At 42.8% G+C, this 143339-nt stretch overlaps 4 protein-coding genes across 11 annotated transcripts in view; all 4 read left to right on the top strand.

The window, feature by feature from the left end:
• The window catches only part of PM20D1 (peptidase M20 domain containing 1), a 21720-nt gene extending 548 nt beyond the window's left edge, over positions 1-21172 (top strand). The window contains exons 1-13 of the mRNA XM_077334764.1: positions 1-40; positions 4449-4535; positions 5849-6084; positions 7214-7300; positions 8149-8282; positions 9254-9373; positions 10953-11028; positions 11481-11542; positions 11822-11900; positions 15338-15409; positions 16889-17057; positions 17613-17712; positions 19165-21172. The exon at positions 1-40 is cut by the window's left edge and continues 548 nt beyond it. Of these exons, the coding sequence (XP_077190879.1) occupies positions 1-40; positions 4449-4535; positions 5849-6084; positions 7214-7300; positions 8149-8282; positions 9254-9373; positions 10953-11028; positions 11481-11542; positions 11822-11900; positions 15338-15409; positions 16889-17057; positions 17613-17712; positions 19165-19294 (1392 nt within the window). The 3' untranslated portion in view covers positions 19295-21172. The remainder of the gene's footprint in view (positions 41-4448; positions 4536-5848; positions 6085-7213; positions 7301-8148; positions 8283-9253; positions 9374-10952; positions 11029-11480; positions 11543-11821; positions 11901-15337; positions 15410-16888; positions 17058-17612; positions 17713-19164) is intronic.
• A 15018-nt stretch (positions 21173-36190) lies between these two features.
• Positions 36191-74754, top strand: SLC41A1 (solute carrier family 41 member 1). 5 transcript variants are annotated; one of them, XM_077334758.1, is made up of 11 exons: positions 36191-36297; positions 38700-40049; positions 52124-52231; positions 58184-58255; positions 58583-58727; positions 58832-58978; positions 60004-60151; positions 61273-61352; positions 61623-61757; positions 63263-63411; positions 71181-74754. In XM_077334758.1, the coding sequence occupies exons 2-11, from the start codon at positions 39666-39668 to the stop codon at positions 71364-71366; spliced, it is 1554 nt and encodes a 517-aa protein (XP_077190873.1). In that variant the 5' UTR covers positions 36191-36297; positions 38700-39665; the 3' UTR covers positions 71367-74754. The 5 variants fall into 5 exon arrangements, with proteins under 5 accessions (XP_077190873.1, XP_077190876.1, XP_077190872.1 ...); XM_077334761.1 differs by lacking the exon at positions 36191-36297 and adding an exon at positions 36305-36476 and having other exon boundaries at positions 38700-38831; XM_077334757.1 differs by lacking the exon at positions 36191-36297 and adding an exon at positions 36305-36476.
• Positions 74755-78686: 3932 nt separating this feature from the next.
• RAB29 (RAB29, member RAS oncogene family) lies at positions 78687-98477 on the top strand. Of its 3 annotated transcripts, none has more exons than XM_077334756.1 (5): positions 78687-78982; positions 86720-86791; positions 90186-90367; positions 93345-93466; positions 94398-98477. In XM_077334756.1, the coding sequence occupies exons 3-5, from the start codon at positions 90206-90208 to the stop codon at positions 94513-94515; spliced, it is 402 nt and encodes a 133-aa protein (XP_077190871.1). In that variant the 5' UTR covers positions 78687-78982; positions 86720-86791; positions 90186-90205; the 3' UTR covers positions 94516-98477. The 3 variants fall into 3 exon arrangements, with proteins under 3 accessions (XP_077190871.1, XP_077190868.1, XP_077190870.1); XM_077334753.1 differs by having other exon boundaries at positions 78687-79427; XM_077334755.1 differs by lacking the exon at positions 78687-78982 and adding an exon at positions 79438-85925.
• Positions 98478-102174: 3697 nt separating this feature from the next.
• On the top strand, positions 102175-136004 carry NUCKS1 (nuclear casein kinase and cyclin dependent kinase substrate 1). Of its 2 annotated transcripts, XM_077334751.1 has the most exons (8): positions 102175-102427; positions 109709-109758; positions 112060-112165; positions 124866-124918; positions 125195-125344; positions 128066-128218; positions 129290-129439; positions 130976-136004. In XM_077334751.1, the coding sequence occupies exons 1-8, from the start codon at positions 102411-102413 to the stop codon at positions 131173-131175; spliced, it is 879 nt and encodes a 292-aa protein (XP_077190866.1). In that variant the 5' UTR covers positions 102175-102410; the 3' UTR covers positions 131176-136004. The 2 variants fall into 2 exon arrangements, with proteins under 2 accessions (XP_077190866.1, XP_077190867.1); XM_077334752.1 differs by lacking the exon at positions 129290-129439.
• The last annotated feature ends 7335 nt before the right edge of the window (positions 136005-143339 follow it).

Here is a 143339-nt window from a genome sequence, read left to right as displayed (position 1 = left end):
AGCCCCCAGGAGCGACGGGACCTGAAAGAAGCACTGAAAGGTAACCGGAGGGGGTGGGGAAGGCGCATCCCCTCAACGCCGCCGTCCGGCTGAAACCGGCGCCACAGCCTCCGGCCACTTGTGCACGGGTCGCCTCGCCATTCGTTGTCTTCCTACGTGAGAACGCGCATGGTCGAAAACGAAAACTCGTGTGAAGAAGGAGGGTGGCCAACTTCGCAAAGCTTGGTCACTAGTGCAGGAATCCAAAGATGTTGGTAATAATAATAAGCTTTAAAAGTGCCCCCACATCGTTTTCATTCAGTTGCCATAACTGAATGCGAATTAAATCAGAGCCCAGTAGTTGTTTCTCTTGCCTCGGAAGTGTTGTGCTCATTGGTTTGGATTTATTCTCTGAATTTGGGCTAGTCTCATTTTCCCCCTGTAAAACGGGTTTGCCAGCTCTGAGTTGGGAAAATCCTCCAGATTGGGGGGAGACCTGGAGATGGTGGAGTTTGGGGGCGATTTCATTGGGGTATAATGCCATAGTCTATCCTCCAAAGCTACCCTCTGGAAATCAGTTGAATTCCAGGAGCCTGCCAGGTACCACCTGGAGGGGTGGCTGCCCTAAAAATAGGTTAGGGTCTGTCTTTTAAATATTTTGTTACTTGCAGATTGTGTCTTTTACAGCAGTGGTTCCCAACCTTTTTATCACCAGGGACCACTCAAGGCTTGACAATTTTACTGAGGCCCGGTGTGGGGGGGTAGTTTACTCCTCTACTCTCAACCACTGCCCTAACGCTCTCTGATCGCTATGTTAATGTTTAAACATCCCTTCAAAATAAGATACAGACACGCCAGAACAATTAACATAAGGAACATTTTATTTTAATGGAAATTTTAACTCATGACAATGACAAATCAATGGGAACCCTGAGCTTGTTTCTCTGCAACGAGATAGTCCCATCTGAGAGTGATGGGAGACAATGACATCTGAAGTGTGTTGTAAAGGGCCGGGGGGGGGGGCGTCCTTCGCGGCCCACCTCCAATTAGTCAAAGGACCACATGTGGTCTGCGGCCCACAGGTTGGGGATCTCCATTTTACAGGTTATGTAAATAGAATTTACATGGATTCTCCTGAATTTACAGGTAGCGTGGCTCTAAATGGGGAAACAATAGCACCATTCCCATCTACCTCTCTTCCTCCTCCTCTTTCATCTGTGCATGCATGCACCTTTGCTCTGGACAGGAAAAGAACATGCTATTTTCCCTGTGCATCAGACAAACAAACAATAATTAGAGTTGCCAGGTTTCCCTGCAAGCCCAGTCATTGCCTGCTGGTATCAGAACCACTGGCAGGAGGAAAGTGTGTGTGGGGGGATGGGATTCCAGCACACAAACTAAGGATGCCAGTCCCCAGGTGGGATCTGGGGATTCCCTGGTTTTACAGATCAGTTCCCCTGGAGAAAATGGCTGCTTTGGAGGGTGGACACCATTGCATGATATCCACTGAGGTCTTGTCCCACCCCAAATCCCACCCACTCCCGATTCCATCCCCAGAGTCTCCAGGTATTTCCCAACCCAGAGCTGGCAATCCTAATACAAACTTGAAGTGATGTCATGATAGGGGCACACTAGAATTTGCCAAGAACTCTGTGGTTTAACCAGAGTTTTTGTGAATACTAGAGCCTCCCCCAATTATGACATCACAACCAGTTTTTGACAGAAGTGACATCAGCACACCTGAGTGATGCTGGTGTACTATATTGCCCCAATGATCCTATGGATTGAAGGCTTTGATTGAAGGCTTTGATTAGGCAACCCTAGAAAATAGAACTGTATATTTTCCCTCACAGAGTGAGTTATGCAGGTGAGCTTTGGAAATACAGAATCTGAAAAGTTTCCCCACCTGAGCACTACAGACCTTCTCTTGGCACCGGTTGCCATTTTGTGACTCACCCCACACACCAAGCTACCATATTGTGACTAGTAGGTCCAAAATAGTGTCTATAAACCTAAAGTCTACCTTCCCTTTCACCAGCTATGATTAAAACATCTTTAAAGATTTTAAACTGATCTTTACAAGTGTATTGATAAAATATGCAGCCTTGTATAGAATCATAGAATCCTAAAGTTGGAAGGGGCCATGCAGCCCCATCTAGTCCAATCCTTTGCTCAAGGCAAGGCCTGTTGATTGATACAAAGTCTTTTTAGTAAATCAGTGCATTGAGACAATAAATATTGAAGGGAGTTGTGAGCCAGTGTTCTCACAGGATGCAAACACACGTTTGTTATTATACAAAATATATTTATCTCATGTGAAATGTCCCAACATTTAAGATCAGCAATTTACATATCAATATAGTTATTGCAAATTAGTTCCTCTAAATTTCTGTTTTTCATTTTAACAACCTTTCTTGCTAAGATGCAAAAGGAAAAATATATCTTAAACAAAAAGAACTAGAATCTTAGTTGGTTTTTAAAAGAAAACTGGGGCTAGAAGATAGTTTTATTTGTTTGTTTGTTTGTTTTGTTACATTTATATACCACCCTCACTTGAGGCTCAGGGCGGTTTACATGGAACGTAAATATTTATACATTGAACTCAGTTTTGTCAGTAAACTAGACTATAAAATAATAATGGTAACAATAACAGTAGTAACAGAAGATAACAGTTTAACAGAATAGTAATCAAACAGGTCCATGGAGTAGATTCAGATACATGGATTCCATGTATCTGAATCTACTCCATGGACCTGTTTGATTACTATTCCAGGGAGTGAGGTTCAGGGGCCCAGTATGTATTGCTGATTCCGGATGACCTGAGCCAAATGTCTGGCGGAGGAGCTCCCTTTTGCTTTAATTCCATCAGGGCCCTGATCTCCTCTGGGAGCTCATTCCACCAGTTAGAGGCCAGGACAGGGAAGTATCTGGTCCTGGTTAAGGTCAGACGGGCTTCATTTGGGCCAGAGATCACTAGCCACTTGGCGATGGCAGAGCACAAGGCTCTTTGTAGGAACCAATAAGGATATCTTATTTTCCTTTCCCCAACTATTTCCTCTTTTCCCCCCAACTATTTCCGTATTTCCCTCAAAGTTGCTCCTTTTCCCCTGCTTCCTTCTCACCTTCCAGCTCACCAGACTATCTGACTTTATCTCTCTGTGTCTCTTTATCTGAGTGTCTTCATCTTTCCTTCTTGCCTTCTCCCTACCAGCCTGATTTTGTGCAAAGTCTGGTACAGTTGCATGGTACCAGCCTGGTTGTACCTAGTTTAATGGTAAATAAGCCTGCAGGTTCTTACAGGGGCATCTCACTTTCCCCCTTATTTCCCTCTCTACACAATTTATATTTGCCCCATATACTCTCTTTCCTCTGCTTCTCTCCCTCCTTCCCAGCCAACCTATGTTTATCTGCTCCCACATCTTCAATTCTAGTTATTTATTACTGTGTATTGATTTCATTTACTTTCTCCCCAATGGGGACCAATCCTTCTCCCGTTTTATCCTTACAACAGCCCTCTGAAGTAGTTTAGGTATGTGACTGCCCCAAAGTCACAGTGAGCTTTTATGTAAGAGTATGCTTCAGGAGGCACAGAATGTTGAGTGGCAGTTAAAGGAAATGCAAAAGGAGAGATTTGCCTGACTGAATTCTTCTTATAGCTACCTGGAGGGATGGGGAGAGAGATAGTAAGCATTTAAACCACTCCTCATCAGCATGGCTTCTCCCTCCCAGCTTCAAGCTGTGGTCAGTTACCCTAGTTGCCATGTAAAATCAGGGTGTTGATACAGTGGAAGGATCTTCATGTATTTATTCATGTGTAACTCTGGGAGTGACAGTGACCATTTATTTTTCACTGGAGAGCCAGTATGGCATAGTGTTTAGAGCAGCCTTTCTCAACTTGTTTACTATTGAGAAACCCCTGAAACATTCTTCAGGCTGTGAGAAACCCAGGGTTGTGCGTGGCGGTGTCCAAATCGGGTGTTCCAAGCCGCCAGCGCCATGCCTATTTGGATGCCGCTGCGCACAACCCTACCCAGAAGTAATACAATTGTGCGGAATATAGTTAGGAAGCATAGCTATGTACATGCCCATCCAAGGCCCAGCATTTGGCCATTTTGGGAGGGGGGATGATATCACCATATATGAGCATAGTCCACAGGTTGGGAACCACGGCTTCAATGATTTAAATATTTTCTAGGAGTCTGGCTCTGATGATGTAATCGGGCCAGGAAACATGCTTATAGCAACCAGCCAGCAAATAACGGGGAGAGTTTGTTTCTCAGTGGATTCTATTCTAATGTCATTGGATTCTCAATATAAAATTTGTGCGCTAATTTTTCAACCATTCTTCCATTTTTACAATGTCTATATTGGCAGGAACTTCCTTTAGACAGTATTAGCTTCTGTAGGTTCTGTGTTTTCCGCTCATTGCTCTGGCAAACATGGTAAAATGTCTTCTTGTATATTGTAAGGTGCCATCAGGCTGCAAACAGTTTCTTTCGCGCCAGATGACCAGAATACAACAGCCCTGGCAGAGTTTGGGCCTTATATCCGTAAAGGTACTTTAATATGCATTGTTGCTTTTAACAAGGAGGTGGGAATTTTCTACACTGAAATTTGATAAAATATAGAGTTTGGGCTCTGGAACCGAAACACTACACACACAAATGTAGAAGAGAGCAGAGCTTAAGTAACTGAAGCAGGCCTGGAATGCTAGAAAAGAAGACCTCTGACATAAAATTAATCACTATGTGATTAAGCTTATAAAACACCCCAAAAGCTTTTAGTCTCAGACTGGTTCGCAGATCTGTCTGCATTGCAAGAGTTTCTGTTGGGTCACTATTGATGCTTCAGCACTTGAGTCTTGGATCCAACGTAACACGTTGAACAGTTATGGGCATATGATGTAGTAGTGCCAAACAGGGTAAACCTTGGATTCAGATTTCATTTCATCTGAGAACTTGCAAGGTGATCACAGGAGAGCTATTTTCTTTCCCTCTCAACCCCATTTTCAATATTGGCCTACTCTGTATGGGTACACTAAGGAGTGATGAGCTTTCATGGTTTGGAGGATTGGGAATGTGACACAGATGCACGTATGCCCTCCTTCTTCCTCCTTTCTCATCCTCTGTTTCTCTCTCTGACTTTCTACTACAGACAGAATCCAAACCCTGGCTTCCAATTTTGTTTCAGAATGGCCAACTGGAATCATATTTTACCAGTTGGAATGCAGTGGCAAAATGTGGTTTGTCTGGGCTAGTAAAGGGGACAAGGGAGAGTGAGGAAGATGTGAGCCCAAAGCATGTGAGCTCATGACTCAGGCCAAATAGCAAATGGTTTGATTGTTTCATCCAAACTAGGACAAAGTTGTCTATAAATGCATGAACTGCTACATGTGATTTTCAGTTGTTGTTCAGAAAAGGCTCTTCGTTTAGTATTGGTTTGGTCCTAACTATTTTAAATCTTGTTATTTTTATTGTCTGTTCAATAATTGTCAGATAGGTAATATTGCTAAGAATTTTTTAACAAAGTGAGATGCACTTGTAATGTTATACAATAAACATCTATTGACTTTTCTAGTTTTTATATACATATCAAGAGAAAAGACAGCATCTCTGTGAGTGCAGGGGATTTTATGCTTCAGAATATCTTCCAAATATGTTTTTTTTTGGGGGGGGGGGAATGAATGTATTATCACTTTGAGAGACCTGTAGGTTATTCATTTCCTCATCCTTCTAATTCATCACAATTCTCTGAAATATACTAAGCTTTACTGTATTTTCCATGGTGTTTCCACTGATTCCAGCACTTCCAAGTCAGTAGTAAACATCTAATTTCTTTCCCACCTTTACCCCGTTTTTCCTTCTTGAAGTCTTCCCTGCAGTGTTCTCTGCCCCATTCATTCAACATGAAGTTATTGGAGAATATAGCCACCTATTCACTATCCAGGGCTCTGACCCTCAGCTTCAACCCTACATGCTGATTGCACATATAGATGTAGTTCCAGCCTCCCCCACAGGATGGGATGTTGATGACCCTTTCTCTGCTGAGGAACGTGATGGGTTTATCTACGGACGAGGGACGCTGGATAACAAAAATTCCGTTATGGTATGTTTTGACATCATTCCTAGGGCAATTATGCATTCATTGTTTTTCAGCAGAGTCAGATGCTGTTAAATTGCCTATTTTTAAAATGTCCCTTTTTAAAACATGTGTTTTGGGGAGGTTTGCATACCATAATATATAGAAGTAAAGGATTATGCATTTGAGAGGGACTTCCTCAAGTGAGTGCTTCATTCATTGTACTCAGAGCTCATTGGTATGCTGTGGTCAGCAGCAATGCCACCTGACCGACACATGCTGCTGGCAAAACCTCATGGGAATCATAGTTCACAGGTTTTCATTCAGCCATTGGTGTAAGACAGCTTGGGAGGAGACAGAACACATGGTAACATGTATGCATGCCACAAACAGCGTCCCTGGAACCAGCTTACAGGATAGAATTGTAGCAAGTCAAGTTTACACTTTTTGTGAGTTTTCCTGTTGTACATAACTGACCCTAGTTTGGGAGGTGTTTGGGAGTTAACAACAAAGTTAGATGTGCCACAAGAATAATGGTCTACCAGCTGCTTTGTGTACTTAAGAATGAAAATAGATCAAAGGTAAATAGGAGCATACAGTAATTTCAGAAACTACTTTTTAAAATTTTGCTGGCTGTATTTTGCTGCACTTTTACTGATTTCTTGCAGAACATATTGTGGCTGAAGCTCTTTTAATTACCATGCCTGCTCAACACCCACTCAGGTTACCAGTCTCTTCCTTACATACTAGTCATTAAGCATGCCTTTGCACATCTCACAGAAATTAGTCCTTATGCAGTCATTTGAAGTGTATTGAACTCTGTGTGTATGAACTGTGCTTTAGACACATGAACACATGAAGCTGCCTTATATTGAGTCAGACCACTGGTCCATCAAGGTCAATATTGTCTACTCTGACTGGCAGCAGCTCCCCAGAGTCTCAGGCAGAGGTCTATCATATCACCTGCTACCTGATCATTTTAACAGGAGATGCTGGGGACTGAGCCCTGGACCGTCTACATGTCAAGGAAATGTTCTACCACTGAGCCATAGCCCCTCTTCCTTTCCACTTAGCTTGTTGCTCCCAGTATGAGGGATGTTCCATAGCCATGTTGCAAAATGGTTCTGACATTGAACATTTTGTTTTTGTTCCTCAGGGGATTCTGCACGCTCTAGAGTTCTTACTGAGACGAAATTATAGGCCTCGCAGGTCTTTCTATATTGGCCTTGGGCATGATGAAGAGGTATTCTGTTATGTCTTTGTCATTGTATCTCTATGTATTTAGATTTATTTTTCACCAGAGGCCAAAACAATAAACTCCAACATGGAATCTGATGGCCTGCATTATTAGTGAACAAGTAGGTCAGCTTGCTACTCTTTTGCTTGAAGATGCTTCATTGTTTTCTGCTGTCCTAAAGTATCTTCCATAAGCAGAACTAGATGCTTATTTGCTGCTTGCCTCTCAGCAATGTGGAAATTTGGGTTTTGCTGAGCAACTGTTTGTCCTGCTGCAGTGAACATATTGGTCCTTTTTTATTTAGATTTAGATTTCTATACTGCCACTCCTCAGTAGCTTGTGGTGGTTAACAGCTCTCAACAATAAAAACCCTATAAAACAATCATTAACATTCCCCAGTTGCAAAGCCCCTGACAGTGAAAAATTCCCTCCACCCCCTGGCTCAACAGACCTTCTAGGGCTAAGCCTTACACGTGAATGTAGCAAAGACTTCATTAGGGAAGAGGTATAATGAACAATGAGTTTATGAATTCATCATTAGAGAGAGCAGTACACTCACTGAGTTACATTTCCTTATGCTGCTGGAACAAGACCAGCTATTGCAGTGAATATATACTAGTATAGTAGCTGTTACCTGTGCAGGATTATAACTGGATTCCAAAAATAATGTTGTTACAAATGAAATTATGCAAAGCTTGTTGAGCTGCAAACTTCAGTGTTTTGGGATGGAGCAAATAATTCCATGACTCTTGACCTATGTAGGTCCTCCACTAATTGCCCATTGTGGCTGCCTGAGGCAGCATAGTCAGCAAATGGCTTGATTTGCTAAGATAATATTGTTATGGATTTGGCAGGTGGGTGGTGAAAAAGGAGCAGTGAAGATTGCAGCTGAGCTGGAGTCTCGAGGCGTGAAACTTTCTTTCTTGCTTGATGAGGGAATGTTCATTTTAGATGGGGTCATCTCTGGATTAAAGAAGCCAACAGCTATGTAAGTATGGGATGAATATTTGCCCTTATTAATGTTGCCTGTAACTTCTGCTGCTATAAGAGCCTCTCTGTGGGTCTAGTCAGCCAAACAGGTTTCCTCAAAACTGACAAAAAATGCATTACCTGGAACAGGGTTCTACATCCTATGATTCTGGTATTTTCTATGCTAGGAGTAAGACCTGATACATCCTTCTCAGCCTATTCCCTCACTCTACCCAGAAGCCCCATTGAGGCATGGCCAAGTCCACAAGGAGCCAAGAGTGGACTTATTCTTTCCCCTACTGCTCCCCTTTTCTTCCCAAAGGGCTTTGCTTGCTGGCAGTTGATAGTCAAATGGCTGGTTGTCAGAGAGCCAGGTGTTGTAAACAAGCTAGCTGGCAAGTACATCTCCATAAGGCATGTGTGTGGCTCCTTTGGGCATAGTAGGCATCAGGTTTGGCATCAAAGAAGGCAAAAGTTTTCAATTAGCAATAATTATCACCTTCTTTGGAGTTTTAAAATGTGTGCTGTAGCTTATTTCCTTCCGGGAAGTAACCTTATTAACCTTAGGGTTATGAATGCCTGGCCAGATCATTTCAGCAGCCCCTTACAAACCTGGTTTGGCTTTACCACCACAGTCATGCAAGGCATAGCCTTATCCCTTCAGGTAGCTGGTCTGTGTGTAGTCATTACACCTCAGGAATTGCATTGGTTTTCTGGGACTGGGAAAGCTGGAGATGCATTAGCACAGCGTTGTGCTGCACTGCATAACACAACAGGCTTGCAAATTCAGCCCCAGCACCATAAGTACAGCCTGTTGTTAGGCCTAGCTTCTACAGCTTAATTGCTGACTTGTAGCATGTTGTTTTGCCTTTAAAAAAAGAATCAGCCAGAACAATCATATTTGTCTAACTAGAATAGTGGAAAATTCTACTTAGTTGCACCTGGAATCTCATTGCTGGAGTTGTTTTGCTTTTTTTTTAAATTCATCAGAATAGCTGTCACAGAAAAGGGTGCCATTACAGCAGATCTCAGTGTGACAATGGTGCCAGGCCATTCTTCTGCACCACCTAAGAGGACGAGTATTGGTATTCTCTCTGAAGCATTATCCAGGTAAGCAGTTTCCTGAAAGCTAAGGCTGCAGCGTGATACTAGCTCTTTCTGTGTTCATTGAAGTAGGGAGAGCATTCTGTGCCAGATGCAAACAAGGGGCCTTAATATCATGGCCTGGAAAATCCCCCTCCCTTCCCTTATGTCTGACTCCTGCCTGATGAAGAGTTCTGGAGAACTCACTGTGTTGTGTTACTTTGGTCGGTCTCAGTAAACAGATAGCACATGGCTTTCGGTTTGGGATTTTGCTTTGGACAAATGTGGTCACCTCTGTTCCTTGGCATCCTGCTAAGGACCTAGAGACTCACTAAATGCTGTTTTGTCTAGGCATTTCACACATCTTTTATTTTTATTACATGTATTGACATTTTTCTCTCTGCATGTCTAAATGTTAACACTGGGGGAAAAGTATGTACAATTTAACATATTTAAATACTGCGGGAGCACCAAGACAAAGAGTGAAAATATTAGAGAAATTGAAGTGTCTCAAGGGAAAGGAGACATTAAGAGGGCAACCTGGAAGTGTTAGAGAAAAGCTTGATTAACAACAGATATACCAGAAGTAGGAGTGCCAGCCTCCAGGTTGGACCTGGAGATCCCCTGGAATTACAGCTAACCTCCAGACTAGAGATCAGCTCCCCTAGAGAAAATTGATGTTTTGGAGGGTAGACTCTGTGGCATTGTACTCCACTGAGGTCCCAGGCCCCATACCCCCAAAATCCCAGGAGCTCCCCAACCTGGATTTGGCAACCCTAATCCCCAACGTGGCCAGGGAGGACCTGGCAACCCTAACTAAGAAGCGCGAGAATGGCACAGAATTTGAACACGTCTCTTCTGCATAACTAAATTATAGTCCCATGAGTCCTAGATCATGTTACCTTCAGTTTCTGTATGTCACCAGCTAAATGTGTGCTTGTTAATAGTTAAATAAATTCATAGATGTTGTACAGTTCTCTTTAAACATTGACCAGGTCAGCAGTTATGGCATGCCTTTGTCAGAACAGCTCTCTCTTGTTCCCATTCACTGCAAAATTGTTCTGCAGGGGACAAGTAATTCGCCCCAAGAAATGTGCAGTTTTTTGCTACCATAGAGCAGCCACTGTGCAGGTAATAACTAAGTTAAATCTCCCTACTTTGCACACTTCTTTGTCCTTGCATGATGTAGATGGTTTTGATCGTGCGATGGCAACTTTTATTTAGTATTTACTGATTTATTTAGTATATATATATATATATATATTTACCCTGCCTTTCCGCAAAGGAGCTCAAGATGGCACATTGCTTGCTCCCCTCCTTCAGCGTTGGCCTCCTAACAACCCTGTGAGATCGAATAGTCTTGAGAATGTGCAGTTGGCCTGAAGTGACCAAGCAAGATCCTGTGGCAGCAGAGCAGGGATTCAAACCTGGGGCTTCCAAATCCTAATCTGACACTTTGTGCACTTTGCCACGTGGGCATCTTGCATGTTTCTGTCAACTTGTTTTCTGCCCCCCCCCCGCTGTGTATTAGTGTCTGGCTGCTGAATTGAAGGGATGCAGTATTTATTGATTCTCTCCTCCACTCCATTGTATTTTCTTGTTACAGATTGGAGCAGCAACCCATGCCCAATATGTTTGGTAAGGGCCCTGAAATCATGATGTTTGAACAACTGGCCCCTGAGGTAAGTGTTTTCTCTTGTATTCTCTGTTGACCAAGTATGAAATTATCAGTATTGAACAGTTTCGAAGAACAATCCTGTGCAGGTATACCCAGAAGTAAGCTCTGCTTCAGTCAATGGGGCTTACCTCTAGGAAAGTGCTGAAAAGTATGAGCAGCATTTTAGCCTGTATTATTTAACAGCCCTGGTGAATTACTTTTTCTCCGGTACATTGTTCCTTGTGCTGGCAGTTCCCTCCTGCCAACCTCACTTATCCATTTGCTTCCCTTCTCTACACGGACAGCTTGGTCAGGATCATGTACAATATAAGTAACACTTCCTTGAAGTGACACTTATGTGATCTCTTTTAACAATTCTTCTTTTGAATGGCAAACTTTACAGTGTAGAAAATCTTGAAATGTATATCTGGAACCAAGTTTTCTGACATATTTATGCTTTCTCTCCATGCTGTTCAGTTTAGTTTCCCTCTCAATATCATCATGGCAAATCTGTGGCTGTTTGCACCACTTGTTGGCAGGTAAGAAATAATTATACTGCTGAGAGGGTGTTGAGGGTAGAGGCTATAGTATTTCCCTAAGTACAAAATGCTGTAGTTTCATTGTTGGGGGAAAGCTGGTATCTGTCCCAGCACAACCACCTCAGAAGTATAGACTGTATAACTAACAAGAAATGTATCCATTTATTAATTTTATAAAATGTAATATTTGTGGAATGCATGGGCCTTTGTTTAATTCTGATCTGTTGGAATGTTGGTTTTTTTCCCAAGTATTTAAATGCTTTCTAAATCTTTATGCAGGGTTCTTGAGCAAACACCTGCCACTAACGCCATAGTTCGGACCACCACTGCCATCACCATGTTTCATGCAGGAGTCAAGGTACTGTCACATGAATTCTTGTGAAGTTTTAAATTAGTTTAAGAATGACAAAGCCAGCATCCTCAATCACCACTCTTGATACAAAGCAATTTATAGCCCTCATAAGAGAAATTCTCTCCCCAGGCTGTTTTCAGCACATTCACTGCCGTCCTGCTTCCTGAAGCATAGAATGTAAACGGAGTTCTTGATCTCCTGATGATTGACTTGTGGTTGCCAGCAACCTGATTATCTTGGACAAAGGTTCAGAATTGATAACGATGAAGAGTTGGTCCTCGTATGCCGCTTTTCTCTATCCAAAGGAGTCTCAAAGTGGCTTACAACCGCCTTCCCTTTCCTCACAACAGGCACCCTGTGAGGTACGTGGGGCTGAGAGAGCCCTGATATTACTGCTCAGTCAGAACAACTTTATCTGTGCTGTGGCGAGCCCAAGGTCACTCATCTGGATGAATGTGGGGGAGGAGCGGGGAATCAAACCCAGCTCGCCAGATTAGAAGTTGGCGCACTACACCAAGCTGGGACAGAAGTCCATATGAGTCCTCCCCATATGGACTCAGTGGTTCACCGCAGTAAGAACATAAACACAATAAAATTACTATAATAAAATACAATACTAAAATGGTTAAAAGCCTGATATCCCCCCGCGCGCATGCACACACACACACTCTCTCTCTCTCTTAACTGCTTACCTAGACTGGAGATGGCATAGCTAATAAATAGGGGGAGGCAAGGAGGGGGGAGTGGAGGGAGGTCCGTGAAACTTTGAACAGCCCTGGTCTCAACCACAGGAAGAGTGCCGTTTTACAGGCCCTGTGGGACTTTGACAGCTCCGCCAGCGCCCACTCCTGGGTTGGCAGCTCTTTCCACCTGGTTGTACCCAGTGCTGAAAAGACCCTGGCTCTGGTTGGCACCAGGTGAACGTCTTTGGCCCAGAGATAACCAGCAAGTTGGTATTTGACGAACATAATGCTCTCCAGGGAATGGAATTGATTTATAAACATAATCTCAGTTTTGTCATGATTAGAAAAGGATTATAAAGAAGGTTAATCTCTTCTGCAATTAGAAGGAATAGTCATTTTATTCATTATAAAATAAAAATCAAATTATAAATAAATAAAAGTTGAACATCAAGATACCTGAATTTGCATCAACCAGTGTACTCTACAGGGCATTGCAACTCTTCTCAGCCCCCCGGTCAGAATTTCTGTATGATGTTCACATTTTTAAACAACTGTTTATCATAATTGCGCTTAAGATTCTTTAGGTGTATATCTAAAAATGTAGCGTTTGAACAATGGTCATTGAGGGAAAGACATTGAAATGTCTTCCTGCCAATTTGTGTGTGTTGCACATTTATATTTTTATGGATAGATTCTGGAAGATCATATTATGGTAGAAGGCGGGGAGCATAAAAATTTTTCTAGTAACACAATTAAAAATCAGAAGCCCAGAACTTGCCAAAACGGCTTCCATATGACAGTTGTCTGCTGGTCTGATTAATTCACAGGCTTTCTGAAAATGAATTACCAAAAACATTTTTATTCCAAACCTTAGCCGTGACTGGGACACAGAGTTGTGTTAGTTAAATAGTGACACCCAGTGGTGGCGAGGATAATGACATGTTATTTCTGTAATTTTACTAGTATGTTTAAAGCCCAAATTATGCCTGTCTGGGGAAGGCCAGCATTGAGAAGCTACATGTACACAGGACTCTAAGAAGGCACTTTTCACATAACACTATGGTTTTATTCAGAAACAATTAGCATGAAAAAAACCCCACAGAGTGACCTCCCTCTCCCCATCCTTCTCAGCTGTTTGCCTCAATCCTACAAGGTGAGAGAGAGAGCCATAAACAAAACTTGGTTTGGAGCTGCTCCATATTCAGGTATTCTTCCAAGAGATGGAGTGGATTTCAGAATATTACACGTGTGTAGAATAATGTGTGTGAACTGAGGTGCAAACAGTGGGTGGAGTATGCTGTCTTCTGCTCTTCCAGCTGCTTTTCTAGCTGGGGCTGCTTGCGGTATCAGAGCCTGAACCACAGCAGCCATTCCCTCCTGCCACAGAGGAGGTTTTTTTATTTTTAAGAAGATCAACATAAGAATAGTGTTATGCTGATATATCATTGTAACAAGATATGTAACAGGTTCTCGAAATTCTGAGCTTTTGTTTTCTTTAAAAGTAAGCTTTTAGCCTTTTCCTTTGCAGAGATATAAAGGGAAAGGCATATCTCCACCACTGAAAGCACTGAAGACCTATTTTTTAAAATGAAAGCTGGAAATTCAGAGAACCTGTTGTGCCTATTGTTTACAATATTATATTGATATAACAATATTCTAGTGCTGATTTTTTTTTAATTGCAAAAGCCCCCATGGCCTAGAAAAAGGAGGGATGCTGCTGGGGAACTGGGACATGTAAACTACCAGGGAACCTGTCATGTGGAAGCCCTGTTGCCACTGCGCTGTTACAGTAGCAATGGGGAAACCGCATAAGCCTTTCCCTGTGTGGAAACCATAGGTTTTTGCTGCTTTAACACTGTGACAATGTGTATTGGTATCAATACACAAATATCATATTAAAATGCCTGCTTAATGGGTTAATGCTTTATATTTGAAATGATCAGAACTGACAATATCTAATCCATTCTCCTGCAGCAAGAATCACTGTTAGTCCTAAAGATATTGGGAGAGAACACACTTTGTCCATCATGATTTTAATTGAAAACTTCATCTTTGGGGAAGTCTTTGCCCACTCACCTGGGCAAGGTTTCCAAAGGACAGATGCTGCTGCCTTTGCATCTAGAAAGGAAAGAAACCAGTTGTATTTCACATTGTCTGATTCTGAAATAAGGCATGAGCAACTGCCATCTCCCAGTTTTATTACTAGGAAGGTGGGCACAAGCCACAGTGCCAGAAGAACAGGGAAGCCAGTTGTGTGTGCCTTGGGCTCTCCACTGTCCAGCATCTTGACATGGTTTATAGATGAGTGCAAATGAAACTTGAGACTTTGGGGAGCTGTGCCTTCACCCAGCTCAGTCGGTTCACCTCTGCAACTAATGCACTTGTCCCATCTCTCCCTTGCTGGACTGGAAAGAGCAAAGTTGCATTCACTGCTGGAATAATGAGACAGGGAAGAGAACTCAGAAATCTTTATTGGCATAATAAACAGGGAAGAGAGAGGAATCTTGGCCCCTCAGAAGAGAAGGGTAAGGCAGTCTGTGATCGCCTCCTATCTAAATAAGACACAAAGTTGTTTTTGTTCAATAGGTTGCCACAGGTTAGGAGAAGAATCCTGCACGGCCTTAGAAATTACTAGTAACTTGTGAGTCCTTGTTTGGGAGCTACTATCTTAACCAATAATCTTCAGAACTGTGATGTATCATCTCCTGGAGTATATGCTATCCTGCATGTTTACACTTCTTTGTATTTTTTATTCTGTAGTCTAATGTTATTCCACCATCTGCAAATGCAACTGTGAATTTTCGAATCCATCCTGCACAAACTGTTGCTGAGGTACTATGACTATGTGATGAATTGTAACGAATGCTAAGGTTGAAGCATGACAGGCCATGCCAGGGACTGAAATGGACATACTGGAGGAAGGGGCAAGATTATACTGGACAATTGGAACTAGGGAACTTGGGTTCCTGCTGAGTATAGTCCCTGCATAATCTCTAAGAAAAATATAGAGACTCACCTCAGAAGCTAAGCAGCGTTGGCCGTATTTGGATGGATACCAAAGGATACCAGGGTCAGTAAACAGAGGCAGGCAATGGCAAACCAGCTCTGAACATCTCTTGCCTTGTAAACCCTACGGGGTTACCATAACTCCATTGTGATTTGACAGCAGGAGAGAGAGAGACTCTCTGGGGATTTCTCATTGGCACATCCATGGTTGGGTTTCCATTTACTTCACTGTACTTGTGATCTGAAATCCCAAGCTGTTTGGGTAGGTAGAGATGAGGAGCTTATCTCCTTGCTCCTTTCAGAATGCTAAGTAGAGGATGAGGGTATTGGCAATGTGTTTGCAGGCCAGAAGCCCAGATCCTAAGCCTAACATTCTTGCCTGTAGTGATCCTGTTGAGGAGCATGGGGAAAGCAAAGGTTGGCAGGCTCTAGGTGTTAAACATAGGTAAGCATAAAGTTGCCAACTGCTGGAGATCTCCTGGGATTACAACTGATCTCCAGCAATGGCAGCTTTGGAAGTGGGACTCCGGCATTATATCTGTTTACCCTCCCCAAACACTGACAACCTCAGGCCCCTCCCCCTAAATCTCCAGGTATTTCCCACCCCAGAGGTGGCAACTTTAAGCAGCATGCCCCTCACTTCCCTCTTTCTCCACCCCCCCCCCACCCCCAGTTAGGCAATTTGTCATTAGGCTGAGTGGAAGTGTACAAAAAGCAGATTTCTTCCACACAGCCTAACCTACAGAGATATAATTCAGAGTTGGTAGCACATGCTCTCCATTCTTGTTCTATCTTGTTTTGGGTCATCCATTTTCTGTTGAAGAGAAGAGTCAGATTTTTCTGCCTGAAAGTTCCTCCAGCTATTCCTCCTCCTCCTCTCTCTGGTTGCTGGCTCCCTTGTGTTGCTTTGGCTATTGCCATGCGGCTGTCAGGTTGACTACTAGAAGCTATGACAGCGAGGCCAAATTTGGAGACTGTTCTGACATGCTTGTAGAACCATATTGTGAGCATGGCCATATTTGAAGGGTGTCTAAAGGGAGAGGTTTTGAGGCAATGGCCCAGAACTGATTGCCTGGAAAGAACTTTGATCTGTCACTCTACCAGGCCACAGTGCAATGGGAAGGCAGATTTCCAAAGTGAGGCCCCTGAAGGACACCTGCTTGGTTATGTGTCGTTATTTGGAGAACTGTAACTGGAAATCGATTTGCATGTACAATTGATGAAGAGTCTGGAATATTTGCTAATACCCATAATGGAAATTACCTTGCTGCTTTCGTTTATTTGTTTTATTGGGTGTGTTCTTAGGTCCTGGAAATAGTAGACAAAACAATTGATGATAAGAGAGTGAAGATAGAAGCCGTGAGTGCCTTTGATCCACTCCCAGTTAGCCCCTGGGACAACCAGACCTTTGGACCACGGGTTTTCCGTCAGACCATTCTGGATGTTTTCCCAGATGTTGGCAGCGTAGCTCCAGGTAGTGGCAATCATATGATCATTGTTTTCCTCTTCTGTTTCCACTCATCAGTCCCTGCTTACTGTGTTCCCCTCCCCCCTCCCCTGTGCACACCTGACATTTATGAGGAACCAACTGCCTTTCCTCTCCTCTTTTCCATCTTTCTGACCTAAGAACTTTCACCATTTTAATGGTGGCAGAACTAACGAGAGCATCAACAGGAAAGAATAAAACTTGAGTTGAACATATCAGTTCATACCTGTACTCTTTTAGGAATTTGTGGAGCTAGAGGAAAGGCTGTTTTTGCCTTCCAGAAGACTCTCCCCTGTGATGTTAGACTGTTCCTCTTTCAAACTACTATTTTGCAGAGTGTTACATTCCAGTTATTGGGTAAACTTCACCTCTTAAACAAGAAGATGGGCACAATTGTTTTTATAGATGATAAATTTCCTTTCAGTAGGCAAAAGAAAGTTTAAACAAGCACACAAGGATATGAAGCACATTGTTCCTGGCGCCAAGCTACAGGATTGGCTGGGATATTATGTATTAATCTCTCTGCTGCTGATTCTTCTCTAGGCATTTGTATTGGAAATACCGACAGCAGGCACTTCACCAACCTCACAAACGCCATTTACCGCTTTAATCCAGTGGTCTTTAAACCTGATGATATGCCAAGGTACTACATTCTGTTTGCTCTTTCTGGGGAAACACCTGATGGATTTGTTAGGAAAGCAGGACAAGGCATGAGTGAAAGTTCTATTTGCCTAGAGTGTTGGACTATGTCCAAAACTTTGCCCCACTATCACCACAAGAGCACGATCATGTATTTGTCTTTTTTAAAGGCAAACTGGAGTTGAAGCATCTCTTCTAGATTTGAACTAAAACTCTTGCAATGCAATCCTGAGTAGAGTTACACCCTCCTAAGTCCATTGAACTCCCTGGTCTTATAGAAGGGTATAATTCTGTTTAGGATATCACCATGCTGTAATGATCCTTGGACTGATACACAGTGTTGTCCAGCCACCATTATGGCTTAGGTTCCCAAAGAAAATAATCTTTTTCTTCTCTTTTTGAAACAAACTTAATCATTTAGTTAATTCCCTTATGCATTTAGTTTGAATTTGACTATATAGTTATGATTGTTACTACCTTTTTATTAACTTACAGTGGATGAGCAATAGGGTTGTGAGTGTCCTACAAAGTGCAGGGGATTGAACTAGATGACCCAGGAGGTCCCTTCCATTATGATTATATGTGCTTATGTACATTATAAAAGTGCTTATTATGTACATTATAAATGTATTAAGGGCATATCTACACTTCAAATATCAACCAATTTAAATCCTGTTTGACTCTGACTTCTGTCATGACTTCTCCCAAAGAAGTATGGAAATCATAATTTTATGGATGGTCCTAGAATCTAGGAGTTCCTGCCCCACCCTTCCTGAAAATAATGCCAGAAGAAAGTTAGTGGCGACCAGAGATGGGGCCCTAATTGTAGTAGCACTTAGTGTTCAGAATGCTCTCCTCAGAGAAACACACTTGGCCCACTTCCTCCTTTCTTTATGTGGCCAGTGAAAAAAGGTTTATTTTTAAGTCTGCCTTTGATGGAGGAATGGAATAAACGTCATTAGGAAGATGTTGGGTGCTTTGTGTCATTTTAATTAAGTGTATTTTAATCCCCATTGTTTTTGGTTCACTTATTTAGGCATGCTCTTTAGAATTGCAAAGGGAGAGTAAATGTAATTCCTCGTCTGATTTTTCACAAGTCATCTCAAAATTTTCAGCAGCAGCAACAGTTTTCATGCAGTTGGTGCTGGGACTGGGGTTGGAGGGCATGGATTGCAGCAAACGTGCTGAAGCCCAGCAGGTCTGCGTCTGTTTAGTGCCTGTTTAGCCCAGCTCCTGTGGACCTTGTGCTTATGGCTTTGAAATCTTTGACAGAAGAGAGAGGGATATAAATGCTGCAAACTAATAAAGTGCACTGTGCTTGAATGTAGCTGACGCTGGCCTTTCTGTCCTGATCAGGTAGCTAGGCATGCTGAAGCTTGCAGTACTGCTGTGCTCACATTGGTGGCTAATGCATAGGAATTAAAACAGCTTCTTCTCTGTGTGTTTTTCAAATCAGGTTCCACGGGTTGAATGAAAGGATCTCTGTTGAAAGTTTTGAAAAGCAAGTGGAATTTCTTTTCCAGCTGATTCAAAATTCTGATATTGACCAGTCTCCAGAGCCTCATGCAAATGTTCATGAGCTGTAAGAACAAGGAAGTGGGAAGGCTTGTGGGTATTGTCGGGGACTGAAAATGTTTAAAGAAGCTGTGTGCTCCATGTTGCGCTCTGTTTTGGAACTGAATTTATTAGGAATGATGATGACTTACATACAGATTTAAAGAAATGACACTGCAGCACTGCACTACAAGCAGTTATGAAACATACTAAAACCTAAAAGTAGAACAAATTGTTTCAGACTGAAACAGAGGCCTTAAGCTCTATGCTACGTTGTACCTTGCAGTAACTGCAGCCTTGAGAGCCTTAATGCTTACCAGGCAGAACTGCAAAGTGTACAAAAGAAGGGCCCTTAAACTGTTCTTTTAAAAGGAGGGGAGGGCAATGCTTCATAAAGCTGGTCTTCCAGAACCTACAGAAGCTGTTCTGTGGTGAGCTGATAGCAACAGGTAATTGGCTGTATTTGGTGCCAGCCCTTCAGTATTAATTGCCTGCAGTGTGAGCTACTGCACTGCTTTTTATTTTCCAATCCTCTAGGATGCCAGTAAACCAGATTTCACTCCTGCCAAGCATATATTTTCTGGCTGTAATGCTTGCAGTGATTTAATATCTAGAGCTACCATGCATCTTTAAATAATTAATGTTGCTTAAAACACTTCAATTTGGTACAAATATTTCTTCTATACTCTCAAAAAAAAGCTCAAGTAGCTTTGCAACTAGACTTGTATTAAATTTATATGAAATCTTGGTGGGATGGAGAGTGCAGCATAAGTAGGTGGAAGGGGAGAGTTAGACTTCCCCCTCTGCACATTTTCTCCCTCTATTTCTCCTACTAAAGTGGTTACTTCTGATGCCAGAACTTCTCCAGAAGAAAAAAAAACATAGCTGCTATTAACAGTACGGGTTATTTTCCAAAATGTAGCCCATTCTATGGTATCTTGAGCTGCCTGGGAACCTAGCAGATTCTAATTTAAAACAGTATTTTGAGGGAAAAAACTTGACTATGCAAAAATAATTTTACTAATTTCTGCTTAATAAAGGTGCTGGTTAAAGGTTCTAGTTGATAAAGGTGCTAGTTGGGTATTTTTGTGCTTGAAACAGATGTTTCCATTGCTGTTCCTTAGAATCTAGTGGGGCCATGTTGCTGCAATGCAAGACATGCAAATTGCAGCATTTGAGATATTCAATTCCCTAGATTTATTTATTTTTTCCTTGTTCACCAGATTGGTTTGTACAGAGAGCTTTCTTTACATACTCTCCAGCGTCACTTTGTTCTTTGAGGGCAATTTCCCCTCCTGAATGCACTGTAGGTTCTCTCTTCCTTCAGTGGAAGTACACTTGATGGGGGGGGGGGGGAATGATACCCAAGTGGAGTTTGATTGCTTGTAGAACCCCGGGGACTTTTGTTGCTGTTGTTGCTGGGTGCCATTTAGCTGTGTCTCTTCCCTTTACAGCCACCAGGGGACATGCTGCAATAGACATTCCTCAGTTCTGTTTTGTTTGTTTGAGTTTTCTGTTTGCTGAACCTTCTCAAAAGAAGCTTGTTGATTAAATAATTGTTAAGACAGAGAACCTGCATTGGGAGGAGGGAATGCATGTATTTTAATATCACCTTTGCTATTTTGTTCTTCAGTGGTGTTCAAATGTCATGTTTTGGTGCTTGAATAATCCGCTTAAATATTTTTAAAGTTCTTCCCTAGTATTCCTAACATAAATAGTGTGTAAATTGAGCCGGGAGCACTAGAAAATTAGGAAAGCTATGGATAATTACATTGTGATTCTTAGGGTCTGTTTCACACCATTTCATCTTGTATTTGCACTCTGTTATGTGGATGTGAAAGTAATAACTTACAAGGGCTTAAAATAGGTCTTTTGTGTGAATGAAATAAAAAGATTCTGATTATTCTTAATATATGGTGTGTAATCACTGTGGAACTGTTCTGAGATCAGCAATCTGTACATCTGAAGTTTCATAAGAGCTGAGGAGAAAAAAATCCATCAAAACAAAACTACCCTGGAAATAAACAGGATGAACCCACTATTTTCCAGCCAGTTCTGCCTTCCATCCTCATCCTATATTTCTTCCCGTTGACTAAAAATCCATGTTGATTCACTTCCTGGTTCTCGCTCAAACTTAATGGGTCAGCCTGGAAAACAGCCTCAGATAAAATTGTGCCATACAGTTTCTGAAGGCTACTATTGGCAATTGAGAACTAATACCAGGATTGAGTACTGTTTGAATGAGTTATTTGTGCAGCTTTATAACAGTTTCCCTCCCCCCGTACCCTTTCTCATTGACATATTTGGGACTCAAGAGAGCCAGGGAGATATCAGAAGCGAAAGGAGCAGGCCCAGCAGCACGTTCTACAAGTCTTTGGAAAGTGGAAGCCAGACTGGAAGGAATAGCACTCTGTTCTACAGCTGTTTAGGGGGGATAGAGGAAAGTGCACAGTTGCCTGTGAGTTAGCTTGCAGGGGAGGGAACCAGTTGGAAGAAATAATTATAAATATGATTCCCAGAAGAGAGATTCAGAAGCCTCATCCTTCAATAAAGGTAAAGGTAAAAGTATCCCCTGTGCAAGCACCGGGTCATGTCTGACCCTTGAGGTGACGCCCTCTAGTGTTTTCATGGCAGACTCAATACGGGGTGGTTTGCCAGTGCCTTCCCCAGTCATTACCGTTTAATACTTAGCGTTTATTAACCTTCATAGAAGAGGTTCTTTTGTAGGTGATGTTAATTCTGAAGGTTCTATTAATACTATCATTATTGTACACTAAATATGTATAGTTTGATTTTTCCACTGAGAAAATAGCCAGATTATTTTTTTGAAGGGTGGGGGTGATTTGTTGAATCCTACATTCTACTTTTTCATTTTCATTTTTTTAACCTCTTCACATGGTTCTTTTTTTTTCTCAGATGTGTTGCTGTTTGGTGTTTGGGCCTGTTTTTGTTTTTTTTTTAAAATATGATGACAGGATACTCTGCTGTCTGATCCTGACCAGTTACTAAAACATAATTACTTCATGGCTCCATGTAGCCAGTCCAGTTTGGTTACATGAGGATATCAACAAAGGTAAATGAAACCCTCCCATTTCCTTCACTTTGAATGGGTGTTGTGGGATAGAGGAGCAACACATCCTATCTTGGTGCACTGTAGTTTAATTGGACATTTAATTGCATCCATTAGCCAGCATGGTGTTGTAGTTAAGAGCAGTGGACTCTAATCTGAAGAACCGGGTTGGATTCCCCACACCTCCACATGAGGGTGCTGAGCGATGTTGGGCCACTCACAGGTCTCTCAGAACTCTCTCAGCCCCACCTACATCATAAGATGACCGTTATGGGGAAAGGAAGGGAAGACAATGGTAAGCTTCTTTGGGATTCCTTAGGACAGGGGAAAGTGGGTTATAAAAACCAACTCTTCTTCATTCAGGGGCACATCCGTAGTCCCATTCTCCCCCAACTAACTGACTAGGCATGGCTGGATTAGTAATAGGTATGGATGGTGGCCTGTGTTGCTTTGGCAGAAGGTATAATTTGTTTTCTCTCCAGCATTCCACTCCAAGATAGAAGATTTGCATCTTCTGGCAAAAGGGTACAAAACATATGGGGGTTGGTGTTTCAACAGAGACAAAACATGTCCGTACAGTGGGTACCTCCCCCATGTTGCCTCAACATTATGATGATCAATATTTCTAATGCTGAGATCTGTCCCATCTTGAGAAATAGTTGAAAAAGTTCAAAGTCATCTTGCTGCACTATGAAAATACAGTTCTGGGCTGACATATTGTTCACCTGGAAAGGGCAGCCCTATATCTCAACCTGCTGTCCTTGAATACGCTGTATGGGCAAGAGAAAGTCGAGGCTACAAACAATAGTGTACAGATTCCTCCCCCCCCCCCCCACTCCCCAGTGGCCTAATCTGCAGCTAGGGGAGAACAAGAATTTCCTGATTCCATGCAGTGACTCCCCATGCACACAATGTCCACACAAGAACATTTCAGTCTGTTACCAATGAAAAAATTGATTCTCAGGCCCTGAGAGAATTATAGTCGAGTGGCTAATTCATGTTGCCATCTCTTTTTTTTTTTTGTTAGCAGCTTAATGCTATGGCATGATTAGTGCCGTAGTGACTCAGTGAGCACTGGCACTGACTCTCATAAGGCAGAGAGTGCACTATTGTGTAAAACAAGTCCCCCACCCCGTGTAACAGAACCAGAACAGCATGTCAAGTCAGAAAGGATATCTCTTAAGTCCCATATCCTTGAAAGTCTGACATGGATGACAGGTTCATCTGGCATTGCTGCCACTACTGTTCGTTCTACTCTATTTTTGGGGTCTGTTGATTTCTTTTAGCCTTGATTATAAATATGCTGCAGGCTTTCTTTTATCGCGTTTGCATTTAGTGACGTACTGGACTTTGATCCATTGAAGAGAGTCTGGGTACCTGTCTTCAAAAGTACTAGGAATGAGAAGGTTGTAATGTTAGGAAGAACCACCAAAAAAAAAAGAGGAAAAAGGAAATGGAAATTATCTTTTGTTCTGCCAGATAGGTGTTGTTTATGGGATAAATTTTACAGAGGAAAAGGAAATGTGTTGGTTGGGCAGACAGGCTAATGGGAGCTATGTGCTCTTAGACTTTCTAATCCAGAGCCAGGATTGTGATCTTATCACATTTTTGTTACAGCTGATACAACCAGTGAGAATTATCAGAGTTGGGATGTATCAACCTATTCTACTACTCAAGAGCTGGAATCTCTATTCTTGCCTTGGTGTCCTTGGCTAAGTAGAACTTTCCTGTAGAGGAAGAGCAGTCTACTGCTGGACCACTAAGAGCAATTTCAAAAACTTCCAAGAAGGGCAGCTCACATTCTTGATGCACTCACATTCCCATGCATCTTGCCCTTCTTCCTGGCATACCTGGTTTGCATATTTTAGAATGTGTTATTATAGAGATGAGTTCAAAGAAATCTGTTCTCTTATGCACATCTAAGGTAGTATAATTTATATCATGCACTCTGTATGGCACAGTATTTTCAGCAATTGCAGGGGGGATGGACAATTTTGCCTATTTAAGGGCAGGTCCAGATTATGGTTGCTCAAACTGAACAGGTGTCTTTTCTTAGGGATACTACAATAATAGAAGTGAGAAAAATTTAAAAAGTTATGCAACCTGAACATTTTATATGGAATTTCCATTTCTCCTTGCGCACTATTTAGATGGCTAGAAGACCAGCAAACGCTGGCTTAAGTCTCCAGATTTCATGTACTATGGCAGGGGTCGCCAAACTGTGGCTCTCCAGATGGCCCATGGACTATAATTACCATGAGTCCTTGCCAACACATGATGGCAGGGGATCATGGTAATTGTAATCCATGGACAACTGGAAAGCCACAATTTGGTCACTCCTGGACTATGGGAATCAATGCACCCAACCCTTAAAATTAGCAGTTTGCTGATATCAAATCAGATACAATACTGTGTTATTTTAACATCCTAACTGCGTTAAACATCTTTCTTCCCTACCTGCCCTCTTTTTAATATACTTCTGGAGCCAGTCAGTATTCAAGTCATCATTCCAGTCTTCAGCTTTCATTTGCTTGAAAATATATTTCTAAAAGTCTCCAGATTTCTCTTCACATACTTATTTCCCTCTAAATTCTTGAATGCCACTATAGTAATCCAATTATCACAGTCTTAAGTATTCCACAGTGTTTTTCCCCTTAAGCTTGAGAATACTGGTGATCTGACATGCTGGATTTGCATTTATGCAGGCAATGTTTAGACCAGCCTTTTTCAACCTTTTGACTGTGGAGGAGCCCCTGAAATAAATTTTCAAATTTCAAGGACCCCTGGAAGTGATGTCAACTGGCCACACCTCCCTATCATGACCCCTGGAAGTGACCTGTCACTGGAAATGACATCACCACCTGCTCCTTTCACCATCCTTTTGCTCCCCCTCACCTTTACTACTACTATGGCAGCTCTACCTTGTGTTGGCTTGAAAGACTGGCAGGAGCTGAGAAGACAGCCCAGGCCCACCACACAATGACATAACCAACTCTCTCTCCTCCTTGATTTTTAGTCCCTCAGCGTAACCACTGAGCCTTCTGGGCGGAGGCAGCCAGTTCCCTAGTTTGTGGCCATGAATATAGGAGGACACCTGGTTGAGAATCCCTGGTCTAGACTATCACTTCAGACTGCAGATGAGTATGTAGCTATGATTAGATGAACCTCCACTCTCAACAAAAGAAAGTCAGAGTGAGGTAGGAGTTAATGTGTCAGACAAGGACAGAAGAGACCTGTTCAAATCTGTACCTGTCCACCAAGTTCATTGGATGACCTTGGACTAGTTGCTTATTCATGCATGTTCTGCCTCTTTCCCTGCACCTGTGTGTCACATGGCTGTTGTGAGAACAAAGTGGAGTGAACCTTGTCCATCACCCTGAGCTCCTTGAAGAACAGGCAGGGGACAAGTGTGACTGATGATTCAATTACTGTGCTGAAAATGAGTGGGAACCCTAGACGGTGCATGGACTGATTTTCTATCGCTGTTGAGTGACTGCATCATCTATGAAAGGTTCACGGATCTTTTACCTTTTAGAAAAACTCCCACTCAGCTCGCTCTAGAATACCTTGAGTCTTCCCTTTCCTATCCTGGCTGCTTTGTTAAATGAATCCTGTTTATGTAGTCCCATATTAGTTATAAGAAAAGGCTAAAACTGAAAAGGGCATTACTATGTTGGCAAACTAGATTGATATCTCAGCTCTGGGGCTGTGTGTTGCTTGCTGGCCAGGCCTGTGCTGTAAGTGCTGCCCTGGTAAAGCCCACTTTAAAGTTGTGTAACTGACTAAAACGTAGCATGCAAAAGGCAAGGCAGAATGTCTCAGACAAGGTCAAATGCCCCTCCTGAACTTTCAAAAGCTGTCTTGCCAACTTCTATTTTAAGGCCTGGGTTTATTCAGAGCCCATGACCACCCAGTGCTGACTTTCTCCCATTAGATGCCAAGAACTGGGTGTTTCCTGGGGCAGCTGGTGCTCCAAAGAAATGAGAGTGCTACTGATCCCAGCCAGCCATTCATTATGCTTCTCCTCCTCTCTGCTCCAGAGTCCCAGACTGTTAGATGGCCCCTCCGTGCTCAGAGGCAGTATATCTCTGAATATCAGGTGCAGAAGGCAAACAACAAGAGAAATACTGTTGCCCTTATATCTGGCTTGTAAGAATCCCAGAAATATTTAACTTGCTCTTGTTGGAAACTGAATGATGGACTAGTTTTGCCAATAGCCCATCAAAAGAGGTTGCTAAGCTCAGAGAAATCCAAGCATTTTAGCTGTGTCTGCCTCACAAGCAGATGGATCAACACTCTGTTCTTTAGTAACCAAATTTGGGCCCATGACAGAAATATCTTAATTATTTACAAAAATAAGAGCACACGTGTAACTGCTTGTAAGCATTAGCCTCGAGACGGCTGTTCTGGGAGGGGGGGTATGTAAGCTTAATAAATAAACTGAGCTATTGGGATGGGAAGCATAAAGATTTCAAAATATTTTCCCCTTTAAAGCTTTAGTGAACAAAATTTGAGAGGAGGATTCCTTTTGGCAGGCTCTGGAAGCCTAACATTAAAATGGCCACATCGACCTGCTCCTTTCCTGCCGGCCAGCCAAGGACCTTGCCCGGGGAGGGGGGTGCTGGCGAAGGACCGCGTAGCGGGAAAGGAGCAGGCCCTACTCCTTTCACGCCGCCGAGCCTGGGACCTTGCCCGGGGAGGGGGATGGCGGCAAAGGAGCAGGGCCGCAATGTTAACGCGGCCACCCTGTTTTTTGGCCGCCGCCAAGGCGGCCACCTTGCCCGGGGAGGGGGGCCCCATGGAGCGGCCGCCGCCAGCCACAGCCTTCTCCCGATCCATGGGACAGCTCCCCATGAGTGTGTGTGTGTGTGTGGGGGGGGGTCCAGCCAGCCTTTTGACAACCTGCCAGTGACTTTGTTATAAAATCTGACAGCTATTAGAGGCCATGCTACCTTGCCTGCAGCCAAATGTTATCCGATACTGTCTATGGCTCTTCAAATCTGATGTCCTGATTGACTCCTTTCCAGTTCCTTAAATCCATGAATAGTGGTTTTTGAAACAAGGTTCCTTCCAAATCTTTAACAATAATCTTCTTATCCATCTCCACTGCACATTTATGAATTTATAGTAACTGAGAACAAAGTCTTCAAGACTGCATCAGCAATTGGGACAATTAAGCAAAAGCAAGGTGGCGCATACTAGCAAAACACTCCATGATCCAAGGCCAAGGAGGGATTATCAAAACTTTATAAGGAGTTTATATTGCTATATTTTTGTTCTCACTGTTCATTTTAGATTCTGTATTTAGATTCCACATCAGTAAACTAAAAAAAACCAAAACACAACTATCTGCTGTAAGTGGTTTAAAGATTAAGGAGGGAGTGGCAGTTTCCATTAATGACAACAAAACTGAGAGGATGGGTTAAGGTTGATAAATTTTCCAGGTCTGTGAATGGCAGCTTCACTGATCAGGTACACGAATACACAACTTTATACTTCATTCTTTTCTCTTTACATTTTATGAAATCCAGACTTTCTCAATTAATGTAATTGAGAATTTAAGTTATAATATTTTAAGTCATAAAAGGAAAAGATATTGCAAACATGAGCCTTGAAAACAAAACTTGTAATAATAAAATTAGGTTCAGCATAAGACTGGGAGCTGTTCTGTAGCACACACACCAGTAATGGGATGGGGGGACAATACTATCACCATCTATGTGGCATTTTTAAATAGCCTGTTTCTGACTTTCTCTTGGATGATCTTTGGATGGCCCACTCCCCACCCTATTCTCTCCATTTATCCTATTGAATGGGATGGGGGGGGGGAATGTGAGTGCTTAGATTTTTATTTGGCAGGTGCTTCTTTGTCTGTATATGAACAGCTGCACAGGAATTTATGACTTCATAGGACACAGGATATGAGAATATTTTTATCTAGGCTGCACCAAAAATCTCAGCAAAGGGAGAGACTGACAATCGCCAGTGCATCCTGTGCCGCACGTGCCTTGCACATGAGCAAACTGCTTTGAGTTTTTGGATTGTAAGGCCAGGGTGACTGAAATCTATTACCGTATTTGCTGGCGTATAAGACGACCCCCCAATATTTCCACTCAAAATATAGTGTTTGTTACATTACATTACAGTACTATGGGCCACTATGTCTATCCCAACTGAAGTGCACCCGGCGTATAGGACGACCCCCCACTTGGAGGCATGTTTTTCAGGGGGGAAAAGTAGTCTTATACGCTGGCAAATACAGTATTCCAGATAATGAAAATCACCTCAGAGTTCCTGCTTGAGGCTCATGGATACGTTAGGATCACAGTTGTCCAATAAGATACTGGTACTTCTGGCCAAAACTGCAAGCCAAGATAGGGTTACAGTCACATGAAAGTTAGGTCAGCCAAATTAAAGCCCAAGACAGCTGTGAAAGCTTAAAAGAAAGGACAAGGATCTGGAGAAAGAAGACGTGAAAGGTCCATTCAAAGCCATACCGCCAGATGGTTGTAGCCCTTAGACTGCTCTTAGACCACTACTGGGAATACAGGTAACAAGTGGAAAAAATTAGCCAAAGTGGATGACCACTCAAATGGATAATGGCCAGGGTTAATAATGGTGGGGAGGGGACAGACCCTGGTAGAAAGTGGAGGATTTGGAACAAGAAGGTATTCAAAAGTTTAATTCCTTAAGATATTTACAGGCATAAGTTTAAGGACGCTGTAACAGGAACAGTGTAAACCAGTGGTCCCCAACCTTTTTATCACTGGGGACCAGTCAACATGTGACAATTTTACTGAGGTCCGGGAGGGGGTAGTCTTTTGCCAAGGGATGTTGCCACTGCCGCCTGAGCCCCTGCTCCACTTGCTTTCCCGCTGGCACCCCTGACTTCCCACCGCCCATTGGGGGGGGGCACTGCCAGCAGCAGCTGCGCAGTGCCATGCCAAGGGGGAGCCCCAGCAATGGCAGCCTCTGGAGAGCACCAAAGGTGAGCCAGCGGCAGAGTGGCAGGGCAGCCCCCGAGGCAGCAGTCGGGGAGGAAGACAAGGAGGAGCCGCAGCCCCGGTACCAACTGATCCATGGACCAGTACCCGGACCGGGGGTTGGGGACCACTGGTGTAAACAACATCTTCCTACAGTAACCTTGTCTTTGGATTATCAAGGGAGTTTTACATTCTACCTCTTTTATTTATTTATTTTTACATTTATATCCTGCCTCTCCGGGCAGCTGCTGGCCTAAGTACAAGGGGTTATAAGTGCAAGCGGTTGGCCTCTCACTGGAGGTGAAAACCAAGAGCATTCACAGCAGAGATGTAAAAATAGACAACAGTAGTCTCAGCTTTGCCATAGAAGACACCTTGAAATGCTTGTGATAGTGATTTGACTTTGGGTCCAATGGATCCAGGATCTGACAAAGCTCCTTCAAGGACTCCTGCCAGTCTGTTTTTGTACGATATTCATCCCTACAACAGTCATTCATTGCCCAAATCTTGGGAAAATCTATATTCTGGAGTGGGAAAAGCAACTTATTACTTAAGTATGCTGACTGAGAAGAATATGGATTCTGCTTTTCTTTGTATGCCTTTTTCAAGAAAATAAATATGAACATAGATGAAAAAAGTCTTCAAATGTTTAAATGTTTTTAAAAATGTTTGTCTCCAGGAACTTGATGATGTGATTTTCTGTATAGATCCAGAAGCTGACTTGAACATGTCAACACTTCTCTATGTTGTTTCCTCACCAGCCAAAGACCTTGACTTCTGTACTTTGTTTTCCAGTAAGGTCTAACTATGATGCTTCTATGGGGAATGGGAGGGTAGAGGAAGGTGTCTGTGCTCAAACTGTAGCACATCCCACTGTATATTCACACACGGTCATCAATGCCGAAATAGTCTCGTTAATTAACAACTTGGGGTAAGTTCTGCTCAGGCCTCTGAAAAACAGGGGTCTGAAAAAAACAGCCTTTTCATCGAGCTTCTGGTTTTGTTAAGTCACTCAGGATACATTGTCACTCAGACAATGTACAATTAGAGCACATTCAGATCATCAGTATTATAAAATGGTAAGAACTCGGTTCACTTCATCTTCAAGACCAATGTAAATTAAGCCCCTGTGCGATAAAGGACTCTTAGCTTTCCTTTTCAGTAATTTCAGAGTACTTCATCACAGATTAGTTAATACCTCTGCTCTGAAGTAGCAGCAGTTCACTTCAGCACAAAAGAACTGTACTGACTTGCCAAGTTCTTGATGCAGACAGTCCAAGAGTATTTTATTGTAATCACTGCTGGAATAGGCTACTGTTGTTTGAAAATGTGAAATACAGATACACTCAATAATATTTAATACCAGTTAGAAGGCTAGAGTTAAGGAAGGAATCCTCCTTTCTAGGTTTCATGGACCATCTCCCTTCTGTATGCCAGGGTTCCCTGATATTGTGAGATAGCCATCAATTCATTCGAGCAAAGGCAAATTTGCTATGGGATAAACATTCCTGAATTCAGACCCTGTTTGTATAAGCAAGTTCCTAAGATGTATTACAGTTCCTTTTGACAAGCTGTTGTTTTAATATTTTTGTTATAGCCATTATCTGTATGCTTCTCCCCTTCCCCCCCCCCTTATATGTAGCTTCATTTTGTACATACAAACAGTGACCTTTGGACCTCTGGAGCATTTTAGGATATACACAGCTATGTTGCGAATTAAAAAAATAAAGCAAGTGGTAATCCTTTTAAAAATGTATTGTAGCTTTAGCCGCAGTAGCACCTTCTGGCTTGCAAGATCTGTAGACCCTCAGGGGCTCCCACCATGGTGCAAGAAGGAAGACAGATTTTCCCAGTAGCAGCAGACTGTAGTTTGTTGTTTCAGAAATGAGCCTTGAGAAATCTGAGACTAGCGCATTCCCTTGCTCTTCCCCGAACACATTTCTCAGAAATTAATAATGTTTACATTCACAGAAAACTATCGTTAGATTTTATAACTGAACTTCAAAATATGGTTTGTTCTCTGGCAATCAGATGGGGCGTCCAAACTGGGATTAAATTGTGGCTTGGAATCCTTATTGGGAAAGTTGAAAGCCCATGACTGGTTCAAACAAAACAATTCGGATAAATGAAAACTCTGAATTTCTGTTAAAGGAGAAGGAATTTGTTTCTGAGCTACACATGGAGAAAAAAGGGAGGGGAGCCCAAGAACGTTGGACTAAGTGTCCTTTCTGTGCAATTATGCTTGTGGCCCTGGGGAAGGGTTGCTAGAGTTCCCAGTTTGACTCCTGGAAAGAGAAGCGTGTGGACGAGGGGTAGTCAAACTGCGGCCCTCCAGATGTCCATGGACTACAATTCCCAGGAGCCCCCTGCCAGCATTCGCTGGCAGGGGGCTCCTGGGAATTGTAGTCCATGGACATCTGGAGGGCCGCAGTTTGACTACCCCTGGTGTGGACCTTTAGAAATATAATGAGCACTTTGACCACCCAAATGATGAAGCCTGGTGCAATTTTCTACAACCTTCATAAAATAAATCTTTAAAAGAGAGAAAAGAAAGAAAACTCTGAAATATTTTACTGTGATGTCATTTGGATTAATCTGAGGGTACAGACAACAATTCTCAGCTAGTCTGCAGCAATCCCTTTAAAAAGGCAATCTTTCCATTCTGGACTAGACTGCCAGTTTTCATAGTGTGTCTTTTTACCTCATCTCCCTTCTTAATGTTATTATATAAAGAATAATGAACAGCAACCAACTTAAGTAGTTGTTTTTAAAAGCAAGTTCAATCTCCTGAGATCCAGGGCACCCTGATGAAAATTGTTTCCCTTTGAATGCACTTGCTGACATTACTACCTGCTGGCAAGCCATGGGAAAAAGGCTTAAAATAAGAGACCAAAACACGTTCTTGCCTATTTAATTCTTTTTTTATGTCATTGAAGCTGCCTCCTCTCCTTCCTCCAAGGTTTTCTGTACTTTACTTATTTTCTTAGGGGTATTTTGCATTCTCACATCCATTTCCTGAAGGTACAGCTGGTGACACTATTTATAAACAAGGTCACCCTTCTTTTTGTTGCTTTTATTTTCATGTCTAGCAAGGCTGTCATTCTGACTTACCAAACCATAATTTGCTTTCAAAAGTTTGAACAAAGTAAAAATTGATAGGAAGAATGCCAAGTGTCCCAAATGGGCATCAGCACCTTGATCCAGAGGTTATTGTCCCAAATACTAGATTCTCTTGTGAATTTCTGGCTGGTGTTACTGTTAAGAAGTTGGTTCTTATATGCCACTTTTCTCTACCCGAAAATTATCTGTTAGGGTTCTGCATACACATCTCAATTTCAGTCTACGTATGCATTTTGTCATACTTTTCCTTTAAGAAGAGTTGGTTCTTGTATGCAGCTTTTTCCTAGCCAAAGAAATCTCAAAGTGGCCTTCCCTTTCCTCTCCTAACAGACACCCTGCGAGGTAGGTGAGGCTGAGAGAGCCGTGATATGTCAGAACAGCTTTATCAGTGCTGTGGCAAGCCCAAGGTCACCCAGCTGGTTGCATGTGGGGGAGCACGGAATCAAACCCGACTCACCAGATTAGAAGTCCATACTCCTAACCACTACACCAAGCTGGCTATTAAGAGTAGAGCTACTTATTATGAGAGGTATTGGCCAATTCTGCACAGGCAGAAAAGGCCAGGGCAGCATCAGTATGGACTGTGTCCATATAATGTTGCTGCCAGGCCACCGTCCACCTGGGCCTGGCATGGATTGGGCCCCAGGAGCCCAGTGCTAAAGGAACACGGATTCTTCCACACTCCCTTAGCCTGCTGTGGGGGCCAACAGAGCCTGTCCTGCAGCAGTCCCATGTGGACTATGGTGGCCCAGAGGGGGCAAAAATGCCACAGTTGGCTTTGTGGCGCTTTGCCACAGTAAATAAGTACAGGCTGCCACCTCCCACTCAGTTTTCATTGATTCTAAATGCTTTTATGAGAAGTATGCATGCACATGAAAGCTCATCCCCAAAAGTAAACTTTGTACGTCTTAAAAGATGCTACTGGATTCAACCTTTGTGCTAATGCTGATGGGGGCTTTCTAAGCAGACATTTGCCCCTGTGCACTTTGAGGTGATACAGGCAATAAATTCATTTGTGATTTGGTTCTAGAGAGCAGCTATAGCACTGGAGGAGGAAGGTTAACTCTATGCCCTATGCCACATTTCTCTTATCAAAAATATTGATACCATACTTGCCTTTACTGGTAATGTAGCCTATGGAGGTGAAATTCTGATCAGGCAAAGGTCACACCACTACAGCCTTGAGTCATTCTAGATTTTCCTCCCTCAGTGGCTTTTTAGAGACCAATCATATACCTGGAGCTCTACTTACAAAACTCTAACATTAGGTGACGTTTGATTCTAAAAGTCATAATCTTATCAAATCACAGCCAACTTATGGAGATGTGATATTTCTTCATTCGGCATAATATAATCACTTTCCATGGTTTCCTGTTTATTCTCCTTTTCACATTTCCATAAGGCCCAGAAAATAAAGCTCCATATTCTAAATCTGCACTAAAATCTTAGGGGGAGGATGCAATTAAGTAAAAGATATGACATACAAATTTAAGTCAGTGGTGCCAATCATTTTGTGATTGAAGTATGTGGATGCTTGCATAGCATAATCCTAAACAGAGCTTCACCTTTCTATGTGCACTGAGCTTAGTGTTTTTACAATGGTGTGATCCTGTTTAAGATTGCACAATTATGCAATTCCATTTTCCTGTACTACAGCTGCATCCCTATGCCCATCTACTTAGGAGTATGACTAACTGAAGTTAGTGGTACTTTCAAATAAATATACATAGGATCATGTTCCACATGTCTTTTTAATGAAGACTCAGTAAAAGCAGTTAATAAAATTGGCTTTGCCTGAAATGCAGTATGGGACCTTGAGCAAGTTCCTTCGCATTAATTTCCCCTAACAAGGGAAAGTAACCAAACTGATCTCATGCAACAAGAGTATTTTGTTGGCACTTGAGACTGGTATACAAAAGGGACTGTACAATCAAAATAATAGTGTTCTTGAGATACAAGAACAGCAAAATGATACATATTTCAGTGTATGGGACCCACATACTTGAGGGACCGCCTCACATCCTATGTCCCCACAGGGTCTTACGCTCTGCGGGTACAAACTTTCTGGTCATACCCGGCCCCCGGGAAGCACGACTGGCCTCAACCAGGGCCAAAGCCTTTTCGGTTCTGGCCCCCACCTGGTAGAATGAGCTCCCAGAAGAGCTGTGGGCCCTGCAGGATTTACCAGCATTTTGCAGGGCCTGTAAAACAGAGCTCTTCTGCCAGGTTTATGGTTTAGGCTGGCGCTTCAAGGGAAAAGCTGGACCCCCCCCCCCGGGCTACTCTTGGCGGTGAAGTGACCTCTGTGCTCTGTGCCCTCTGGGATATGAATGGGTTATGTGGTGTAGTTCCGTTGCAGCTTGGGGTTGTGTTGGATTTTTTAGGCTTTGAACTTTTAATATATTGGGGATTTTATTGTGCTGTAACCTACCATGAGCCTTATGGGAGTGGCAGGCTAGAAATATAATAATAGTAATAATAATAATACTTTTTTAAACAAATGTCTATCTCACTTTCTGTTGCTAAAATAGCACAAAAGGTGACTTCAGCAATAACATTAAAACAGTAAAAAATCAGTGAGGTAGCAACAGTTAAATAAAATCACTTGTGATTATTGTACACATGTATTTAACTGACTGCACATGCTACAAGTATCAAATGCCTTTCTCTTCCCTCCCATAATAGTCTGAAAGAGATCTGATTTAAATGTGATGGTAAACAGGATGAATTTACCTGTACAGATTGCACAATGGACATGCTTTCTTAGTTACACCAGGCCCTGGGTCACTCTACCTCTGTTGTTTGCATGCCAGCCTAGGGTGCACTAACAGCATTCATGTAACAGCTGAGGATGTAGTTCAGACAAGATAGCAGGTGTCCTGGTATGCTTTCCCTTCCATCTGAAACTTGGTTTACATACGCAGCAGAACAAGTGTTTCAAATAGGAGGCATACACCATTTTTTTAATGCTCCTCCTGTATTTTTAATTGAATTTTTTTCATCTGTGCAAGTAGAAAACTGGTACATCAGGAAGAAAAATACCATAAAAGTCCTCTTGTTGTTCAGCTAATTTTCTGTTTATATTAAGGTGTTTTGGAACACAGTGATGGCAGGATCAGTTAATTACATTCAGCTTCCACAATTAGGGAAGTTGTCCATCAATCTCAATCCCAATCTGTCCATCAATCCCTAATTTTGACATATTTCTTTCTTTCACTGTGTGCCTTTCCCCTCCCCCGAACTAAGCTCAAACTAACTAACCTTATGCACGAAGCTTGTTATTCCTATTTGGTCCTTGACTCTGTTCAACACCTTCGTTTGGCTGTATGCTGATTTACTGCTTCCCCTCTATATGTTGTACCTGAACTAGTGCGAGTGCACCCGAAGGCTTATCCCTTGACTCTGTGGGTCTTAAAGCTGCCCCTGGACTCGGACCATGTTCTGCTGCTTGAAACCAACACAGCCGCCCACCTGAGGGGAAGCGTTTTATTATTCCTCCTCCTCTCCTGCAACCTCACACGACCAGGGTCGCCTTTAAAGCAGCAGCGCCGGAGAACCAGGCTTCGGAGCAGCTGCCGCAACTGCCCAGGAATGCGAGGGCTTTTACAAAAACAAAAACCCCGTAATTTCGCCGGGAGCGCCTGATTGGCTCCTTCCCGGACACCCGCCCTCCTCACGGGCTAAGAGGACGAGAGCCGCACCGCAAAGCCCGCCTCCCCCCCCTGCCGCGATTGGCTAGAAAGCCCACTAAACCTCGGCTCCAACGCGAAACTGTGAGGTCATCTTGGAGGAGCCAATGGGCGGAGAGCAGGGCGGGAAACGGCGTGCTTGTATTGGAGAGCCGCGCTGTCAAATCTCCAAGGTGGGGAGGAGGTTATATCCTGCTTGCCTCGAACTCGCTCTGCCAGCAGCAGCAGCGGCGGCGGCTTCGGGTTGCTTGTCCAAATGCAACATCGCGGCGGCGGGGAGAGGTCGGGACGGGCTCCCGCAAGCACAGCCGCCAGGAAGCCGGGGGCGGCAGGCAGCGTCTGCTGGGCGCAGGTCTGTCCCTCCGGGGCGCCGCAGCAGGGAGGGAGGGATGTCCTGAAGAAGGAGACAAGGAGGCTGAAGCCTGCCGAAGGGTACCAGTTGCTGGCTCCCCAGCGGGTCCTTGCGGGGAGCGAGGCTGGCGGAACGGGCAGGCTTCAGCGTCTTCATCCCGCGCGGGTCGCCGTCGCCTTCTCCCCCTCCTCCGCTCGCCCTGCGTCGGTCTCCGCACAGGCAGGAGTCCGGAGCCCCTTGGAATAGGGTGGCGGGAGAAGGGCCGGCTGCCTCATTGGGGGGGATCGCTCTGGGCTGGGGGTGCAGGCTGCGCGCTGCTGCTGCTGCTGCGCTCTAGGGCTGCTCTGGCGCCCTGGGGGCTCGACGCCTTTCGCCCTCCGCGAGGAGGGTGAGGTTGAAGGGCCCCGGTGGTGGGGCTGCGTCGGGGGCTCCTCGTTAGATGGGGAGCGTCGATCAGGGGAGGGTGTGAGCGGTTGGCTCTCAAATTGCGGCGGGTTTGCACCTGGCTGGTGTGGAGCGGGTGGGGGCATGGCCGTCGCCTGCCCCCCAGCGCCTCTACTGAGGAGGGTGTGGAGGAGCAGAAGTGGTCCTCCCGCGCTTGGGGGCAGGTGAAAAGGTATTGACGAAAGGCTGGCGGTGAGATGTGGCATAGAGGAGGCTTGTGTCGTAGACGACTTGTGAAATTAGGAGGATTACTCAGAATCCTGAAATGCATTCTCAGGAAGCCTGCGTTGCATGCGATTTGATGGTGCTGCATGAGCCGCTGCCTTACTCATAGGCTGACGAGGAGCTTGGAATGTGAACACTTGTCCGGCTTTCTTTGCAGTCTAAGGATTGGTATCTGTTTGGGGCTTCCTTTTTTAATTTCTAAAGAACAGTTATCTTTTCCATGCATCTGGCTAGAAAACATGCCTAGTTTGGCTGGTTAAACTCCCTGTGTGAAAAAAAAATTCACAGGGTTGCGTTTGAGTGCTAACAATGACTTTGGCTTTGAAAGCAATGAATTCAGGAAACTGGGGCTTCACAGGCTGTTACTACCAAGTGCTATGCAAAAGTGTGGTGTGGATGTGACAAGGACACTCCTATCTGTAGGGAGACCATGTGTCATTTCAGTGATGAAAAGGTTTAGCTGTGTAAAAAAAAAATGCTATGTTGAGGTATGTGGGATCTTGAGCTTGCTTAGGGAGAGGAAAATGAACTTAGATTCCAGTCTGGTAGCACCTGGAGACCAACAAGAACTTTTGGTTATAAGCTCTTGAAAGTCAAGGCTCTTTTCTTCAGACATGGAACTCACGGATCTCTTCAGGTGCAACTGGACTGGACTCTAGCCGTGCTATTGTGGGCTAATATGGCTCCACTAGGAAATTGAAATGAACCCGACACTTTCCAAAAGGAGCAAGTTCCTAACTTTCACATGCTACAGTGCCAAGCTGAAGACTTGAACCTGACATATATGATTGTTAGAACCTCAAACCTAGCAAGGTGACAGGGCTTCTACAGGTGTTTCCTGTACAGCAGATGAAAAGGCCAGGTTGTTTAATATCCCCCCTTTTCCTGTCTCAGATATGTATAAACAAAATTTATCTACATATTGGATTAGAAGCATCACACACGCAGCAGAGGGCAGTAGTGCATATACACTTACACATTCATGCACCTCCCCTCTGTGGTGTTCTTCTTGCCCTCCCCCCAGCCTCTCCACTCCATTCTTGTAGAAAAAGAAACTGCCAGGTTTGTGGCTTTGGAACCTAGTAGTGTTGTGTATGTCCCTCCTGAGTGAGGAATAGCTTTGAGGGTATAAAATGCTAGCCAGACTCAGTTTTGAGGGTGTTCATTGTCTGCCATTGTAATGGATCATGAGCTGTGAACAAAGGTGTTTGTCCTGTACATGTAACACATCTGTGCTTTATGTCCTGTGGTGACTGTGCATGAACTCAATTGGGAGTGGGCCTAATGTCAGGAAGGGAAACTGGGTAGGAGCAGAGGAAATGTAAGGGCCTCTTCCTTTGCAGCTGTGCTTTATATTGTGGCTGTATATGTAGAGCAGTGGTAGGTGGGGTTTTTTTAAGAAAGGAGAGCTAATTCCACCAGCATAAAGAAGAACACTAAAGCTATTGATGTATATATGACTACATGGGAGGGAGGGATTTTGTGAATGAAAGAGCTGTTCTGTGTATACCTAGAAGTTATGTCATGTGTATTTCCCCCTCCTTCTTTTTAAAGGTGAGAGTGGAATGATTCCTGAAACATCAGTGGAAGAATTTTTCAGCCTTGCTTGGGATAAGCTCTCAGCGTAAGCTTCTCCGGGGACTTCTGTTGCTTTAAATAAGAGCCTTCATTGCCACATGATGCAAGGTGAGAGATTTCCTTTCTGAGAAAGAGGTTGGCTCTGCTCACAGCTCCTGGGAAGCCAGACTGTCTTGCAAAGAGCGTGATGGGCAGCTGGAGAAGGTGAGAAGACCCCTGACAAGCTGTTAAGCAAGCCTCTCTGAATTGCCTGGAATCCTATGGAAGTAGAGCTTTCCTTCTGGTGGAAACATTCTGTTTTTCAAGACTCTTGTCCTCTGAAGTAGAAAAATCAGCAACTGGCTAGGAATCTGAATTCAGAAGCTTTATTATTCTTATTTTTTAAGCTAGGATCCAAAATTGTGTCAAATTGTTTTTAAAGATTCTAATTTACCGTGTGCCTTTCTGAGGGGAAAAATCTCTCTCCCATTGTCTCTGAAGAATTATTGAACTATTTATTCCTTGCAGTTGCTGTTTAGAGAAGAAAAAAACATAACCAAACAAATCAGAACCTGAAACTAAGGATACAGATCTGGGAAGTTGATGATCCAGGAAGCTTTGAACCAAAGAAGTTAGTAATCTGGCCAATTAGTGAGTTGTGTCTGAAGGATCCTTGCCGAAGCGAGAAGTGCAGGCAACACAAACTGGAGTGGATTTGATCTTGCTGGAATCTGCTGCAGTTTCTTTGCTGGCTCAGTGGCTGGCATTTCCAGTTCTGGATTCTGCTTGATGGGGGGTTTTGCTAGAGGAACAGACCTTGCAGCTAAAGATATAACTGTGCGGTTAGGTGGGTTGGTATCTGTATATCGAAAGGCTGAAACCCCAAGCCAAAAAAAACTTCCTCTATCAACTGTCTTCTGTAGTACTTCAAGGGTTTGGGGGAAGCCTTTGTAATTTTGCAACATGACATCCAAACAGGAACAAAAAGAAGCTCATCACATCAATGGAGTGGTGTTACCCATTGTTTCTGGACCTATAGACTGTCTCTCCAGCCCTGACAGAGAGCATCTAGTTGAATCTTCAGAGTTTTTGGGACCTGAAGTAGTTGGGGTGGAAGTGGTGGTGATAGAATCTCGCGCCAATGCCAAAGGGGTACACGAGGAAGATGCCCTCCTGGAGAATGGCAGTCAGACCACTGAGAGTGATGATACCAGCACGGATCGGGGCCCGGAGCCAAGCTCTCCGCTCAAAGAGACCTCCTTTTCAATTGGGCTGCAAGTCCTCTTTCCTTTCCTGCTGGCAGGGTTTGGAACGGTAGCTGCTGGGATGGTGTTGGACATGGTGCAGGTAAGACTGTGGCATGGGCTTGTCATGTACCATTTCTGGTCTTGTGAATTTGTTCCATTGGCTGTTGAATGGCTTTAAATCCTAGTCTGGTATAAGCATAAGTGAGTAATTGACTTGTCCAATTGCTTGAGGTTCCCCTCGCTAGCCAATAGCATGTGCTGGAGCAAGAATAATTTGCCTGTGCTGTTGTGTAGGATGAATGACATTTTGGTTATTACTTGCTGGGGCTGTTTCTGAATACTACTGTCAAACGGACAAAGCGCCACCTTTATGTGTGACAAACTCAGCAAACCAAAAAATCCTGTTTCTATGATCAGTGTAAATGCTTACTCACAGCTGGAGGGGCAAGCATACTGGGCTCACCTAAAAGCTGAAATCCTGGGGTATACGTACTTAAATTGGGGGTTTCCATTTTAATTGGGGAGGGGCATGATTTGTTTACTATTTCAAGAATACTATTTTTAAATTCCAGTCCTAGTGCTGGTGATAGTATGGATGTGCCTGCAGAGCTGCTAACTGAAGAATGACACAGTGCTACAATAAAGCCATGGAGCCACTGATGTGCATGGGCCAAGGCCAGTGACATCAGCTCTGACAAGCTGGAGCAACTGCTATGTGCTGAAAGACCACTTTAGCTGGGGATTGAAAAGATGTTCCTGTGTACCCTAGAATCTAGTTTTCCTTTGCTCTGAAACTAGAAGTACAGGATTACCACTGGAGATCTCCAGAAGGTCTGTCATGGGACACGAGCTGGCATATGAAACTTGCCCCTCAAATTACATTCTTCAGCTTTATAGTTTGGCTGACCTCTGTGCCCAAAGTGCAGCTAGATTTTACATTGTACTAAAGCCCAAGACTTTGATTTCAGGGGTTCGCCTGTCTTACTTAAGCAGGCCAGGTAGCACTTTAGATAGTCACACCCTCAGGCAGGCATAATTTGGAACTAAATGGCAGGGGAACAGTAGTTACTTTTAAACTGCTGTTGCTCTTTAGCAGGTTGCATGTTTAGTAGAATAAGGTTATTTTGTAAAACCAATATTAAGTGTATATTATCCAAAGCTGATGACTGCTATATTAGGCATGTTAGATGTTAGATTAAGCTAGAGATTCCTGGACTCAACTTCTTCCTTATATTTATTCTTAAATACTTACTGAAATCTTAGTATCACATTGGCCTTCATGATTTGCTTGCACGGAGTTTAAGCCCTTCTGTTACTCAACCATGCTTAAGAAAAGCATGTAAGACCAGTACTATAGTAGTGCTACATCTTTAGCCATATGTTCTTGGTCCTTTTGGCAGATTAAGTCCATAGAGGTGATTCAGCCAGATAAAAACAAAATATAGTTCTTAAAGTACATATTTGTGTTTTATCATTAGTGTGCTTCCTGAGAAGAGAGGGTTGTTCTGATAATTTTTTGTGGTAGGCTGCATGTCAAAGATACTTTGATTTCGTTTTGCTAGCTAGTAGATCTCCTGCAGAGTTAGATAGCTGCTAGCTTTTTGGCCCAGTATATTTAACACTTCCTTTACTCTTGTATACAGGCAGATTAATATTGTATTTTTCCATGCAAGTGTTCACTCTCCCTGGATCACTATGGAAATATAATGCATGAATGTTGTGTGCATGAGGCTGTCCCTTAAAATCTTGACTACTGATAGTAGGGTAGTACAGAATCTATCTTACTAGCAGGGGAAAGCATGCATAGAAAAGCAGCTGTTATTGAAAAGCCCCTGCAAAGCTTACTTGCCTGTGTAACACTGGAACCCAAGGCACTGCATAGATGCTAACATTAAAACTTCATTACAATTGTATTTCAGAAAAGCAAAAGATAAAGCCAGTACCTTAGAAAAGTAAGAATCAGTTACTGATTAAACCACTCCATGCAACTTATTTTGACCTGGGCAATTTGACCGTATGCCCCTGTTGAGTTTGGCTGCCTTTTTTCATTTGAAGACCAATCTTACAAAATACTTCAATCTCTTCATTTTATTGTGAAAAAAGTAGAAGGAAGGACAGGGCCATGGCTCAGTGGTAGAACATCTGCTTGGCATGCAGAAGGTCACAATTCAAGCTCCAATTTAAGGATCAAGTTAGGAGGTGATGTGAAAGACCCCTAACCTGAGACCCTGGGGAGCTGCTGCCAGTCCAAGTAGACTATACCGTTCTTAAGGGACTGAGTCGGATTCAGTTTAAGGCAGCTGCATGTGTTCATCTGAATAAAGGTGGTTTTGTGGGTTAAGGGTGAAAGTGGCAGTAGTCTGTCCTTTCATTTCAAAACATTCTGCTTTCAGCAAATACTTTTCTACATTGAAGATAGAGTGACAGTTGACTTAACGTCAAGGTAGATCAAGGTCAAACAAAACTTGTTGGAGCAGTTGAGTGTTCAGAACAAGATGTTCAAGGAAGTTGTGGGATTGTCCTTGGAGGCTTTCAAGGAAAGATTAGGCAGAGCTTTGTAGGATGCTGAAAACATAATCAATCCTTATGGTAAGAGAGATTCAAGCGGTTAGCCATGTTGGTCTGAAGCAGCAGAACAAAGTTTGATCCCAGTGGCAGCTTGAAGATGAGCAAAGTTTGATTCAAATTATAAGCTTTTTTATTTTATTACATTTATATAGCACCCTCACTTTCGGCTCAAGACAGTCTACAGTATGAATTCATTGTAACATTGGTGCAGTACAAATCATTGAACTTGGCGTGTGTTAACATTATGGTTATTATAGTTTATAATTTTTATAGTGTTATAAACCTTATAAAATATCTGAAGAAGTATGCCTGCACACGAAAGCTTATACCTTGAATTATGTTTTGTTGGCTTTTAAGGTGCCACTGGATACAAACTTTGTTCTTTCGGTAAGAGCCTTGGTTCTCTGGTCTGAGTAACAACCATGTTCACTTCTAATCTGGTAAAATGTTATCAGTTGTAGAATTGCTCTTTCTGTAACTCTGCACTCAGTTGGATCCCAGTATCTGGAGCTGACTATAGTGTACTATGTGTAATAGAGAGGATGCCTAGGCATGATGATCTTTGAGAGGGAACACAGCAGTTATAGACTGGCCCAGAACAGTCTTCTTGTGGGTGATCAAATTTCTCATTCACCTGTTCAGAGTCAAGGCATGGTCTTGAGCAAAAAGGGTTGGGCTGCCAAAGGGGTATGAGGAGCACTCGTTTTAAGACAGTTTATTCCTTTTTCTTGACCTACTGTCCTTCAAGGGCTGATAAATATTCTATAGGAAAATAAGAGAAATGCCTTGTGTCTATCTGCAAGACTGATTTCATACCAGTTTTTGCAAAGCCAGTGAATTTGGGGCCTTTGCTGGTAGATTTGACTACAGATTAGAACTCTCTCCTTTGAACAGAAAATCCACTACCTAGGGATTGGCTTTTCAGGTGCCTGGCATAATACAGCCTCAATGCCAGTGCAGCTAGCCTCTAATCTATCTGGTTACCCCAGGACAGCTGTAGGCCAGACTTGATACTGATAGGCAAAGTGTTGGAAAGCTTAGCATGCTTTGCTTGCATTTGTCATGCTTGTTAGCCAAACATTTTTACCAAATTGTAGCTGGCTTTCAAATGTGAGAAAACCCAGCCAGCTGTCTATTCCAAAATTCATCTTCAAAGTTCCTTGATATAGAGATGATATATAATACACACAATATCTAGAGGATTATAGTTTCTGTATAATTGCTAAATGATAGGTTTTGGGAAATATGGGTAAGTTTTAGGAAAGATGGCTGTAGAGGAAGAATTTGGAAATTCTTTCTCAGTTAATCAAACAGAATACTTGGTCAGTTCATAATCTTTAATCCGCTCTTGCGGAGCGGATTAGATAAAAGAGTAAGGGCTCCTGGGGAGGAGTTAGGGAGGGAGCTGTCCAGGATAAAAACTCAGAGGGCCCAATCAGGAGCTTCGCGCGGCTCCCCATTGCCGGCTTGGCCCGGCCCGGCCTCGCCCGGCTGCCAGATGACTTACCGCGCCGAAGGACAAGCCACCTTACAACGCTGTGAGTCCTCATGGCACCCTCCCCTCGCCCTAGGGAAAGGAGTAGGGATGCCGCGTCAAAGACGCCGCATCCCTGCTCCTTTCCCACCCCAGGGACCCCAGCCATCCAACGCATGCCGCCACCCCCCGCCATGACATGGCTCCCCATCAGCCCCACCACCAACCTGATGCCTTGCCGCCGCCCCGTGCCGCCAGGAGCGGCCCGCGCTGCCAACCGCCGCTGCCAGAGACCCTCACCTCACCGGTGCCCACTATGATGCCGGCCCACGCTGCCCCCTCTGGCTCCCGCCGCGCGCTTCACTGCCGGGAACAGCCTCCCCGTCCGGCCGGAGACCACGCCTCGCCCCGACACTTCAGAGATCCTGCCACCGGAGCCTCCCACCCCGCAGAGCAAGGTAGGCCACCCTGCAAAACGCCCGCGCCTCCCCGCTGCACCAAAACAACGACGACCGGCCACACCTCCTCACACCCACAACGCCCCCAATGAGTCCCGCGTCTCACCGACCCCACTACAGCCCGTGCACCAGGACTTACCCCGCTACCCGCCTTCTCACCTGGACTCCGCGCCGCCTGCCTTCTCCGCGCTGCCTTTGTGGCGTAGAAATCTTCCTAGGATCCTTCAGGAAATGCTTGCTGGCCTTTTGTCAAGAATCCTCTAGTAGTATCTTAACAAAGCGTTCCAGTACCCATGCAGCTCATCCTTTTCTCACTTGCTGCCATGTATTTACTTCCTGTGTCTAATGTCAAGGATTTTTGCTACAGCAGCATATTGATGCCTGAAGACATGCGTCAACATCTGAAAGAATTAAATACTTTAAGGTCATTGCCTTATGAAAGGTCTGAACAAAGTTGCTGCTTCAAAAGTGAAAAGGATTAAACTGGATTTTGCTGGTCCTACAAACCATGCCCTTTAATAGCTCCTTAAAACTAAGTAGCTCTTCTTCCAACAATCCTTGGTTTCCTGTTCTAAGTTGCTGCTGGTTCTGATTTTGGCCGAGGTTACTCAGGAAATAAGTCCTGCTGCTGACTGCTTTGGACTCCCGCATAAGTATGTGCAGAATTGGAGCAGAAGGAGCTGTTCAGATGCTGCTTCCCTCTTGCCAAAGAGGATGTGATAGAATGCACGGATTGCATTGCTGGGAGCCACTTGCCCTGTGTGCTTCCATTCAGCTGTAATGTGTGAAAATATAGCTAAAGTGCCTGGACTCTGGAACTCAGGATGGGTCTTTTTTGGTTGTACACCACCTTCCTTCAAGGAGCTCAGAATGGCATGTGCAGCATCTCTAAGCATTTTTCTATCCAGGTAGTAGCCATACATTTAGCCAGTTAACGTTTCTATTCTCTGTGTCTTAATCCCAGCTGTTGGCCTCAAGACTCTACTTATCTAATGGGCTTGGGCTACAAAGCTGTACTTGCAATTTGATGCCTATAATTTTCTCCCATGCTGGTTTTAATGATCGCTCCTGGGGATTCAACTGCAGCAGTATGTTTCCTGAAGCAGCATAAATACAGCTTGCTTTTCTTGGCCTGGCCTATCTCCAGAATTCACTGCTGTAGGAAAAAAAACATCATCTTCGAAAGATGATGGCAATGTCAGAAGATGAGTGTCTTTTGGAAGGTTGGGTGCTGAAGTGGGGTAGAGGGGAAGGATGTTCCCTCTTACAAAGAAGGAGTCTCAAAGTGGCTTACAATTGCCTTCACTTCCTTTCCCCACAACATGGGGGATGAGAGACCTCTAATAGAACTGATCTGTGAGAACCGCTCTGAGAAAACTGACTCATCCACAGTAAAAAGTGTTACTGGACTCTGATTTTAAGACCAACAAAGATTTATTCAAGGTGTGAGCTTCCAAGCACTCTTCCTCAGACTAAGAACTCCCTTTATGACAACAGTGGGAATATATAGCAAAAATTAATTCTGTAAATTTTTGCTATATATTCCCACTGTCATGAAGGGATTTCATAGTCTGAGGAAGAGCGCTTGCACTCAAAAGCTCACGCCTTGAATAAATCTTTGTTGGTCTTAAAGGTGCTACTGGACTCTGATTTCATTGTGCTACTTCAGACCACCACGGCTACCCATTTGAATCATCCAGTTATCCTCCTGGCTGCATATGGAGGAGTGGGGAGTCAAACTCAGCTCTTCAAATTAGAAGTCACCACTCTTAACCACTACACCAAGCTAGCGAAAATGTTATGGTCTGTGAATGGACAGTGTTGCAGGCTGATCTGTGACTACATTCTGGATGGTAACTGGGGAGTGAGGGGGTATTCGACAAGCATTAATTGGAGAACAGCTGTTCCCAGTAAATAGGAATCAGATATAAATGTGACCCCTCTGCTCTTAGTTTTGGCAGATACATTTTCAGAGTAGGAACATGGAATCTCTTAAGCCAGGACTGGCACTCATGTGGAGGGATTTGTCACTCTTAATACACACACACAAAGCCAAAGTCACATTTGGCTATGGGAGCTAATTAATACATTCATTAACCCAGAGAGACCCTGACTAGGTAACAGAAAAGAGTTTAGTATACAGGCTGGCTATAAGATTCATTGTCCTTGGGAACTTTACGTGGATCTGGATCACTGACTTGGAAGAGATCTTGAGCAGAAATGAATCCTGTTGTGCCAGGTCAGGTCATACTTTACTCTCCGATGGGGTGTGTCATCCTAAGCAAAGCTTTTGAGGGTATTGCTATGTCTGTTTCAGGTTGACTTACTCTGCAGTTATTTCAGATGACATGTGCAAATACATATATTAAACAGGCTTAGGTGGGATGCTGTGTTCTTACTGCACTTGATCAGGCACCAAAAGCTTTCCAAAACATGTTTGCATTTCTTTGAGACATCATTATAGCTCTCCCATTCAGTGCTTTGACCTGAATAAGTTTTAGTCAAAGGACATTCTCTATCTGAAGCAGTCTTACTTCTAGAAAAGGGAGCAGGGAGCTGCTGGTGGTTGTAAGTGTGAATCAGGCTTGTGTGAGTTATTAAGGGAGGGAGCTGGCAGACGCCCAGGAATGTCACCTCCTAATGTAAGTGAAGAGTCTTGTTTTCTGTCCTTGGACAGAGCTGCCTCCTCCCTTCGGAAGCATCCCAGCTTGCCTCCATCTTCAGTTGGTTCCATACTTGTGTGATGCTGAACTGACCATGGAATGTTATAAATCTTAATCATTGCAATGCTTCCTACAGCAGATTAATATATAATGCCACTTGGAGGTTCTTTAATGTGTTGCGTGCTAAAATTTGTAGTAAAACTGATGAAATCTTAAATAAAAATGCTTCAGATAGAATTGGGGGGGGGCACAACTTAACTGTTCTCTTCCATGTTCCAAACTGTCCTTACTCAAGTAGCTTTTCCTAAGCAGGCAAAGCAATCTTTAACTCCACTTGGAGTAAGGAGGTGACAAGCAGACAGAATTACATGCCCATCTCCTGCCGTCTGCTTTCTGCTTAAAAGAGGGGGCATATGTGCTCTACGGCTTGCACATAGTATATAGATTGCTGCTTATATGTGAGTAACTTACAGCCAGCAGCAGGACAAGTGATAAAGCTACTCCTGATCTGTGCTACTTCTGACTGAAATAGGGTTTATACATTTCTGTGTGGTACTGAGGGGTGGGGGGGGGGCTAACTCCAGCAGTATAGAAAACTCAAGAGTTCAGTCTTAACTTTTACTATACTGCTTTATTTTTCTACCGGATTTGCCCCAGGTTATAGAGCACTCAGTTGTATGTACACACACTTGTGTGCGTGCACACTTCCTTGGCTGGAAGAGTCAAGGGGAAACTTTCTCACTTGTTTCTTCTGGATATATAAATTGTCCTTCCTTCATCACCTGTTTATTACTGTGTTCTAGTCACTTACGGAGAGTCTACACTTGAAAGGCTTGACAACCCCTCCCCTGTAGTGTTCCCTTTAAGAAGAAATAAATCTGAGCTTTTATCTGAAGAAGTGAGCTCAGATTCATGACAGTCCATCTGGGAATAAGTGTTCAGTCTTTAAGGTGCCATTGGACTTTAGCCCAAGTTTACTCAGGAAGTTTCTTGACAGAACATGGATTTGAACACAAGAGTAACTGTTAGAGCACATTGGCTCTACAACTCTAAAGAAAGGCTGTAATGTCAGGACAGCTTTTGAGAGTGTGTTCATTCAGGAAATTCATGCTGCTATTGGGTAGCCAGTACAGTATGTACCCTTATTGATAAGGTTGGTGTATGTAAAAAGGAATTTTAAATTGATGGTTGAAAATGCTTTTATATTGCAGTGTTTATACATTGAGTAATTCCTAAGAAAGGCAGGATATAACTGTTAATGCATACATCAGGTGATACATTGGAAAATCCTGGGATAGCTGGTGGTAAGGTAGATTAGCCTACAATGCAAGTGTCCGGGTTCTAGTTCTGTAGCTTCTGGGTCTTGTGTAGTGTTGACATGTTCTTCTATATTGAGACATTCTGATCTTTTGAACTGAAATTCCATAGATTTTCACTCAGTGTCTTGTCTCTTCTGGTACAGCAGCCTTTATGCTGTCATGCTATCGTTTTGCAGCTGTCACAATTATTACACTGCATGTGGCACCTTTTACACAGACATTTCTCTATATATCTGTTCAGTAGCCAAGGACTAGCCTCTGTGTGCATAGGTGAATCCATGCACCAAGGCCACCATAGCTACAATGTTCAACTATGGAGTTCAGCAAACTCCAGGGAGTCTCCAAGGCTGAAGCACAAAAAAATATATCTAAATTGGGGATAACCCCTTCCCTGAAATCTAATAGCAACTGTACGTGCACAATTTTTTTTCTAGTGCTTGGGTAATGTTGGGGGTTGTCATAGCAACTCAAAACGATCTGCAGTGGTAGGGGCAAAGATGGTGCTGCATTTTCACTATCCATTCTTACATATTTAACTGATGGTTATGATACTGTTTACTCTTGTCCCTCCTACCTACTTCTGTAAACCAAGAAGGTAAACACAGCTAGGATAACATGTACTTTCAGCTTTCAGAACCTGAGTGTTGTGGTTGCAGAACAGACTCTTGAAGGACAGTGTTTGAATCCTGGCATCTGAATACAGGTTCAGTGTTTTCCCTATTAACTTCTAATGTTCTTACGTCTCAAATCTGCCTGCTTCCCCATAGAAGTAATATTTTTAGTTAGGGACTAACTAATTCAATATATATAGAGAGAGCTGGGAACATTGAACAAAACTGCTTGATAATTAAACAGTTACACAACTACTAGTCACTGGTCCTATAAAGATGAATTCAGCAAAATTGAACTCTGCTGGTCTTAGGAGAAGACAAAGAAGGACCGTGATACACAATTGTGGGGAGCAGGGATAATTTATAGGTTGCTTCCTACTCAGGGCCATTCATCTGCTGTAGCAGTTGTATTTCCCCATTTCAGAACACTTTTTTCTTTTGAGACTGTTTTTGGAAGTAACTGGATCTGAGGGGGTTGTCCAACAAGAAGGTAAACAGTGCAGTCCTGAACAGAGCCCTTAGATGGGCGTAGCTTTGCTTAGGATTGCACTGCAAACGTCTCTCGAATTGACAGGTGGCTGTGAGTAGTCCCTTCAGACAGACTCGAAAATGGGATCAAACTTCCTTATATGTGTCAGGGTGTAAGCAAACTGATGCCGTTCATCTGACAAGGGTGTCTGCCTATAAATGTCGTGGAAGGAATGTGGGTGGTGGAAAGTGCATTTTGGATGAACTCTCCTGCCTGACACAATGAGGCTTAACTGCAGCAGTATCATATGCCAGCCTTTCTGTTTTCTTCTGAGGACTGGATCCAAGCAGATACAAAAGCTCCTCCATGCAGTGAAAAGTGGAGTTCTTGTAGATTCCTAAGTGGAGTTCATTGAAGTGAGGGAGGTACAAGTTCTTAAATATAAAATCTTCTGTAGGATAAAATTTTTCTACAGAAGCAAAGTATGCGGGGAATGAAATCACCATTTGAAGTTGTGTAATATGGAATTCTGAGGCAGCCTGAGCTGGCAAAAGGGGAAGGCTCTGTCATTGGCAGAAGGCTGCATTTGGACTAGAATATGAACAACTGCGAGAACTGACTTTCAGTTCTGCTTTTACTACCAGCATTGTAGGTTTCTATAAGGTATAAGTTATTGTTTACTTTGCAATAATTAGGATGTCAAGGCTATCCTTTCTCCCAGGTTTCTCTCCAGAGTCCATTTTTCATGTGCACACACTCTGAAATCCCACGCTGTGGGTCCATAAGCTTGTTTTCTCTGTAGAGGATCCAAAGCTGGGGAGCTCCCTACTCCTCCTCCTTGAGCACTGCCTTGCCCTTTTTTGCTGACTTTCTAGAGCAGTTTGGGAGGGGCAATTTAAAAATCTGCTGGGTTCCCACGTGTGTGTTTTTCTGGCTTTGCAGCCTTGTGAGGCTTATGTGTTTAAACCTACTCCAAGCCAGCTAGTGGAGTTAGTAATAGGCAGAAGGGGGGGTTAAGCATATTTGTAATGCTATTTAAGCTGTTCTATTTAATGAAATAACATTATGACCAAGTAATGAAAATGGAAGAAGAGCAGGGGGGGGGGGGCTGCTACCTTCATTATGCTTTTTAACAGGTAGAAATTTAGCTGATTAGTGGTTAAAACACACAAACTGAGATTAATGTAGACTTCTTCCTCAAGGGGGAGCAGGAAGTAAAATACCTCCTGGTGTATTTTGGAAACTTTTTGCCTTTAGTCTCTGTGGTTTTTCCTCTCCAGTGGTCCTACTGTTATAGTTGTTGCTCTGTAGTTAGAGCTCCCTAAGAAGCCAAAAGGTTGGGTATTTATGTAATATGCCAAAGTTTATACTGGGAGGGATGGGATGTTTATAGAATATGCAATTTTTGAATGAAGTAGAATGGACTAGTTCCTGACAGTTCTTGTCCATATTTGGGAACTGATAGAGTTACATCTTGAAATGGATGGCTTGGAGGCCTCTTACAACTCGGGATGCCATGTCTGGGTTGATTTTGGAGATCTTGTTGGTAAAACCTGGAGATGGCAGAGTTTGGAGAGTGGAGGGACCTCAGTGGGGCAGAAAGTCACGGAGTCCAAAGCAGCTGTTTTCTGCAGCCCAGAGAGAACTTGTAGTTCTGGAAGTCTTCAGGCCCCACATGGAAGCTGGCAACCCCACGAGTCTGAATTGATGCTGGGAATTTAAACCGAGGGTTTGGTCCTAAGAGACATGAAGTCTGCAAGTGTGGTCCTGGTGAGGCAGAATAGCATGGGTCCACCACCATTACCTATAAACTGGGCAAAGCACCAAGGCATGCTTAGTACAGCGGGCTCTGTGGACCTGGGTTCTTGGGACTGATAGGAAGTAGCCCAATTTAAATGTGGAGCTGGGCCTGTTCAGAGTCACTTGGGATAAGCTTTTTTCCCTTTGACTATCAGCCTTTTCATCTATAAATTAGGGATTAGTGACCTGGCTTCTCTAACAAACAGGTGACCACTATTTTCCTTGGTACTAAGCATGCCACTCCAGTAGCCGTTCCTTCTTTTGTTAATATACCTTGCTCTTGAACCCAGTCTCTCTGAGGAAGCCTTTATTCTCTTCCCCAAGACCTCTACTTGCAGAGGCCCTTGTATAGCTCACACTTTCCACTTGTGCCTTTTGGATGTACTAGTTGCCCTGGGTTATAACTGAATTGTGTTCTGTGGACTGAAGCATGGTGAGAACTCTCCCGTGGCTGCTTGCTGCAGGAAAAAATCAATAATGGCAGAGAAGGGATGTTAGCCGCCATGTTAGGAGATTGATGTTTTAATGGGAATTTTGATGGGATTGGTTGTTGTGACCCGCCTCAAGCCTGTCGAGAGAGGCGGGAAATAAATCTAATAATAATAATAATAATAATAATAATAATAATAATAATATAATAATAATAATAATAATGTCCCCCCACCCAGGGCAGTGTGCCTGCTATCACTGATGTCATTGAGGACCCTGTGAGAAGCTGCCGAGAACCCCGGCCCAATGGCTGAGATTGCCATTTTTGCAATTTCATTGTGTGATCTTGTATAGGCCACTGAACTATGCCTTTGGTCTTGCAGCACTGGGATGTCTTCAAGTATGTGAGCGAAGTATTCATCCTGGTTCCAGCCCTCCTGGGACTGAAGGGAAACTTGGAGATGACACTAGCGTCTCGTCTTTCTACTGCTGTGAGTATCTTGGTCTTTATAGCTGGCCGGACAAATAGCCTGCATGCGTCTAACTGCTTTTTTTCTCTATAAAGAGGTAGTTGAGGGTGGAGTTCACTTACTGAGGTTTTATTGAAACAGCATTTGAGTCCAGTGGCAACTTTAAGTCTAAACAACTTTTATTGCATGTGCGCTTCTTCTGGCTAATTGAATTTTTAAACATTAGTTCTGCCTTCTGATTTCTGTAGCTTTTTGTCATTCAGCTGATTCCCTTTTGAGCAAACAATGAGGGCTAGAAACAAATGAAGAGACTCCAGATTTTGTGTGTGTGTGTGTGGGGGGGGGGGTGAAAACTGAGGCTGGCAGCTCAGATTAAGTTAGATTATACTGAGGATGTCTGTGTGTATAGGAAGGAAGGAGTTGGTCCTTATGCCCCACTTTTTTTTACTACCCAGAGGAGTCTCACAGTGGGTTATGACCGCTGTCCCTTCCTCTCCCTCCTCACTGTGAGGTAGGTGGGGCCGAGAGAGCTCTGCGAAATGTGGCTTGCCCAAGATCCCCCAGCAGATGCATGTGGCGGAGCAGGGAATCAAACCTGGCTTCCCCCAATTAAAGGCTGCCACTCTTAATCACTGTATAGCCCCTTTGTGATATCTGTGGCTGATTGGATCTCCCATGTGGCTATGTGACTGAACACTTCAAACTCTGTTTCATTGATTTCATTTGCCGGAGGAGTTTGAAAATGTGACTGACTTGCCCAGAACAAATCAGGAAGTGAGGCAATGGAGCATCCCTGCGTAGCTTGTGAAGGACAGAGACTGGATATAGGTAGATAAATGGCCACCTCTTACAAAAGAGCCTTAGCTGGTTTTGGACTCACACATTGCTTTTTTAAGGTCAGTTTGGGTACCCCATTGCCAGCTGGTACTGACTGCTGCCCCTTGCTTTGATAGAAAGTGAGATAAGCAGCAGCCTCCAGTATCAGTTCTGCACCACTGTACTTCTGACAAGGGGTGGTGAGTAAACCACTGATCTCTGCTCTCTGGAGATACCTGCTCCTGTTCTGTTCTTCCCTGCTTCTTAGCTGTAGTGGGCCATTTCTCAGTTCTTTCATTACAACTTTGCAGTCCTTAAGATTCCCTGAAATGTAAGGAATTATTATATCCCTTCAGAAGAAAGAATCTGTAGAGATGCATAGAATCATAAAATAATAGAGTTGGAAGGGTCCTCATGGGTCATCTAGTCTGACCCCCAGCACTATGCAGGACACTCACATCCCAATCGCTCATCCACTGTAACCTGCCACCCCCTTAAACAATAAGCTTTTGGTTTTGTTCTACTTCCAGTGACTTCTCCTCCTTCTCCAGAGGAGCCTTTTCCACATATCTGGTGCCAGCTTCTTAATGTGCAAGTTTTCAATTATAGTGGTGCCGAGTATGAGCCACATCCTGCAGGCTGGAAGGCATCCAGCACTTGTGATAGTCATCTTGGGCAAAGTGAAGCGGACCAGGTGCAAAGAAATACTCCAGAAGGCAGAACCATTGTACTGAGCCTTTGAGACACTGTTTTCTGTTCATGGTTCCTCAAGGAAGAAACAGCAGGAAACAGTGTCTAAAATAGGCCCTAAGAGACCTAGCCCAAGTTTTCCAAAAACAGAAGTTTTATGCTTGGGTTTTTACCACATCCTGTGCAAAGGCTCTAATCACAAAATCCTTCCTTGACCTTGACTTGAGGTCTCTTGGTAATTCTTCACTGAGTCTGAATTGTACCACTTAAGCCTCTGTGGCATCCCAGCAGAATTTAGCATTTGACAGGAGCAGAGACTTACCATGGAAAATGAGCCTTGCTGCGTGAAACCATTTTTCCTGCCCTTTCCCCTCTCCGCTCTAGCAAGTCCTTTTAGAGAGCTTAAATCCACTGGACCCAGTGATGTCATCCAAATTCATTGTTGTAGGAACGAGGTTGACTTGGCCATGGAATTTGTCTGCTTCCTAGCACTGGCCTTACAGAGCAATGAATGTAATTGCTCAGAAAGCCACTGACTAGATTGGGCAGATATTTAAACATGTTCTTGTGGCTCTCCCAAGCCTTCCCATAGTATGGACTTTGAGCCCCTTGAGAAGATTACCTAATGTTACAAGTATCTCCTGACCTTTGCCATTCCCTGTAGGGCAAGGAGTCTTCTGACCTGAGTGGCTCTTCTTCTGGAAGAGTATACTGAGGGAAGACTCCTTAGGCTGGAGGAAGGCTTTAGGGTTTGCTGACCAGAGTACTGAGATTTGTGTGAATATTGCAATTGCCCAAAAAGAAACCCCTATCCAACATGTCAAAGGCACCCTAGTAATTTAGCATTTCCTGGGAATGAATGTCATGGTTCTACATCTATAAATCTCATGTTCAGTTCCTGACTTCTTTTAGGGACCACAGCAGAAATACACTGTTGTCTGGTAGTATTTAGCAGAAGAAAATAGATTGGACTCCAAAATAAGGCAGCTCCTTATATCAGGGCTGAGACTGGGTTGCATTCTTTCCCTTTGGATTCAGAACTAACTCACAGAAGTAGCCTTTGACACCTTCACTAAAGATAACTGGGAGTCAGCAGAAAGGATCCCATGAACCTAGAAGGAAGGAACTAAGGGTCTACTTTGATTTTTGCTACTGACACTACTTATAAGAGGAAAGTAGTGTCATGAGGTAAAAGGCTTGCCACTAATGCCTTATTCCCTGACACACACACACAAGATGCCTTCATGCCCAAGATTTAAAAAATGCAAATGGTGATTCCTCCAATTATGGTGCAGGGGAACTTCCCAGTGAGTTATAGGACACTTTTGGCTGTGTTCTCCCATTCCCGTCCACTATCCCAAGAAGGCCAAAATCAGCCCCTTGTTGTGCCTCCTGTGAATGACACACCTGCTTACAAATCTGTGAAGCCGCAGCTGGTCTCAGCAAATATAGAAGCAGTGAGCAAACATGTCCCAGCATTGTGCCTGTGTATTTGGGATTGACGTTTTCCTGACACAACTTGGGTACACGAAATGGCCTGAAGGAGGCAAGTGTTAGAAAAGCTGGCGCTGACACAGAGAGGCTAAGCTCACACTTGGAAAGCAATCCACCCTGCATTCCATCCCACTTGACGCAATTTAATTAAAGATGTGTTGCTATTTTACTTAGCAGGATTCTTTGGCACAGGTGGAGGTAAAATTCTGGACTGTTTATCACATAAGTTCACCTCCTTGGGTACATGTATGTTGGAATAACTTGGACTCTTTAAGGAAAGGTATCAAGGGAGGTTCACCTATGGGGGCTGGGAGCCCAGGCAGGATTTCTAAAGTTAGCTTTCTATGTATTTGCTGTGCACAAAGGAAACTTAACACTAATTTTCATTATCTGTGCATTAAAGATCCCCAAATAATTTTTAAAAAACGTATCCTGTTCCGTGGATTAAAAATTAACCTAGCTGCAAGCAGTGGCAGCTCTGCTGATCTTTAACTTAATGGCAAGAGTTCTCTGGCCAAGTTCACAGCAGCCCCTTTGGCACTGAAAGAACCTGCCATTGTGTGTCCCCCTCTTTGCACTGGCCAGATTTACAGCCATTGTAAGTCTAGTAAGGTCTAGTTCTGATTAAGTTGTGTTAACCTTCATCCTGGATGATCTGGGGAAATGAGCCGTGAAAGGGAAGCGACACCAGAAGCCACTTCACATAGCTGCATTATATAGAAATGCCTGGTGGGGATGGAACTTGAGCCTCCCGCTATGGAAATGGGTGTAGCAATGCATTGGATTTCCCAAATCAATTTACCGATTTTAGCTACTTCTGGAGTGGAGAAAATAATTTTCAAGCCATCTTTTAGGTATTCTCTGTAATAAAGCATGCTACTGTTCTGCTGCTGCTTTATAGAGAGTAGGCTGCCATATTTTGGAATTTCAATAAGATTACAACCTAGATAGTTTGACTCTGCTTTCTTCCAAGTTTGCTTCTTTTAATATCTGTCTGCAACCTTTGGCTGAGAGCCAGCTTTGTGTTGTGATTTGAAGAACAGCAGATTCTAATCTGGAGAGCTGGGTTTGATTCTGCACTCCTCTGTTTGCAACTAATTGGTTGACTTTGGGCCAGGCACAGTTCTCTCAGGCCCACCTACTTCACAGGGTGTCTTTTGTGGGGAGAGGGACGGTAGGTGATTGTAAGCTGCTTTGGGATTCCTTTGGGTAGAGAAAAGTGGGCTACAAAAAACAACTCCTTTTCTCTCGACAGAGAAACTGCCTTGCTCAGATTGGCCATGTGTCTGATTGAATATTCCTTTGACATCATCATGATGGATAGCTGGCATGGAATTTTTGAGTTAGTCTTGAGTAACAGCAAGGATTAGAAGGGAAACAGAACCCTGCTCAGTTAAGCATAGTGCTACTTGATCCCAGGGGAGAGAAAAGCCAAGGGTAGTTGCATAATCGGTAGCACTACAGCTGTCAGAAAGCTCTTCCAGGTAACCTGCACTTGAGGTTATTCAGAATTTCATACTCATTGGTGGCTGTACTCTGTTGATTTCTCTGATCGATGTTTAAGTAGGCATCTCATTCTATGAAACTTTAATTCTTTATATATCTTGAGTTAGGGCAAAGCTTGTTTCTAAGCCTGTATATCAACTGTAAAGGCCAATGGTGTGACGTAAGAAATATCTGGAAAATTCAACCTTAGATGAAGCTTCAGTAATTGGATGGAGGCAGTATCTCAAACCTTGAGCAGCTTTTGCCTGAGAGGTGAAATACAGATATTTTAAGTACCTCCCATTTCCTCTTCTATCCTGGCTGTCAGCAAAAGAAAACAGTATGTATATTAATGTTACAGAAGAAAAGTTCTACGTTGTTCCTCTTTTCTGAGCAAAAATTTCAGCTTTGCCTAGTACAAAGCATCTAGCACATTGCCATAAATAGCTTCATTTTGAACTTCATGCATTTTGGGGAAGCTCTCTCTCCATTCTGGAGCCCTGGAGTCTCTTCTGTGTTCATTTTCCTTGGTTAGGGTACTGAAGGCACTGCAGGTATTCTGATTGTTTCAGGACCCCAAATATTATAAAATCACCCAGTGCTCAATGGGCCTCTGGCATGTGCTTTATTTGCTCTTAATTTTCACTGTTGTCACTCTGACCTTTTTCCTTATCAGATCTTGAGCCCCTTCCACAAGCAATTGAGTCAACATGATCCATCATTTGTGAGCCAGAAATAATATTTCATGCATCTGGCAAAGTAGATGAGTGTATCAGCAACTTGTCATGGGATTTTCTGGAAGTCCTGAGGCAGGGGCTTCATTTCTTGCTTATTTGAACCTTGAACAACAAAAAAGAGCTTAAAATACCAATGGAATTAAGCTGTCCACTCTAAATTAGACCAAAGAAGCTGGCTGCATTGCAGAAAAATATAGTGGCTATAGGATCTATGACTTAGGCATAGATTCTCACTCTGCCATGGGAGCTTTCTGGGTGACCTTGGGCTGACCTACTTTACAGGGTTGTTGTGAGGATTAATATGGAAGAGAGAAATGTTGTAAGCTGCTTTGAATCTCCATTGAGGAGAAAAGCAGCATATATATTAGATAAATAGAGGGTTTCTGTTTGGAGAGTTGCATCTTGTAATGTTGATGGTCTTGAAGGTATAGGGAAAGGCTATTGTAAAATGCAGAAGTTTGTGCTAATTCGAGTCTTCTCTCCCTCTGAACCTAGTTTTGAGGAGGCTTTAAATCCTGTGTAGTTGGGATGTGATTGAAGGCAGTTCCTGAAAGCTCTAGTCTAGAGGACTGATAAGGCTCCCTAACCATCAGTTATCCACAGATTAACTTGCACAGTCCAAATCAGTATGCATCCCAGGCAAGATATAAAGCAATCAGCAAAAAGCAGGTTCAGTGGATAAATGTGGGATTCCAAACCATGTTGCAACATGCACTGTTTTATTTACTTTGTGGCTTTTTTTTTCTTGTAGGCTAACATTGGGCAAATGGACACCCCCAAAGAACTCTGGAGAATGATAACAGGGAACATGGCTCTGATACAGGTAAATTTTGCAGAAGCTAACCGTGCCTTTGGGAAGTTGAGGGGTGTTATGAGGAAGGAGAAACCTTGGTTATGTCTTACTTAGCTACTTTAGGATTCATGGTCACTCCTGTGGCTATCAGACCCAAAGAATGCTGAGCAATCCATGGCCCCAGCCTAAGAAGCTCTTTCACTGACTTAGTGAAAAGGCAGTCAAGGTAGGCAAAAGGGAAATGGCTCAGTTGGCACCAGCAGCAAAAGGGATATAGCCACAAGCCCTTGGCTTCCATCTGTCTGAAAGCAGGAGCCTTTCGGTCTGCTCGATTAATATCTGCCTGTGTTTTCCTAGGTTCAAGCAACAGTGGTAGGTTTCCTGGCATCAATTGCTGCAGTGGTGTTTGGCTGGATCCCAGATGGACACTTCAGCATTGGTCATGCCATTCTTCTCTGTGCCAGTAGCGTGGCTACAGCCTTCATAGCTTCCCTTGTGCTGGGTAAGAAGGCAATTCTTTGGAGGTGGGCAGGGAGAAGGGAGAGCGTTCGGTCACTGCACTGCTGTTGCAGCCCAGCTAAACTGTGCCTCTCCCTGATCCTCTAGGCATGATCATGATTGGCGTCATCATCGGCTCTAGGAAGATGGGCATTAACCCTGACAATGTGGCTACACCTATTGCTGCAAGTCTGGGTGACCTCATCACTTTAGCTTTGCTTTCTGGAATCAGCTGGGGCCTCTACATAGAACTAGGTAAGGCAAAGAAGGTTGCATGGCCCTCTTTATGTTGCGTATGATAAGGAAGTGACTAGAAATCTTGGATTCCCTAACCCCCCCCCCCCCATATCTAGTTGTTAAGGTGCCTTGGGTGTGGCACTAGTCAAGCACGGGTGTACTGTTGACTTCTTGCAAGGCATGCTTTGCAAGCCAAGAGTTCCCTGTGGATGCAGGATCCCTCCTAAAGAGCAAGTGTGCCTCTTTTCCCTTGTCAGTTAACCCCAAATAGCATATGCACCATAAAGCACAGGATTTTGTGATTAGAGACTGCTCTCTCTGTTGGGCCATCTGATTTTGAAACCTGGAGTTAGTACGTTTAGAACCCACTGCTCTGTTTGTCACACATTGGAAACTTGGCACTTGTGTTCCTAGAACTGCCTTCCTGCATTTCACGTGTCCAGTCCAAAGTGCTTTCAGTGGCACTTACAATCATGGCCTTACTCATGGTTTAGAGAACGACACCCACATCATGGGCACATCCCATAGTAAGTTTCCAGTGCTTGCTCTGATTCTCTTAACCAACACTGTGTTAATTGTTAATTCCTTAACGCTCATAGAACGTTTTAGTGGAGAGCCAAACTAAGCACCAGCCAAAGGTCAGCTTGCACTTAAATCAACACCCTATCTACAAAGTCCAGACTTGATAGCTGGAAATTACCTCAGCCATGTGGACTACTGGAGGTCAGCTTGGACCGAAACTGCCTGTATGTGCTGTAGGGAATGGCTCCGTTGGAACAGAGCATTTGAACTCCTAGTATCGAGCCGTGCTTGAGTGTTGCTTAAATACTATGTGAATTAGAGCCTAGTGTTGACAGGTTAACCCAGGGGTAGTCAAAGGCTCATGGGAATTGTAGTCCATGGACATCTGGAGGGCTGCAGTTTGACTACCACAGCACAGGAGAAAAGGGGTATTTGGCTGTGGGGTGGGGTGAGGTGGGGTCTGATGTCTGCTTGTCATCCCACACCGGTCGTTCTCTGATCTCCCTTTTCTTTTCACTCAGAGGATAAGGCCTACGTGAATCCTCTGGTGTTTGCTTTCTTTGTTGCTCTGCTGCCCCTTTGGATCATCATTGCCAAGAGGAATCCAGCAACCCGGGAGGTGTTGTACTCTGGCTGGGAGCCGGTCATCATTGCTATGGCTATCAGCAGGTAGGAAGGCTGCAGGGGGTTGTGGCAGGGAAGGATGCCTGGAGGCATCTGTTCAAAATCTTATGTGGACGTGGTTAAAAATTAGCAGGGAGAAACAACATAGCAGAAGTGGGCTAACCATTCTGAGGTTGAGGTTTAAGTAGTTCTCTTGATCAGGATATAAACAGCCTTGTAAACAGGGCTTTTGACATTTGCATCTATCTAATCTCCACGTTTGGCAAAAAGTGATACTTATTTACCAGCCCCAGATAAAATGTGTCTTGGGTAGCAGCAGAGGGAACCCCTTCCTCAGCCAGGTAGTCCGGCAGCCAGAAATAAGACAAAGCAGCAATCTCTTGTGCCGCTGTCAAGCAAAACTGCTGAACCCAAAACATTTTGCCTCAAATTGCGTACGGCACCAAAGACAATTGCTTGAAAGAAAAATTGCGCATAGAATTCATACCTGTTGGACAAGGTTTAGATTGGACACTGGTGCTTTTGTGACATCATTCATTCACATGGATCAAGTTCTGAACCTTGTGAAATCTGTCTCCTACAATGACCTCTTTGCAAACAGTTCCTGCAGCTTTGTCATCTTTAGGATTTGAATCTTCTCTACTGTAGATGCAGTCTGAACATCTTCTGTCAATATACATTGATGCAACAGAACCTTAGATGGATCTACAGAGTCTGGGGATGAGAGGGCAGGATTTACAGAAACTTGAAGATAGTTTAAGGACCAGGATCTCTTCTTCCAGCCCAACAGTGCAAACTTCTAGTTTTTCGGAAGTGCTCCTGGAACTTGGACTCATTGCCAATTGCAGATATGCCATCTCAGATTTTAACAAGAGAAGAGAACTTATCAGAAGGCCCTTGGAATAGAATGCAGTCCAGTGAGCAGCATGAGGGAGGGTGGATCCTCTGCCATCCAATTGGGTTTTGTAATCTCTGCTCTTCCCTGGGGTAGGCTGCAAACTCCATGATTGAAAAGCCCTTTATACTTTTTTTTTTGGGGGGGGGGGAGTTTTGAATTACAGAAATTCTGTTAAGTGGTTACAATTAAAGCAATGACTCATCATGGATGCCTTTAAAACATCTAAAAGCCTATTCTCTATTCAACTCTTTTTTTCTTATTTTTTCAGTGTTGGAGGTTTAATCTTGGGTAAAACTGTGTCGGATCCAAATTTCGCAGGGATGGCTGTCTTCACGCCCGTTATCAATGGTGAGTTCTTTGTGTTGCCAGTATTTACAAACTGCAAGTGTCCAATTAAATCTCATACATCTCTGCTACTCTGTGATGGAGGAGTGAGAAATCCCACAAAGGCACTTCTGCTGCTGCCTTGGTTTCTGATTGAACAAAGGTTCCCTCTGTTTGGGACATGTGTGGCTGCCCTAGACTTACAAGTCTGTGATACTTGGGAGAATATCAGAGCTTGCACAGAGATAGCCATTTCTGTGGACTTACTGTACTGGTGTCTTCTTCTTTCTACAGGTGTTGGTGGCAATCTAGTTGCTGTCCAGGCTAGCCGCATCTCCACTTACCTCCACATGAGTGGGATGCCTGGAGAGACCTCAGAAATGGCGCCCCGCAAGTGTCCAAGCCCTTGCAGGACTTTCTTCAGCTCAGGTAGCCTTAAAATATATAGCAGGGGTCAAAATAGCATGTGCCCTTTTCACTTTCCCCCTTTCCTACTTTCTTTTATGTTGCAGCATCTACAGAAGTTGGGATGAAGCCACTGCATAAAATAGGAGGCTAAGTGGAGGTTGCTTGGTTGCACAAGCCCAGAGTGCTACAATGCTAGTACTGTAGCAAATCGATCAAAATGCTTCTTTGCCTGCATATTATCCCGGAGCATATTTGCAGGAGTTTCACATGGTTGTTCCAAATACCATTTTACTTGTGCTGCAGTCTTTAAAATTTTGCTTGTATGGTGAATGGAATGTTCTTAAGTCATCTTGGTGTCTGGAGCTCTCTCATTTAGTCTCAGCCATTTAGATGTTGGGGGGAAGTCAATAGTATAGCACAACATGAATTGCTAACTAATATTGAAGAATTAAAGAAGCCTCTTGTGGCGCAGAGTGGTAAGCGGCAGAAATGCTGTCTGAAGCTGTCTGTCCATGAGGTTGGGAGTTCGATCCCAGCAGCCGGCTCAAGGTTGACTCAGCTTTCCATCCTTCCGAGGTCGGTAAAATGAGTACCCAGCTTTGCTGCTGGGGGGTAAAATGGTAATGACTGGGGAAGGCACTGGCAAGGCCACCCTGTATTGAGTCTGCTATGAAAACGCTGGAGGGCATCACCCCAAGGGTCAGACATGACTCTCGGTGCTTGCACAGGGGATACCTTTACCTTTACCTTATTGAAGAATTAATGAACAGCCTTGCATATTTTTGCATTTTCAACTGTTAAATCTTCAGCTAGCTTTTGTAGTAATGCCAGAGGCTGGGTCTAGATCAGTCCATAAATTTCTGCTAGCAGAGAGTTAAATTTCTGGGCTCTGCATTACAGTTCTCCTAAAGTGTAGCCTTGCCTAGAATTCATATGTCTGTGCTTACAACAGGGCTGCAAAGGATAAAACTTGTAATGCAGAATCCAGCACCTTCTGACAAGTTGTGATCTTTTTTCTATGATCACCTTGAGATCTGGGAAGCTGACATAAATCTTTGAATATGTGTAGCCCTGATGGAGGTGGGGGAAAATGTAAAAAAAATAAAGTAAGTCTGGAGGGGTTCCCTTATAAGCGTTGCTCTCTGATACAGGTTGGTACCTTTTACAGACTTTTGTCTGCAGATTTTGATCTTTCTGTGACCCCTGATAAACCAAACTAATTGCACATCTATGTAGTCCAGGAATAAAATGTAGCTTATTTTATTTTTATTTTATAAGTTGTATGATTGGGGGGGGGAAGACACAGTAAGAGTTTAATATGTTGTTGTTGTTGTTAATAAATGTCTAAACTACCTCTCTCCTATATGGTTCAAGGAATTCAGATTTGTTTGTAGCATATATAGTCCTCACATGTATTTATGTCCAATGGGCAGAACTGAGGCAGAAATAATGAAGGGGGCTCGGTTCCTTTTGGAACTTCTCTGTGCCTGTTTAACTCCTCTGCTTTCTGTTTATGTGTCCTACAGATGTGAATTCCCAGTCTGCCCGGGTGCTCTTTCTCCTGGTGGTTCCTGGCCACTTAGTTTTCCTTTACACTATCAGTTCAATGCGGGGTGGCCACACGACACTCACCTTGATCTTTATTGTTTTCTACATGACAGCAGCACTTCTCCAGGTAAGCCATGGCCATTTATTGACTGGGATGTGACTAGAAGAGTAGATGCAGATTATATTGATCATGGAAATCCAACTGACTCATACAGTTAAGGGAATGGTGCTTTCTCTGGAAATAGTTCTAAAATGAGCTCAGTACATCTTTCCTGGGCAACTGCTTAGAAATGACAGAGCTGAATATCATTTTAGTACAGTGGCTTTTAATGTAAGGGCCCATTCACCTGGATTGTTTGTGGGCTAGCATATATTCTTGTCTCATAGGAAAGAGATTTCAGAGTTAAAATAAGTTCCTTCTGCATTCCAATAAAGCATGTGAGAGGAGTAACAGCCAGGGTGAAGGAGGTGGCAAAAGAATTGCTAGTTGGCAAAGAAGTGTGGTGTTAAACTGGTACATATACTGTCGCCTTGCCTATTTAACTTCTATGCGGAGCACATCATGAGAAAGTCGGGATTAGAGGAGTCACAAATTGGGATCAAGATTGCAGGGAGAAATATCAACAACCTCCGATATGCAGATGATACCACTCTAATGGCAGAAAGTGAAGAGGAACTAAAGAGCCTGTTGATGCAGGTGAAGGAGGAGAGTGCAAAAGTTGGCTTGAAACTCAACATCAAGAAAACAAAGATCATGGCATCCAGCCCTCTCAATTCCTGGCAAATAGATGGGGAAGAAATGGAGATAGTGACAGATTTTATTTTCCTGGGCTCCAAGATCACTGCAGATGGGGACTGCAGCAAAGAAATTAAAAGACACTGGCTCCTGGGGAGGAAAGCTATGGCAAATCTAGATAGCATCGTAAAAAGCAGAGACATCACCCTGCCAACAAAAGTGCGTTTAGTCAAGGCTATGGTATTCCCAGTTGCAACGTATGGCTGTGAAAGTTGGACCATAAGGAAGGCCGAGCATCCAAGAATTGAGGCTTTTGAACTCTGGTGCTGGAGAAGACTCTTGCGAGTCCCTTGGACTGCAAGGTGAACAAACCGGTCAGTCCTGGAGGAGATCAGCTATGACTGCTCCTTAGAAGGCCAGATCCTGAAGATGAAACTCAAATACTTTGGCCACCTCATGAGAAGGAAGGACTCCAGGAAGGCCTGGAGGATCATTGTCCATGGGGTCGCGATGGGTCGGACACGACTTTGCACCTAACAACAACAACACCTATAATACAAGGATGCTATAGAATCAGCAATTCCCTGTCTTTAAGACTTTATAGCCGTCTTCTAAAACTGGTAGCTCTTCTGTAGGACTACCTTGTGATGTCACTTTTCTTTGAATAATGTCCACATTTAGCATTCTTGAATTCCCTGGTGACAGATATTGCTGCACCCTTTCCTGTGGTATTTGACAGCATTCAACTTGTCATTTTAAAAAGTCTTTCCACAAGGATTCTTGCTCCTTATGTGGCACATTGGGGGGGGGGGGGGAGTATGCTGAGATGGTGTGAGTCTACACACACATGGATAAATAGATTCCTTCCTCTCTCTCAGACACACGCACAAACACACTGTCATAACAGTACGCTTGTGTTGCTGCGAAGTCCCCTTCCATCCCCTAACATGGCATGCTAGAAGGTGTGTTCCACATCAGAAACTTGGTTACTACTTTTAAGAGAACTGGCAATTTAAGAGAGAAACTGGAACACTGTATCACAGCCTGACCAGCTAACTGACAAATAATTTTGCTAGGATCAGTCTTTCCATCTCACGTAACAGTTGTGCCTACAGTAAATATACCAGTACTATGAAGAACTTTGTCAATCTACGTGATAATCAGAAATACACTTTAAACTACTTTTACAACATGCAATTAAAATTATGTGGTGTACTTAAGAGTAAATGCAATGTAATTTATACTGGGGAAGCAAAAAGGAATTCAAAGAGACATACTGTTGAAGACAAGCATAGTATCTGGCATTAAAAAATTGGGGCACCATAATATCTAGCATTAAGAGCCTCTTGTGGCGCAGAGTGGTAAGGCAGCTGTCTGAAGCTCTGCCCATGAGGCAGGGAGTTCAATCCCAGCAGCTGGCTCAAGGTAAACTCAGCCTTCCATCCTTCCGAGGTCGGTAAAATGAGTACCCAGCTTGCTGGGGGGTAAACGGTGATGACTGGGGAAGGCACTGGCAAACCACCCCGTATTGAGTCTGCCATGAAAACGCTAGAGGGCGTCACCCCAAGGGTCAGACATGACTCGGTGCTTGCACAGGGGATACCTTTACCTTTACCTTTAATATCTAGCATTAAAATTTTGGACCAGTTATAGCTCACACAGCCATAAGACTCTCAGCTGAAAAGAGGCTGAATGAATCTTTCAACTAGCAACCATGGCACCCTGTGGGTTAAATAAGAGCATTACTTGGCCTGCCCTGACTTTGATAGATGTATACAAGGACAGCAGGTTTTTGTTCACAGCTGGCTGGTGGGAAAGAGACTGACACTTTGAAACAATGCAAGTCAGTTTTGATGATCCCTTCTCTGTTTGCAATGGATTACTGTAAGCTTAACATATATTGCTCTTATATTCTTTAATATATTTATACTTGCTTAAGTGTACTACATGCTCAAGAACATTTGAGTGAAATGTGTTGGGTCACATAGAGTGAATGAAATTTAGTCCCATGGCACCATTTTTTCTTCATTCCTTCCACTTGGTTATTTAAATCTCTGCGCCATTCAAACTTCCCTTTTAAAATATTTTTATCTGTTAAAGACACATTTTTCAAATCCCTGCAAATTGGAGCTTTTTTATATCTCAAAAGTAGAAAACATACTTAAAGAATTTGAAAAATCTGTATAGCATACCAGTAGTTTTAGGGAATTGTGTTATGGCAACTGAATGACCACCCAGATTTAAAACACTTTTAGTTTATTCAGAACAATTTTATGCCACCTCACTGCCAAAGTGGCTTACAAAATAAAAATAATAAACAAAACATTAAAGTATATTAATTAAAATAGAGCATTAGAAATAACAGGACAACATAAAAACAGATAATAAAAATAGGCCACAGACAACTTTAAACAAGCATTTCCACACAAACATAACTTTGGTTTGTTTTTAAATGTAATAAAAAACTTTGAACCAGCATTTGGCCAGGTGCCTAAAAGAAACCAACATAATTGCTAGGTGGGCCTCAAGGGGGAAGGACATTCCACAAGAGGAGGCACTACCGGAAAAGATCTCTCTGGTAGCCACCCAACTCACCTCTGAAGGGAGAAGCCCAAAAGGTAAGGATTTGTGAGAATAGTCTTCAATTGCTGAAATAATGGTGCCTCTCTACTGACACTGGCAGTCAGAATGTGTTGGACTCTCTGCAGTTACAAAGAAAATATGCTGAGTCAGGAATTCAGCAGAGAAATTTCCAGATCTTTAAAACTGAAAGCTGAGCACAAAGCATTTGAAATATCACAGTTAAATGAAACTCTAGGATATCCCGGAGAAATACTCACATTGGAATACTGAAGTCATTGTTGTAATACTGCTTTTAAATCAATAGTGCTGCATCTCCTTTCTCCAGGGCCATGGGCAGAGGGCCACTGTGGGAGACAAACAATCTCACTGCTGCCAGCTCCCTTCTAGGGTTCCTTAGAGCACAGTTTTATCCCTCCTGTTATTCAACGTTTTTATGCACCCTCTTGCCCAGCTGTGGGTTTGGACTTGGGTGTCATCAATATGCCTATGACATCCAGCTCTGCATCCTGATGGACAGCTAGCCAGACTCAACCCACTCCCCTTCCCAAGTCATTTGTCTGGATGTTGTGATGGCTTCGATCAAGCACAGTTATCTGAAACTCAACCCCTCAAAGACAGAAGTCCTATGGCTAGGTAGGAAAGGGATTGGAGAGGAAGTGCATTTGTCCACTCTAGATGGGGTGCAGCTGTCTCCTTGTCTATAGAGGCACAGGTCACTAGAGAGGCACAGCTGGTGTTTTACTGCAGTGGTCCCCAACCCCGGTCCGGGGACCGGTGCCGGTCCGCATATCAGTTGGTACCGGTCCGCGACTCCTCCTCATCCTCCTCTCTGGCTGCTGCCTTGGGGGCTGCCCTGCCACTCTGCTGCCGGCTTACCTTTGGTGCTCTCCACCGGCCGCCATGGCTGGGGCTCCCCCTTGGCATGGCACTGCGCTGCTGCTGCTGGCAGAGCCCCCCAGCGGACGGCGGGAAAGCAAGTGGAGCAGGGACTAAGGCGGCGGCGACGTCCCTCAGCAAAAAGACTACCCCCCGTTCGGGCCTCAGTAAAATTGTCAAGCGTTGACCGGTCCCCTGTGATAAAAAGGTTGGGGACCACTGTTTTACTGTCTTTGCCAAGCTAAATTACTAGTTTCCCCGGAACACCTAGCCATAGCGATCCATGTGATGGTCACTTCCAGGCTGGATTACTGCAACTTGCTCTATACAGGCCTGTTCTTGTCCCTGATCTGGAGACTGCAACTGGTCCATAATTCAGTAGCTTAGGTTCTCACTTGGGTTCTTTCTAGAACACTGTGGAGAACCCATATCAAACCTGTCCTCAGGCAGCTGTGTTGGCTCCTGGTTCAATCCTGAATCAGGTTCTAATCTTTAAGGCCAATGTACCTGTACCCCTCCCCCTCCCAGGGCTGGCCCTCAAGACGTGTATTTGGCATCAGTCCGGAACAGGCCTGGCTCCTTTTGGGCCTGGCTCAAAACTGGCCCAAACTAAAGAGCTGCAGGGGTTGGAGTATACAGGAGAGGAGGTAGGGCACCAGAGAGGAGGGTTGAAATGTATCCAGTGGGGGGTGTGGTGGGAACTGTGCTTGGAAAGCCAAAGGAGGGAGGAGAAATATAGCTATTGGGATAAAGGAAGGAGCTGAGTGTTTTGGGGAGAGGGTAGTATACAAGAGCAGGGGAGAAGTTGGAGGCAAGGATAAAACAGGAGCCTTGAGCAAACCTGAAGACTTAATAAGATTTTGTTGCGTCCTTTTTATTTTCTAGGCATCGGTCATTGCTTTTCTCCCCAGATGGGGATCCATAGCAATTTACAAGTAGCATTCTTGTCATCTATGTTTTTGTTCTCACAACAGTTGTGCAGGGTACATTAGGCTGAAAGAATGATGGGCCCAAAGTCCCCCAGCAACTTTCAGGGCAGACTGGGTCTTATGAACCTGGACCTCCTAGGTGTTTGTCCACAAGCTCAAACCTCAGCACTTTGGGGTGTAAGAGTGTCTTTACGGAAGGTCAGGTCTCTAAATGGGACAGAAGTGTAAGGAAAGGAGTGGTCAGTGGGAGCAGACTTGAAATTTGGAGGAGAGTGGATTGGTATGGCTGAGTGATGGGAGAAAAGGACTGATTTAGGAGTTCTGATCATGGACAGATGGCTGGTGAATCTGGAGGGTTTGTGATATTTGCAGAAGAATGAGCAAGTATTGAAGGCAGTGACTCCATTTCCTTGGGGAGCTTATATTATTTGTGTTTCTTAGTCAAGTGGGGAAGAAAGCAAAAATACTTGCATAGTTTCATAGAGAAATGTTGATGTAGTGTAGTGGGGAAGTACATTTTCAGAAAGGGAAGTGGACCCATGGAATTTGTGCCAGAGGAGGGGTGGAATGGACAAGAAAATCTCTCTTAAGGTAGAAGGCATACTCAAGGCAGCTTACACTTAGCGAGTCAGTAGCGCTGACAAAATGGAACATTTGCACTGCACCCCACCTACTAATGAAAGGAGACCACATGTTGCAGCTAGGTTGGGGAGTAATGCCACTGTACTGAAGGATAAGTTTTCTGAAGTTGGCATTTACATTATTACCAGTGTTTGCTACTAAAATTTCCTGTTTGGGGCACCGTATGTCTGTGAACAGCTGTTTTCTTAATAAAAATCAATAAATCAAAAGCTTACAGATATGTGCCTAAATGCCACACTCAAGATTGCAACAGCACCAATACTGACTCCAGGTTTGGATGGAATAATTCAATGCCAGAGATAAAGGTAAAGGTAAAGGTATCCCCTGTGCAAGCACCGAGTCATGTCTGACCCTTGGGGTGACGCCCTCTAGCGTTTTCATGGCAGACTCAATACGGGGTGGTTTGCCAGTGCCTTCCCCAGTCATTACCGTTTACCCCCCAGCAAGCTGGGTACTCATTTTACCGACCTCGGAAGGATGGAAGGCTGAGTCAACCTTGAGCCGGCTGCTGGGATCGAACTCCCAGCCTCAATGGGCAAAGCTTTCAGACGGCTGCCTTACCACTCTGCGCCACAAGAGGCTCAATGCCAGAGATATCATTTATCAAAGACTGTTATAGGAAATTTAGTATTTGAGCATATTTGTATGAGTAGAAAGTAATGTTAATTGAGTTTGCCTATGTCCTTTATAAAGTTTATCTCTCTGGTACTTGGCATTAGATTTTTGTGGCACATGTGGGCTGGCCCAACAAAGTAAGATTTGGCTCTCATAACGAATGAGTTCCTAAACCTCTGCTCTAAACTGTCTGTCCAGGCAGGCTGCGTACCTACAGGATGACACTAATCGGCCTGCCTGCCTGCAGGGAAGCAAGGTGGCCAGTATTTCTTTTGGCATTCCCCTTTCCCTTGTCCAAGCTTTATCTTGCACAACTACAGGCTGACAAGTTGGGCAGGATGAATAATGGAATGGGAGTCAGTGCATGAGAAAGGAATCCTGGAGATGCCGATTACCCTTAGCTGTCTGCTGTGGGTCTGGGCTTTGCATAATCCTTGGACAAACGGTGTGGGAGGGGATCTTCCGACCTGCTGACGCCCCACTCAGTGTTTGTTGAAGTAGCTGTTTGTATGGGGTGGATGGGTGGAGCTGAACTAAAGCTGGTGGGAATGAATCATCAGGAAGAGAAAGGCAGGCGCTAAATATAGGCTGCAGCCCCCTGACAGGCTGGCAGTCACTTGAGAAGTTGGAAAGAAGCTTTAGCAGGCTAGTAAGCGTATCTTAAAATTTGAAGTTTCCCAGTTCTTTGTACAGGGAGTTTCCTAACAACTACATTCCAGATGTAGTCAGAATGTAGTCAGAGACCCATAAGGTAGAGCTTTCCAATTCAGTAAGGACAGTCACAGCCCTTAGTGGCTGATGCTTGTAGTGCTGCTAGTTAGAGCTGAATAAGTTCCCCACCACCCAGTAAACCTTCTCTTCTGAGAACTTACTGTGCACAATGCCTTCATCAATTAAGTACTTTGTGCATGCATGTACACCTGTGCGCTCAGACATTATTTGCTGAGAACGGAAAGAAACACCTCCTGCTATGGGACAATAGCTGCAGCCAAAAAGTGAATATGGATGCCAGTGGCTGTCTTGGCTTCTCTCTGCTTCTCTGGGGTGACCTTTCTGTCCGTTATCTCCCCCCAACTAGAGGAGGGAACATCAAACCGGCATCACATTAGCAGGGTGAGTGGCTGGTTTGTTCAGGTCGCTGTCCTTGAGGTGCATCATCTGCCAGGTTGATTGGAAGACTCAAGAGCTGAAGAGGTTGAGTGGGGTAGGCAGGAAGAATGGCTGGTGTGCACAAGCTAACTAGCTACCATTGCTTACTCTGGCATTTGAAATGGGGCTTTTAACCTCCATGCCCATTTGTCTGTCCTCCTGCCCTGAGGTAGTGCTGATGTCCAGCCCAAATAAATTGTATAATGACCAATTCTTCTGTATGGTTGATTAACCTCCCTATGAAACCAGAAATGGGCTGGAGACAGGAATAGCTTGTCAAAAGCAAAGGCCTAAGATGCATTTGACTAAATCTGTTATAGTGCCTAGACTTGTGGCTAATGTGACCACTTTGCTTTTGTCTTCTAGGTTTTCATTCTTCTCTACATTGCTGACTGGATGGTCCACTGGATGTGGGGCAGAGGCCTGGACCCGGACAACTTTTCAATTCCTTATTTGACAGCACTGGGTGACTTGCTTGGGACAGGTTTCTTGGCACTCAGCTTTCACATCCTCTGGCTCATTGGAGACCGGGACACAGATGTGGGGGATTAAAGGCACCCTTCCATGACTTTTTTTCCACTTCCCAGCTCTTCTTGTTCAGTGACATTCCCTCCTCCCCCCAAGTCTTGCTGCCACCTTTTGTCTCTCTTTGGGACTTCAACTTTGATATTGGATTCTCATTATTTTCAATGGGAATTTTATGTGGTTTATATTTCAAGCCAAGTTTGTACAGGAAAAAAATAGTTTTAAGAAGGGCAAAACAAAAAAGTGTAAAGACAATCACCAAGTGCAATTTCATAATTAATGTCTAAACTAATAGAATGTTATAGAAAATGGATCAGCAATTCAGATTTTAATGAAACATCACTTCCCTCATTCTGAACCCACATGGGACGCTAAATGTAAAGGGCCACTTGTCTGTCCACATTTTTTTTTAAATGTTTGTGATGCAATTCAGGTTTATTTTGTTATTAAACTAGGGGCAAGAGTTCTTCACCTAACAACTGTGTTTGGAAACTGATTAAATGGTTTGTAGCTACTACATACTTACTGCATATCCACTGCCGGCTTGTTTGCACTAGTAGTGTTCTCTCTGATTAGGCCAATACCTTTGATCTTTGTGCAAATAGCAAAATTGAAGTTTGCTGTTATGTATTACATACTTCCCTTTGCTGATGAATGAGATCTTGAATGGACATTGAGTTGACCTGCAGTATTTCTTTCTACCACCAAATTTGCTAATAAGAGCATGAAAGCTGAGCTCTAAAATACTTGTTCATCCAAAGCTCAGCTCTTGAATACTAGCCATTGTTCATACTGGTAAGATGCGCCAATCAAGGTGCTGCCATTTTATATATTCTAATCCTTCCCTGCCCTCCTGAAAAGGTAGGGCTATGTCATTTTTCATGGCATCATGCCAATTCTCATTGGAAAATATTAAACTCCTTTAAACATAAGCTGCCAAAATATAGCCCATCTCCACTCCCAAAGGTTACATTTTCACTTTTTTACACAGCAAATTATGTACCCTGGATGCTTACTCATCCACCAGCTTTAAAAAATATTGCTTCCTTGCCAGCACTGTGTAGGGGCCACATGATCTGCAAAGTTGTGAACTAAGTAGAATCCAGAACACTCTGTTGGTATCATGGATGTCTGGTACTAAGAGTAGTCTTAAGTTTTCTGGAGCTAAGCCATGTTCCTACACTCTGAACTAAGATTGCTTTCCATCTACCAACAGCTAGGGAACTTGATACAAGATTGAGTGGATTTAAAACTCCATACAATAGATTTTTGACTTCCCTGGTTAGCATCTTTCATATTATTCCTAGCATACCATAAGGCAGTTGTTTTTGCAGTAAAGGCCTTCATAAACATTCATGGTTGAAAACTCTTCACTTGTGAGTTTTGTATGGAATATTAGATCACATAGAGGGTCTGTGACTGTTAATTATATGTGCCTGCTCTTCTGAGCTATTGTTCCCTAAATACTGACATGTACTTGCCACATTTCTTGCCTTTGCATTATGCCATCTTTCAGTTTTTGACACTACCATGTTATAGCGGGACTGAGAGAAGTTTGGATCTCCTATAGTATTTGGCCTATTTTATGTCTAGAGAAGTATGTTACACTGGCCAAAAACTGACACAGTGCTTCACTGGGGAAATGTTGTTTCTCATATCCTAAGTATGTCCTAAGTAAGGTTAAACACTTCAAATATTTTGTTTACTGTATTCTTCAACCAATGGCTTACCACCAGGGCAACCATAGTTTGAAAAATGGGTCACACAGATCTGCTTGCATTAGCAGGAATTTCCTTTTTTTCCCACCCCCTCTTTTTTTTTTTTTTGAGTGCAACTTGATTGTTGAATGCTGATCTGTAGTTTTGATTCCCATTCTCTGTGCTGGTTGTGTGCATGGAATAGTTGTATGAGCAATTCAGTACACATAAGTATAAATATCCTAAATAGCTCCCACTTGCATGAAATGTATGGAAGGGGATCCTTTTCATTCACCACAGTACTAAAGGGTTCTTCAGAATGGTGTCTTTGTAGCCAGGGAGTCTGCTGTGCCTGATTTTTTTTTCATTATTAGATTAAATGCTGTAAATCTAAAGTTGCTGGAGTTTCAGTTGACTACAAATAAGGCTTACTGGATTTCCAAGCTACTCAATTAGTTTGTCCCTGCTTTTGCATGAGCAGTGGCATATTACTTCATTATGTATGTGATTCTTTCTCAAATAAAGGTGAAGGAGCATGATTATATTTATATCAAGAATTTCAGGTCTCTGTGAAAGCCAAGGTCCCTGATTTGATTGGCAACTCTAAACAGGCCCTAATACAATTTTATATTAATTGGATGGATATTTCCTTCAGAAGGTTGGCTAGCTCTACCTTGATCAATAAGGACACTGTTGCCAGCAGTAAGTACCTTGGTTCAACCTCAGTATTAGATGCATCATCAAAAGAAGTTTCCATTTACTATGAATTTAGGGTTCAAGCCTTTAGCAGTATTGTTCAAATTCTGAAAGCATAATCAAAACAAGACCACTGGAAGGCAGTTGGTTGGTCCCTAAGCAACATAGCAATGGCTCAGTTGGACCTGTGTGACTGATGCTTGAACTGGGATTACTTCAGAGTAGTGCTATAGACCTTTTTTACACTGGGCTGTTCACAGCAGTTTCTGCTTATCGTGCCCCACGTAGGATATGTGGGATCACTATGAGAAGGTGTCTGTAGGGCAATCCTTCCATTGCAAGAGAGCACCAGTAATGTGGATGATGTCAAGATGATGACATTAGGGTTGCCTTACTTCTGACACTAACTGCTGAAGTCTAATCCTCAAGAGTAGCTGAAGAGCTCCCTCCCCCATAAGAACCTTGAATGTATTTAGGTTCTGGTCTAAAATGGACCTTCACAAAATAACTTGCAACATTCTATGTGCATTAATGAGGGCCTGAAACTTTTATCCCATTGCCTCTTGAACTTCTAAAATTAGCTTTGTCTCACTATCTTAAATGTTGACCTGACACACAAACTCATGGAACTTCATGCAAGTGTTTTTGTCATGTTATTCTCCCCCCCCCCTAATTAACGTCTGTGTTCAACTCTTGTATTAGTCACAAGATTTAGCCCAAGGTTCAAAAGCTGAGTGCTTAGAGCTGCTTGGGTGATATCTCTAATATTTGTTTTGTCTGCAGTGGGGTTAGGGTTGGAATAAAAATGGGGTGTTTAAACAGGATTTCCTGTAGAATAATTTTTTTCTCATCAGTTGCACTCAAATCCATGTATATCTAGATCTGGCTGAAAATGAAAATGATTGGTTTACACTTCTATTCAGAGAATTCTTAATTATTTATAGTTGCTATAACTGAATTGACAAATGTCAACTTAACTGATAAATTATATTTGGTAAAATAAAGATTACATTTATTTATAAGGCTTCTGGTTCTCTTTATTTTGTTTCAGAGGAATTAGTGACTTACAGGTGAAGATTCTGCTAAGTTACAATAAGTTTCAGTCTATCCCATTCCTGGGCTTGTCCAGACTTCTTGTGTGTCCCACTCTAATGATGCCAACTTCACCACATTCCCTCCTGTCTTAGTCTATAGCAGTGGTTCTCAATCTGGGGGTTGGGACCACTTTGGGGGGGGGGTTGAACAACCCTTTCACACTGGGTCGCGGCAGGGTGAGCAGCTTCACGGGGGGGGGGGGGGGTGCTGCAACTGTTGCCTCTCCTCCTGAAGGCGCCTGCCAATTTATATACAATTTATAGCCCATTTATATACAATCATGAACAATGGATTTTCATGCCATTGGTCAGTTTTGGTTTAATTTCTGTGGAAGAACACTTACATAATTTTATGGTTGTGGTCACCACAACATGAGGAACTGTATTAAAGGGTCACAGCATTAGGAAGGTTGAGAACCACTTGTCTATGGGAAACTTTCTCCATGAACCCTTTACTCACAATCAGTATGCTCCCCCACTTAAGGTAAAGGTCTTGTATATAATGACTGTGTGTTTTATAGAAGTCCAAACTAAAGAAAAGTGTACCCTGTTACAGTGGCTAATCTCATCTGCATAAAAGTTCTAGAATTCCTACAAAGACTGAAGTGTGTACTGTTACCATTGTACCACTGAATCCCCTGTATATGATATGAGGACACAGCTGACTTGTTGATTCTCTTGGACATGTCAGTGGTTTTAGTTAGTGTACTTATGCTGTCCCTTCTGAACTGGGAGTTAAGGAGTACTATACTGGTGGTTCTTGTCCTACCTAGAGGATAGGTTCCAGAAGGTGGTGCTAGAGTCCTTTGTCCACTTCCAATGATTAACATCTACATGAAACCTTAGGATTTGGGATTGTTCCATGTGCTGATGTCACTTTTTCTCCTTTAATTGGTGTCTGATGAAACAAGGGAAATCCTATGTATGAGTCTCAAGTTGGTGGCAGGCTGAATAAGAATTGTTAATAAAGATCTGGAATTATGAAGCTACTGTTTATGTGGATTCTGTTAAACCTTCATACTTTTGCTACCAATGTTAGATGGCTGGATGTGAATTTGTTTCCCAAATTCATAGATTGGGGTACTTTTGGACCCGTATTTGTTTTTGGCAATTGGAATTGCTTTCACATCTCGAAACACCTTTTCACTAACTTGTTCCTATGTCAGTTGGATGCATCCCTTCTTGAAACTGAAATTGAATTGTGCATGCATGTGAAAACATACACAACATTTGAACCAGGGTAATGGACAGGCAGATCTATATACTAGGGAGACAGATGGGCGGATGAATTTGAGCCACTCATCAGAAAGTAGGCCCAACAAACCTAGATGTGCATCCATAGACAATCCTAAACTAAATGGCAAATCCTAGAACAGGACATGAGATGGACTGAGACAATAAGGGAAGCTGCAGCATTTAAATTGGCAAGATCAGAGAAAGGCTTGCAATGATAGGATGCTTTGGAGATCATTAATTCATAGGGTTACCAATAAGTAGTATTTGTTCTTATATGCTGTTTTTCTCTACTAGAAAGAGTCTCAAAGTGGCTCACAATCACCTTCCCTTTCCTCTCCCCACAACAGACACCCTGTGAGGTAGGTGAAGCTGACAGTGTTCTGACATTATCACTCCCAGAACAGCTTTATCAGTGCTGTGGTGAACCCAAGGTCACCCAGCTGGCTGCATGTGAGGGAGCGGGAATCAAATCAAACCTGGCTCGTCAGATTAGACTGCATGCTCCTAACCCTTACACCAAGTCGGAAACAACTTAAGGGCATATAGCAGATAGACAGGAGGGTAAGTGGGATAGGGAGGAAGTCTTGTGTAAAGGACTGCATTAAATGTGATCCAGCTGTGTTCTCTGTCTTTACAGGACCTAATAAAATACTTGCTTCAGTTGTCAGTATATCGAAAGTTTTTTTTGCTCTAAGGCAAGTACCTCTCTGGTTTCCTGATTTGACAACTGAAAGGAAGGTTGTCAGTAGACACAGAACTAAGAACCAAGTTAAACAAGTTTTTGGTTTGTGTTTACAACACATGCTTATAGCTTAAACCTTTATATTTCTTTTTCTAGAGTGATGGGATACAAGCATTTATTTTCAAAAAATAAAACCCAAGGATGGCTACATGAAACTGTAAAGCATATGATGAATTTGAATGATACAATGATTGTATGAGTGTAAAAAAATATGCAGCAGAACATGATGTATTTTCAAATAAGGTTTTTTATAAATATCTTTTTCAATATATTAAACTTTTATATCTCCCCACCTCAAGCCTCTTGTGGCGCAGAGTGGTAAGGCAGCCACCTGAAAGCTTTGCCCATGAGGCTGGGAGTTCAATCCCAGCAGCCGGCTCAAGGTTGACTCAGCCTTCCATCCTTCCGAGGTCGGTAAAATGAGTACCCAGCTTGCTGGGGGGTAAACGGTAATGACTGGGGAAGGCACTGGCAAACCACCCCGTATTGAGTCTGCCATGAAAATGCTAGAGGGCGTCACCCCAAGGGTCAGACATGACTCGGTGCTTGCACAGGGGATACCTTTACCTTTACCTTTATCTCCCCACCTCATATTCTTCACCCTTCTGCATAGCTCCCCAAAAATAGGCCTTCATTTTTTATGTGAGAAGGTAAATAGCCATGTCTCACTGTATCAAAATCAGACTGAATGCTTAATATATCACTTTTTTAAGTTCACTTATATGCTGAGCTGGCCTGCAAGGGTGAGCTCTTCTACCAGGCATTTGGTTGAGACCGGGCATAGCCAACATCTGAAGAGCCCCTGCACCCTCGCTCCCAGAACTCCATCAGTGCCCTCTGGACCTGTTTGCATTGTTGCACTGTTTGCACAGTTACAATTATCAGTTATTAGTATTAATGTTACAGTTATTTATATGTTATAGATTGTTTCATGTATTGTTTATACGTTTTATGTAAACCACCCTGAGACTCCAGGGAGGGCAGTATATAAATATAATAAATAAAATAGATATCAATAGCATTGAAAGTAGAAAGTGGTAGAGGCTGAATTAATCTCAACTAGTTTGAAGGAAGAAATGTGGGGAGGGGCTGAGGAGCAAAAAATTAACTGTGTCTCTGAGCATCTGAAGGTGTTTCTAAGATTTAAGATTTCCCTTCCAACAAGGGCTCTTCACAGGTGTTTAATTTTCAATAGGATGCACACATTTGAGAAAGAACTAGATTCTTAAAATTATTAAGAGGCTTTTTCTAAAGATTTAATAAAAACAAAGAAGAACAAGGGGAAAAGCTCAAAATTCGACTAATCTTAAAAATGGGGAAAGTGTGTGTATAATCTGGCAAGCCTCAGGAGAGGGCAGTATATAAATATATAATTAAGAACTAAATAACAGTGGTTCATATAGTGCAGGGGTAGTCAAACTGCGGCCCTCCAGATGTCCATGGACTACAATTCCCAGGAGCCCCCCTGCCAGCGAATGCTGGCAGGGGGCTCCTGGGAATTGTAGTCCATGGACATCTGGAGGGCCGCAGTTTGACTACCCCTGATATAGTGCATATCACACTGTGCTGCAATAGCCTATGGGCTGTAGATATGTTTTTAATTCCTAACGTTGTAGTTTTAACTTGGGCACAATAAAAGTAATATACTTTTAACATGTATGCAGACATTCAACCCTAGAAGGTCCTCACTGTCACCAGCTGGGTTTTTATGGTTCCAAAACGGCCACGCACCTGAACGTATCCAACTGTAAAGCTATACGCTTTCCTGCATAAACCGCTACATTTCCCCATCAATCAGAGCGATCCGCCTTTAATCTCACCCTATGCATGCCGGGCAATGTAGTTTGTTTCCTGGCCCCTGAAGCGCAAGCCCTCACATGATAGTCTGGAGAATGCGGAAAGGAGTGGCCAGCAGCAAAAGTGGCTGGAAGAAACACGCTCCGGGGAGGGTAGCGCGCGTCCCCTCCTGAAAGGAGGAAGCGGCGGCTAAGATTTCACCTCACCTCGCGGCCTCTCTAGCTGCAGAATTCATTTGGCAGGGCTCGGTGCATTTCTTCCACGCCACAGCTGTGGAAAGTGTGGCTGCCGGAGCAGCAAGCGTGTGAGCGGCGCTTATTCCTCGGGCAGAGACCGCCTGGGATGCGTTTCTCTGGCGGGGTTGGGGGTTTGAGAAGTGAGGTGAGCTGGGAAGATCTCCTCCCGGCGAAGGGTCATTCTAAAAGCCGCGGCGTGCTGGCGCTCTGAGTTCCCGGCAAGAAGTTCGTTTCTAATAGGAAGTTAAACGCGGAAGCTGCGGGCCAGTTTTTGTCCCCCTTCCTCTGACTCCGGGCACGCAGGGAAGAAAGATGTCCTTTCCTCTGTAGGGAATGATGCGTGCAGGCGGAAAGCGGTGTTAACGGTTAAGGTCTAGGCTGCAGGAGCCCCGGGTGCTCGTTTTCACACGTGGCGGAGTATTCTGAAGGCTAGGCAGGGCGTGCTTTCCATTGCTAGTTTCAGAACATGGGTCACCACGACCATATGTTTAAAGTTCTAATTATTGGGGATGCCACAGTTGGGAAGACCTCGCTGGTCCAGCGGTATGCGAACGATAGTTTCAACAAGCATTATAAATCTACCGTAGGAGGTGAGTGCGTTTTCTACCTGCACACTAAGAGGCACATCTGCAATGAATGATAGGTTCTAATGATCTTTTTAAAAAATACTGTTTAACTCTAAAGGTTTGCTGTGTTTGTGTGCCTCTTCTTTCCAAGCAGCAAGCACTTGGAGCTGACTGGCTTCAGCCATGCATGTCTATTTCCCTGCTAGAAGCCCTGTGGTCTCTGCCATGGATTACATTTATCGAATGAAAGGACATTTTTAGTTACCTGAATAATTAAGGTAGAGCTAACTGTATACTGTGATGTTGTGCTTAAGATAATGAAAAAATGCGTTGTAGCATCAGACAGTCCACCATTCTTGGCAAGCATCTTAGGGTTTCGTGGTTCACTAATAGATCAAACCTATTTTATTTCTACTATATATATATATACTGTCTGCATTTGTTCTATCTGTTGGGTTAAAAGTAATGGTTGCAGTCCTGCAATCGCATGCTGAAGAATTTTCCTTTCTCCTTAAAATGTTTTTCCTCATAGCTTCCAACCTGATGGAGGGTTCTTGTGAACTTGAAATTTGGCACAGTGACTGACGTGTCATGTAACTGGTCCTAACAAAAGGCATTATGGAGATTGTGCAGCCCTTTTAGGCAAATATGTATTGACTTGAGTTGGAGAGGAAAGATTTAGGCTGCATGTGTCTGTAAAGAGGGTGGGTGGGTGAGGGGAGGGGAATGATTCTTTCTGGTTTCTACATTTTGTAAGTGATCAGTTGAGGCTATTGGTTTAGCTACCCTCTCAGCACCAGTGAGTGTGTGTGATGTAATGAATATAGGGTGTGAGTTAGAAAGCGCAAGCGATTTCACAAGGGCAATAATTTCTTTAGTTACTTCCTCTGTCTTGGTGTTATCAGTACTGGTATTTCCCCGTGCAACAAAAACACACAGCATGTGCAATGTTTTAACCCAACAGTGTGGCTTTAGTTATGAGTCCATCCTCTGTGAACAGTGGGTCTCTTGACAAGATCTTCTGATATTTGTGCAGGTTTTGTGTTCAGAGTCTTCCCCCCCTCCCTCCTTTTTGTATGTGAAGTCCATGGTGAAGTGACTGGGCAAAATATTTTGCTGTTGTGTCAAAGCTTGAAGAATAGATAGCCATGTTGTGAGATATGGTGCAGTTGTAGATCAATCAGGCTCATGTCAGTTGATCTGAGACTGCAGATAGTTTGCTAGCAGAAAAATATGTGAACAGGTTTGATGTTACAATCTGGGTGTAATGTGTTCTTTTATTTTTTTCATTTCAGAAAAAAATTGACCCTATTTCTGAATTGGATCTTAAGTTATTGGTCTGTTTGTGCATTCTTTATATTGATGTTCAGTAACTCTAAGCAATCACTTGCCAAATGGGAAAATGGATAAAAATGCAAAGCTGCAATGAATGTTACTAGCAGAGTATATTGGTGATGAGGGCTTCTTTGCTTCCTTAGATTGAAATCCTGAAGATTCCATTGTGGAAGTAATTCCACTTGAAGCAATGGAAGTCTTCCAACTCAAATACTTTGACTTGATAGATACATTTTAAAAATTGTTTATGGTTTCTAAATGTACTGTTATTCCTAATGTATAAAATGGGAATAACAGTACAAGGTGAATTTGTTTATTTAAACTCTTTATTTTGGTCTTCATTCTGGAAATGTGTTATAAATTTAAGTAAAAGGGGGATCAGCATTAAAACATAAATAAATAAAAGCAAGATCATTAAGGCTTTTATGGGAAATTCTGAAGACTCATTTTTTTACAGTGGGTAGCCATGCTGTCTGAGGCAGCAGAACAAAGTTTGAGTCCAGTGTCACCTTTAAGACCAACCATGTTTATTTGCACTTTGGGTTTATAAGTGCCACTGGACTCAAATTTTATTCTGAATTTTAAAAATTATATCAACTGCTTCTTCCAAAAGTTCTGAATTGTGTGTTTTTGCTGCCTTGGATGGAAGAAACACCCATTCTGGCAAAGTGATGGGTTGAATCCTTCAGAGATAGGGGCAGGTTTTGCTGATTTCCTCTATAGCTGTCTGATTCCCCCAACATACTGTTCCTGGGGATCCCAATCAGCATTTTGGTAAGCTTTTTATGCCGTAACAGGAGGGAGAAGCCATTACACTCAGTTAGTGGATATTTCCACTGGGGTCCAAACCCCTGCTGTTTCACACAAATTAATAAGCAGGTTGAGGTGGGTAAAGGTAAAGGTATCCCCTGTGCAAGCACCAGGTCATGTCTGACCATTGGGGTAACGCCCTCTAGCGTTTTCATGGCAGACTCAATACGGGGTGGTTTGCCAGTGCCTTCCCCAGTCATTAACGTTTACCCCCCAGCAAGCTGGGTACTCATTTTACCGACCTTGGAAGGATGGAAGGTTGAGTCAACCTTGAGCCGGCTGCTGGGATTGAACTCCCAGCCTCATGGGCAGAGCTTTCAGACTGCATGTCTGCTGCTTTGCCACTCTGCACCACAAGAGGCTCTGTTTTGTCTTGGATGTAGCTGATATGGTTCAACCAAGATGCAACTTTCAGAATGCAAAAGGACTGCAGACCACATGAATCTTCCTGGTAATCTGTTGCATATTGAAGCTGGAAACTTCAGAGGGACTGGATGATTTACAAGCTTTAGAAGACATCAGATCTTTAAATAGTCTCTTGATTTAATACAATCACAGTTTAAGGGAAGCATCCCCCCATACTTTCTGTGAGCCTTCATCTTCCTATTGGAGAGCTCAGAATGATGATCTGTGTCAAAGGCCACTAACATGGAGTCCCCACCCTACTGAGAAGTTGGTGTACAAAAGCTTTGCTTTCATCCCTCTGCATTTACATATATCTTTGATCAATTGAACTAAAGAGGGGGAAGCAATTGTTTTTTGTTTTTTTGTTTTTTGTTTCTTTCCCTCCTTAAAAAACAAAACACAAAACAGCATTTCAGAGCCACTAAGCTAGGTAATAGTTGTGGACTACTCAGCCCTCTTCTTGTTTGCAATGCGTTAGGACCTTGTGCCTTAGTAAATTATGCAGCTCTTGAGTGTCTGGGATGGATTTTGTTTTTGTTGCATGGACTGGATCAACATGTTATTGGCTATTGCTTTGTTATAGTAATTTGCCTCAAGTAAAACTTGTGAAGGAGCAGCTATAATTTATGGTACATTGGTAGTGATGGAAGAGAAGCATTCCAAATTTGCAAGTAGAATCATAGAGCTGGAAGGGATCTCCAGGGTCATCTAGTCCAACCCTCTGTACAATGCAGGAACTCACAACTACCTGCCCACCTACAGTGACCCCAACTTCATGCCCAAGTGATCTCCCCCCCCCACCAAAAAAATCTCCAGAATTCAGCCTGGCCTGGAGGGAATTCACCTACCATCCTACAGTGGCAATCAGCAATTACCTGGATATGCAAGGAAAGGCCACAAGAGACAAGCACTGGCACATCCCTTCCTGCCCACCCACTCACAATCTAAATTCATAAAATCAGCATTTCTGTCAGATGACTATCTAGCCTCTGCTTAAGTAGTTTTTTGACAAGTCATACTATAGAATCATAGAGTTAGAAGGGAACTCATAGGTTATCTAGTCCAACCTCCTGCACTATGCAGGACACTCACAACCCTATCGCTCATCCAGTGTAACCTGCCATCCCTTTGATCCTTCACAGAATCAGCATCTCTGTCAGATGGCTATCCAGCCTCTGTTTAAAAATGTCCAAAGATGGAGAACCCACCACCTTCCGAGGAAGCCTCTTCCACTGAGAAACTGCTCTGTCAGGAACTTCTTCCGGATGTTTAGACGGAATTTATTTTGAATTAATTTCATCCCATTGGTTCTGGTCCGTCGCTCTGGGGCAAGAGAGAACAACTCTGCTCCATCCTCGATATGGCAGCCTTTTAAATACTTGAAGATAGTTATCAGATTCCCCTCTCAGTTGTCTCCTCTCCAGGCTAAACTTCAGGAAGATGTTTATGCTCGTAATATATGTCATCATTAACAGCCTTGCTTGGGCCTTGCAAACTGAAGGCCATTGTTTCCTTGAATCAGTTAATCTATTTCATGTTGGATCTTCCTCTTCTCCCTCTGAGGGGGCGAGCACATCCTCTGCTTATTTCCACCACAGTTCCTTAAGAGAGGCAGGACTATTCAAATTTTATCCTTCTGGTTCCTTCCGGTGGGAGTAACCCAGGTTCAGTTTGTTTTCTGCCTCACCAAGGGAGACAGTGAAACAGCCAGCAGTGTATGTGTGTATATGTGTGTACACACACACACGTATATATATATATATATATTCATATATATATATTCTTATTCTTATTCTGACTTACACTAAATTCTGCTTCATACTTACTATTCTCTGAACTCTATCTTAGTAGTAGTTCAGGGCAAAGAGAAAAGCCAGTAGAGGCACGCTCTCATTGGTTGAGTCGGTGGCCATTACAAGCCTCGGGGAAGTGGAGAGCATGCAGAGTCGCGGATCTGAAGACGGAGATGGAAGCCTGATGATTGAGGGGGAGGCTCAACAGTCAGTGGGTGTGTCCTCTAGGACCGTCCCTTCTTCAACCACCAAAGAGGCTTCCCAATTAGTTGCAAAAAGATGGAGGAGAGATTGAGCAGCAAGAAAACCCTCTAAAAAGTGTGCCGCAAGAGGAGGTGGCCAGTTTGTGAACCTAGGAGCCACAGCATAGCAAGCCACCGGAGGTCAAATCAGAGGAAGACAAAGATACAGCAAGAGCCTCTGGGCATAAAGAAATTTATGATTACTTAATACAAAAAATTGTTAATATGGTCAGAGATGAAATGAAAGGTAAACAAAGCCATAGTCCAAGTAAGACTGCAGGAAAGAGAGCTAATTCAGAATTCTTTCCCCCAAAAGATTTAACCTACTTAACCAAGGACCATTCTGGCACCCGGACCCAGATTGGTTAAATTTAACCACACAGAGATTGAGCGGGAAGCATTAAAGAAATTAAATTACGGTGAAGAAGTTATTAGCAATATATTGGCATCAAGACGACAGTCCACCAATAAAATCTACAATTATGCCTGGAAAGTATTTGTGTGCTGGTGTAGAAGAAAAAACAGACTACTTGAGACCAAAGATCATAGACATTTTAGATTTGGAGTAAAGTACAAATTAAGAGCAGCAACCTTACGAAGACAGGTAGCAACACTGTCATCAGTACTCCCATTAATAAAGGAGAAGGGCTTGTCTAGACCTCCTCACATCTTTAGATTACTGAAAGGGGTGTCAATGACAGGCCCACCGACAGTTTGTTTTCCCACGTGGAACGTGAATGTGGTGTTACAAGGCCTCACTAAACCTCCGTCTGAACCTCTACGGAAGTTACCTTTAAAATTCCTAAGACTAAAAATGCTATTTTTGGTAGCAATTACATTGGCCAGAAGAGTGTAAGAGTTGGTGACAGTGTCAGCACAGAAAAAAATCTGTGTAATATACAAAGACAGAGTGGTGGTGAGATTTGATCCGTCTTTTCAACTGAAGGTATTGTCAAGTTTCCATATAAGACAAGACGTGGTACTGCCTACATTTTATCCCAAACCAAAGACAGCGAAGGAGAAAGCATGGCATTCCTTGGATGTGAAAAGAGTGTTTTAAGTGTTTCTAAAACACAGAGATGAATTAGGAAGGATCAGGCCCTGTTTATTACTATTTCGCAGCCTCACAAAGGTTCAAGGATGACTGCGGCAGCCATAAGTAGAAACTTAAGGTACTGTATAAAAGAAGCATATAGGTGTCAAAAGATGCAACTAGCCGTGAGTCTGACTCACATTCAGTGAGAACAGCGGCGATGATGCCACCAGGATAAAAAGTGTCTGAAAGAGATTTGTAGGGCAGCTACATGGTCCTCCTTATCAATATTCATTAGACAGTACAAAATACACTCCTACAGCGCGGCCCAGGCAGGTTTTGGTAGGAAGGTGTTACAGAATATAAAACAAGAACCCTAAACGATGATCCCACCCAAAAAATAGGGACAGCTCGGGGACGTCCCAGAGGATGTCCCCCCCCCCCTCAGAGGGAGAATGATGCTTGGATATTCACCATGAAAAGTCCTCCTCTGAGGGGAATAAGAGGATGTCCTCATCCCTCCCTTATCGTCATTTGGGAAACCTGAGTACACATCAAATAAAACAGGAATAATAATAATGATAATGATAATGATAATGATAATAATAATAATAATAATAAAGAAGTCTAGTATACTGTGCTGTCTTCCATAGCTGTCACTGTTTCGAATGGTGTGTTTCTCTTTCTATATTTCTACCTGTTCCTCTTCCTGTTAATTTTATATATGGTTGAAAGTTTAATCATTAAGTTTAGAAGCTATTGGAGTGCCCGAACTGAACCTGGGTTACTCCCACCGGAAGAAACAGGAAGGACAAAATTTGAATACTCCTGCCTCCCTTGAGGAACAGTGGAAATAACCAGAGGATGTCCTCTTATTCCCCTCAGTGGAGAACGACCCTTCATGGTGAGTATCCAAGCATCATTTTCTATCTGTCTTCAACATTTCCTAACATATCTGTCTTTTCTAGCGAGTCCTGTCTTCCTTCAGTTTGGCCACATTAGTTTCTAGGAAGAATTCAGGCTTTGATCTGGTCTATAACCGACTTATTTGTATTTTTGGCAGAGTCTGTAAAACTCTCCTCCAATACCACCATTTAATGTTCTTCCTGTCAGTTCTCTTGATAAGGGCCTAGGATTCAGGACTTAAGGTATAAGTATATATATGTACACATGAACAGTCTTTATTCAGAGTTACTCAGGGTAGCAGGAGAGAACAATTTTTTGGTTTGGATCCACTAGAGCAGTGGTCCCCAACCCCGTTTGGGAACCAGGACCGGTCCATGGATCAGTCGGTACCGGGCGGCGGTTCCTCCTCCGCAGCTGCTGCCTCGGGGGCTGCCCTGCCATTCTGCCGCCAGCTCACCTTTGGTGCTCTCCAGCGGCCGCCATGGCTGGGGCTCCCCCTCTGCGTGGCACTGCACAGCTGCTGCTGGCAGCGCCCCCCAGTGGGCGGCAGGAAGTCAGGGACACCAGCAGGAAAGCAAGTGGAGCAGGGGCTCAGGTGATGGCAACGTCCCTTAGCAAAAGACTACCCCCCTCCAGGCCTCAGTAAAATGGTCGTGTTGGCTGGTCCCCAGTGATAAAAAGGTTGGGGACCACTGCACTAGAACAAGAACTAACCACCTGTAGTGCTTTTGCAGAGCTTCTGTTCAGCTCTTTCTTCAGCCCTGTTATTTCTTCTCTTTCACGAATGCCCAGTGGACTTTGCTCTGAAGGTGGTACAGTGGTCAGAGTCTGAGACCGTGAGGCTACAGCTATGGGACATTGCAGGTGAGCTGAATCTCTATAGCATTTTAATATGTACTGTAATTGTGCTTATTTGTCTTTTCCCTTCAGAAATGCACAACTCCCAAGTGCTGTTTCTGTTCCTCAGAAAAGTCTGATGTACTTAGCATTTAGGAGCTTTGGAAACCAAACAGAATTGAGCACTTTGGTCACTTAGAAGATCAAAGCTTATTTTATGATGATTGGTGACCTCTTGTGTTGCCTATTTGTACTTCTCTTTGTGTGTCACACCCGTGGAACAAACCTGTGAATTTTGTCCAGACAGCAGTTGAAACTATGATTTCATCTATTACTAATTGAAAGTGGTCTGTTTAATTCATGGCATAGCTGATGCCTGGGTGTTTTGGGTTGTCTTCCTGCCACCTTCACTCACAGGCACAGAAGCCTCTCTGACTGGGTTTTCATAGTCCTGCCTCTGAGACCGACCCATGTCAGAAGAGATAGGTAATTAATTACTCCTGAAGGATGAACTCCTCTTGTTTTGAATCGCAAATAGTTTTGCCAGTTGTGAGAGGCATCAGCAAATGCTCCACTATGATGTATTTCTCCCAGCATATTTGTCTTAAAAACCTTCGCAGAGGGTGTACCAGTGGTTATCTATGATAATAAAAACATTTTGAAAATGGCTTCCTCTTGAGGAAAAAATTGCTATGTCTTTTTGATTGGAAATGCTTAAAGAAAAGTACATTTTAAAAACTGTTCATAAGATATTTGAGAATTGGAGCACTCCAGAACCTGTGGTCAGCGCCACACTGACATGGTCTGAAGCAACAAAAGATAAACTCAACCTATTTGCAATGCTTGCCATTTCCATTTTAGCCAGGTACTGTAGGCTAGTGCTCCCCAACCTTTTTATCACCGGGGACCACTCACCAGGGACCACTCAATGCCTTTTACTGAGGCCCAGTGTGGGGGGGTAGTTTACTCCTCTACTGTCAACCACTGCCCTAACGCTCTCTGATTGCTATGGTAATGTTTAAATATCCCTTCAAAATAAGATACAGACACGCCACAACAATGAACATAAGGAACATTTTATTTTCATGGAAATTTTAACTCATGACAATGACATATCAATGGGAATGCTGAGCTTGTTTCTCTGCAACGAGATAGTCCCATCTGGGAGTGATGGGAGACAATGACACCTGAAGTGTGTTGTAAAGGGCCGGGAGGGGGGGGGGAGAAGGCGTCCTTCGGGGCCCACCTCCAATTAGTCGACGGACCCCATGTGGTCCGCAGCCCACAGGTTGGGGATCGCTACTGTAGGCAATGTTGTGCCTTGCGATTTTTGTATGCTTGTATTCCCTTGAATAAGCTTGTTCACCCAAAAGGAAAACTTTTTTTTCACTTGTGGTACCAAGAAAGGGCATGGAGGGATCTTAAATTGTCATACAAGCTACAGTTTATGTGCATTATAAATACGTTTTTGTATATAATTGTTTTTAGGGAGAGTCTCTTATATTCAGGGTTGTTTCCCTTTGGGCTAAATGCAGTATCTTTAGCAAAAGGAAGTTAGATTTCATGTTGGGACAGACAGGTGTAGGTGGCCACACATTAAAATTAATTTTCAGTCCAGTGGCAACTTTAAGATCAACAAAATTTTGTTCAACTCACAAGCCTTTATGCGCATAACATACTTCATCAAATAAAAGTCTCTGTCGTCTCCATCCTCAAATCTCCAGTTTTCCATCCTGAATCTGGCCTAACCCCCCCCTTCCCCACCAGTGCCCCAGAGGGAGATGCCAACTCTAAATTCCCATAGATATGTAAGCAAGATATATGTAAGCAAGTATGTCTCCAGTCGTCTCTTTCCTCTCTTCTTTCCTTTTTTGTACTTAATATCTACCCAGATTAATAGTTTTGGAGAACTATTTTGTGATCTTTTAGGTTGTTTCAAATAAATAAACACTACCATTTGTTGATTTCTTCCACCTACCAGCCCCTGTGATTTTGGCTTCTGCTTGCTACAGTGAAATATGCATTTCAAGGCAGTTCACAACCAATGGAGATAATGCACATATCTTACAGATTCAGTGCTGTGCACCCAAAATCCTACAATGAATAAAAGTTTGGTGGTCTTAGAGGTGCCTTGGGACTCAAAATACACAGCTGCCCACTTGAATCTATGTAAAAGTCTTTAAAATAGCTCATTCCATCAAGTTGTGTTTATTTGGCTATGTCTGCATTGATCCTAACAAATCTGTTAGTGGCAGTTGTTACATATAAGTCCTTGGTGTGAGTATTTTAGCACAGCTGGACTGGGAAATGGAAAGACATAACTTTTGTGAACTTACTCTGTCCTGTCTGTACAATAAAATCAGAGTCCAGTAGCACCTTTAAGACCAACAAAGATTTATTAAGGGCATGAGCTTTCGAGTGCAAGCACTCTTTTTCAGACTATGTCTGTCTGTAGTGCAGTTTATGCAGTCTCCAGTGCAAGTCCTGGAAACAACCACTTTTGGAACACTCTAGAGATGGCTGCTGGTAATGTGTGATGCAGTTGATACTTATTAAGGGTTATCTCACAGCATAGCCAAACCTTTGTTTGCTGTTTAACCCTTAATGATTCCCACTGCCAACGGGAAAATCTACTTGACTTTGTTTCTTCAGCAAGTGAAAACTTTGGCTATGTGGATATTTCTCTTCCTCCCATCCATGTTTCTCTTGCTTCTCAGTAATGATGGCTCAAAGCCCCATATTCAAAGTGACTTTCAGACTTTGAGTTGGACTTCCCTAGCAAAGCACCAGTAGCGCTCAGGGAGGCATATGCAGCTTTCTGAACCAGGAAGGCAGAGGAAAGTGAACCAACTCAGAACACCCCCAACATATGGATTAACTTTTGTGTTTGGTGTGATCAGGGCATTGCTAGTGACAAGATTTATTTCTGATTTATTTTACCTTTGATAATTTATTTAGGTATTCATGCCCTGCTCTTATCTCCCAGGCAACCCAAAGCCATTTCCAACCTTTTAATCCCCTCCTCCATTTTATCTTCCTAACAGGCCTGTGAGGCTGAAAATATGTGGCTGGCCCAAAGTCACCCAGCAAACTTCTTTGGCCAAGGGGAGGAGGGATCAAACTGGGTCTCCCAGAGTCTGGTCTGTCACTCTTTAAGCACTATTCCATGCTGGTTCTGTCACAGGAATGTCAAATGCTAAGGCCACATTAGGCCATCCTGCTTCCTCTTTTTTCCCTCATTTCACTTACCACCAGGCAACAAATAGGAGTAAATCCACTGGCTTTATAAGGCTGTGTGTGTTTTTGTCTTGTCTTGCTTCTCGTTTCTGTTTTTGTGGCGGCTATGAAGACTGTTAACTGTGTTGGCCACTGGGACAGAGTTTCAGAAGGTAACGATTAAACCTCCACTTTCCACTTCCAGGTCAAGAGCGCTTCACATCCATGACTCGGCTGTACTACAGAGAGGCATCAGCCTGTATTATCATGTTTGATGTCACCAGCGTTAGCACCTTCACCAGCTGTGGGAAATGGAAGCAGGATTTGGATAGCAAGCTGAAGCTGCCAGATGGAAGTCCTGTCCCTTGTTTGCTGCTGGCTAATAAAGTGAGCCAACTTTAGGCGGCTAACTCAGGCAACTGAGAGTGGAGGGCAGGAGAAGATGCAACAGTGCTTTTGCTCCAGCTGAAAATAGAAGGAATTTGGCTTCTCTAGCATCTCTTTTGTGCATTTAGCTTTGGCTGCTCAGAAACGGAAAAGGGGCAAAGAGGTGATGGTGGCCCAAGTTGGCAAAACAAGCAATAGATTTCCATGACGAAGAAACTTGCTTTGATGGTTTGTGAGAGGCAGCAGCATTGTTGCATCTTCTAGGGCTTACTGGGAGATAGAGTTTGTTGTCAGGGTGGCTGGTAGGAAAGGGGAGGCATGTGTAAAAGAGTCTGCTGGCAAGGCAAGGATGAACTTACAAATGGAGATTTACAGTTGCCTAGGCTGGTTCCTCCATTTTTGCCCCCTGAGGTTAGGGTGGATATTTTCGCTGTACATTCTTTTCTTCCTTTTCTCCCCTTGTCCTGGAGTATCAAGTAGTGCTATCCCTAGTGGCAAGATGTTGAGAAGATGGATTCTTCCAAAGTAATTGTTTTATCATAATCCTTTGCGAAGACTTGACAAAGAGGCTTTCCTTGTGCTGAGGGTTCTACTGCCACATTAGGTTGAAAAGAGTTTCCCCACTTGACCTGACAGGTTGGTAACCTGAGGCAAAGGTGTCTGATCCCTGGCTTTGACTCGCTGGCTTAGGTCATTTTTGGACTAATGCTGTTTTTAGGGTTGGATTTTATGAGGATATTTTTATATGTAACCTGCCTTGAGTCCTAGGAGGAAGGTATAAATTTAACAAACAAATAAAGTGGTATTTGTGCAGAAGAAGAAGAGTTGGTTCCTATATGCGGCTTTTCTCTACCCAAAGGAGTCTCAAAGCGGCTTACAATCTCCTTCCCATTCCTCTCCCCACAACAGACACCCTGTGAGGTGGGTGAGGCTGAGAGCTCTGATATCACTGCTTGGTCAGAACAGTTTTATCAGTGCCGTGGCAAGCCCAAGGTCACCCAGCTGGATGCATGTGGGGGAGTGCAGAATCAAACCAGGCATGCAAGATTAGAAGTCCACACTCCTAACCACTACACCAAGGGCACTTGTTGGCAGTGTCCCTGATCTCTTCTTGTGGCTGAGTCTCATCCGGATTGCACAGGATGACCTGTGAACCCAGATAGGAATGCTCTGTAGCTTTATGGAAAACAGTGTATTGAATGCCATGCGGGAGTTGAACAGGAAGGCTTAGGTTCAAATCCAGCTGTTCACAGGTTCAGCCAAGGTTGCCTTCATATTACTGTTGTGACGATGCAAAGGGATAATGGTCATTTATGTAAGCCTGGAGATCCTTGGAAAGATGCAAGAGGGTCAGTGGTTTATGGGCTGCTGAGCTACTAGGTAAAGACTAGGGTTGGGTGCTTCGGCGTCTGAAGCAGCTGTTTGTGCCCAAAGCAGCCCACGCTGGGGGGGGGGCAGGCGTCGGTGCGCTGGCTGGATAGGATCCGCTCCAGTGTTTAAGCAAGTGAGTTTATTTCCTGTGTTAAATCTGCCATTGTGACCTGTGTCTCTACCAGTGCCTGCCTTATTCAGATATGCCCGTGTCATTTGGCCAGAAAGTAAGTGACAGAGGCTTCTGGAAGGAGGGGCTGACATAACTGGGCCAAAGCGACAAGAGAACAAGCTGCAGCAGTCGCTTTGCCTCTGTCGAGGGGCTAGTTCCTCATTCCTGTGAATGGGCCTACAGCCCCTTCTTCTGGTGGGTGAACATTCACACACCCCTCCCAATCTCGGACACCTCTTTTATCTGAGGAGTGGAAAGGTTGCTCCCAATTCCAGTGGTAGCACTAATGGCCCCCTAGCATCATCGGTAGGGGGTAAACAGCAACACTCCCTGCTCCTAGCTTCATTTGTTGCAGGCTTGCTTGTCTAGGTGAGCAAGCCAGGATTGGCAGCAGCAGCCTGCTCCTAACCTAAGGGAGAAGGGAGGCAACCAGTTACTTGCTTTCTCCCTGTGGGTGGAAGGATAATCACCACTACCTATTTGAACTACAGGGCCAAGGGCAATGTGCGCTCATAGCAGGGCTAATCCTTTCATTGCTGCACAGCAAAGAGGAACAGATATCTGTGGTTACTGTGGTGCCACAGCAGGCCAATAGGTTGGCAGGGGCTGGTGTCTCTGGCATTTTGCAGTCCTTGGGTCAGTTTGACTGGGGGGAAAGATCTGTTATTTTTGTAAGTGCTGCATACTATCCCTTCCCTTTGTGGCTGAGAGCTGTGCTAGAGCTCCCTAACTCATTGCTTTAATTCTCAGCCAGCATGGTCCTCCAATAGATTTGAAAGGTAGATTACAATTATGATTCCTTGAGATAAACTAGGCTAAACTCCACTGGTTGGGTCCTGAATGCTGGGCAATTTCACTTCATATTGAAGGTTTTTATTTTGTTAAGGCTTCCTTCAGGCTCCTGGGTTTACAGCTAGGGGTTGTAGCAGTATGAAACATCCTGCAAATCCTTTCTTAGTTTCTTTAGAAACAAAGAAACAAGCTATAGAAAAGAGGGCTATTTTAATGATTTGCATTGCCTGATGTAAATGTATGCTATTCAAAGTTCCACTTGATGAGGGTTATCTGTCTGCTTCAGCATAATCGGCTCTTATTAGGAGAATGGCAAACACGGGAGAAGGAAAGATACCCTTTCCGTTTCCTATTCAGAATGAGGGGGAGGCACTTTATAGCAGCATTTAACATAATTACGCCAAGGAAACTGAATCAGAATGTAAGCAGCAAGTCCCTGTCTATTGCTGTTGCAAGTTTGTGTTTTAGGAAATCTACATGATACGAAAATGCTGTGATAGCAAAGGATGGCAGAATGGCTATTGAAATAGTTTCTATTGGCAAACATGACTTAAAAGCCTCAAAAATTTAATTGTTATATCTGGAGCTACACTGATTTTAGTTTTAAAGGGAAGTTGAACATTCCTGAATTTTCTTTTCCAGTGTGACCTTTCTCCATGGGCTGTGACCAGAGAAGAAATTGATCACTTCAGTAAGGAGAATGCTTTTACTGGTTGGACTGAAACATCTGTCAAGGAAAACAAAAATGTAAATGAATCTATGAGGTAGGAAAAGAGGATTTTAAAGAATGTTCTTTATAAATATAATAAATATAAATAAGTCACTGAGAAGCCCCTTCTTACATGTAACGAATCCTGTCCTCTTTCAAGCGATATTTTAATTCTAAAGTGATGACCTGGGGTTAGAGTAAGACTGATAATTAGAGCATCAAAATGATACTTTGTAGTGGGATGACTGCCTTTGAAGTAAGGGCCATGGTTTAGGATGTAACAATACCCATAGAAATTTGAGCTATGGTGAATAGCGGCCATAGATGAAGTCTGGAACAAACTTACACTGAATTTGCATGTTTTTGTATTGATAATGCCTATGGACCCTGAGGAGTCCAGTCATGAGAGAGTGGTATAGAAGTTGCATATTAAATAAATATCCTTTGTAGGTCAAAGAATGCAAGTATAATGTTACTTCAATTGGTTCAGTTTACTTTGGATGCCATGTTAGCTTTGTGTGAGGAGCTGTCTTCAGATTTTTATTTAGGATTTAATGAGGAGCGTATTTCAGTATAGTTGAAGCAAATGATCTCTCAGATCCTTGCTGCTTAAGCATTAGTCAACAAAGAGACTTAGTAGGCCACACCAGGCATTTAAAACAAAAGCCACTGAGAACGTGGAAAATTAGTGAGACTAATTGTGAGACTAAACTGGTTAGTAGCAGGGAGGACTGAGAAAGTGAAGCTGCAAGCTGATAGCAGTTTAAGATGTAAATTGTATCCACTACTGACATGCTTCTAGTTTTAAACTTTTGGTTGGAAAGGTGCAGCATAAATAGTGCTAGAACTCCATATTTGCAATTATAGGTGTGAAGATATTGCCTTCCATTTTGGAGATGCTAAAGTGTCTTTGCTAAAGTGTCTTTGTTGATGCCAAATGAGGGCTGTCAATTTTTGCTCTATAACTGTGTTCTGTTGCTTCCTAGAGTCCTTATTGAGAAGATGATGAGTATGTCATTGAATGATGGAGACTCCTCTGTTCCAGGCCGTGGAGACTACATCAACCTGAAGGATGCATCTACACCCAACTGGGGATGCTGCTAGTTGCACATTCAACAGCAACAGATCAGGAGAGTGGAGTGTCTTTCAAACACATACTGACTTGTTAAGAGTGGTAATGAATAATCTCCCAGCATTGCTGCGAACAACAGCAGGGAAAGGGAGTCATTCAACCTAGCAGGGTGATGGAAACCACTTTTTTATGTCCTGAGAGCCACAGTGTTGACTTTTGCTATTCCATTCATCATTGAAGCTTGGACTGGCTCTGGAATAAAGACTCTTCTACTCACTGCAGCCCACTGCAGGTCAGGGAAAGTCTCCACCTTAGCTGAACAAAGGTGCTGGTTTAGGAAAAGTGGCAATAGAACCTTACAGAGCTAGGGAAGGGAAGCCGAAGCAACCTGATTGTCTGTGTGCTTTATCTGTCTTTGCTGTATCTTTGGGGACAGATTGCCATTAATGTCTAATCTGTGGAAACATGCCTGCCTATTCTTCTGGTCTTTCTTTGTAGCCCAGCTGCAGAATGGTCTTACAGCAACTCTTGTTGCGGTGCAGTGTTTGTCTTGAGAAGCTCATTGCTGCTTTTGTGTAATTTAGCCAACAGCAGCATTTAAATGGAACAGAAATTACAATGAACTCAGTGGCCTTTTTTGTCCCTGTTTTTATGTGGGACACACAATTGTTAAAGTCCTTTCGTGACCTGATGTCATTTTATTAGAGCAGCTAGCAATGAATTGAGGCAGAAGCTGTAAATGGTTTTGCATTGATGCCTTATTAGTGTACCAGCAGTATCCTTTGTTTTTATTGTCCTTTTCCTTCCAGGGTCTCACTTGCCTTTTGAGATTCTGATGAATTACTTCCCCCCTAGCCATTCTACTGTGGCGGGCATAGACAGCTACAGCCCTTTGAGAGCTCAACTACTGTTTTTTGGGATCTGAGGAGACAAACACAGAATATGGGTTGTAATAAGGATAATTAAATCTTCACCCTGCCTTTTTGGTACCTAATAATTCCCTTACGTTTTAAAATAATTAATTGTAGGTGATATTTATTGTATAAAATTATAACTTTAAAGCTTTTTTATTGGCCAAATGAATAATTTAGGAAGGTTGAAGTTAAAAAAGATGTATATTGAGATACATTTGAGTGGATATTTAGCCTTTAAGAACAGATAAGAAAGAACTTGTGTGTTTATCCACTGAGTTTTTTTATCAGTTTGTATCCACAATTTGGATAAGTAATGAAGTCTATGGGCAGTGGAAAAGCTGGTATGTCTTAATGCATTCTTCTGGTGCTGTCAGCATATTGTCTCTCATAAAATGTTTCAGCAAAGATTATACCGTCAGCCCAGTTGAGTAGTGCGCCAGTTATAATTGGAAGGTACATTCTCAACATTGGGATCATCACACCTCCTCCTCCATGGCAGGGGGTGCTCTTCTGGTTTTAGGCACATTTAGCCAACATCTTGCTCTGAGCAAGAAGTGCCAGTGGAATGCATTGTGCAATGGAGCACTGCCTCACAATGAAGGACAGCACTTCAGAAATAGAATGGGCCTTTAAGCATAATCATTTTCTGAATATTTTTGTTAAAGTGCTTTTCATTATTCTGTTGAACTTAACTTGTAATAACTATTATGGAGAGACTGTTTTGTAGGTAGAACTTATTTAAAAGGTGCAGCGAAGTCAAGGATTAGGTAACAGTGTGAACACTGGAAGGGAACTAGGATTTAGACTGGTGCCAAGAGGCAGTGAGTTGGTTCCAGTCTGACATTTCCATGGGCAATTTCTGCCCACGGTGTGCAGTTTTCCTGCCTTTCTCCCACAGCAGCCCCAAATGCCCTGAAAATCATGGTCTTGGGGTCCCTCGCCATCAAAGAAAAAAAAAAGCTTGGGGGGTAGGAGGCTAGGGGATGTGGGAAGGAGCAAGATCACACACTGTGGTTAGAAATATTTTCATCTGCAGAAATGTTAGTTTGGATCCAAGCCAACTACTGGGCCACTTAGTACTTTTTGGTTTTTAAAAGTTGTGAGAGCTGTCCCTAGGGCTGCTAGGCTGGATCTGCAAGATATTGCAAAAGCTGTAAGTGAAACTATGTCCCAGAGCTTTCTTGTCTTCAGTGCATTCAAATGTGTGTCTCAGCCAAGTATAGTATGAATTGCAAGGATTTGGGATTTATTATAACTTTCTACAGGTGTAAATGAAGGAAGGTGGTAGGATATGAATGTCTTTAAAGTGTCATTTAACCAAACAATGCTGTTTTTAATTATGTTAACACACTTTTTACTTGGCTTATTCCAGCAATTCTTTTCTACTGTACCAGCTGTGAGAGAATTTAACATAAAGAAAAAGTTACAATATGGCAAAACATAGGAATATTTTTGCACAGCTAAGAGTAACAATTTGATAATTAATTACTCTTGTCAAGTAACTGGCATAGCTACCCTTTGGACAACTTAACCAAGTTTTGGTTCGAACAGCATCTTTGACATCATTGATCCATATTGGAGGAACAAAGAATGTGGGACCATATTGCCTCATCTGGTTGTGCTCCCAGTCTAAGCTGTCTTTTTAATTGCCTATAGTAATACACTTAGAGGGAACTATATAAAAAGATGCTTGATTTGGTATTATAGTACTGGGGTAGCAGTTCACAACAAAGTAGGTTACCTACACTTTGTAACTGAAAATGTGTTCACAGATTTTGACACCTGATAATATATATTTTTGCATCAGATCCTGTTTTGTGGTTGTTGAATGTCTGAGTGAGCTTCAAACAAAAACCACCACTACCAACTCAAATCACTATCATAAAGCCTACTGTTTTGGCTTGCAAAAACTGAATAGGCTAGAATGACTAGGAGAATAGCTGGTTCCAAGTAGCCTCTTTTTTAAAAAAGGGGGCCCATTAGGATATAACTGAAACGTGAGCTCCAAACCTCCAAACTATCTGACTTGAAAACAATACTTTTTAAAACAAATGCTGGCTCATTGTCTAAATCTAGGATCAGTTAATGTTGTGTTTTACAAAACAGCTTCTGCCACTGCACTCTTCATATGGGGGGGGGGTGTTCTTAAATATATAGGTTTCTAAAAGGTACATCTGCACACACACAGAGAGCTGTCTGCAAATTATGCTACACTGCCTCTGAAAAACTTTTATTCCATTTCCCCATGTTTCTTAAGTAAACTGAAAACAATCACAGTAATGGGATCAAGGTGCAACTGTTATTTTCCATTAAGATCTACATTTCTTAGAGACTTTTAAACTTTCCATTAATTTGCAAGAAAGGGGTGCTTGGTGTCCAATAAAGAATAAAGTCCAGTAAAGTAGGGTTTGTAAAGAGACTATTCTGAGCTCATAAATAATAAAGATATGTTCTTCCTTTCTCTCAAATTGCTTTATGTTTACATGAACGTTATAAGCTCAAAAGTTTATTTTGGAATTTGAACTTTCTCCTGTTTTCTCAAATTGCTCATTATCCAGATATAGCAGGGTTTGGGTTATATCGACATGGTTTTATGCTGTAGTTCTAAAAAGGAAATGCAATATAATCTCCCCCCCCCCCAGCAGTTCATGGTATAGGATTTCCACAGTGTCATCTTTGATTCTTTCAGCACACAATACCCATGCATCTCCACTGCAGCAGTTAGTGGGATTACATTAAGTGAAGCGTAGGCAATACATATTTTAGAGGTCTTAGATGTGGCAAATATCCAATTGGCAAAAATTAGTCATTAATACACAGCTGTTCAATTAAATGTGCATTATGTTGTATAGTAATGAAACTTAAACAACTAGAATCTTTACTGCGTGGCTCTTATTGATTGAAAACTTCTAAGCAACTGGTGGTATGCAGCTCCTCACTAATTCTTCTCATTAACTGTGTTTTGAATGTGAAAGTATTTGTTTTTATGTCTCAGTGGCAACAGTGCTTTTAGCTGTAATAATCATTGATGCAGTATTGGAAAAACTGAATTAAATCTGAAATAAAATGTATAATATGTTGTTGTTGTTGTTGTTATGTGCGAAGTCGTGTCCGACCCATCGCGACCCCATGGACAATGATCCTCCAGGCCTTCCTGTCCTCTACCATTCCCCGGAGTCCATTTAAGTTTGCACCTACTGCTTCAGTGACTCCATCCATCCACCTCATTCTCTGTCGTCCCCTTCTTCTTTTGCCCTCAATCTCTCCCAGCATTAGGCTCTTCTCCAGGGAGTCCTTCCTTCTCATGAGGTGGCCAAAATATTTGAGTTTCATCTTCAGGATCTGGCCTTCTAAAGAGCAGTCAGGGCTGATCTCCTCTAGGACTGACTGGTTTGTTCGCCTTGCAGTCCAAGGGACTCGCAAGAGTCTTCTCCAGCACCAGAGTTCAAAAGCCTCAATTCTTTGACGCTCGGCCTTCCTTATGGTCCAACTTTCGCAGCCATACATTGCAACTGGGAAGACCATAGCCTTGACTAAACGCACTTTTGTTGGCAGGGTGATGTCTCTGCTTTTTAGGATGCTGTCTAGATTTGCCATAGCTTTCCTCCCCAGGAGCAAGCGTCTTTTAATTTCTTTGCTGCAGTCCCCATCTGCAGTGATCTTGGAGCCCAGGAAAATAAAATCTGTCACTATCTCCATTTCTTCCCCTTCTATTTGCCAGGAATTGAGAGGGCCGGATGCCATGATCTTTGTTTTCTTGATGTTGAGTTTCAAGCCAACTTTGGCACTCTCCTCCTTCACCCGCATCAACAGGCTCTTTAGTTCCTCTTCACTTTCTGCCATTAGAGTGGTATCATCTGCATATCTGAGGTTGTTGATATTAAAATGTATAATATAGTTTGTTCAAATACTGCCAGTTTCTTGTTTCAATTATCTTAATGGCAATTAGGTCAAGAGTTGGATTTTGGGTTTTTTTTTAAATAAGTGATTTGCTCCACTAGTAACTTATGCTGCAATTATAAAAACACTTTTACCTGTTTAGAATTGTTCCCTTAAATCCTGTTGGGCAGACGCTGCAGAACAAAGTTTCAGTCCAGTGACACCTTTAAAATCAAGTGTTTTATTCAAGGTATAAGCTTTCTTCAGATACTTCACTTAGAATAGTTTGAATGATTGCAACTGTTTCCAGTAGCTCATTCTATGTCATAAAAGACACTGATCTATACTTCCACATGCATGTAGCTAAAGCAGGGGTCCCTAAGCTTTTGGCACATGGGGACAGCATTAACGTGCCCAGTGCCTAAAGAGGGCCACATCTTAAACCAAAAGGTAAAAAAAATTGACCTACTTATTTAAATCAAAAGTAAACATTCAAAAGTAAATGAAGAAATGTTAACTGTAATGCAATCCATTTTAGAACAATATTTTACTGTGGAATTAGCTACACATGCTTACCTAGTCAGTATGATTTTTGTAGCTGTTTTCCGTTAACCAAGGCATTGATGTCCAAGTCAAGGTCTGTGACATACACTCTTAAAATGTCATGTAAATTAGCGGTCTCCAACCTTTCTCAGGTCAGGGACCGCCTCCGGAGGGGAGAGCCACTAGGGGGCGCTAACGCGCATGCGCAGCAACTGCGCGCATGCGCGTTTTCATCACCGCCGTGCTAGCAGCTGCACCTACCTCTTCCCTTCCTTCTTGCTCCCGGCGGGGGGAGGCAGGCGTGGCCACCGGCAGCCCGGTACTGTGGCCTTTGCAGCCCGCCACTGGGCAGCGGACCGGGGGTTGATGACCCCATTGTAAATGTTCATCTGTAAGCCCTGACCTACATTTCAATTTCACAATTTTAATCATGGAAAAGGTTTGCCCACAGATGCATGTGGTGCCTGCAGCAAATTTCTTTAGTATGGGTCTGAGGGGAAATGCCTTGAGGGTGATAGCAGTAGACAAGCAGGTTGGAGGGCTGCAGAGAAAGAGCGCCACAGGTTAGGGACCCCTGAGCTAAAGTGTAAGTACATCCCTGTTTCTACTGTACTATCTGAACCTACTGCCCATCAGTTGCATTGGATGCCCTGGAATTCCAGTTGCTAATAAATGTGTGCAACATGAATGAAATGGGTTCCTCATTTTGTGGGCTTGTAGACCGATATTTTTATGTGACTACTAGGCAGATTTTACAGATGGATTGTTGTCCATGCTACTTGCTATTTAGACAAAGAATGAGTAGGAATGTGCTGGATTGAAAGAATGGAAAGGCATGAAGGGTTCTGGATTGAGAAAGCTAGTAGGGATTTAAGGGGAAATGTTGCATTGTCAGAATGACAAAAGAATTAAGAGATACGGGGATAAGGTGTGATCATGGAAGTCCAGAGACTCTTCCTCGCAGGCTGTGCCCAGGCCAGAAGGGTGGGGTAAACGCCACTATGCTTCTTGCTGGTTATTCCATGATCACACTGGCAAGGTGAAGTTGGTTAGGAATGTGTTTGTGCTGTTTCACACTGACTGTATTGGGCTCAGGTTCACACAGGGTAAAACTGGGTGCAGTTTTGCTTATTGACCCTAAAGAAGGAGTGGATAGGACTCAGGGTGGCAGACCACCCAGTAAAATTAATAGCCACTCAGCCATAGAATAACGTTGGAAGCAGCAGGATTAAAATGGAAACAAATTTAAACTTTTCTTGCCATTGATGTTAACGTACATGTATGTTGAAGTTTACTACTTTTACACCTCAGAGCGGCTGTATGATTTTTACCAGCTGCATTTACGGAGGCTGTTGCAAATTTTGAGTAAACTTGTAGGGGCTGCTGGAAAGTGCCATCAAGTTGCAGTTGACTTACAGCACCCCGAGGGGCTGAGCCATATTGGGAAGGTGGTATACATAAAAAATTAATAAGTCAAGTGACCTTCACCCTAGCCTCTCAACTTCCCAACCACACATCCCTCTTTTTGTCAGGTCCAGGTAATCCGACCAGATGTACTAAAACAAATGACAGCGAAACCCATAGGAAACAATGCAGAAGGTCTGAAGTATACTGGCTATAAAGGAACTAGGAATACCCATTCATTTGCCTGGAATTACGGAACGCAGAAGTTGCAATGAAAATGGAGACCGGATTTGAAGCAACTTGCCCTGAGCCGGGCAGCCCCCCGAGCGGAAAGTCGTCCCCCTGGGCTGGAATCAGCGTTCTGGGACCGGAGCGACAGGAGGAGCGGAGTCCTGCGAGTCAGCGGCGGGGAAGATCGAGTAGTGGGTCGAGGAAGGGGAGACTGCACCCGGCGCTCGTGAGAAAAGGGAGCGCTGTCTCAGACGCAGAAACATGAAATATCGCGATAGGTGCCCACGACGCGTGGGGTGGGGCTGAACCTGATTCTCTTTTCCCTCCAAAAAGCTAACCTGGACGTTGTTGTCGAATCAGCTGCTTGGGGGAGAAGCTATTATTTCCTCTAAAGCCAATTATAAAAATCTCGGCTCATTCTCTCGGGTATAGAAACGACTGGTTATTGAGTGGCCGGACGGAAATATTAAACCTTACAAGCAATCCTCTAGCGAATCTGCCATGGTCAAATCTTGCCAGTTTTTTCTGGCTGTTGTTGGCTGTCCCCTCTCATAGTAGCTTTAGCGAGGGGGCTCCCCTCCATCTCCTTTACTCCTCCCGCTCGCAGGAAAGGAGGCGGGGCATCGCTTCCGTGATGGTTCGAACAGGCCAATAAGCCAGGGCGATGTCTCGAACTAGCCAATGAGAAGAAAGGGTACGAGATGCCAGCTGAGTAGGTTGTACCGCCCTCTCAGCACGGCGCATCCCTTCTGCTGGACGAAGTGCGACCATTTTGCAGGGGGGAGCGGCGAGTGGTGGCGATTGACGGTGTAGGAAGGCCAGGTCTGCTGCGCGGGGCGGCCGCCTGAGTCGCTGGACCCAGGGCCCCGCGGGAAGTCGAGCGAGGCCTGCTCAGACTCCTCTCGACTCTTTCGTCTCCTTAGTTGATAGCGCCCGCCTCGATTTAATCAGCCAAGATGTCTAGGCCCGTCAGGTGAGCCTTGGCAAATGGAGAAGGGCCTCGGGCCACCCGCGTCCTCTCCGATGAGGAGCCAACGAACCGGGCCCTGTCCCGGGCGGGAAGGAACGAGGAGGCCGAAAGTGGGATATGGCGGGAGATGAGAGGGGAGGGGCGTGTGTAGGCATGCAGCATGCTTCTTGGCGGTGGGGGATTCTGCCCGCCGCCCTGCAGGTCTTCTATCGCTGGGTGCAGTGCCGCCCCTGAAGGTTGGCGCAGACAATGGTCCTCGCCTGTATGAGGCAAGGAGGAGGAGAGGGCTGCGAGGGTTTGACTACGCGTATGTCGACTGTAGAGAGAGAAGGAAGGCATGCCACATGCGCATTGTGCGGATGAATCGTGTAACATTTATTGTTCCAGAGAAATAGGGGGGGGGGTATTCCTAGCTCGGCCCCGTGTTCCGAGTTATGTCGTCGAGAGGCAATATGCATTTAATTGGGACTTTTCGCACGGAGTTGCCGTATATCAGCGTGGGGAGGTGCTTGCTTGCGAGAAGGAAGAGTTCGTAGCAGAAGAGTGCACCCTGGTGGGAAGGAGCGCGTGTGCATTTACAATGCACGTTGTGCGGGAACTGCGCTTTTTGCAGCGGTGGGGACTCCACAGAGTTCCATGCATGAGGGAGGGGGGGTCTCGCGTTGTTGCGCTCTCATTGGGTAGTAGGAAGCGATCAGAGAATCCAGAGAACATTAGTAGGCAGGGATCACTTAGCGGTGGCTCATTTCGGGGTAAGAATAAGGGAAACCTAAGGAACATTTACTGTATCATTCTAGTATTGGGTGACATCGTTAATCACTTGTCCCACTTTCAGTCTGTTCTGTAAGTTTGTTGTTGTGGGCCGGAAGAACAAGGTAGTGGCCTGGAATGATCTGATCTTTTACTATTACATTGCCACTTAAGTTTCCATCCTGATGTGGTTCTGGATTCAATTAACAGAGTATATCATTGTGGTTCTGTACATTCTGGTTATTCCTTACTTGCATTCAGTTCCCATTTATATATATATATATTTCTCCAAGGAATTGTTTATTTTATTTACATTACTTATAGTGCACCTTTCTTGGACTCAAGGCATTATAATTAATAGGAAAGGGCATTTACAATAGAGCATGGGTTGTAGAATTGATTAGAAATCTAAAAACAACTGAAGTAAAGGGTAAGTATTAACATTACACATTAAATGATATAAAAATTATATAGTTTCAGCAAACTAAAAATAGAGGGAGAGGTTGTCTCACAAATATTAGGGTTTAAGGCTGTGATAGCCAATACCTTAAATAGAATCCAGTTATTGATGGGCAGCCAGTGGAGTGACTAGCATGGGACTAGTGTGTGTCTCTGCCTTGCGCCTGATCATAGCCAAGTTGTGGCTATCTGCCTTAACTGGAGCTTTCAAATTGATTTTGCAGTAATGCACGTCTGTACAGTGCATTACAGAAGTCTTATTGTTTTTGTGGAGCAGATTCAGGTGTCCAGAACAGCTTTTTCAAGGTAAGAGACCATATTTGGGGCAATGCTGAGTTGGAAGAAAGCCTCTTTTTTGTAGTTGCATTAGCTTGCTTCCCCAGCAATATTTTTGGGTCCTGCATAGTCCGAAAAGCTCTTAACCAAGTCAGTAAGTGTCGGCTAAACTCCATCAAAGTGGGAAACATAATGCCCTTCAAGATCTCTGTCTTCCCAACCAGCTTTACCTCCATCTTGTCAGAGTTTAGCTTCAATTTATTTGATCTTAGGCAATTTACCACATCAGCAAGGCAATAATTTAGGACCTCTGTTACATCAACAGGAGCCTTGGATGAGGTGATATAGAACTACATATCACATACATATTGATGACAACCAACCCCAATGATACGAATTTGTCATTAGGTCATTAAATAGATATTGAAAAGCATGGGGGATAGAATTTCACCCTTTGGAACTCCACATGTTAGGTCCCACAGTGATGTTCAATGAAATTGGAGCGGGATCGGTCCATTTTCTTTTCCCCTGAGGAGTGCATAAGAGCATGTTTGTAACAGCAGAGATTATTTGAATTTACGATGCCCAAAGTCTACTTCTCCATTGTATTCTCTCTATCTCATCAGTGGGGAGCCAATATAGTGTAATGGCTGGAAGTTGGACTAGATCTGGGTTAACCCAGGTTCATATCCTTGCATACCATGAATCACTGGGACAATCATGTTCTCTTAATATAACGGCAGCCACAGAGTTGTGGTGAGAGTATAATGGAGAACTATGCATGGTGAAGTGGGATGTGGGCCACCAGAAAGATGAAATTGTTTTCAACATTACAAACATTAAAATATGAGACTGTATAACATTAGCTATTAACTGTTCACATTAAGGAATGGTTCTGCTAGGGACAATCCAGTTTGCAAAGGATTTTTACTTTGGTGCCTAAAGTTGCTGAAGTTTAAATGTCAAATCTGAAACGAATATCTACTCCCACTTAAATATCTAGTTAATATGCAAATTTTAATCAGCATTCTAACTGGAAGGCAAATGTATGTGTATAAATATGAGAACATTGTTTTTGAGGGAATCCCATGTTAGTTGGATTTATCCTTGAATACTTATCCTTAGTGAATTATGATCTCCTAACAGGAGGTGGGGCTATATATCCCTGCTGGGAGTTCAACTTCTCTGATGATCACATAAATATTTTGCTTTTGGGTACTACAGTGTCTAGAGTTGCTTTTCATCATCTGTAATGTCTTTGAGGCACAAATTAACATAATGTCATAACCCAGTAGCTCTCCGGACAAGTAGTTACAATGAGATTTAAATTTAAATTTACAATACTTTTGCTGTTAGCATTATGAGGATACAATGTTTTATATAAACTTAAAATTGAATTCAGAAACTAACCAGGCTTGCCTGTTACTTCTAAATCTCTTTAGGGGGGAAATTTTACAAGTAATTGGATAGAACCACATTATTCCATTCCATAACAATAATTTATTTTAAAATCTGAGTATAAAATCATGCTTGAATCATCCAAGCATTTCCTAAACATAGCTAACTTTATTTTGTAAGTCATGACACTTGCCATTAGTCCAAATCTGTGTCTGCAGATGATAAATCTGCCTCAGCACAAGTTAGAACTGTTGTGGCCCAGAGCTGCTTTGGTTGCTTGGTCTGATAACTCATTTGAATCCTGATGGACAGAGTATTGACAGACTTATCCAGTACCTTTTCCTGCCTTTAAAAAATAATTTATTGTAACCAACCATATATAGTCTCAGTTTGGATCCGGACCAAACAGAGAGGGGAGATATATTGAACATTCAGAACCTCATATACACACTTTTGCTGTTATTAGTTTTGGAAAGAGAAGGGCGCCATCTTCTTTATGTTCCAGAAGAGTTGCTAATGGCTGTGGTCAAGGGGAGGTTGTTTTGATAGTCTGGTACAGGCTCATGGACCATAATGGTATTTTCATTTGGTTTATCCTTGTTTAGAAACACATAACCTTGAATTATATTGTAAATCTGAATATAAATTGGAGTGTTCTACCTGTAAGGAGAGAAGGAGCGGAGCCAGCACATGAGCATGCCAAAATCAAATTTGTGCCTGCCGTGCTCAAACCTCTATTTGTTCATGATTTTAATAGGAGGACTGTAGATAATATCTTACTTTTTCGGTTATACATTAAACTTCATTTCAAATAGGATTTTGAACTCGGATCTCTCTGGTTCTCATTTAACAATAATCACTACACAACAGGGTGCTTTTGCACTAAGTATCTGAGGTTGAGGTTTATGCTATGGCACTTCCAGTCATGGAACTTGGCAGTATCATGCTATTGTTCAAATAGAGGAAACAATTCTGAACTTAATTATTGCTTTTCCTCATCCCAGCCAGTTCTTTAGAAACCAAGAACTTGTTCTGAGCTTCTTTTTTTAATGCTTACATAGATTGGAAGCATATTTTTATAATTAAATTATATCCTTGGGTGCTTATCCAAGTGGTTTACTTAAAGAAGAGAATCAGTACAGTGAGTTAATCCTCAGATTAGATGGTAAACTGTTTATTCTGTTGTACAAGTTTACTAGAAGGATTGTAGCAGTATACCATGTTGATACTTAAAGACCAGTGTTCTACTCAAGTGAACTTGAGAAGAAGAATAGTACTTGCTGAGCAATGGTGAATGAGTTATTTGGGAATTAACATTTACTAGAGAAGAAGATGATAGTGAGTACTCAGTTTGAAAAGTGGCTATCCAGAGGAAAACACTGTGCCTCCTTCAGTATTTTGATTTTGTAGGTAGAATAAGAAGGAAAGATCGATCTCTTGAGTATGCTGTTGTCTGAACTTTGCTCAAGATGTGAATAGGAAGTAAGGGAAGTTTAAATCTTTGTGCTTGTCCATGCTACCAATTTATCTAAAAGCCAGTATAGTGGTTATAGGTTTTGTGAAACCCTGGGGTTTCTTGATAGCCCTGGAAGGGTTTCCTGAATGGGCGGGAGTTGATCCATTCTTCAATTTCCTTCTATCCTGCAGCCCCTGAGTCACATGAAAAACTGCTCCTTGGTGTTGGATTCCCTGGAATAGTATTGGATGCAGCTTGAGTGGGAAACCTGTTGAAATTTTGTGCTCCTCTTGTATTTGTATAAACAAATATTCTTTCCATTCTGACAAGGGTATGCTTGTATCCAACCCAGGGAGCTTATGGTGTGCAATAAATGGGCTAAGCATATCAGACCTGATAAGTGAATAGCAGGGCCAAAGTTATGGGAAGTTTAGTTTAGAACAAATCCAGAACTTTATTTGTTTGTATGTATGTATGCATTGTATGGTCTGTGTGTAATATAGCTAGGAGATCTGAAGATTGTATGGCTGCCAGGCAGGAAACATTCAGAGGTGGTTTGTCATTGCCTGTCCCCACATCATGATCCTGGTATTCCTAGGAAGTTGTCCTTCCAAGTACTAGCGAGGGCTGACCCTGCTTATCATCTGAGATCTGGCAGGATCAGGCTTACTGGGCTATCCAGGTCAGGAACATTGGAAATATTCAGCATGCAGAGCTGGGATGCCTGACAATTCTGTCAATCCTTAATAATCACAATGTTGCATTTGTTTTTAACAGTGTTTGCTAAACCTTTGGTAACTCTGGTAGTGTTTACTTGTATCCCAATTGCTAATGGAAGAAGGTTTTTACTGATTTCCCCAAGACAGCTTTCAAGTTCTTAGAAACAGTAGTATAAATTAACTCTTTTACTGAAGGCTAAGTACAACTACCAGTTCTCATCTAGTATCTTACTCCACCCCTAAGAGCTGCCCCTGGAAATGGCCACCTTGAAAATCTGACTGCAGTTCAGTTACAGAGGGGAGGATTTTCTCCATTTCTGGCCTGCAGCTGTGCAGCAACTCCAAGCAATAGAAGGGATGATGGTGAAAGGAAAAAGGTGAGATGAACACAGTTTTTGTCACACCCCAAGGGTTCGGGCTTCTAGTAATGGTTCTTAAAACCACAGTAGGCCCAATGGCAATAAAACCTCTTCTATCGGGAGAAACAGGATGTAGTGAATAGGGGGATTTAGAATAACGTATGTTATTTATTTATATTTATTGACCACCACTACCAAGCCAAGCTGGCTCATGGCGTTTCACAATAGCCCCCCTGAAAAAAACATTGGAAATTATAATAAAACTAGAAATTAAGCCCACTGTAGTGAAAATACAGCGGGTGTTAAGAGGAGTCGTTGCAGGGCCTCCCCCACTCCGGCATCCCTAGCCCCTCCCCCCACCAAGATCCCAGCTTCGGGTGGGGGAGAGGAGCAGGGTCCCTGCCCCTTCCCGCCAGCACAAAGGCTTTTCCCCAAGCCCCCTCTCAGCACATGGGGCAGGGTTGTGGTGGCCGTGGCTCGTCCCGCAAAGCGAAGGCTCAGGCAGCATCGGGGGAGGGCCCCGCCGCATTTTGCTGAGGCCGGGCATGTGTAGTTGCAGGAGAGTAGGTGGGCCATACCTTGGCAGCGTGTGGGTTGGGGCGCACCGGGGGAGTGATGGGGCATGGGCAGGCCGGCGTCGGTCTCTCCTTGGGGGCCGGGCAGTGCTCCTCAGCATGGGCTCGCGTCGGCGTGGGACTTCGTGGTGGCCGGTGGCGGCTGGCTCCTGGGTGGCAGGCTGCTCCTGGGTGGGCGAGTTCCCGGGAGCACGGGACCGTGTGGCTGGCGGTGGCGGCAGGTCTGTTCTGGAGGCAGGCAGCGGGCTCGCAGCAGCCAGGGGGGCAGCGCGTGTTGTGCAGTGTGGTGATGGCGGCAAGGCAGAGCGACAACAGGGCTTGTGAGGTAGGGGGGGCGGGCCTGTCACCTGAGTGGCTGGCAAGGCTGTCAGTCTGGGTGAGGGGCCAATCGACGTTGGCCCCAATCCTGGACAGGTACGGCCTACAGTGGCCTTAATGTTTTATTTAAGAGGAACAGATTCCCAGCCAACATAACCCATCTGATTCCCTCCCCCCAGTCTTATACCCCGCATCCACTGCCAGTCTGCCCCTGGCTGTTTTCTTTTCCTGACTGCAGTGGAATGTGTATAAATATATACATGATCGAAATCTTTGTGGGAGTTTGGGTTAATGTGTTTTTCAACAATATCCTATACGTGTTACACTCAAAATTATGGAGGCAGCTCTTCATTGTGTCCAATTGTATGTATATTGGAATTTCTGGGCATTATTTATTTTGTATTTACATATGTCACCTTTCCGTGCCCCCACCCATGGGGCATTTAAGATCTAAAACAATAAAACAGCATCATTAACTAGGAGCTTTAAAAACAGGGGTTAATGAAACAAAGAAGGGTGCATGCATTTTAAAAAAACCACAAAAGGGAGAAGGAAAGTCCAAAGATTAGGAAGGATTTTTCATAATCAGGATGCATCCATTGAAAAGCCCCCATTCCTGGTATAAATCTGCTTCGGTACTGAAGAAGGAAGCACTGAGAAATGGACTTCTAAGGACTATGTCACCTGTATTTACCTGTTTTGATCACAGATTTTGAATTATACCTGGAGACAACTGGAAGTAAAGCTCTTTGTGTTAATTATCACAGGTTCCAGTTTGGCAGCTGTGTTCTGGACCAGATGGAGTTTCTAAAGAACTTTGAAAGGCAGCCAATTATGTTTCAAAGAGTATCTCATAAGGGCAGTTATACTTAAAATATCTAAAGAAATGGTAGTCTTGGCTATTAAAACTCGCTACACTCATCAAAGTTTCATTCTCATTAAACTACTTTTCCTCCCCCCCCCCCCCCCCCCAGGAACAGAAAGGTGGTGGACTACTCACAGTTTCAGGAATCGGATGATGCAGGTAACTAACTATTTCTCATAATGGAAAAATATTGAGACTCTTCTGTTCTATGTATTTTCATAGTTCTGAGATGCTCTTCTTTGTTGTTCTGCTCCAAGTAAAGGCTTCGGGGAGCCATTGCAGGGTTTTTTTGTTGTTTGAAAACAGATGTGCTGCTGCTGTCCGGTAGATAAATTTGTGATAATTAGTGAAAATAAAATATGGTGCAATCCTGTGTGCAGTTCTAATGCACAAGGTCAGTTCATAATGCATGCAATACAAATGCCAATTTATTAGAAACAATAAGAGCTTAGTGGGACATTTAAGGCTAATTAGCTTCAACTAGTAGTTGATATTATGAATTACCGTCTTTATTTTTAAAAAACAAAGTATGGTAAAGCAGCCTTTTTGATAGGAAAGGTATTGCAGAGAAAAGGCTTCTGAAATTGAATCATGCACATTCTGCAACAGTGAAACTTCTCAGGTGCAGTGATTATTCCACTGGCAGATGAATCTCTTGTGCTGTTGAAAGGAAGACCAGTGTTAAAAGATCAGCATCATAGGTTATGGTGATTGGTAGACTAGTATCATAGGTATAGTGGCTAAGAGCATGGGGCTGTAATCAGGAGAACTGGGTTTGATTCCCCACTCTTCCATATAAAGCCTGCTGGGTGACCTAGGGCCAGTCACAGTTCTCTCAGACCTCTCTCAGCTCCACCTACCACATAAGGTGCCTGTTGTGGGGAGCTGAATGAAAAAGTGACTGTAAGCTGCTTTAAGACTGTAGGGTAGAGAAAAGCAGGGCATAAAAACCAACGCTTCTTAAGGGACCCAATGTAGTGTGGCATCTTTGCCAAAAAAAAAATCAATTTATCTCATGCCTCTTGCAACCCAGCAGTGAATGAATTGCTCTTCATCCATGAACCTGTTTGCTGTCTTGCTCCATTCAGTGCAGATGCAAATTCAAACATGCGGTGTGATCGAAGAGGACTGACACTCCCCTCCTTACTTTATAGGGAACATTTTCTACGACATCCTGTTTGCTATGGAATCCTTATACATTGTGGTGGATTCTTTAGCACATATTTGTTTCACACAGACCAGGACAGTTAGTCTTGTGTGAAATGAGCGTGTATCCTACAACACACCAAACACTGTACTATAGGTCTACATTTACAGAGGCTTGGTTGTGGTAAGTTGTTCAGGAATCTTGTCCTCAGTGTTTTATCTCCTCGGGGAGAGATGTGCTGCTGTCAAATATTAGCATCATAGATGTAATGGTTAAGAGCACGGGACTGTAATCTGGAGATTTCTGTCTTTACATCTGGATGATTTTTTATAGTATTTACATTTTAAAAAGTAGTGTATAGCAGTGGTCCGCAACCTTTTCCAGGCCGCGGACCGGTAGCGGTGGGGAGGGCGATCGCCCGGCCGCGCATGCACAAATTGTGCATGTGCGGGAGTGCCGCACACGCGCATTTGCGGCCACGCATGGTGCAAATGCACATGCACAACCTGGACGCACATGTGCGGCCGCGCGTGGCGCATGCGCGGCCCGGCGGAGGCAGGGAGCCGTGGTCCAGTGCCAGGGCCTTTGCGGCCCGGCACCGGGCCAGAGCCCGGTGGTTGGGGACCACCGGTGTAGAGGACTAGTCATTACTCTGCAGCACAGCACAAAAAACTAAATAATTAGATATGTGCTGGCCAATAGGGAAACTGGAAGTTGATTGTGTTGTTCATGTATATTTTATTCTGTGGAACTGACTTTAGTGGTTATGTCTGTCCAGCTTTGTCTGACTCCTCAAAGACCATATCTTCATTCACTCACAGGCAAAGGTTGGCTTTCAGGCTAAATCTGACCTTTCACAAATGCACTACCTTCACAACACTGCCAAGTGGGCAATACTCCTAGGTTAGGGAGCCCACTTCAGGAATATAAAAATTTAAAAAGAGCAAAAAATGTCTATATTCTGTGCCTGAACCAAAGTTTGGTTTGAAGAAGAGACTATGAAAAGGCCTAGTTTCTTGATAACATCCAGCTGAAGCATTTGATTAATTTCCCCCCTTCAGTTATTTCTTTGCAAAGTTCTCCAAAACGATACTGGAACTTTTACCAAATTTTAAAAAGGACAGTTAAAATCAGTAAAACAAACTAGTTCATCAGATCCTATGGAAATATTTTCATATTTCCAACATTTCAGCTACAACATTCAGTTGCTTCATAAAGTTTTAGTAGGATGTCGTTGGTGCTAATTTTTAAAGGTTGTACAGCTTAATGTTACTGATTGGCACAATTGATTCTATCTTATCATTATTTTATAGATGAAGAATATGGAAGAGATTCTGCTCCTCCGACCAAAAAAATTCGCTCATCACCACGGGAAGCAAAAAATAAGAGGCGGCCTGGAAAAAATTCTCAGGAGGACAGGTGAGCTGTAATCAAGTTCTCTTTTAGCTAAGTATGTCAGCTTTCAGAGGTGATAAAATTGTTTGAAATAAGAAAATTTAAAATTTGGTGATTACATTTTAAATTTCTCATTTTAAAGATTATCTGGCTAAGATTAAATTTGATCACCAGCATGTAAAATCTTTTAAGGTATGTTCACAATGAATCAGTGACTGGCTCTATTATGCACTCAATTAAAGGCTGGTTTTCTACATAAGGAACCAATTTACTTAGTTCTTAAAGTATTTACTCTTTACCTATTGATCAGTCATGGACATTTCCTTTTTTATATCATATCAAACCACTCGTGATAATGACTTTAGCCTTCTGAGTAACTATATGCTCTTGTTTCTGGAATATTTCAGGTCATTGGTAGCTCATTCTAGGCTTATATACAAACATTCAGGGTTTCAATGAGCAAAAATTTTGATTTCTGTTTTTATAAGGTGTGAGTGAGTAGACTAAAGCAGACAAGTTGTACAGTATTTAAAAAGCACACTGGGAAGAAATATACCTAGTACACCATTCCCTGTATTCCTCTTTGCCGCTAAAAATGGTTAGGCTTCTGGGTGCAAGAAAGACCCTGTTGGGGAATATTTTTAAGAAAAACTTTTCTCTGGGCCAAATGTCAGCTATGCAACAAAAATATTTAGAGCATTGGAAGACAAGATGGCTTTATGGTTTTAGATTTGCATATCTTTGAACAGTCCAGTTAGTTCACTTCATTTTTTTCTAGGCTCTTTCCTTATGCAGTTATGTTCCCAAGATACTTGCTATGTTGTAAGAACATGTACAACTTGCATCACAAAAGTACAGAAAGCTGCTGTAAGAGAACTAAAATAGTCACTTAGGGCCTGTGATGGATGGCCAAAGGTCCTACCCCTTTCAGTCAATCACCAGTCCCTTTTTTGCCTGATTCGCATGTGTGCAGAACAGCCAGCAGCCTAAGAATCCATGGATTGGGAAGGGGGCATGAAGATAGTCTTTCAAGGGAGACTGTTTTGTTTCAGAGCCTGGTTGTGGAAGAAACAGATTGATATAGTGAATGCTTTAGGGATAGATTCTGATCTTCCAAAGGGTGAGGTGAAAGCTTTTCTCCTGAGACTTTGTATGTTTCAGATCCTAGCTTCTGAAGAAAGCTGGCTAAGAGTTGGAATTGCTAGGAAGAGCTCTCATTCATACTGTGGGTTTTTGTAAGGCTGAATATATGTCAGCAGTTTACCTCAACATTTTTAAAGCTTGGGTGTTAACCCTCCTATGCACTAAGAAAGTGTTTGTAACAATATTACTGTGAACCCAGCTAATGCTGTGTGTTGCAAATGCTAATATTTTTCAGACTCTTTACTGAACATCCTTATTTCCCCTAACTCAGGAAATAAATAATAACTTTTTTTCTTTTCCCTCCCATGACCCTTGTGCATTTTTTCCTTCCCATGTCTCTTGTGAAATTCGCTTGAGTCAAATCTAAGTGGTACAGGAGAGATGAACTTGAATGTTAACTGTAATTGTCTAAAGCATCCTTTCTCAATTTTTTTGCCATTGAGAAATCCCTGAAACATTCTTCAGGCTTTGAGAAACCCCAGAAGTGGCACGATCATGCAGAATATGGTTGGGAAGCGTAGCTGTGTATACGCCCATCCAGGTCCCCTTCCCTTCCCATCCCTTAAGGGCAGGGCGACATGACCATATATGGTCATAACGCCCAATAAATGTTTAACAAGATTTAAAAATCTATAAAAGATTTAAAAATCCATTCTGGAAACTCTTCTGGAGCCATCAAAAAATCACAGGGTTTCATGAAACCTTGGTTGAGAAAGCACGGTCTAAAGCAACACTAATTAAGCTGTGGTAAATTTTATCACATATACTAAAATAACTACAGTTAGAAGCCACTCGGCATCTGTGAGGTGGAGGCTGGGCTAGAGCTACACAAGAAAGACTTCACATCATGCTACTTCTGTTCTGATGTTATCTAAAACTCTCACCATATTGTCATTCTACATGCCATTATTTTGGAACATAAAGTGTCTATATTTGTAGATATTTTATTTTAAAGAATTTCTATCTTGCTTTTTTCCTTGTCGGTGGCTCACTCATAGCTATGGGCCAAGAGATCTTTGGCTATGCCCTGACTTAAATATCCCGCATCTCATTGAGCTGGCAGAAGTGTTCCAAAGATTCTACTTCACTGCTAAAATAACTTCTGGTCACACCCAGGTAAAATACTTGAGAAGAGGGAGAGATGCTCAGCCTATATCTCATATTTCCCTTTCCTGTTTGTATACTTCTGAAGCCATTAAACTGTTTTGTATTTGTTCAGAATATCTTATTCTTGTAGAACAAACACATGCAGCCCCATGTCAGGCTGTTTACTTAGAAGTAAATTATTGAGTTCTACGGGCTTACTTCAAGTAAATATGCGTAAGAATGCAGTCTGTTTTGCTGTTAATGAAAGAGTTCAATGGATAGGGTGAGAATGACTTACTTTCTTTATGGATCTCAGTTAAGTGCAGAAGGCTATGGAAGCAATGCTGAGGATATCTACTCATAAGTAAGGCTCATCTTATTGAGTGGGGCTTGCTCTTAGGAAAGTGTCCTTAGAATTGCACCCTATGACTGTCTTTTGGCAATGAAAACATTGGTTAGATAATCAATAGCAGTATATAAATTTCACACAATAAATTATCAGTAGAAAACAAACAAGTGTGGGGTTTTGTTTGTTTGTTTTTCATTCATTCAGTAGAACTTCTGTGGATGAGTTTGTTCTGATTACCAGCAGGTATCATAGGTGAAAAGATTGCTTGATTTGTTTCTGTCACAAATTCTTTTTTCATATTGTTAGAAATTAACATTTTGACATGGTTGACTCACGGCCTGACTATATTATACCTGCTAGAAGACTGACTGGTATTAGAGAAGGAACTTGGACAGTATGCAAGAACAATAAGTTCACCAGTTTAAGAGTCAATACTTGGAGCAGTGCTAGGGACACAGTAAGTCCTTTGGATGACCAAGAGGTAAAAGGATTACTAAAGGATGATACAGATATAGCCAAGAAGCTGAATGCATTTTTTGCCTCTGTCTTCACTGTGGAAGATGGAAGATGGTTGCCCACTACAAAATGACAATTTCAGGAGGGATGTTAATGGACCTGAGTGGGAATTGAAGTGACAAGAGAGGAAGTTCTATGACTGATGGACAAATTAAAAACTGACAAATCACCAGGCCCAGATAGTATACATGCAAGAGTGCTGAAAGAACTCCAATGTGAACTTGTGTATCTCCTAACAAATAATATGCAATGTATCACTAAAATTCCCTATCCCCATATTAAACTATCTGAATCATGTGGTTGTAATAAAGCCCTAATATCTGTATAAAAATGTTCACCTGAATAGTTCAGTTTGCAGAATTGCAGAAGAGTTGGGCACTATGGCAATCTCGCCCTCTTCTCTCCCTCACGTAGCTCCTTGAAGGTTTGGATAGATGGGAAAGGGCCAGGTCAGGAAGCATGACTCCCCAGCCTGAACAATGTGCTACTCAAAACAGCACAACCGGCCAGGCACCTGGATGTGATCATTGATGCTTCCCTCATCATGGAGGCTCAAATCACAAGAGTAGCACAACTGGCATTTTCCCATCTCCGCTAAGCTACTAGTACCCTATCTGGTTTCAGAACACCTCACCACAGTGATCCATGCAGTGGTCACCTCTAGACTGGATTACTGAACCTTGCTATACACGGACCTTCCATTTCCCTGCTCCAGAATCTATGATTGTTACACAATGCAGCTGTTCACATCCTTACCTAAACTCTGTGGAGGGCGCACATTACCCCAATCCTACAGCAGCTGTGCTGGCTACCAGTCGAACACCAAATCAGGTTTAAGGTGTTACATGGTCAGGGTTCTGCATACCTAAAGGGCTGTCTGCCTGTACCCCCCAAAGAGTGACAGCTCTACCCATTTCAACAATCGGGTGATCCCTGTCTCCCCTAAAATCGACCTAGCTTCAACTAGAGCTTTTTCATCTGTGACCGCAACCTGATGGAACAAGCTCGCTAATGAAATCAATGTCCTACCAGAACTTGATCAACTCCATGAGGCCTGCAAAACGGAGCTCTTCTGCCGGGCTTTCAGGTGAAGGCCAACAGCAAGGACCTGTCTACAACCTGGTCCCTTACCAGGCAACACCTGACATCCAGTTATGTCCCTAACAGAAATAGTTTGTTCCATAACTGTTGTACTCAACATTATTACTGTTATAACTTACGTTGTTCATCATTCCAAATATTGCCATGTACCTCTCTGCTTCCCATTGGTTCTTTGGGCACAGCCCTAAAATGTCACAGTAAGGGGCAGCGTATAAATCAAATGAATAAACAAACATAGGACCCCCCCCCCCCCCGTTTTTCCTTCCTTCCTACCTGAACAACCACTTTCATCTATTCTTATTTGAAGATTTATGACTGTCCCACCCTGTTACATTGTTATATTTTGATGCTGGCTCAGCTCATGAACTTGAGGGAAAAGACAAGATCCCCTTCTTAAACTTATACTTCTGAAGATGGCACATGAGAAGCTTTTGAAAGTTCAAAAAGAAATAAAATACTTTATTCAGTGTCAGGGGAAGATCAGGTGGAATCGGATAAAATGTCTGAGGTAGATCAGTAATAACTCTGAGGTAACTTAATAATTTCACAAACTTAAGTTAGTATGTTTCCAGCAAATAAGAGTTTTTTTAACTTTTCACAAAGTCTTAGAATTTTTGAGATGGGAAATGTTAGTTTCAGTGTCTGCTAAACACTCCAGTGTACATTCTTGAGTTACATTCTTTAGTAACTCTTCAAGTTACAGAAAGCAGGAACATACTGCCAAGTATCCAGAATCCTTTTCTCTGAACAAACAGGGATCACTCCAATCTTTAAAATTATCTCTTTTCAACTGGACAGGGAATAATTTCTTTACACTTGAAGCTTTGTCCCTTCTTCTAGTCCAAATTGAGGCCTTCCTTACTACCTCCCTAGTCCTCAATCAGTGCTAAACTGAGTTTTCTTCAGCAATCAGTTCCCAACTCTTCTTCTCAACTGATACGGTCCAATGAAATCCATTTGAGTAGCTTGTCACTCAAAGACTCTTTGGCTCTGTGAGGCATTAATCCTTCACAGTCTGTCACATGTTTATATAACACAAGCTTTTAAAACACAGTCCATCACAGGAGCATTCCTGACCTCAGGCATACCATTCTGTAAGGTAAGAACTAGAGACTGCAGTTGTATGGGATGTTGGTCATTCTGCCCAGTTGCAGAAGGCTCTGTTCAGATGGGCCAAGTGAGTATGATGGAATATGGAGGGAGAAGGTGGTCCTGAAGATTTGAAGATCTGAAGCCATGAAGGACTTTACATGTGGTAGCCAGTACGTTGAATTGAACCTGGCAACTGATGGGCAGCCAATGGAAGCAGCATTCTGCACCGACTGGATTCTACAAATGGACTTTGAAGGGAAACACATGTAGAGTGCATTGCAGTATTCTACTTTTGAAGTTGCTGTGGCAAAAATCCAGATGGGCAAATCAGTTGAGTCAAGGTAGAGGCTATCTTCCAACCTCGACTTAATAGGAAAAGGATTTTTGCAGCTGCATTGGCATACTTTTTTTTTACTAACTGGATCCTATAAAACTTCTAAGCTGTTAACAAAGTCAGCAAGATCAACTAAATCCTGCCAAAGATCTCCATCTCCACATCCTGAAGTTGTGTTACTTTTGTCTTGTCAGGATTTATTTTTAATTTTTTCTCTCATAGCCACAGATTCCAGTCAGCAATTTAGGACTTCACATCACAAGATTTGGAGAAGAAGATACAGAGCTAAGTGTCATGAACATATTGATGGCAGCTGACCCCTCAACTATGCATGACTTGTCCTAAGGGCTTTACATTGAGGTTGAACAATGTGGGACATAGTACTGCTCTCTCTCAAACCCAACAGGATAGGCCCCATACTGATGGCAACCGACTTTCACTGGCAACCCTTTAAGTCCAGTCCTGAGAAATACATTAAACCACTCCAAAACATATCCTCTTAATTCCTGCTTCTGTCTCCCAAGACTGTGATCCATTGAATTAAAGGTGCAGATTAATCCAGTAGGTGCAACAAAGAGGCACATACTTTGCTGTGTCCAGATGGAGGTTAATCTTGCCCAGTGTGAAGCTAGACTAAAGGAACTGCAGTGTAGATGAGTTTTACAGAAGATCAGGAGTTGGTCTACTACAGCTCTGAAATCACTTTGCCCAGAAAGGGCAGATGAGAAAACTGAGTGATAATTAGCCACATAATTTCACAGTTCTATCTTCATACCTACCGTGTGAGGTAGTTTGACTGTCAAGTAATGTCTGGCTATGATGTACAGGTCAAAGTCCTGCTCATTTCTTGAAAGCTACCAGTACATTTCTACCCAATCTTGTCACACTGAACCAAGAGCACCCAGCGGGTTCCATGGAAGTACAGCCATTTGAACTCTGATCTCCAGGAGGTTGTCCGGTACTCTTGCCATAGACCACACCGTCTCCTTGTTTGAGTTTATGGTAGTTGTAATTCTTCCTCAAGATGTATGCTGGAAGTCAGTGTTTGTTTGAATGATATAAGAACTGTTCTCATATAATTTTATTAAGAAAATTGTAACAAGATAAAACTTATCATATCCAGCATCTCGTTTAAACAAACATAGAAGGGATATGCTCAGTACGCTCACATCTATATAATTTGGGGGAAAACTTCAGAATGATACCTACTGCATTGCTAATGCTGTTGACATTTGAAAAATGCTTCCAAGAGAATTAAAGAAATATGAAACTACATATAGTGAAGAGCTTGTAGATCAAGCACTAGCAATGTTTCACTTTCTGGATCAGGGATTCCCAACCAAGGATCTGCGGGGTCCGCCTGCCTTTCCTCTCCTGTCTTGGTGGACTCAGTCACAAGCTAGGGAACTGGCCTCTTCCACTGCTCCCACTTCATAAGCGTGAGTGAGTTCTCTTGTGGTTTCAACACCTGGAAGCCTGCACACTTACTCCTGGTTAAAATCACTTCCAGGTGGCATGGCAGGGAGTTGTGGCCACTTCTGGGGCTCCTCTAAGCTTGAAAAAATATTTTAAGGTCTCCATGGTCGAAAGGTTGAAAAAGGCTGTTCTAGATAATATTCTGAACCTCTGATACAAGAGTAGATGTCTGATTTCTGAATATGACATTACTGACATCAAATGAGCGTCTGATGATTCCCTTGCAGTTATTGCAGTCATAATGCATTTTGAAGCTGATGAAGAATCATTTAAACAGTACATGTTTGCCATTGATAGTCTGACCAAAGTCTTTTTCCTGAACTGAAAGTCATTAGCCAAGCACCTTGAATTAGAGATTCTTTAGTTACTAACCTGACTTTTTATTGTAGTACTGTCGTTTACAAGGACAGAGAGTATTTTCTCATTTGGTGGGATTCTGAACAAGCTCAGAAGGAAAAAGCAAAAATACTTGTATTTCTGTTTTAGTCTATAGACATAAGTGACAGCGGGGATAGTGGTATGAACTCTAGTTGGATATTTTGATGACTAGTTTGTTAGAGTTAATCTGAAGTTAAGTCTAATCTTTGTAATTCAGGAGACCACTGCATATGTGAAGCTCTGATTTATGTAACATTAAAGATTTATTTATTGTATTTATATACCGCCTTTCCCGAAGGCTCAGGGTGGTTTACATGAAACAAGAAACGATAAGGTAGCTCCATTTAAAGTAATAACAAGTTTATAACAACAATAACATTAAAGTACGGTGGAAACCGCAAAGAGCATCAGCTCAACTCATACTGAGATCCAGTGGGTGAGTGGATTTGTAGTAGTCATCATAGGAGGGAGGCTTGAGTGGCCAATGGGAAGTGGTGGCTTAGATTGACCTCAACCAAATGCCTGGCATAGGAGCTCCATTTTGCAGGCCCTGTAGAACTGTTCAGGTTCTGTCCTGATCTCCTCTAGGAGCTTATTCTACAGATGGGGGCTAGGATCGAGAAAGCTCTGGCCCTGGTTGAGGTGAAGTGGGCTTCCTTGGGGACAGGGACCACCAGGAGATAGGAGGTGTTAGAGCGCAAGGCAATCAGCCTTTTACTGAGAAACCCCCGAAACATTTTTAAGGCTTCAAAAAAACCGGAAGTGATGTCAGCAGGCCACACCTCTCTGCCATATCACTAAAAGTCACATGTCACTAGAAGTGACATCACCCATCGTGTTCTGTCGCCCTTGCCCCCCCCCCCCCCTCAAAAAAAAAAAACCCTCCAGAAACAGTCCAGTGACGCTTCTTTGCTGGGCTGGGAACAGGACTGGAGCAAGTATCCACTGCTCTGTTGCCTCCTACCACCCCTCCAACACAATTAAGTTAAAATGGGAGTACTTACCCATTTGGACTCTAGTTGCTGCCACATGCAATGAGCCTCAGCCAGCAAGGATTTTTATGACCGATCCCCCTCCCTTTTCCATCTCTAGGCCCATTACTGGCCATTTCGGCCAGCGCTGTTTCTGCAGGCTCTCTTTGCTGAAGAAGATCAAACTGGTAGCCAGGCCAGAGTTCTGTTCACAAATAATCTGAAAATATTTCATTGCTATCACTTCCTGTGCTGTGGGAATGGCTTGATGATGTCACATCCAGTGCGAGTGTCAGGGTGATGTGACTAATGGTGACATGTGACTACTGGGGGTGGGGTAGGGAGGTATAGCCTGTTGACATCACTTCTGGGGTTTCTCAAAACCTGAAGGGGGTTATCTGTTCCCTCTCAGTTCCACAGGGCCTATGAGACTGATCTCTTCCACTGGACATTTGGTTGAGCCTGGGCTGAGGAAAATCTTGGAACACTTCTCTTCTATCTCTACCTTCTATCTCTTCTCTTCTCTTCTATCTCTACCTATCCTCTGGAGGTGCTGGGCTGTAGGGGACAAGTGTGGTTTAAGGGCATTAGGGACTGCAGAGGGAATGTACTGTTTTTATGTATGGTTTTTATTTTATAGTTATTGTATTGCTGTATCCTGCCCAAGTCAGCCAGCTGAGAGTGCATGATTTATTTATTATCTTTTCCCTCTTAATAAAACAGTAAGGGGTGTTGGGATGGGCTCAGTCTGTGATGGGGGGGGACACTTGGCCCTTTGGCCCTGGACTGACAATCGGAAGGGCCAATCGGAAGACGCTTTGTGCCTTCCGATTGGCCCCTCACCAGGACAGACCAAAATTCCATTCACCCAGCCCAGTCTGGCTGCCAGTTTGCTCCTGACCACCCCAGGGAGAGGAGGTCAGCAGCCAAGGGGGATAAGAACACAGGCTGTGCCAGCCCTTTTTGCCCCAAGGCTGTCCTAAATGTCATATCCAACTGCAAATTGCCTCAGAACCCTGACAGAGCTGGCAGGAGGCTGCTGAGTGGTCTCCCCCTCCCTCCCTTGAGGCCTGCTGCAAAGGAGCCTCTGACAAGCTCTGACTGAAGGGAGGGAGGCATTTTCCTTCAGAGAGTAATGCAGGGGAGCCTAAGAGCCTTCCTTTTGAGGGGGGGGCTTTCTCCTTCTGCCAAACAGTTGGCTGACAGGGAGGCCACACAAAAGCCCCTTCTCACTTAAAATACTGCTCTGGCCGGGGGTTAGACACAGCCAAGCCACGTGTCTTTGTTCTTTGCAACTCTCTGCACATTTGAGGCCACTGCACAGCGTTATTCAGCAGAAGAAACTGGCTCTTTTGTCTCCTGTTTCATCTGCACAACAACCCTGTGCAGTAGGCCACAAGTCTTTCAATTCAACAACAACCTGTGTGGGAAGCCTTAAATGTTTCTTCTCTACTACAACCCTGTCCAAAGTAGCCCTTTCCGCCTGGGGAGCTGATTTTTATACTCTCCAGGAGCTCTCCAGGCCCCACCAGGAGGTTGGCTACCCCTGAGTTGGAAATATTCCTGGAGGTTTGGAGTTGGGACTTCAAAATTGTAAAACGCCTCAGAGTCCAGCCTTCAAAGGAGCCATTTTTGCCTGCAGTTGGTAGGGAGTGGTGTAGGTGTGTCCCTCCTGGAATATGGGCTATGGTCAGCCCTTACCAGCAACTGTTTGTATTCTGGGGCTCAGACAGGCAGACCAGCATCAGTCCTGTGAGTCTGGAATGTGCAGGAAGATCTAAATAAATATTTACAGCCTGAAACTGTAAATAGAGAACAAGTAAATGGCTGGGGACACATGATAACTGAAATGACTTTTTGGCCTGGCAAATAAAAAACAGTATAAAAAACCTTACTAAGGTTAAGACCAGGGGTAGTCAAACTGCGGCCCTCCAGATGTCCATGGACTACAATTCCCAGGAGCCCCCTGCCAGCAAACGCTGGCAGGGGGCTCCTGGGAATTGTAGTCCATGGACATCTGGAGGGCCGCAGTTTGACTACCCCTGGTTAAGACTGTTGTGCACAGAGAGTCTTCCTCTTAGGGTTGCTAGCTTCCCTGTGAGGCTCACTACCCCACCTCCCTCATGGGGAGTCTGCTATGGGGAGAGAAAGGGAAGACGATTGGGAAATGCTTTAAGACACCTGAGGCCTGCTGGGTCACTGCGGCCCATTCCCAGTTCTCTCAGACCTCTCACAGCCCCACATACATCACAGGTTGACTATTGTGGAGAGACGAATGGAAAAGGTGTTTGTAAACCGCTTTGAGACTCCTTTGGATAGTAAGCAATAGGGTACAAAAATCCGTTCTTCTAAGGAGCAATCATGAAATAAGCATGTGGGCACATAACATTTTATCAACAGTGAAAAAATGGAAAAGAAGGAACAGGGTGGACACATGTGTACTGTGACTACCCCATGTGTATTAGGGCAGAGGGACATTCACACAAGGAAGGAAATGATGCAGAACTGGGAGGAATTGGTTGCCATGTAATCTTCCCCTAAGAAGAGTCTCCAGTCTGATTTTCCATTCACATATCTGAGGACGTGGCTTTGGAAAGCTCATCTGTAACCACTATGCCAAAATTCCCAAAGGTCAGTCCTCTCCCACACTCAACAAACATTCCACACCACAGGTTCTTGACACCCATATCTCCACACCCATGCCCTCATTTGCCACCATGCCACCACAACCTCCCACACAACACACACATTCAACCCCATGCCCTTACAGACTGGACAACTCCTCCCCTTCCTCTTCCCACTGCCAAGCTCTAGCGCCCGCTGTATTCTTGGATACAATGGGCTTTGCCCCTAGTATTTATATAATTTGAGTGAATTAATGTCAGTGATGCACAGCACTATCTTCCTTCCCAACTGAAGCATTTAGAGGAGTATTTGAGGTGCTATCTTAGGTCAGTGATAGATTATTTAGGAGTGAATAAATTAAAATTCTGAGGAGATGGAGGGGCAGCTGGACATGGATATGGCTGATGTTGGAGTAGATTTTCAGCTTGATTTGGATAGATTGCTTTCCCTCTGAAGACATAGGTTCATAGTTTGGGTAGGTTCATAGACTCAGAGTACTTTTAGATGTCCAGGTGGTGATGCCTTTTACAAAAGAAGGCTTGCTTACCAGTTGTCCTGTTCCTTTGACAGGTGAGATCTGGCCTCAGTTTATTCACATCCTAATAACTTCAATGTTTGACTTCTTAAAATGCATTTATATGAAAAGATTTGAAATGGATCTCTTAGACAGTTAACAGGCAGGCTGTCTGGAGTATATCATTCTAGTTTTGAACAACTGCATGATTCTTGTTTATTTTCTAAGCCCAGTTTAAGGCGCTGCATTAGAAATTTAAACCCCAAATTGCCTGGAACCAAGGGGCATTAAATACACCATCTTTCAACATAAGTCTTTCTTTTTATTGAGACCTTCCAATATATGTTCCCACCATTTGAGATTTAATGAGTGATAAGACAAGAGTTGGATGTGAGGGTGATCTGGCTGTGACAAGTTGTCTATCAGTAGAAAGCAACTTGATTGAACCACTCCTTAAAAAGTTGCCAGAACATCATGATGTAGATCGAGCAAAGAGGCTGCTAAGTGATGAATCCCCCCAGGTGACAACTCAGCTGGTTAAGTTTTGTGTCGCCGCCATAAAAATCCGATGCTCTAAAATAGCATAATTTTAAGTTCTATTTTATGATCTGTTTTAAATTGCATTATATCAAATGACCATATTCTTTTGGTCTTTTATGTATTAACGTCATACAACTTGGTCTGAACAACTGTAATAAAGTTTGAACTGAACAGTAGAAAGTCAATACTCATGGAACTTTGCTACCTCTGCAGTCCTTTCTGAACTTGGAAAAGCTTAGTCTTGAGGTCATGTGTTATGACCAGTGTTGACTTTTCTGGAAGTGGAAAGGATTGTAGGGAGACAGGGATGCAAGGAAGATTCTCCCATCCCTGGATCGTTGGGTCCATCCTTTTTTTTATTTAAGTGGTGGCACCAAAGCTGTGGAATATTTTCTTCACTGTGGTAACAAGTAAATATTGTGTTTCAGTGGGTGTTTGGATTTGATTGAATTGGGTGCAGGGTTGCTAGATAATTATTTTTGGTGTGTTACAATTTTTGTGCTATGTAACTTGCATTTAGATTTGATATAATTTTGTTTATATGCCATCAAAATAGTCTTTCTTAGAAGATAATGTCAAATTTGTTTTCCTTTTTGCAGTGAGGACTCTGAAAAAGACATGAAAACAAAGAGAGACGATTCACACTCAGCGGGTAGTTATGCTTTTGTTGTAGCGTGGACAGCCAACCAAGTGGGGAATTGGGGATGTCTACAAGAATTACCTGTGCCATTGCTCTATGATTGGAGTTGTCTAAAACCCTAATGTCTCCTGCTTTAAATAATTTGTAACTGTACACATTCTTTTTTTTGTGTGTTCATCATTTGCTCATTAGCCCGTACTACTGAAGGCTGAAACAAGTTGTGTTTTCTTATTGTGTTTTTCTGCAGAAGATACATATTAAGTGTCATTTATCACTCTTTTCTCTCAGATGAAGATTTTGGCAGTGAAGATGATTTAGGAGCAGATGATGGCAAAGCTGATAGTGATTATGAGAGTTCTCAAAAGAACAAAAAAGGGAAAAAAGCCAAACCTGACAAGAACAAACGAGCAACTTCAAAATCCAGGAAAAGAGCTGCAGGTAAAAATTGTATATCAAAACTACGTCATTGTGATAATTTCAGTATTTTACTGTTGTATATACAGAGTTCAATTGACACATGTTAATTATTCAGGGGTATCAAACATATTGCCCAGTGGATGAAACTGGCCTATCTAGAGCAGTGGTTCTCAACCTTCCTAATGCCGCGACCCTTTAATACAGTTCCTCATGTTGTGGTGACCCCCAACCATAAAATTATGCAAGTCTTCTTTCACAGAAATTAAACCGAAACTGACCAATGGCGTGAAGATCCATTGTTCATGATAGTATGTAAATTGGGTTTTTCCGGGGGGGTTCAGTTCAGTTCTGCCTCTTGTCCCACTATGCTGATCTCACTCTTTTCCACTGCTTCAAATAGACAAACGCTCTATCTCTATCTACCCTGTAAGGCTGTTGTGTGGATGGTGCAACCCGCCGGCCAAGCTGCTTACCCTGCCAAAACCCCTGTGAAAGGGTCATTCAACCCCCACAGGGGTCCCGACCCCCAGGTTGAGAACCACTGATCTAGAGGATGAAACTGGCACAGCCAGGTCTGTTATATCCAGCCCCAGAGCAAAGAAGAGGAGAGTGGTGGTGACTGCAAGAGAAGTGAAAAAGACCCACATCAGGTTGGCTGACAGGAGGGATAATCTCCCTCCCCTCTCTCAGTTGGGCAAGGCTGCATATATGTTGCCGCCTCCCCATCAGTATGTGTGCACCCCTCACTTCAGCAGCAATTATCAAAGATTGTTGAATAAAAGAAATAAACGAAAGAGTGTTAAGCATGTTTGTATTTTGAGTAAAAAATAATATCGTTAGTTGGGTTTGCCTGTGTACTAAAGTTTATCTCTGTGGTATCTGGCATGACATTTTATGGCACACAACCCAGCCTGACAAAATGACATTTATGTCAGATCTTGCCCTTGTAACACTTCTGCTCTAGATAATCTACTTTGTCAACATTTTCAGATCATGTATTTCTAGGAAAACTTACAGGATCCACACCTTAATTGACCAGGTTTCCACCTACTCACTTCATACTATATATGTGCATGGAAGACTAGTACTAATTAAAGGTTGAGCCATTTCAAGAACAGATTATCTCAGTGCATAAAAAGCTTTGAACATAAATAAATTGAGTTATGTGACTGTTGGATTGACAGTTGAAACTGTCCTTTTCTATTTTCCCAGTTCCTTATCCTAATTCTGTGGTGAAACATAGAATAGAGAATATTCTAACACTTCTGTGGCTTAACTAGCACATAATATCTGGTTTTATTAACATGTTCTTTTCTGAAAAGAAACAATTGGGCTTTCTCAAAAACCTTTGCTTAGGTGAAAGAGACTGAAAGAATGGGAATTACACTCTGGTAAAGCAGGAGCATTAATTAGCCTTGCAGCAGTGTGCAAACAGCAGTACTCTGTTCCAATATCCATCACAATTCAAAGCACAAATACCTTTGGTAATTCCTCCAGTTACCTATTGGAATATTCTAGTGCAGGTGGATCATAACCTCTGGTCTCATGAAATAAGGTTGAAGTATTACCAGATATGCCCTCATCTTTTTGATACACTACCTATTTGGTATCCTATTTTAACAGTTTCTTTGATCCTTAGAAAATCTCTTATCTAAAATATTCCAGTGGACAAAGCTTTGTGATGAACTAGTAAATCCATTTGGGTATGTGCATTATATTAGGCAAATTGTTGTTTTCTACAATGTAAGGAATAGGCTTTGATCCATGGCTTGGGGACCAAGCCCTATGAGGAAAGGCTGAGAGGCTTGGAAATGTTCAGCCTAGAGAAGAGGAGGTTGAGAGGGGACATGATTGCTGTATTTAACCTTTATTTGAAAGGCTGTCTCTTAGAGGAGGAGTGGTTCCTTATGGCAGCAGAGGATAGGACCCGCAGTAATAAGTTTATATATAGAATGATACCAGCTAGATATGGTGTGTGTGTGGAATATCGCAGTCAGAGTAGTGCAGCAGTGGAATTAGCTGCCCAAGAAGATGGTGACTACCTCCCATTGACAGTCTTTAAGCAGCAGGTGGACAGATAACTTATCTTTCATTGAACAGGGATTGGACTAGATGGCCTCTATGACCCCTTCCAAATCTATGATGTTCTAAATAAAGGAAGATGGCAATATTTATTATTAATTTTTTTTATAAATATGAAACATGGCTGTAACTGTGAAATAGCTTGGCAACTAAAGTCAAGTCCATGCTTTCCCCCAGCAGCAGCTTATGCTTTCCCAAAAGTCACTGCTTAACAAAATTCCATGTGACATGGGGATTTGGAAAGAAGAAAGAACTGGGAGATATCCCCTCCCCCCAAAAAGAAAAAAAATCCTGTCATGGGTGGAACAGGTGAAGAGCATTTGCCTTGTGCCATTCCTTTCCTAGGCCCCCTATCTGAAGGTTAGAGAAACTGTTTCTGTTTGCAGGATAAATAACTAAAAATAAAAATAGGGCAATCACATAACAGCAACTAGAGAATAAAACATTGTAAAGCATTATAGCCGCATCATTTAAATTAAAAGACTAAGATTGTGGAGATCAGGTGGATATTTTGCAGTGAGATGTCTTCAAAATGTCCATCTGAATTATTTGATGTCCAGCAAATCTCTCTAAAATTAGAGAGACATTCTGCTGCAGCTCAGTTTTTTCCTACCCTTAATTAGTACTGTCCATCAGTATTCTTTGGTGATTTTATAACAGATGACAGTGAGGATGAGAAAGAAGACCACAAAAATGTGCGTCAGCAACGACAGGCAGCTTCCAAAGCTGCTTCCAAGCAACGGGAAATGCTCATGGATGATGTGGGCAGTGAAGAGGAAGATGAAGAGGAGGAGGAGGCATCATTCCAGGAAAGTAAGTGGGGCTGACTGGCATGCAAGAACACTGAGAATAGGAATGGGATCGACAAATGGGGGCTCTATTTGATATGGTATTCAGGGTGTGCTGGTCAGATAGACAACCATGATGCTTCAATTCTTGTGTACTAAGTGCAGATTACTGGAAGTTGACAACAAAGAGGAAAAATCTGAACCCTCAGTTCAGGGCACCAAATCGTTTCAGTCATATCAAAAACATTTTGAAAATGTTTCTACCTTTTGACAGTATTTCCATTAGTAAATTCACAATGAAGTCAAGGTTGCTATATCGTCACTGTTTTATCTTCAGCACTGGACAACTAACTGAACAGGCCATTTTATTACAAATACCATCCTGTTTGGCTTCATGATGCTCCAAAGGGTAAAATCCCTGCTTGTGTTCATCATTAGAATTTACCAGCAGTTTAAAAACAGAATGTTACAATGCTTTTGCTTTTTAATTTGTCTGTTGTATGAATCAACAGACATGTGCTCTAAAAGGAGAAAGTTGGGGGCCAACTATGAAATTTGCAGTGAATGTGTGCTAATAAACAAAGGAACCCAGTGAATTGATGGACTAGATGACTCTTGGACACCTGGAATCAAAACATGGAAGCTGTATAGTACTGCTGTGTATCCGTGTGTAATAAGATACTGGTATTGGCTTCAGAGGGCACTTCTACAACTTGCTACAAGATGGAAGACCATATTGAACAAGAAAACAGTCAGGCTGGTTAAGGGCATTGATGTAGCATCTACAGCAGCTAGTACAGGAAATGTTCGCTCTGCATCTACATGTAGTTGTTCTTGAGGCATGGAGAAATTTACTTCTGCCACTAATTAAAGTAAGTGCTGCATGGCACCAGTCATAAAGCATGAGAAAAAAACTGAGGCAAAGAAGTCGTGATTTCTCCAAGTTCTAGCAAGTATATTACAGGATATAGAAGCCAAGAATACTGACTCCTGTCCCTTGATCAACCTACCAGATTCTCTCCCTCATTCTGTCTCCCTTCCAAGTGATCAAGAACAGCCCTTCTTAGAGACATTTCATTCCTCTCTCTCTGCACAGAAGATTCTGGCAGCGATGAAGACTTCCTTGTGGAAGATGATGATGATAGTGACTATGGCAGTTCAAAAAAGAAGAACAAAAAAGTGGCTAAGAAATCCAAACCAGAAAGGAAAGAAAAGAAAATGCCTAGGCCCAGGCTAAAGGCTACAGGTGAGCTCAGCTTGCTTCAAGTTCTTATTTTGCCCTGTTGGCAATCACATAATGGAGTTTTGCTTGCAAGGTCAGTCTCAAATACTTGTTCAACTAGCATTCTGTTCAGATGAACATACATGGCAATCTATAATAAAACAGATCTGATGTACAGTAAAGTTCATGTATGGATTACTCCTATTTTCAGGAAGTGAAAGGACTTAGTGGCTGAATCAGGATGGGATTCTTAGACTTCCTAGCTGCCAATATTGTGTTCAGACCACTTGCCAGTGCTGATTAAAACAGGTGATATTTTGAGCCTTCCAATCCCAGTGACTGTCTTCTTTATTCTAATAGGAATGAAAATAAGATTGTGACTGTTAATATAACAGCACCAGAAATGTGCACACGCTTGGGGAAAGGATCTCAGTTTCATAAAGATTTGCCTTTTGAAAATACAGTGATCTCCTTCATTTGGTGTCTTGGATTAAATGATTTCTTAAATAGATAGTTGGATCACTGTTGTGCAAACTATACATTTCTTAAATACACTGAGTGTGTTATGCTTGTGGGACAAACAAGGTGATAGTAGTCTTCTCTTACATAAATTCAAGAACCAATGTCTATACAGCAGCTTTGTTCAGCGAGCCTAAAATAAAATGAGATTTGAATAGCTAAGCTACTCATTATGTAGGGTGTGCAGGGCCTGATTCACTCTCCAGAAAGGCCCTCATTTTGTTTTAGGTCAACCTGTATTGGAACTCCTGCTTTCATCACTATAAACTCTCAAACTGATGCCTGCCTTGCAGCAATTCCTGGCAGTGATTATTGCTTCTTCAGTACCTATTCCTTGGAACAGAGCAAAAATGTTGATGTTACTTTGAATCGGAAAAGTGAGGGCGCCAGGCGGTCCCTCAAGTATGTGAGTCCTGCGGTCTGGGAGTCACATACTTGAGGGGCCTCCTGGCGCCCTATGCCCCCGCAGGGCCTTACACTCTGTGGGGACAAATTTGTTGGTGATTCCCAGACCCCGGGAGGCGCGCCTGGCCTTCTCGGTCCTGGCCCCTACCTGGTGGAATGAGCTCCCAGAAGAGCTGCAGGCTCTGCGGGATTTACCAGCTTTCCGCAGGGCCTGCAAAACAGAGCTCTTCCACCAGGCCTGTGGTTGAGGCCAGCGCCTCCTTATAGATCGGGCCGCCCTTCCCCTCTCAGGGCTATATATGCCGTGCTCCTTGGTCCCCTCCCTAGGAATGCCGCTGCTGTCGGGTTGGTTGGGTTGGACGGTGTATTAGTTTTTGTAGGATGTTTTTATGTATTAGGGGTTTTATGGGTTTTTATATGTTGTTACCTGCCACGAGCCTTAGGGGAGTGGCGAGCTATAAATTGAAGTAATAAATAAATAAATAAATATAAATAAATAAAACCTAGGTTAAGCTAATACTTACTAGATTAATAATAGGTCTTAGTAGCTGTAACTTGGCAGTACTTTCCACCACAAATTGAATAGGGCAATTTTATTTATAAGATGTATTACATTTTGGTGCTTTCTCCCCTCAGTTACGCCAAGTCCAGTGAAAGGCAAAGGGAAGGTAGGCCGTCCTTCAGCTTCAAAGACATCAAAAGAAAAAACCCCATCTCCAAAAGATGAGGATGAAGAGCCTGAAAGTCCTCCAGGAAAGAAGAAATCAATCAGTCCTCCTCCAGAGAAGTCTGGGGATGAAGGGTCCGAAGATGAAGTTCCCTCCGGTGAAGATTAAATGGTGGTGTGGGAAAGAAACTTTTTTTTGAAAGAGGAAGGAAAAGAGGATATACTTAGGGGTAGAACATGGTTTTGGTTGTGGCTTGACTCATGGGCTGTGAATGCCACCTTTACTTTAGCTGTTTTAATAGTACAGTATTTTCTTTTCTTTTTTTTTAAAGAGAATCCTTACACAATAATGTTTTGATGTCACAGTCTCTACAGGCCATTCCATTCTCCCCAACCAAATCTGAAAGCCATTTAGACTTAATTTAACAGCTTACTAAAGATTATATTTTTGGAGGCTTACTGCAGTTGTAAAGCAATAAGATTGATGCTGTCACTTGTAGATCGTAACTAACAAAATAGAATAGGTGTTCGAAAGCTGGGAAAGTTCTTCTAAGGCAACTATTGCTTAATTGAATCCAAAATCCATGTTATTGCATATAGTATTTCTGATGAAGGAAATCCATCCTTAATGAATAACTTTTATTGTTTTAAATTCCATCAAGGGTTTTTGAAGTTCCAAAATTCTGAATGTTGGGTTCCACAAACCTATTTTTAATAGCCAAGATAATTTGAATGATCATTTGGCCTGTTAAGTATTTAAGTTTTTAGTAAAGAGCCTACCTGTTCACACTGTGGTATCCTTTTTCTGGTTAGGTTAGGATTCTATCTGGCCAAATAGCATTCATTTTCTTATGATACTTGTTCATTTTAAAACTCCTGTTTTTTATGCTTTTAAAAATATTTTCATAAAATTTTAAGCTTGGATTTGGGGAGATTCCTAAAACAACCATCCAATGAGACATGGCTTAAATGTTGTTTTTCCCCCTTTTATCCTCCATAGGCAGACAACACAGCTTCCACCAAGAGATGGTATAAGTTGCCCTTACCTATTGTTTAGATTACAGCATAGATTGCAATTCATGCTTCTCCACCGCCAGGTATTGCATACCTAGGCTAAGTAAGGGACAAGGTGAAACTGGATCAGATAAGAGATTGATGGCCTTAGCAGTAGAGTAGAATTGTGGTACATCACAAAACTAGGATACCCTGCCAATGTACAGTACATTCAAAGTGGGCAAGTGCTGTCATTTCGATGACCTCTAACTGGTGCATTAGTACTGCCAATTTAAACACAATTTGAATTTTGCCCTTCTGTTCTAGATAAAGGGATTGCAGTATTCAGTATAAATTGGAGTGCCACCAGCTTTGTTTTTCATCTTGTACAGTCATAATATACACCCCTCAGCCAATCACAATTTAATTGAAATTGAATGATAGTGTTGTGAAGGCAGATCCTTTGACTTCTACACATTTTCTGTAATTAGAAACACAGTAGATTCTGCTCACCAGTGTAATCTTCAAGGACCATGCCTGCCTGGATAGTATTGGAAAGCCAAAGCAAAGAATGCAAAAGAAGTGAATTACCACGGCTGTGTTTTCATAGTGGTGGCATAGGTATGTGCATTTAGCAGCTCTGTTCATGTCTCCATAATTTCCTCTCTAAATCTGCCTGGAAGTCTATCTAAGCAGTGCAGGTTGAGTCTGCTGGAAGTGTCCATTTTAAGCAACATGTTGTCTTGTGTATTTTAAAACAATCCTAAGGAAGTAGAAATACCATGTTCTTTCTTGGGGTGAAACTGAATCAAATAGTAGATCTGGGCAAATTATCCAAAGTTCAAAAGTTACCAATCAGGATACCCTGAGCATGAAAATTATAGCACTCCATTTTTGAGTGTGCAGTGCTTAATAGTAGTTGTATCTCATATAACAATCTCATTTTATTTAGGTTTTCCAAATGTATAGGTTTTAGAGTGATTACCCATAGAATCTAAACACAGCTGATTTCACCTCTAATTTATAATTGTTCCAAAGAATATGCTGCTTCTATTTTTCTTTAACAGATACAACTATATAGAGGGTTCAGGCTAATAAGCATTTGGAAAGCCATTGAGATTTTTCTACTTAAGTATTTGAACCAGTGAAACAGTATATGTGCCTGATGTCATGTACAGGTTACCTGTACACTGAATCTCAGAACATAAACTCTTTTTTCCATCCTTTTTAAATTGCTTTTTGTATATGTCCCCACAAAAACAAAACTCTAAGGAACTTTTGCAAACTCTTAATTTTCATAAAATTAATAAATGATTCCATCCATCCACCCAATCAGTCACTCATGTATTTTTGGGAGCCTGAAAGAAAGTATCTTTTCTGCAGTTAATATAACAGTAATGAAACAGTGTCAATATTTTAAATATTTTACTGTTTTACAGAAATTCACTTCCTTGTCATTTCTCTCTCTCTGTGTGTATCAATTTTGTATGCATTACAGCTATTCCATCCTTAAAGTATGAGTTCAGTTTTGTTCCATGTAAGCACCAGTGAAACAAAGCAATCTACTCGGATATGTATTAGTCACTCTACTTCAGTTGCTTCCTGGAAATGGGAGATAAATAATGCCCTAATTTAATGAGTTTAATGTAATGCAAATTTGCTGGAAAACCAAAAGCAAATGTTTAGTGTATCTAGTAATAGTTTTGAAAGCAACAGGGATAGAAATAAAATTGCATAAGGCTTTGGAAGGGTGCTTGCAGTTTTCCTTTTGGATTTGACTGGGTAATGGTTGCCGTGGTACTGAAGGAACAGCCTGCACACCTTAACAATGAGTATCCAAATACCACCTTTATGGTGGCTTTTCTCTTCGGTATAATTTTTAGAGGCAGATCAAAGAAACTTAAATGCAGGAGCTTAGAGTGATTGGTTTGATCTAATATGGAAATTAAATTTTAGAAACAGTGGGGAAATTATATACATTCTAGTACACTGAATCTCAGCTGTAAGCCCTTCTGGACTTAACTAGAAGAGTCAATGTAGAAGATGAATATACTCAGTCATAATGTGACTGCGCCAAGTAGTAAAACTGTTAAATTATGTTGAAGAGATTTTTTAAAATTGATTTTAAAAGCTATTGGCCCAAGTACAGTAAACAGCTAAACTAAAGTGGAGTTGAGAAGGGGAGAGAGTTATAACATGCTGGAAGCTTATGAGCTGTAGAAATTGGTGCTTTGCTTTATGTAATTTTTCTGTGGAGTGTTTATTTTTTATAACAAATCATAATGTTGGCACATGATTTTATAAAATAAAAGGAAATTGGTTTCCATGATTTTAGGTATTTGGGAAGTGATATTAGTACTTGTGGGGGTGACTTTTTCTTCAAGTAGTTTCATTGAATTAGGCCCTGCCTTTGTTGCTTGGATCCAGCTGTAGCTGAAATCTAATGACCCTCGCCCCGTTGCATTTGGAACAAACTACTTGTGGAATTTGGGGGCTAAATGGGAATTGTGAAACTGGATAGTGAATTCCTGTTGTGTGTGTGAGATAATTGGTCATGAGTGATATGCTCAGGGCAGAAGTTAGAAAGGTTCTTAAAACATGGGTGCTCTAATTAATAGTCGGGGGCCCCATACGTTAACACACACCCCCCCCGGTAACTTGGGTATTTTTTGTCTCTTCCCATCCTTACATGGATTTTCTGCTTCACTGGGTAGTTCCCATTTTGTTATTATCTACTAACTCTCTTTTGTAGCCCTGAAAACAGATGCTTCTCTTCAAGTCTGTTAAAGCGTTCACTATATGATCTTGATTGTTGACCACTGTTAAAAACATCCATTGCTCCACCTGCCCCTGTACAAAACTGTAGAGAATGGAATGGCTCCATCAGTTTGAGCATGTTTGGTGTGACTTCAAGGTACCATTCTGCACATGCTTTGTATAACTGGGGAGGGGATTTTTTATAGGGGTTTCGGACAGAACAGTACACAAACTTGCTTAAGCCACAATATGACAACCCCTTCAAGTATTTGTGTGCGCGTGTGTGAGAGAGCGAGCATGTGTGTATGCATGTATGGGTGCCTGACAAATTAATGTGTTTTAGAAATTTGTGAATTTTACTTTTCCTGCAGAAACACTTATTACAAAAGTTGTATATAAGAGAATTACATAATTTGTTTACCAGGAACACGTCACAGTAAAACCCTGAACTAATTCTCAGATCTAAACATACTCCCATGTGGGGCAAGTGCCCTTCACCTCCACTAGGAGTTACTGAAAAGGAATGCAGTAGATGTTTGTCTTGGGTGTTGAGTGCCCTATTGGGCCCTGCATCTCCTTCTTGATATTTTCATGAGTGGCCATGGAAAGAGGCTGCTGATTAGAATACTTGGCTTCTGCTAGTCACTTATCTGAAGGAGTATTGCTAAACAAGGTACCATGGTCAGCAGTCATGATGATAACCATAGGGCTGTTAGTCCCTTGACAATGAAATCTGCAGCATGGTACTGGGAATTCAGTTTGAATGTAACATTAATGCTTTATTTAAAAATGCATTTTTAAAGGGGGGGTGAAGTGAACATGACGTTGTTGACCATGTTCGTGAATTATAGATGCAACATGCATTGGTAGAATTGTGTGATGGTCTTTTGTGCTACTTAATTTTACATATTCCAGTCTCTGTATGTACTTGCAATTAAAAAAAGAATTAACAATCCCTGCTTTGCTTTTTATTGAAGGGTTCCCAGGAGTGCATATCTGCTCCTGAGCTCTGTTTTAAGTATGTGTATCCTTGGCTTGTATTTTGTATTAAAAGAGAACATGGAAAGAACCCTTTATTGTTCAGCATGTTGGAATTGTGTCCCTCTCATTTTTTTCTCTCTTCTTCATCTTTTTCCTCCCTTTTTTTGGAATATATTAAACAACTTTTTCTTCTGTATCTTATTTTCTTTTGTAAACTTTTTGGTTTTGTTTAAAAATGGCTTTATAAAAGGGCTTTTATAACCCATATATATGCCTTCTGTGGTTTTTCCACTCCTTAATGCCTAGTAGCAATTCTGCCATTTGCTTTGTTAAAACACTAATAGTCTGCAAATAATATCATATTCTGTGTTAAGACAGTTTCCTTTGTGTTTTGGAGGTTCTCATTCATGGTTTACCTGTTTCTAACACAAGTTCTTGGCCCATCGTTGAGGGAACAGAAGAATTTGAGATTATTTTGGCATTGGTGATGGAAATGTCGTCACAGTTGACTTATGGCAATGGCATGGAGTTTTCAAGGCAAGAGACTCTTGGAGGTGGTCTGCCATTGCCTGCCTCCTTCTCACAACCTTGGTCTCCCGTCCAACTGCTAGCCAGGCCCAATCCTGTTTAGGTGCTGAGATCTGACAAGATCAAGCTAACCAGTTCATACAAATCAGCTTTTCTACATGGTGATGGGGCAGCTCCAGCTTCCAAATAGATTTGGCATTTCGTTGAAAGGTGAAACCTCAATCATATTCAGATTTTATACTAGAGTGCTACAAAAAGTAAATCAGTGCTTGCAGGTACTGAGTAATAGACTGGATCCTGCACACAGTTGCAAGTCCTGGTGTATAGTTGTTGATTTTCCTGCTTGTTACAAAGTATCTCAGTGTCTGAATAGCTATTTGACATGAATATGTAGATAAAAAATATTCTAAATTATTCTGCTAATATAAGCAAACAGCTACAGAACAGGTGTCCCCAACCTTTTGACACATGGGGGCCATATTAACATGCCCAGTGCCTAAAAAGGGCCACATCTTAAACCAAAATGTAACGAAATTATTAACCTGTTTAATTTGATCGAAAGTAAACATTCACGGTTAAATGAAGAAATATTAACTTGAATGCAATCCATTTTGGAACAATATTTACCATGGACTCCTTTTATTTAGCTACACATGCTTAACTAGTCAGTGTGATTTTTGTGGCTGTTTTCTGTTAACCAAGGCATTGATGTCCAAGTCAAGGTTTGTGACACTCTTAAAATGTCATGTAAATGTTCATCTGGAAGCCTTGGCTTACACTTTGATTTCACAATTTTCATCTTGGAAAAGGTTTGTTCACAGACTATTTTCTTTGTTGACTGAGAGAATGAGGGCAGCCTTCCACCTGGAACAGAAGATATGCCATTAAGTTGGCTTCTAATTACATGCATGGTGCACATATGCATCACTGCTTGCCAGCCAAGCCTCAGTCGTGAGAAGTATAATGGCAGCCAGAGGGAGGGGAACTTGGCTGGGGGAAGATGTGAGAAGGGGAATGCCATAAGCCTCCCTGCTAAGTGAGTACTCAAGGGGGCCACAAACCAGCTCCTGCAATCACTGATGTATAAGACTCCTAGCTGGAGTAAGGAAGGCCAGAAGCCAGAGCAACCAGCTCTTGTGGATGGAAGAATGCTTTTGCTTGCAGCAGCAACCTCACCAGTAACTTTGGAAGCCACTTGCTTTGATGGGTGGAGCCTCTAGAAGTGTTCAGTATACAAAACACTTTCTATCCTTTTTTGCCAAAATACCAGACATTTTTCTGCCTTTTTTGCAGAAGCAGACCTGACATCTGAACTCATTCACATAACGACTTTACCTTCCTTATATACATGCATAGCTTCAACATGGTAATTCATGGAGAAGGAGAGTTAAAAAGTTGAGTGGTATGGGTGCCTAGTTTTGCTGGCTAGCAGTACACCTAGAATGGCCAAAATGCTGCTATAGAGGGTAAAAACAAGAGGCGGCCGACAGAAGGAACCATGGAGACCAAAACAATGTTGCTATTGTCTTTTTTTCCCAAGAAAGGATGACTAGCAGTAGATGGTGCCTCTTGAGGCAGGAAGAACAATATGGGTCTGGGGAAATGGCCTGAGCTGCACTTCTTCTTCTGAACAGCAGAGGGCATAGTTCAATCAGTAAGTTGCACTTATTACTGGAAGGAATATCAAATGAGAGTTTCAGTTTTTTGTTTTGTTTTCCTCTAGCATGGGTTGTGCTGTCAGCTGAGATCTGTTGGTATTCAGTCATAATACTGAACAGTCATAATACTAAACCTTTACATGTATTTGCAGTTGGTTCATGTTTTGACCATGCAATTCTAGCATCCTCAACTGAGGCCATCGTTTTGTGCTCAGTGCTTACAGTGCTTTCCTGGGAGTAAGCCCCATTGAATAATCCAAGTAGGATTCTGAGTAGACCTGCTTTAGATTGAGCAGAAGGTTAACTATGTAAGCCTTTCTCAGTTAGTGTAATATTGTATGGAAGAGAATTTAATTAAACTGGTGGCATCTTTTTCCTGTCCTGTAACCTTTTGTTATAATACTGATTCCTTAGGAATTGTTAAAATGGCACTGTGATGGCCACCTACAAAATGGATACGGCATCCTAGTGGGATCAGAGTAAGGTGACCAGATTTTAACATTGGTAAAGCGGGACACCATTGACCGGGGAGGGGGGGTGATTAAAAATTTGGTCTATATGGAGCAACACAAATTTTCATAGAACGCAAAAATAGTATTGTAATATATATTTTAAATTTTCAACATATGTACAATTTGCCAGGTGCCCCCAGATGTCCCTCCAACAGTGGGACAATTTGGTCACCTTAGAACAGAGATCAGAAAATAGTTCCTGCTTTTCAGAACTTACCCAGTAATGACAACTGCAGCATAAAGTGTGATCCCTTTTCTCATTTAAGGTACTTCTGGTTCTCCTTCCAGTCCTGCAGTTACGACCTTTCGTAACCACCACAATTGGCACTGGCATAGTATGTAGCTAGGGGTGGGTAGACTTCATTAAATTAAGTAATCTAAATAGCTCAGATGAGTTAAATTTGCATAGTTTTAAAAATCTATTCTGCTTAGGCTGTTAGCTATGGGCAAGACAGAATTGCACCTCCTCCCCTACCTACAGCACCACTGGAAAAATTGACCTGTCTTGACTTCTGAAACTTCCCAATGCTGTTTTCATGATTTCAGGCTTAACAAATGTGAATCTTAACTGTGGACTCTAAATTCCATCTGTGCATTGTACTATTGCAGAACATACAACCTTGACACTTATACAATCCCCTTACTTGTACTGAAGGAGAGGAGAATAATGTAAGCTGCTTTAGTCCCCATTGTAGAGAATGGTGGGGTATAAATCAAATATATATATAATACAGCTGAATTTGGAAGGCAGATAAAAGATGTGTGAACGGCTGAGAAGGAAGGAATGAGGCAGGGAAAGAGGAATAGATATGGGGGTTGCCAGCGGGATGGAAAGAGGAAATAGTATGGGGAGGGAGGTACAAGAGAAGGGCCACTTAGTGGAACTGTGGGAACAAAATTTGTGGGGGGGGGGAATCAGCTGGACAGCCCCTGAAGCCAGCAACATGCTGCATATACTCAAATTTTTTAATGCCGCAGCCATGAAAGTTGGAGCACAGTAAAAGTTGCTCTCTGGGCTAGACTTGCCTTTCTGCAGGACTGAAGCAATTTTCCTAACAGATCATGCTAAACCCATCACCCAAGCAAGCCAACATAACTTACGGCTGCCAAGGTAATTGCCAGCCTGCTAACAAGGGTGTTTGTTTGTTTGTTTAGCCTGATTCAGGATGGGTCGCAACATATTTATAATTACATAAAAATTCTGAAATGCAATCTAAAAACCTAATTTATTAAAATTTCAGAATAAACCAGACTCCTTAATATTGTCTCAAATAGGTTATCCTTTCTCTCTTCCTTTCATTGCACCTAGCAAACTTTTTCCCCCACACCATTCTCATTCATTTATGCTCAGTGATAGAGCATGGCAAGCAGAATATCTCAGGTCCTCCGGCTGCCTTCCAGGATGGACGGAGTTTTAGAGACACATGACAGGTTGCTTAAAAGCTCTCTTACTACATGTTGTCTGTTGTGAAGATAACCTGGTTCAGGATGTTCCAATTCTCTTCATTTTTGGCATTGCAGATTCCATCATTATTTTGGGATTGGTGGCCAGTTTTCAGACACATAACCTCTCCTCTATTTCTGATGAGTTATGGCTGCATAAACCAAACCCCATAGCTTCCACTGCAAGTAGTACTGGGGCATGTGGGGTCTTACATAAGCCAGGATAGTTCCATGCCATTTAATTTTGGCCCTTGAACTCCCACAATCTTCCTGAAGCTGACAGACTATTTTGAGTCTCCTAGCTTTATTCTCTGCTGAGTTATGCTGGACAGATGGACAGACCGACCGATTCTTTTATTTATGTGGATTCCTGGTTATAGCAAGCAAAGTGATTTGTGCTGTTATGATACTTGGTTTGGATCAGGATCATGGTGGGGGAGTCTTTATCTGGGGGTTCTCAGTAGCCCTGTCAGGGGAAAGTGAAGTGCCCCCCTCACAAGTTCTTGGAGGTTCCCTACCAGGCAAGTGGGCCTGGCCCAGGGGCCAGCAACACACAGGTGGGCCATAGTTCTCCTGGGGAAAGGCTGCTGGTGCAAAGAGGGGGCTTTCAGAAAAGGGAAGGATGAAGTAATAGGGAAGCAGGAAATGAGATGCCTCCCACAAGTCCTTGTAGGTTCCCACTTGTCTGTTCTTAAACTCTAGCACAATCAGGTCATTTCTTCTGCTGTTTTTCTTCCCCCTTTCCTCTTGATCATTTGCAGCTAAATTATCCATGGCCAGTGACTGCATTGTTTTTGCACAAGCTGTGCCATGCAGTGTTATAAATACATTCCCATTGTTTTTGATGAACTGGAATGCCTATTATTTATGCATGGGTTGGGTGCCTATAACAAAGGGCATGTAGTCACCTGTGGTTGGAAAGAATCAAACAGGTGCTTGAATGGGGTAACAGCTTCCCTGATACCTAACGTGATTTATGAAGAACTTCTCTCTAATCTAAAAATAGATGGAGCCTTTTGAGATGGTGTGGCAGCCTGGTTGTGTGATCCTAGAGAAGATAATTTTGTTTTGGAAGTACTTGGATAGTAGGTGCAGAATGCAGCACACAGAAAAAGATCAGGGTTTTTTTTGTCTATTACAGTAGGGGATGCAACTTGAACAGCCTCCTGAACATACAAGAGGTATGTGACTGGCAATGGACAATGGATGAATGTTGATACCAGGACCATACATTAAATACTAGTAATTGTACTTCAATTCTAAAGGAGCTGCCCAGTTGAGTTAATGGGACCAGGTTTTGGATCTCACAGCTCTTACCCTCCTGCATTGATGAACCTCTGTAACACTTGGTATTTGAGACAGTGCCTTGACCTAGATGGCCTAGGCCAGGGGTAGTCAACCTGTGGTCCTCCAGATGTTCATGGACTACCATTATGAGCCCCTGCCAGTGTTTGCTGGCAGGGGCTCATCGGAATGTTAGTCCATGAACATCTGGAAGACCACAGGTTGACTACCCCTGGCCTAGGCTAGCCCTTTCTCACCAGAACTTGGCAGCTAATCAGAGTAGGCCTGGCTTTTGCAACCAGAGTTTCATGAAAACCTGGGATTTCTTGATAGCCCTGGAAGGTTTTCCTAAATGGGTGGGAGTTAATTTAGATAGATAGACAGACAGACAGATTAAAATTTGTTAAACATTTATCAAGTAATATCTTCCCCCTCCTAAAATGACCACTGATGGGCCTAAAGGAGGCAGGAAGGGGAGGGGCCCTGGGTGGGTGTGTACACAGCTATGCTTCCCAGCCATATCCTGCATGATCATACCATATCTGGGGGTTCTTGAAGCCTAAAGAATGTTTCAGGGGTTTCTCAGTGGTACAAATATTGAGGAAGGCTAGAGTAGACCCTGGTTAGTATTTTAATGGGAAACCACGAAAGGAGTCCAGGATCACTGCATGACCACAGGCAATGGCGAACTGCCTCTTAAGTCACTTGCCTTGAAAACCTTATGGGGTTGTTGCTATAAGTCAGCTAGAATTTGATGGCAGTGAAAGTGCCAAGCATCAGCAGCATTCTTAGCTGCATGAAGAAATACGTATACACTATTAAACCTCCTGCCATTTTGTCTGAAATGTAAGTTTTGCCAAATTGTTTAGCTCTGTTGGTAGACAGAATGCTGAATTACCTTCTGAAAGTTAAGCAACATTGCATACCCTGCACATGAGTACTGAAGATCAGTACAAAATGTAAGTGGATTTGCAGTCATAATTCACTTTTCTGGATCATCTGGAACCAATCATTTCTGCAACAATAGTAACTGAACTGAATGGACTGACTAGATCAGTGGTTCTCAACTTGGGGGTCGGGTCCCCTTTGGGGGTCAAATGACCCTTTTACAGCGGTCACAGCAGGGCAAACAGCTTGGAGTTGTGCGTCATCCACACAACAGCCTTGGGGGGTAGATCGAGATAGAGCACTCATCTGTATGGAGCAGCAAAAAAGAGCAAGATCGGCATGGTAGGACAAGAGGCAGAACTGAACTGAGAAATCCCAGGAAAAAAACCAATTAATATACAGTCATGAACAATGGATCTTCATGCCATTGGTCAGTTTTGATTTAATTTCTGTGAAAGAAGACTTGCATAATTTTATGGTTGGAGGTCACCAGAACAGGAGGAACTGTATTAAAGGGTCGTGGCATTAGAAAGGTTGAGAACCACTGGAGTAGATAGAGCTCTTGTCTGTACAGCTTAGTAGTGGAAAAAAATTCCAAGACCCTGCCTTGTATCTTTTGCACAAACTATAAATGTGTTCAGTTACTCAAAGAACTTTCCAGAGAACTTGCACAGCCCTTATCCATCATCTTCGGAACCTCTTTAAGGACTGGAGATGTCCCGGAGGACTGGAAAAGAGCAAACGTTATTCCGATCTTCAAAAAAGGGAGGAAGGATGACCCAGGAAACTACAGACCAGTGAGTCTGACCTCTGTTGTGGGGAAGATAATGGAGCAGATATTAAAGGGAGCGATCTGCAAACATCTGGAGGACAATTTGGTGATCCAAGGAAGTCAGCATGGATTTGTCTCCAACAGGTCCTGCCAGACCAACCTAGTTTCCTTTTTTGACCAAGTAACAAGTTTGCTGGATCGGGGAAATTCGGTTGATGTCATTTACTTGGATTTTAGTAAAGCTTTTGACAAGGTTCCCCATGATGTTCTGATGGATAAGTTGAAGGACTGCAATCTGGATTTTCAGATAGTTAGGTGGATAGGGAATTGGTTAGAGAACCGCACTCAAAGAGTTGTTGTCAATGGTGTTTCATCAGACTGGAGAGAGGTGAGTAGCGGGGTACCTCAGGGCTCGGTGCTCGGCCCGGTACTTTTTAACATATTTATTAATGATCTAGATGAGGGGGTGGAGGGACTACTCATCAAGTTTGCAGATGACACCAAATTGGGAGGACTG

The sequence above is a fragment of the Paroedura picta genome, chromosome 4 (genome assembly GCF_049243985.1).
Source record: "Paroedura picta isolate Pp20150507F chromosome 4, Ppicta_v3.0, whole genome shotgun sequence".
NCBI classification, from domain to species: Eukaryota; Metazoa; Chordata; class Lepidosauria; order Squamata; family Gekkonidae; genus Paroedura; species Paroedura picta.
This window is presented reverse-complemented; position numbering and strand designations above follow the sequence as displayed.

Excerpts from the sequence above, each read along its gene's own strand:
- SLC41A1 (XM_077334758.1), top strand. The coding sequence starts at position 39,666 with ATGACATCCAAACAGGAACAAAAAGAAGCTCATCACATCAATGGAGTG. Across the intron at positions 40,050-52,123 it reads TGGTGTTGGACATGGTGCAG|CACTGGGATGTCTTCAAGTA; the intron begins GTAAGACTGTGG and ends TTGGTCTTGCAG. Across the intron at positions 58,728-58,831 it reads CATAGCTTCCCTTGTGCTGG|GCATGATCATGATTGGCGTC; the intron begins GTAAGAAGGCAA and ends CTGATCCTCTAG.
- RAB29 (XM_077334753.1), top strand. The coding sequence starts at position 79,304 with ATGGGTCACCACGACCATATGTTTAAAGTTCTAATTATTGGGGATGCC. Across the intron at positions 86,792-90,185 it reads ACAGCTATGGGACATTGCAG|GTCAAGAGCGCTTCACATCC; the intron begins GTGAGCTGAATC and ends TTCCACTTCCAG. Across the intron at positions 93,467-94,397 it reads AATGTAAATGAATCTATGAG|AGTCCTTATTGAGAAGATGA; the intron begins GTAGGAAAAGAG and ends GTTGCTTCCTAG.
- NUCKS1 (XM_077334751.1), top strand. Across the intron at positions 124,919-125,194 it reads AGACGATTCACACTCAGCGG|ATGAAGATTTTGGCAGTGAA; the intron begins GTAGTTATGCTT and ends CTTTTCTCTCAG. Across the intron at positions 128,219-129,289 it reads GGAGGCATCATTCCAGGAAA|AAGATTCTGGCAGCGATGAA; the intron begins GTAAGTGGGGCT and ends CTCTCTGCACAG.